Source organism: Drosophila busckii, chromosome 3R (genome assembly GCF_011750605.1).
Source record: "Drosophila busckii strain San Diego stock center, stock number 13000-0081.31 chromosome 3R, ASM1175060v1, whole genome shotgun sequence".
Lineage (NCBI taxonomy): Eukaryota > Metazoa > Arthropoda > Insecta > Diptera > Drosophilidae > Drosophila > Drosophila busckii.
The window spans coordinates 11,570,046-11,696,333 of record NC_046607.1 but is presented as its reverse complement, the minus strand read 5'-3'; the positions used below and the strand labels follow the sequence as shown (position 1 = coordinate 11,696,333).

At 39.5% G+C, this 126,288-nt stretch overlaps 19 protein-coding genes across 22 annotated transcripts; 13 read left to right on the top strand and 6 right to left on the bottom strand.

The window, feature by feature from the left end:
• Positions 1-8,054: 8,054 nt before the first annotated feature.
• Positions 8,055-8,642, top strand: LOC108601262 (ESX-1 secretion-associated protein EspK-like). Its single transcript, XM_017989162.1, has one exon. It carries the CDS (start codon positions 8,067-8,069, stop codon positions 8,640-8,642), a length of 576 nt encoding a protein of 191 aa, XP_017844651.1. The 5' UTR covers positions 8,055-8,066.
• Positions 8,643-10,421: 1,779 nt separating this feature from the next.
• LOC108604314 lies at positions 10,422-16,115 on the top strand. The gene is made up of 6 exons (XM_017993736.1): positions 10,422-10,504; positions 11,394-11,779; positions 11,837-12,587; positions 12,786-13,198; positions 13,392-14,106; positions 14,161-16,115. The coding sequence occupies exons 2-6, from the start codon at positions 11,412-11,414 to the stop codon at positions 15,658-15,660; spliced, it is 3,747 nt and encodes a 1,248-aa protein (XP_017849225.1). The 5' UTR covers positions 10,422-10,504; positions 11,394-11,411; the 3' UTR covers positions 15,661-16,115.
• Positions 16,116-16,546: 431 nt separating this feature from the next.
• On the top strand, positions 16,547-17,202 carry LOC108602647 (cystatin-like protein). The gene is made up of 3 exons (XM_017990793.1): positions 16,547-16,657; positions 16,749-16,872; positions 16,934-17,202. Exons 2-3 carry the CDS (start codon positions 16,751-16,753, stop codon positions 17,127-17,129), a joined length of 318 nt encoding a protein of 105 aa, XP_017846282.1. The 5' UTR covers positions 16,547-16,657; positions 16,749-16,750; the 3' UTR covers positions 17,130-17,202.
• Positions 17,203-18,575: 1,373 nt separating this feature from the next.
• On the top strand, positions 18,576-19,154 carry LOC108602587 (sarcocystatin-A-like). The gene is made up of 3 exons (XM_017990726.2): positions 18,576-18,667; positions 18,731-18,846; positions 18,909-19,154. The coding sequence occupies exons 1-3, from the start codon at positions 18,608-18,610 to the stop codon at positions 19,099-19,101; spliced, it is 369 nt and encodes a 122-aa protein (XP_017846215.1). The 5' UTR covers positions 18,576-18,607; the 3' UTR covers positions 19,102-19,154.
• Positions 19,155-19,799: 645 nt separating this feature from the next.
• LOC108601261 lies at positions 19,800-21,594 on the top strand. Its single transcript, XM_017989160.2, has 6 exons — positions 19,800-19,895; positions 19,952-20,067; positions 20,131-20,323; positions 21,055-21,156; positions 21,216-21,340; positions 21,402-21,594. The coding sequence occupies exons 1-6, from the start codon at positions 19,836-19,838 to the stop codon at positions 21,592-21,594; spliced, it is 789 nt and encodes a 262-aa protein (XP_017844649.1). The 5' UTR covers positions 19,800-19,835.
• Positions 21,595-22,917: 1,323 nt separating this feature from the next.
• Positions 22,918-24,788, bottom strand: LOC108601260 (rho GTPase-activating protein gacK). Its single transcript, XM_017989159.1, has 2 exons — positions 24,563-24,788; positions 22,918-23,239 (listed from the first exon to the last, which is right to left on the bottom strand). The coding sequence occupies exons 1-2, from the start codon at positions 24,775-24,777 to the stop codon at positions 22,918-22,920; spliced, it is 537 nt and encodes a 178-aa protein (XP_017844648.1). The 5' UTR covers positions 24,778-24,788.
• Positions 24,789-25,270: 482 nt separating this feature from the next.
• On the top strand, positions 25,271-26,120 carry LOC108602641. The gene is made up of 4 exons (XM_017990786.2): positions 25,271-25,344; positions 25,408-25,446; positions 25,502-25,590; positions 25,646-26,120. Exons 1-4 carry the CDS (start codon positions 25,291-25,293, stop codon positions 25,989-25,991), a joined length of 528 nt encoding a protein of 175 aa, XP_017846275.1. The 5' UTR covers positions 25,271-25,290; the 3' UTR covers positions 25,992-26,120.
• A 192-nt stretch (positions 26,121-26,312) lies between these two features.
• LOC108603839 (cGMP-specific 3',5'-cyclic phosphodiesterase) lies at positions 26,313-64,034 on the top strand. 2 transcript variants are annotated; one of them, XM_017992986.1, is made up of 13 exons: positions 26,313-27,549; positions 46,371-47,261; positions 55,138-55,402; positions 56,428-56,673; positions 56,730-56,995; positions 59,236-59,325; positions 59,391-59,678; positions 59,767-60,010; positions 61,101-61,192; positions 61,253-61,576; positions 61,632-61,785; positions 61,842-62,001; positions 62,060-64,034. In XM_017992986.1, exons 2-13 carry the CDS (start codon positions 46,686-46,688, stop codon positions 62,679-62,681), a joined length of 3,327 nt encoding a protein of 1,108 aa, XP_017848475.1. In that variant the 5' UTR covers positions 26,313-27,549; positions 46,371-46,685; the 3' UTR covers positions 62,682-64,034. The 2 variants fall into 2 exon arrangements, with proteins under 2 accessions (XP_017848475.1, XP_017848474.1); XM_017992985.1 differs by having other exon boundaries at positions 59,388-59,678.
• On the bottom strand, positions 47,562-48,083 carry LOC117134837 (protein new-glue 3-like). Its single transcript, XM_033293950.1, has one exon. The coding sequence runs from the start codon at positions 48,080-48,082 to the stop codon at positions 47,615-47,617; it is 468 nt and encodes a 155-aa protein (XP_033149841.1). The 5' UTR covers position 48,083; the 3' UTR covers positions 47,562-47,614.
• A 1,945-nt stretch (positions 64,035-65,979) lies between the features above and the next one.
• Positions 65,980-66,399, bottom strand: LOC108601259 (integumentary mucin C.1-like). The gene has a single exon (XM_017989158.1). The coding sequence runs from the start codon at positions 66,397-66,399 to the stop codon at positions 65,980-65,982; it is 420 nt and encodes a 139-aa protein (XP_017844647.1).
• A 753-nt stretch (positions 66,400-67,152) lies between these two features.
• LOC108601928 (protein PDF) lies at positions 67,153-67,955 on the top strand. The gene has a single exon (XM_017989904.1). The coding sequence runs from the start codon at positions 67,514-67,516 to the stop codon at positions 67,811-67,813; it is 300 nt and encodes a 99-aa protein (XP_017845393.1). The 5' UTR covers positions 67,153-67,513; the 3' UTR covers positions 67,814-67,955.
• A 229-nt stretch (positions 67,956-68,184) lies between these two features.
• LOC108601927 (golgin subfamily A member 7) lies at positions 68,185-69,667 on the bottom strand. Its single transcript, XM_017989903.1, has 5 exons — positions 69,648-69,667; positions 69,422-69,583; positions 69,154-69,298; positions 68,940-69,092; positions 68,185-68,882 (listed from the first exon to the last, which is right to left on the bottom strand). The coding sequence occupies exons 3-5, from the start codon at positions 69,289-69,291 to the stop codon at positions 68,742-68,744; spliced, it is 432 nt and encodes a 143-aa protein (XP_017845392.1). The 5' UTR covers positions 69,292-69,298; positions 69,422-69,583; positions 69,648-69,667; the 3' UTR covers positions 68,185-68,741.
• Positions 69,668-70,076: 409 nt separating this feature from the next.
• LOC108603360 (histone-lysine N-methyltransferase, H3 lysine-79 specific) lies at positions 70,077-101,268 on the top strand. 2 transcript variants are annotated; one of them, XM_033294187.1, is made up of 9 exons: positions 70,077-70,167; positions 70,890-71,074; positions 91,392-92,672; positions 92,755-93,338; positions 93,405-93,577; positions 93,789-97,328; positions 97,396-97,653; positions 97,715-98,218; positions 100,192-101,268. In XM_033294187.1, the coding sequence occupies exons 3-9, from the start codon at positions 92,394-92,396 to the stop codon at positions 101,217-101,219; spliced, it is 6,366 nt and encodes a 2,121-aa protein (XP_033150078.1). In that variant the 5' UTR covers positions 70,077-70,167; positions 70,890-71,074; positions 91,392-92,393; the 3' UTR covers positions 101,220-101,268. The 2 variants fall into 2 exon arrangements, with proteins under 2 accessions (XP_033150078.1, XP_033150079.1); XM_033294188.1 differs by lacking the exon at positions 100,192-101,268 and adding an exon at positions 99,329-99,635.
• Positions 101,269-103,321: 2,053 nt separating this feature from the next.
• Positions 103,322-109,427, bottom strand: LOC108604116. Its single transcript, XM_017993400.2, is given in 5 exon segments — positions 103,322-106,688; positions 106,845-107,798; positions 107,856-108,306; positions 108,363-108,605; positions 108,667-109,427. Coding segments are annotated over 5 exon segments (4,077 nt in total). The 3' UTR covers positions 103,322-105,020.
• Positions 109,428-110,249: 822 nt separating this feature from the next.
• Positions 110,250-111,953, top strand: LOC108602172 (zinc finger and SCAN domain-containing protein 12). The gene is made up of 4 exons (XM_017990208.2): positions 110,250-110,494; positions 110,568-111,271; positions 111,336-111,470; positions 111,572-111,953. Exons 1-4 carry the CDS (start codon positions 110,351-110,353, stop codon positions 111,873-111,875), a joined length of 1,287 nt encoding a protein of 428 aa, XP_017845697.1. The 5' UTR covers positions 110,250-110,350; the 3' UTR covers positions 111,876-111,953.
• A 749-nt stretch (positions 111,954-112,702) lies between these two features.
• Positions 112,703-113,233, top strand: LOC108602733. The gene is made up of 3 exons (XM_017990885.1): positions 112,703-112,872; positions 112,943-113,033; positions 113,092-113,233. Exons 1-3 carry the CDS (start codon positions 112,714-112,716, stop codon positions 113,205-113,207), a joined length of 366 nt encoding a protein of 121 aa, XP_017846374.1. The 5' UTR covers positions 112,703-112,713; the 3' UTR covers positions 113,208-113,233.
• A 2,542-nt stretch (positions 113,234-115,775) lies between these two features.
• On the bottom strand, positions 115,776-118,079 carry LOC108602825 (major heat shock 70 kDa protein Ab). The gene has a single exon (XM_017991059.2). It carries the CDS (start codon positions 117,861-117,863, stop codon positions 115,935-115,937), a length of 1,929 nt encoding a protein of 642 aa, XP_017846548.1. The 5' UTR covers positions 117,864-118,079; the 3' UTR covers positions 115,776-115,934.
• A 1,866-nt stretch (positions 118,080-119,945) lies between these two features.
• Positions 119,946-122,157, top strand: LOC108602826 (major heat shock 70 kDa protein Ab). The gene is given in 3 exon segments (XM_017991060.2): positions 119,946-121,309; positions 121,312-121,997; positions 121,999-122,157. Coding segments are annotated over 3 exon segments (1,989 nt in total). The 5' UTR covers positions 119,946-120,165.
• Positions 122,158-122,738: 581 nt separating this feature from the next.
• On the top strand, positions 122,739-124,514 carry LOC108602827 (chromosomal protein D1). 2 transcript variants are annotated; one of them, XM_017991061.1, is made up of 3 exons: positions 122,739-122,896; positions 122,957-123,599; positions 123,662-124,514. In XM_017991061.1, the coding sequence occupies exons 2-3, from the start codon at positions 123,176-123,178 to the stop codon at positions 124,324-124,326; spliced, it is 1,089 nt and encodes a 362-aa protein (XP_017846550.1). In that variant the 5' UTR covers positions 122,739-122,896; positions 122,957-123,175; the 3' UTR covers positions 124,327-124,514. The 2 variants fall into 2 exon arrangements, with proteins under 2 accessions (XP_017846550.1, XP_017846551.1); XM_017991062.1 differs by having other exon boundaries at positions 122,740-122,845.
• Positions 124,515-126,288: the final 1,774 nt, after the last annotated feature.

Sequence of the window (126,288 nt, the reverse complement as noted above, 5' to 3'; positions counted from 1 at the left end):
CTCATTTCGTTGTAGCAACTGTTTTAGCATTTACTATTGTTGTTTATTATTGCAACATGCTACACACACTTGACTCCATTTGGCAGCAAAGAATTTTCACTGGCTGCTTTATTTATTTTTTAATTTATTTCTTATTTGGCCAGGCCGGCAACAGCAGCAACAATAACAACAAAACTGTATTTACACAGCTATTTTCATTTGAATTCCGCATCGTCCAGGGGCAGCTGTAGTTTTCTAGATTCCAGCCCCAACCTCAGGCTACGCAGCCAAAGAAAGAAATCATTTTTGGATTTTGACTCATTTTATGCATGCTACGAGTTTTTCTTCACGTTCAATTGAAATGTTTTGTTTATTATTTTCTTGCCTTCGACTTTTTATGATTTAACCCCAACGCAAGCAGCAGCAGCAAGGGAAACATGCCCGGAAGTTTGGCGACGACTTGGGGTAGCGTATTATGATTATGATTATTATTATTTAGATTTTACTGAACAAAAACTTGAGGCAGGCTGCATTCAAGGAATTCTAAACTGGAAACCATTTGCATGCATATTATTGATTATTATAACAAGTTTTTTACAGCCAGCAGACCACACAAAAATATTGTATAAAATTTTGTTACAAAGCGTCTTTTAGTTTAGCTGTCTAGAGTCTTATGCAGTCGGCTCGAAATTCATTTTTAATTTTGAGTGCTCATATATTTTATGAGCACAAGTCAAATGCTTTAAAAATCATTAAAAATCAACATATTAAAGTGTTATTTTAGATGGACCTACAATAACAGCCAAAGACATTAAAACACAAAAATTTTTAGAGTTCCGCCCACGCGCGGCAGCAGCAGCAGCAGCAGCAGAGCAAAGCGGATGTGCTCTGCTCTCTGTGCTATAAAAACAAAATAGGCAAATAGCTACGGCTTCGAACACTTTAAGTTCAAGTGGTCGCCGCACTCGTTGCAAGGATCGTTGGCTAAGCAAACAACTTGCGAAAAGTAGGCGGCGCTGCTTGCCAGGATGTGGCCAAGCAATGATTACAAATTCAAAAAAGGAAAAACTCAATACTTTTCCTAACGTGCGCTACATATTAATGCGAGAGGAAAAATCTAAAACGGAAATGCCAAATTGAAAATTAAACCAAGGGCAGCAGCAGCAGCAGCGATGTGATCAGCAAGCAAAGGACATAACTAGCAGCGAGTGTGAGATCTGTATAGAGGTGTGAAAATAAATTTTTACTACCTGCTGCTTGTTTTGGGGGGCGTTTTCAATGTTTAGTGGCAAAGTTGACAAGCCGAATGCGCAATCGGAAATCAAATAAACACGTTTGTTGCACTGTGGGCGTGTTAAGACCAAAAGTTAGTCAGAGCTATGTTAAAAAGGTGTTTGGAACACGCATAAAATGCAATGCATAAATCCCCAAATGCAACGGCAGCAGCCGCAACACATCTGTTCAACAGATTTCAGTTCAGTGCAACAACAACAACAAATGTTAATTATTTTTCTTAATGGAAACGTGCAGCACATGACAAAAAACAACAACAAAAAATAGACAACACATCAGCGCTGCAGCGTTGACTTCCGCGTAAGTCCAAGACGAAGGTTGCTGCCGAATCCGAGCAGCAGCTCCCCCCTTGGATCGCGTGGCTGCTTTGGTTTTGAGCATGCCAAACAGCTGCTCCAACTGCAGAATTCTCTGCGTTTTTTATAAAAATGGCTATTAATGTACAAAAAGCGCATTAGCAACCACAGGTTGATGTTAAATGTCAATTGGCATACCCCAGAGGATCAGTGGCGCATTAATTACAGCATCCCCCAGCGCTAGTTCACACACTGGGCTCTAATAATGATGTTGATCTTGCACTTGGCATCGAATTCTTAAGAACAAGACCTAAATGTGATTTATTTTTGCTTTGACTGCACTTGTAATATGAGCAGTGGACACAGACGGGGGAGCACACAGAATAATAAAAAGAAGTCGAGGTAGAAGTAGTAGAACTAAAAGTTGTAGTAGAAGTAGTAGTAATAGAAGCAGAATTAGTAGTAGTAGTAGTAGTAATAGAAGTAATAGAAGTAGAAGTAGTAGTAGTATAAGAAGTAGTTGTAATATAAGTAGTAGCAATAGAAGTAGAAGTAGTAGTAGTTAGTTGTAGTAGAAGTAGTAGTAGTAGTAGTAAAAGTAGAAGTTGTAGTAGTAGGATAAGTAGTAGTAGTTGAAGAAGAAGTTGTAGTAGTATTATAAGTAAAAGTAATAGAAGCAGAAGTTGTAGTAGTATTATAAGTAAAAGTAATAGAAGAAGAAGTTGTAGTAGAGTAAAAGTAATAGAAGTAGAGGTAGTAGTAGTTAGTTTTAGTAGGAATAGAAGTAGTAGTAGTTAGTTGTAGTAGAAGAAGTAGTAGTAGTAGTTGTAGTAGGAGTAAAAGTCATTGTAGTAGGAGTAGAAATAGTTGTAGTAATAGAAGTAGGAAAACTATAAGTAGTAGTAGTAATATTAAAGAATTAGTAGTAGAAACTTAGATGCCTCTAAACTCAACTTCAACTTCAGCATTAAATTTCTTTACTTTTTCTACAATTTCCGCATTTTAATCAAAATAAATTAATATTATTTTAACCCCTAGACAAGACAAACAACCCACACAAATTAACTCTAAGACACGCATCGCTGCTGCTCATTTAAGGAAATTTGATCAAATCCTTAGTCTGAGACTACGCCTACATAAATTTCTACGCACACACACACACACGCACACACAACAAATGATTATGAGGTGTGTAATTAAAATTTTTACGCTCTTGTCTCTGGCCATGTAATTCAATTATGAAGAATCATTTGCAACAGATGAGAGCCAACACTCTAATGTGTCTAAGATATTTTTAGCTGTCTGGCGAGGCATACGGATTTCTTTCTGATTTATGTACGCCTATAGCCCAAGCATATATATTTAGCTGACTAAGTGCCGCGTAGTGTACAATTGCCAATTTTTCTTGGAAAGTATTGAGCTATCAACATTTATGGCCTTAACATTTTTTTGGGAAAATTCATCATCAGCTTTCCAAGCAGATGAGCTGAAAATTTACGTAAATAATGTTTCATGGTTATTATGACGTCTTTGTGCATTGTTAATAAGTCATCAATGATGCCCAATTGGGGCCAATGCATTTCTACTTATATGTCGATGGAGAAGTTTAATTGTTATACCCTGTACAACTCAAAGTGGGGCAATTTGAATAAAATTATAAAATAAAATGAACATATTATATAACGAAAATTCATATACAACATCTTAATATTAAATCATTAAATTAAGTTATTATTTATTAGTTACTTAATTCAAAGAGCAACTCTTAGTCGTTTACACTGGTACAACATACAATTTAATTTGCTTTTATTTCATTTTGTAGGCAATTGCATGCCCCAGCTGCATTTGAGCCTCAACGCACGAACGAAACAATTAATTTGCGTAAATATTTACAAAACATTGAAAATAAATTAATATTTACGTGTGTGTGAGATATGCTGATTCATGTATATTATGTTTGCTGTATTATTTAAACTCGTGAGTGCAAAATATTTGCGCAACTTGGGCAGGGGGATTCTTAATTATTGACGTCAAAGATTTGCCTATAAGTAAATATATATATATAGCTGTGTATTCAATTACAGCAACAAATACTTGAAGCTATATAGATATATATAGTTTAAAGCAACAGCAATAATAATTATAATAGCAGACAGTGGGTCTATACAAAATGATGTCACAGAACTTTCTACACAGAGAGGTATTTGTAATTAAAATTTCGCAGTGCTGGCAGGCGCAACCGACTGATTGAGACGCTGTATAAAGTTTAAAATACCAAAGACAAACACACATTAAATTGTTAAATTACTTATAAGACCCTTTGCTTATGTTTAACAGAGTCTCAAAACAAATGCGCAAATTTCACATTGAGCACAATTTTAAATGTATGAATGGCAAATGCAGTTTTAATGAATGATTTTCATACAAACAGCAGCAGCAGCAGCAATAACAATAATAATAACAACTATAAAAGCGCTCTGAAGCGCATAGGAAAGCAAAGAGATAATGGCTTGTGTGTCACAACTTTCTATAAGTATCTGTAGATTAGGGACTGGCTCGCTGTGTTTTTTAATTGCGACATTTCCCATGCGCTATGATTATTTGTGCTAGTGCGACATAAATAAATAAATAAATACTGCAACTGACTAATTAGTTTATATGACAACTGATTTGTTATTAGACTACACATAGTAGTGTTGTTGTTGTTATTATTATAACGCTGGCACACAAATTGATGCATGACCTCAACTGTAACTTGCACTTTTCCCAAGCTGAGAGCTGGCGTCTGGCTTAAGTGCGCAGCAATTTGAAGGCGCTGGGAAAATTGCGTCGCTTAGGTGACCGTTCGGTACCAATAACGAAGTATGGAGTAGGCGTGGACTGGTACACAATCTTAGCATACGCCCAATTGCTTAAAATTGTTGCTGTTTGTTTACTGTCGCTGCGGACTGTTGTTGTTGTTGCTGCTGTTTGTTGCTCGCACTAATCGTTGGCGTGTCCCCCCCCGACAGTTGCCAAGATAAATGCGTTGGCGTTCTGGGAAATTGCTAATGTCAGTTGTTGTGCACTTTTTATACTACGAGCGGCTCATTAGCTCAATGCGGTGTCAAGTTATAGTCTGAGGCGTGCTCATGTTTAGTCTTAGCAGCTAAAACTAACTTAGGCTTACTCTATTAGCTTACCCAATGACATGTTGTTGTTGTTTGTTTGTAGTTTTGTTTAGTTGGCAGCCATTTAGGGCTCGCAGGGCTTTGCACTTGTTCTGGCCCGTTAAGGCGCTTCCGCCGGATACGGCCACAGCGTCAATAGTTTTGGTCACACACACGGCTGCAATAGAAAATGTTGTACAAAGCATAAGCAATTATTAAAATTTCAATTAATTATGCGCCTGCGCAAACACAACGCACTTGAATAAAAGAAAAATTTAAACTAAAGTAGGCATCTGGCGATAGAAAACTTATGCGCGTAACGGTTTGTTGCATACAAATCGAGTTTTGGGAAAACTCTAACGGAAGCAAGCAACGGATATTGCAATCGGAAGCTCAAATATTCAAAATTATTTTGTTAGAAATTTAAGACAGTTTCAGTTCCAGTTTAAATGACAGCGTCAACCGCAATTAGCACATGAAATTAATAAATACAAAGCTATAAAAAATATATTTTTATATTTGAATTTTTATTGTCTTGAGCAGTTGTAGTTGTCCATAGTTGGCGCCTTGAATATCATTTTGTAGTTATTTTTTATTGGCATCGCTCTTATTTATAAGTCAATTAATATTCGTGCCGCATAACAAAGCGTAAAGTGATTCTGCCGCTGATTTGGTATCCCCCCCCGCCTTACACTTGCCACTGCCACAGCCACATAGCTGAGCATTGATTTTGCAATCGGTTGGCAGCCACATATCAACACCTAACAGTGTTTTTTCTGTATATATCTTCTATATACTTGTATATTTGTTGTATAGTTTTGGAATTTTGTGTCGAAACCTTTATAAAGTTTCATTTTTTATTGCCGCAATTTTTTGTAAATTTATTGGCTTATAATAAAAATAAATTTTGATTGATTTGCTAGTTTATTTACTTTATTTGGGTTAAAGCTGTTAAAAATGTTCAACTCTAAATTTAAACAAAATACTTTTATTGTTTACAGCAGTGTAACCCAATTTTTTGGTAAAAACACAAACAGTTTTTCTGCTTTTTGATCAAAATGTTTATATTAAGTGCTCTAAATTTAGTGTGGAAACTAAGAAATATGCGCTATACACACTGACATTGAAATGAAAATGAAATTCAAAGAAAAAACTATTAAGTAAATATGTCATTAAAACAAGCAGTAAAATTTCCCAATTAAATTCTGCCCAATTTGTCGAGTCAGTCAGTCGTTTAAGATAATTATTTCATTTGCAGTTGCTTGACATTCATTTGCATTGAAAAGTTCGAAAGCTTAAACTAACTAAATACTATGCAAATAAACGTAATTTTAGTTAATAATTTATTTGTTTTATTTGTTATACACTTTGATCAGTGTGTGTTTTGAGTTTTTGTGTGTGTGTGTGTGTGTGTGTTTGTATGCTGGGTTTTGATTGCTACGATTTTCATTACGGTTTACCGGATATTCCAATTTAGGTAAATGCGCCGTTGACTGCAACGACAGCAACAGAAGCTGTCGCCGGGTACAACGAAATGGGATTAATGTATGTATTTTATTTATGTATATGGAACGTATACCGCTGGCGACGGCGACAAGATCAAGTGGAGCATGAGCATGCAGGCGCTGCACAGACAATTGACAGGCGGGGGCATGCAACATAAAAACGAAACGGTGCCCAACTTAAGTCCCTAGTTAAAGTCTCAGCTTTTGGCGCCAAACTCTCTATAACAGAGTTTATTGAAATTATATGAGAGCAGAGCGAGAGAGAGAGCGAGACATGCAAATTGTTGAGCACTTAATTAACAAATCGCTAAAAATAATGCTCCAAGCAAATGTTTATAAACAAATTGCATAGCATAGCGCTATAAATGTTTTACTATGAGACAGCTTTTATTTTAAACAAATTAAGCACGTTTTGTATTATTTTGCAAACGAAGCAAATCCATTTATTGTATTTATTTTTTACCTCACACACACAGCACTCAGTTAGACTTCGAGGCGTTGATATTGCAATCGAACGCGAGAATTGTATCAAATAAATCAATTGAAATGTTTTCAAATTTGTCAAACGGCCAATAAAGCAGATTATTGAAACTAAAATCGTGTTGCGTTCACTCAATAAAAATAAAACCGTCGGAGAGTCAATTTATTTGCGCCTTAACAAAAAGATCGTTTGTAAACAATTAAAATAATTTGCTGAAAGCCAAAATGTTCAAAGCACAAAATTTCAAATTGTACGTGGAATGACAAAAGAGCGAGCGAGCGAGCGCGAAGAGAGCGCGCAACGAAAAGAGAGCGGCGAGCAAACGTTTAAACTAATAATAATTTCAATCAATTTGTGTGGAGAGCAGGCAAATTAGAGCAGATCGAAATAGAGAGAGAGCGAGCGAGAGCGACTGAGAGCATAAAAATGTAGCACAGTAAACAGCTGTTGAGCTAAATAACAGACATGTAGGCACAGCTGCCAAAACGCAAAACACGCATACGCAATGTTGTGCCGCACAAAAAAAGATTTGCCCACTCAATTTTTGTATATTATACTATTTGCTTTTTACTCATTTAAAATGTAATCAATCAGTCCCGACTATGAGCATGTTTTTGTTTTTTTTTCGTGAGAATTTCGTGCACATTGCTGATGGATTTCAAAATGACATTTCTTTCATATTTTCACATTTTGCAGTTTGTGTTTTTTGGCTTTTATTTTTCATGTGCTTATCTCGGATCGCTGCGTGACCGATTTTTACGTTTTTAGCATTTGTGCCAAAAGACAAAACAGCAACAACAAATTGGTTTTTATGTGGGTGCCATCAGAGTAGTCGGCCCAAAAGCCACTCACGTAGTAGTGCGCCACATATTTGTGCATACATAAATAATTTTTGTTGACAAGCGCATAAATACATCAATGAGATCGTCAAGTTGTGGCTTCTGCTTTTTTTTCGTGTACACTCTTACACAACAACAAATAAAAAGCAAATAAAAAGCCACAGAACAAATGCGATGTTGTCTATGTCTATGCAAATGGTCAACAATTAAAATTTAGTTCAATTGTTGTCATTTGTCAGCGTCTTGTCAGTCACACAACCTGTTGCAATTTGACTGCTGTCTATTTGTCTCTTAAGTGGTGTTCTAAAATTTCTAGCTACTTGTCAAATAATTCGCCTATTTGTTTATAAATTATTTGCTCTGCTTTTGGTGTTTGCCATTTGCGATTGATTGGACACCTGTGCAAATGTTTGCTTAGAGTCTTTGAATTTAAAGACAATCAAATCTATTGCTTTGTTCCTTGCCCAAATAAAGTGCCAAGCATGTGGCTAATTAGCTTCAGTCGTTGTTAGCAAAGCATCAGCATGGGTTCTGCCAAATTCTTGATTTTATTCGCGGCCATGTGCTATTGGATTCCGTCTCAAGTTCAGGCCGTAACCTGCAACGTGGCACCATCAGATCCAGAATGTATAGACTGTTTCCAGTATCCTTCGCATGTGGAATGTAGGCTTACACCAACAACACCAATTACAATTACACCAACAACACCAATGACACCAACAACACCAATTACACCAACAACACCAATTACACCTACTACACCAATGACACCTACTACACCAATGACACCAACAACACCAATGACCCCTACTACACCAATTACACCTACTACTCCAATGACACCAACAACACCCATGACACCAATTACAATGACACCAACAAGATCTTTGACACCAACAACGCCAATTCCACCGACAAGATCTTTGACACCAACAACGCCAATTCCACCAACAAGATCTTTGACACCAACAACAGGCTATCCAACTGAAGCTCCAAGAAAATCCAGAAGGCGCCGTGTAAGGACTTACTTTGGCAATCTTTTCAAGCAACTCAGAAGCAGTCTCAGAAGTCTTAAAAATACTTTCAATCCCTTTCAATAAAATGAGAAATATTTTGCTTATTAACATTGTAGCAAATTCCATGTTTTATTATATATAAATAGAGCTTGTTAAGCAGCTTTTGGACTCAAGCGTATCTTTCCGCATTTCTATTCTAAACCTAATCTATAAAAAGAGCTTTTAAATGGCATTTATGTCTGTCAGTTTGTGCGCTTTTGCAGTTATTGCTGCAACTCTATTTATAGATAAGAAAATGTCTCGTAAATTCCAGTCCATGGGGCTAACTTTTACCTTGTGAAGAAGCGTGTGCCACAATCGTTAGCCATTAAATGTGCTGAGCATGCGCAAAATCCAATCAAAGCCGAATGCCAGCAGCCAAATAATAAATATGTATAAAAAAAATCGAAAAAAGGCGAACAACAATAATAACAAGCAAGCTAGCAAAACAAACAACAATAACAACATTGTTCTTCAGTATTTTATATGCAAGTGCGAGCGTGTGTTTGTGCGTTTGGGTCTGAGAAAACGTTGAAAAGAGATGGCACGATTGTGAAGGAGTAGCGTGTGGAATATTAATTAAAGTTTGCGCTTAGTTTGATTTCTTCCCTTTGAACAGCAACAACAATAACAACAACAACAACAACACACAAACAAGTGTTTTGCGTTGTAAAAACAAGCGAGCGTAAGCCGAAAAACGAAACATAATCAAATAAAACCAATGGATAGCTGGCGAGAGAAAGAGAGGGGCAGATAAAACAACGTTGATTTTCAAATCCGATTTAAACGCATTCCACAGAAGGGCCATGCAAAATGCTGAAAGATCATTGTCGAGATTATATGAAGAGGCTTTGAAGCCAGCAGTAGTTTAAAAATACACATAAGGCATGTATTAAAGTGCATATGAATATGTTTACTGCATGAATGGATGTACATATATGTATTTGCTTGTGTGTGTGTTTGAGTGTGTTTTTGCAAGAGCATTTTGCCCTCTTTGCAGTTGAGACACGCATCTTGCATATTTCGCCTTGATGTTGATCGACAGTTTGACATTTTATGTCATAGCTGAGGCTCTTAAAGGATGGAGGTTATTATTTTTAGTTGCAGTTGTTGTTTTTGCAATTATCTTGTGCGCTGATTTTGTTTTGCTTGCCCTCAAATAATAAAAACAACAAGTTGACACATAAATAGCACTGCCCACGCAAGATGGCGCTTTACCTTTGCTTTCCTTTTTTTCTTTACACTAAATAGTTCGTTGAGCACAACACAATTCACAGAAGTTATTTAGTTTATTTTATTCTTTAAAATATTCGAAGCGCGCACGTCGCTCACACGGGCCGCCAAACGGTTCCACAGCAAAACAAAAATTAAACAGTGCGTCCCAAGCACAACAAACCGCAGAGAGCAATAAAAATAAAAGCAGAGCAACAAAGGCCTGCTACAAAAAATGTTTGGCGCGTACACACATACATATGTACATACACATGTACATGATCTATAAAACTTGTGGTTAAAGAGAAAAGCTTTGAGTGATCACAAACAGATTCATTATTTATTTAGCATGCACATTTTTTGTTTCTCTGCTTACGTATTTATATTTCTTATATATTGCTATTTAAGATAAAGATTATTTAACATAAAGAAATTGAAATCCGTTAAATTAATTCAAGCACTGGCATAACGATTAGTAACTGCAAGCTCCAAGTAGTGTGAAATCTAACAGTTACTCAGCGCTAACAGTGCCATTTTGAGCAATAACACTGCCGTGCATAACATGGAGGTGCTGTTTTTGTTATTGTAAACTTAAAAGCGAAATATATTTAAGAGCAAGCCAAAACTAATTCTATAAATTAAAAACGGACGGGTCAATATAATATTATGTCACCAGTGTAAAGTTCAAACGTAAGGTAAATATTCGGAAAAACAGCAGCAACTATTGGCTGTGTAATTGAAAGTTAAAAGAAATAAAACCTAATTATAATTTTTTGGGCGTGATGTAATCGCACGAGTGTGAGTGCCTGTGCCACGACTTTAAATAACATTCTTTTGTCGTTTATGTCCAAGCAATTGTGTTTGCCATACCGGTGTCGTTTGTTTATTATTGTTTGTGGACTTGAGGTTATGTGCAACACCAACAATCTGGAATATAAATAAAACAGAGACTTATAAGTTGGAAAAATCTATGAGCAGCATTATAGGGCGCAGTGCTGCCAGCTGTTAGCTAGATTCTGAGTAAGAATAAGCTAAAATAAGCTAGACAGTTCTTAAACGCATTCATGATAATATGAATAAAATTTACGCAACAGTTGATAAAAAAAATAACAGCTTCCATATTTTTATATCGTGAAGCATGTTTAACTTATAGAATATTTCCTTGCTTGGACTGTAAAATATGATCGATTTCTGGCTATAAGATATATCATGAAATAAGCTAATATGGCAACACTGACGGTACGGCAAGTGTGTGTATGCCTGGAAGTGCTGGCATGTTGCCTGATTTCATTTGAAAAACCAAACAAAGCTTAATTGTAGCAACTAGTTGCTTAGTTAAATATTAATATCATTCAAAATATGGGCAAGACTAATTAGTATAAATAGAATTCAGAGTGTGTGCAGCAGTGACTATATATGAACTAAAAGCAGTTGAGCATCATGTGCCGTGAACCATCTGGCAACGCCCGCTCTCGCTCTCCGACTTTCCAAGAGCACATGTGCAGGCCAATTGTTGCTCAAACTGGCGATTTGTGATTTAATTTTATTTTGGAAAATAAAAACAATAACAATTCGCTTGCACAGGGAAAGGGCAGTTGCGTTATGAACAATCAGGACTATGGCGGCATCCAGTGGATACAGCAGCATGCGTCGGCCGTCGACTCCGAAGCAGATACAGATATGCTGGAAAACGACGACGCAGACGCTGGCGAGAGTGAGGTGACTGCCGCCTATTTGGTGAACAACGCCACCGATGAGGACCTTGACCATATGGCAGCCGAGAATCTCATATTCATGGCACGCGATGGTCAGCTAAGTGAGATTATAGCTGCCAATGATGGTGGCGGCGGCACTGTGCTCATAACAGACAGCGGTACTGTGGAATATGCAGAGTCATTTGACGATGACGCGCAAGTGGTCACCGAGGAGGTCATCACAGATGATTGGGTGCAACACCAGGGCGCAGAGCGGTAAGTAGAAGTAATTTGGCTTGTTGTAAAACAAAAATTGACTGGAACTTTTTGTAGTGTGGAAATTGCAGCGGAGCAAATAGCTGGCACCAGCAGCTCACAAGAGCTGCTAGACATGGAGCAAGATGAGTACACAGCGCTGCGTCCGTATCCCTGTGATTTTTGCAGTCGACGCTTTCGCAAAAAGGGCAGTCTTAATAATCATATGCTGGCGCATCAGAACGATCGCCCGCATTTGTGTAAACTGTGTGGTGCGCGATTTTCGCGTCGCGGTGAGCTCATCAGCCATTTCAAAGCGCACGCTGAGGCTCAGGACGCGGCAGAAGCGGAAGCCATTGAAGAGCCGGCCATTAAGTTTGAGCCGCAGCAGCAGAGACAGTTGGATGATCACTACTACGAGCATGAATGGCAGCTGTATCAGGAGCAGCCGCAGCAGTCGGAGCAACAACAAGAACAGTTTGTGATGGACACGCCAGAGGCGAGCTATGCCACAGAGACCCCTGAACCGGAGCCTACACCAACGCGCGGGCGTATAAGCCGACTCAAACTGAAGCAGGAGAGCACGCAGTACATAGTTATCAGTGAGAAGCAGGCGGAAGATATGCAACAGTATATGGACAGCGAGGAACAATCATCGGCGGGCTCTCAAACCACAGTCAGCAATGTGACGACGATTAAGGAAAACGAAGAAGTTGTAGTAGCTAAGCAAGAGCCACGCTATCCCGTGATAGATGATAGCAAACCGTTTGTTTGCCAGCAATGTGGCCTAGCATTTGCACGTGAGAAGGCGCTTGTTTCCCATATAAAGGTAAGTTCGCTATTTTGAGCTTATGGATTGTTTAAAGGATATGATGATTGAGCTATGTCTAGCCTAAATGCAAGAGGGTCTGTGCGCTCAACACAAATGTTACGACTAAAGCACAACCTTGCAACAGTCTGATCCCAGCAAGCAGTACAATTTGTAATTATAAAGCGAAGAAAATATAAATTAGCTTTGTTCTCACAGAATCATCGTGTGGATTCGCCCTTTGAATGTAATCAATGCCAGGAAATGTTCTGGGACAATCATAGCCTGCAAGAGCATCAGAAAACTCATCAATTCGAGGAGAGCAACTCGGAATATGATCCAGCCTCGGCGTGTGACGATAGCGCCAGTGAATCAGAGCCGGATCAGCTCTATGGCGATTATTATTGCAATGAGTGCGGCATTTGCTTTCATCGTCAGGATCTGCTGCGACGCCACATCAAGCAGCAGCATAAGCAATCGACAGCGCTGGAAGATTCAATGCATGCGACTCCAGAGCATGTGGAGAATGCCAAAGATGCCACGCATTGCTGTGACACATGCGGCAAGTCCTTTCCCAGCCCGCTGGAGTTGCTTGCCCATGCGGAAATTCATGCACGCTTCCCGCCTTTTAAGTAAGTAAATTACCCAGCAAGGCTTGTTAAGATTGGATTTCAATGTTGAAACTTTAAGAGCAAGTTACACCAAAGTTGTATTGATTCTGTTTTATACGTCGTTTTAGTTCATACATTATCTTAGTTTTAATCTCAACGGATTGACTAATTGATATACTATCGCTTCTTGTTAACTCTTATTTCTTCCTTGCAGATGCGTTCTATGCGGCGTTTGTTTTTATGAAGAGCAAGCGATTAAGCGACATTTGAGCACACGCCATCCGAATGAGCTGAAGCCCAACTCCTGCGTGCTGTGTGGCAAAGAGTGTCGCGATCGCAAGGCGCTCATTAAACACGCCTGGGATCATTCGCGAGAGAAGTGCCACTCGTGCTCCAAGTGCGGCAAGAACTTTCATAACAAAGCGCGTCTGAAGCGACACATGGCCTCGCATCGTGATAAGTCCGTGACATGCGAGGTGTGCCATGGCGAGTTTCCCGACGGACGCACACTCTCCAATCATCGACACTCGCATAGCACCACCTCGCCGGGCAAATTGTTTCCCTGCCACGAATGCGGCAAGACCTTTGGATCGCGCAGCTCGCAGCAAATTCATGTGCGCATACACACGGGTGAGCGTCCCTATGGCTGTCGATATTGCTGGAAGGCGTTTGCCGATGGCGGCACCTTGCGCAAGCACGAACGCATCCATACGGGCGAGAAGCCCTACGCCTGCTCTGTTTGTCCGCGCGCCTTTAATCAGCGCGTAGTGCTGCGTGAACACATACGCTCCCATCACTCCGGGCTGGATACAGTGCGTGGCACCTATCACTGCACTGTTTGCGAAGCGGACTTGACCTCATCTAATGATCTAATACAGCATCTCATCCAGCACAGTGATACGAACACCGCCAAACAGCGACAGCCCATTGTAAGTTGGAAGTATAACATATTAAATTATTGATTGAAATCATTTTACTTTTAGACTGGGCCACGTAAGTACAAACGTCGACGAAAACTGCAGCCGCATGAGATTGCGCACATGCGTGCCGAGCACAAGGAGAGTGAGGATTATGGCAGCGACATTGACATGTGTGACTTTGATGTGGAGAATGCCGATGAGATTTTCGACATGGTCGAGCCAACCACACCCAAGAAGGAGAAGCGTAAGCGCAGTGCCAGCAATCAAGCCAAGGCTGTAAGCAATGGCGAAGCTGCCAACACAACCACAGTGCCTGTCAAAGAGACGCCTCAATGGGAGGCAGCCAATGCGAATATCTTTCAAATCGATACGCTTGTGATGGTCAACGATACCACGCTGCAGCCTGTAAGTTCATCCACCAAGACGCGACGCGGCGCCAAGCAGCAACAGCAGACGCCAGCTGCAGAGCCTAAATCAGCTGAGAAGCCCAGTGTCTCCTCCACCACCAGCAGCAGCAGCAGTCGCAGCAGCAGCAGCCGCAAGAAGTCGAGCAAGTCGGCCAAGTCGGCAACTCCTGCAGCTGGCAGCAGCACTCGCCCGCGCATGATACACACAGAGAAGTCGCGTGTGCCGGCGGCAGAGAGTGCATCGAAGAGGACGCGCAAGACTTATATAACGCGCAGTGAATCCAGCCAGCTGGGTCTGGTCAAGTCCACTGGCGTTGGCAGTTCGCGCATGGTGGATGACTATGAAATCATTTCGCCCGCCACACAGCCACCCAATCAGATCAGTTCCAGTCCGCTGCACATCAAGCAGGAGCAGGAGCAACAACAGCAGCAACAGCGGGTGCAGCTCATGTACGATGATACACATTTGCTCATCGATGCGGCCTTGTTGCGTGATAAGACCTACGAGAAGTTCAATCCCAGCATTGTTAATGATCTGGAGGAGATTTTGCGTAGCCCGCTTAAGCATGATCGCAATGCACGTCTGCGTTTCACTAGCGAATCTTCTACCACGCCACAATTTCTGCCCGAGGAGGAACAAAATCTAATCAAAATTGAACCCACATCGCCGGATTTGCGTGATATGGTCGAAAGTCAGCAGCGTGTGTCGGCATCCAGCAACACGCCTACATCTTCGGCCTCGCCTTCAACAGCGGCGCGCACCTCACGCCATTTACGACAACTGACTGCCAACTCGAGCTCACGTGCTGCCTCCAAGCGCAACAGCAAAGCTACAAGTGCACCCAGCTCCAAGAAGTCTAACTCCTCCAGCAGTTCATCCTCGACTGTGGCCGTTAACAAAGCCAACTCATACCTCAGCTACGGCGTGGATTCATACAATGTAAGCGTTGCAGCCAGCGCCAATTCTTCGGACGTTAGCTCAGGTTTCTTTTCCATCTCCGAAGTGGTGTCAGCTGCGGATGCGGCAGATGCAGCGGCCAAAGCTGCTGCGGCACAGAAGCCGGAGCGTCGTACGCGCTGCTTTGAGTGCGAAATGTGTTCAGCTAAATTCCCAGATCGTGCCCAGCTACTGGATCATATGCATATACACATTTAAATTGACTAAAGGAGAGAGGGATTTGTTATTGGAACTGTTTCGTAGCGCTTGTTGGCCCAACCAACGTTATTCAACTGAATAAAATATTATTAATAATTACAACTAGCTTATAAGTTGGCTTAAGTTTCTCGCAACGGGTGCAAGTGTATTTTTTGAAATGTTTTTATTAACATTAAATCAAACATAAATTTGTGCTCGTGTACAAACAAAAAAAAAAAGAATAATCAATTACAAATTGTACAAATGTCAAGCGAGTCAATAACATATACTATACATATACACACACACACACATATATATTGTAATATAGCGAAAACATCGAAAGATCGTTAATTAATGCGTTATTTAAATTGAACATAGAGCTTAGCTTTAAGGCTTTTTAAATTTGTACCTCAGAATATTGTTTGAAGAATTGGTATGCTGAAGAAAATAAATCCATAATGGTTAATAAAAATATATGCATATATTTAATATGTGTGTATGTATGTTTAATTGTTTATAGAGCGGATGTGGCAAGTTTGACTATGAACTTTAATAGTGTACGCTGTGCTTTGCTTCCTTATCGCAAGGGCTCCGAGCTGTGAAACAAAGCTACCTTTGTTTTAAATTATTGCAAATATTGCTCGTTTGCACATACAAAATATATACTGCGTTTAGTATTTACGTTTATCTGACATATGTACGTATGTATGTCTGTCTGTGTTTAAGTGCTCTGACTCAGCTGACAATGCGTTCTCACGCTCACATATGCATCGACGCCTACACTTACACGACTGGTTAACATGTATGCGTCGCGCGCTCTGAGAGCGCAGAAGAGAGCGTAAAGTACATAAAGATAGCTCACACACCCTGTTACGGGACAGAACAAGTTGTTTTCAATGCACAGAGTCGCAGTCATCGCTGATTATCCAAACAAAGCAATATTATAAATCGGCTTATTTTCATATTTAATTTACATTTGCTTTTCGATTTGCATAAATTTACGAATTTAAAGCAGGTAAACTAATATATTAATAGAAATAACTATGATATCAGTTTTTATCATACTCTGCATTCGTTTGGCGACGCTCTCTTTGCTCTCTTAACAGACATGGCGGAACCAATGTGTGGAGGCATCAGCTCACAGCTGTCCGAAGATGACATGAAGCGCGCTGTTGATCTACTTAATACTTCATTGGAAAATTTATCCAAAGGTGATGGGCCCAGTCTAAAGTGAGTTTGCTTAACTAATTAAATATTTATGTGAAAATAAGTTGCTTATCTTTTGCCAAAGGCTTGTTAAAGTAAAGTCCGTTACTTCTCAAGTGGTAGCCGGCGTTTTGTACAGATATACTGTTGATATTTGCCAAGATGATACCGTTAAAGAGGGCCATGTTGAGATCTGGCATAGAGTATGGCTCGAAAAGGACGGCACTAGAATCACAATTAAGTTTGAAAATGATGAGAACGTAATCGAAAGCACTTTTTAATTAACGTATACTTAATTATCTGCATATAACTATCAATTTGTTTAACTGTACGCTTGCATTTATAATAAACTTATTTAAACAACTGTGACTATATCTTTTATTTCGCAAATGTTGACAATGTGCTACTCAGCTCCATTTTTTCACTTGCATATTAATGAGTCTAGGTTTTTTTTTTGCATTATCGTTATATGACTAATGTGAGCCATGGAATATGCTGTATATATTATCAGAAATGTTTTTTTTTTTTTTTGCCAACAACGCCCCCAACTACAAATGTGTTAAAAATTCTGTGCTACACTTCAACAGCAATTCTAATCTTTTCTGTACTTTTTGCTTCAGCCTCTATTAATAGTTCTCTCAAAGATAACTGCATGCGGAAAGTAAAAGTCTGACGATGGCCAAGATAAGTAAAATTTTGTTACCTAAGCAACTTGGCTTGCATTGGTTACCTGATTGACCTTGGAAGTAACAGATGTTCCTACTTATCAAGTGACAACAATTTAATACCTGACCTATACAAATATTATTTCAGTGCGTTTAATATTTACAATGCTTAACAGATAAGTTCGGGTTTGAAAAACAAAACAAGAGTATAAAAAACGTTTTTAAATTCATTAGCAAGACCTTTTAGCATGTAGGTAGAGACTCATCTAATTGGCATGAGGTTATCAGAGATCAAAACTAATTAAAAACTATAGCTGGCAGTAGCTCTAGGCAATAAAGCTAATAATTAAATGATTTTAAACTGTATTATCTTTTGAATTAAATTAAATTAACGCAGGCGGATTTGTTAATTGGCTGACGCCAAAAGAATTGATGACTTAGAATTGAATTGATGCTCTGGCGAATTTTCTTATGCTCTTGAATTATTTTATTCATACAGTTATTCCATTTTTTTTTGAAAACTTTTCGATGATGTAACTGTTATTATATTTGGTTATCTTATCTGCTTCTCCAGCTTCTCATATTACAAGCTGATACTACGAAAAGAAAATATTACGCAGACCTTTTAGACATATTGAAAAATATGTCAATGCTTTGTTTAAGTGCGAAATATATGCAAGCTTAAGTAAATTAAGGATTTGCCAGATAACTTTTGTGGACAGACGCACTTATCACCTTTGTGTTGGTTGCACTGTCAAAGATCGAAATTTAAATAAATATATATTATTCGTATCATGCAAATAATCTTCTTATAATTAAGACGCTTAATTGCTTACAGCCCCACTGATTAGACAAGTTCTGAATGGCAGAAATTTGAATTGATAATCTTTAAGCTTACTCAAAAACTGCGTCTCGCTCTCTCTCTCTTTCTCTTTTTCTAATGTTTGCCCACTTAGAGCAAATACATGCATATGTAAGCAGTTAAGAACAACAATAAGGAAAGAGACCGTCGCTCCTATATAAAGAGCTTAGCAGAGAGCTCTAGATTCAGTCTGAATTAGTGCACTGTGCTCTGCCGAACTAAATATTCTAAAATGCTGTCCATGAAAGTTATTTTCTTGCTTGGCCTGACTGTCGCCGTTGCAATGGCTGGCGTAAGTAATTCTATTTGTTTTTAACTTGAAAATCTAATTAAATATACTTGTATCATTATTTAGCATGTTCCAACTCTTGGTGGTGTTGAAGAACTCTCAGGTGCTGGTCTTAAGGAGGCTGAGGATACATTGAATCTCTCTCTGACCAAGTTGGCTGCTGGTGAAGGACCAAACTACAAGTAAGTTTAATAATTTTTGAAACAAAATTACTTTAAATTACATTTGGCTTTCAAAACTTTAGATTGGGCAAGATCATTTCGGCTTCACGTCAAACTGTCTCTGGCTTCAAATATATTTATCAAGTGGAGCTTGTTGAGGGCAGCAAGACCAAGACTTGCAACGTGGAGATCTGGTCCCGTACCTGGTTGAAGGACGGTATTGAGGTGACATTCAACTGTCCCGAAGGCAGCGTTACCAAGAAGCACAGCGTCTAATCATTCTGTACTGCGTTCTGATAAAAATAAAAACTCCAACAAATGAAAAAAAATATACAACGACACTTTTTTTTATTTATTTGTGTGTTAAGTAATTAACACAAAGCATTTGGCAGTAAATATGCATTTATTGTTTGTAGAACAGAAACAGGTTTAACGTCAGAGCACAAATGGGTAAAATCTCTTAAAAAAATATTTTTTCATTAAGTTTTATTCACTGTGTTGTTCTTTGTTGATTTTTAAGCTTAGATTTATTATTTTATATATTATTCTCAAAAGGTATATCGATTCTGCCAGTCTTCTTTTAGTTTCATAGCTCAATTTCTTATGGAAAAACGAATTTAAAACAAATAGGCGTATAATAGGCAATCAATTTTACATTATAATAATGTATTAGCTCCTAGCTTGTACTCAAAATGTATTGGCAGTATTTACGATCTTTCTGTTATAGTATTACAACAGTTATTTAATTGTTTAAATCAGAGTCGCTGTAATTTTAGACACGAGTGGGAGAAACAGAAGAGCAGCTTGATGAGCGCAATCGGTGCTGAGCGTAAGGTAGCAAAGATAATTTGTGCTCGCGCTCTCTTTTATTTGTTTTAGTCACACATACAAACAAACTACGAGGTGACATGATTTGCTCAGAGATCGTTTGGTATAAAAGCAGGTAGGGCAGAGAGTTTTACATTCAGTCTGATTTCACATTTTGTGCTATACAGAAGACAATTTTTAATATGCTGTCATTCAAAGTTATTTTTGTGCTGGGCTTGACCCTGGCTGTAGCATCGGCTGGCGTAAGTTAAATTGCTGTTGTAATTTTTATTGTTTGATTTAGTTTATCATTTTTTAGGAACCTCAGTTAGTTGGCGGCATCACAACACTCTCTGGCGATGAGCTTAAGGAGGCTGAAACTCAATTAAACTCTTCATTGAAAACGTTGGCAGCTGGTGAAGGACCAAACTACCAGTAAGTAAAGCATTTAAATAAATTATTAATAAATTATTTAACATTTGCTTTCCACAATTTAAGATTGGGCAAGATCATTTCGGCTAGAAAACAAGTCGTGTCTGGCTTCAAATATTATTATGAGGTGGAGCTGGTTGAGGGCAGCAAGACCAAGACTTGCAAAGTGGAGATCTGGTCGCAGCCCTGGATGCCCAATGGCGTTGAGGTGATATTCGACTGCCCCGATGGCAAGGTTACCAAGAAGCACAATGCACAATAAATTGTGTAATACGAATATATTCAATTGAGTTTAACCAACGAATCCAACAAGTGCTCAATAAATAATTTTAAAAAACAGTGCAATGCGTAGACTTGTTAATAATGTGCGTTAAAATAGTTGCACAATTCATTCATCATTCAATTCAATCTACTCTAGAAAAATTGCTAAAAAAAAAAAAACTGCTTGAAATGGTTATTTGACTTAATTTGTCACTTTGTTGATTTTTCAATTAGCACTTTCATTAACTAAAATTATATATTTTGTTCAAGTAAGCTAGAGTTTATGTTAACTAACACTTAACTGCGCAAAGTGATAATTACTTTCATTATTTTCACATAGAAATTGTTATTTTATTTTCTTTCATATATAAGCTATAGTATTTTTTAACAAAGCCCACATAGTCAAATAGATAAGCAGAGAAGAATAATATGCGATTGATTCTTATCTAAGCTGAATTATTATCAAAGCTTTGCATTCAGTCTGAATTTATGCAATTTGCTGTACAGTTGGCCGGCTGTTGAATCGGCAGCCCCAAGTTTTATTTTTATATTATGCTATTGCATAATTTAATTCAAGTTTAATCAAGTTAATAGATGACATCTTACCTGATATGTGTAAATCATGGATATTGAAAGACGACCTGATAAGCAGTCAGAACTAGTATACAAAAAAATTATGTTTGCCATCGATTGTTATTTAAATTGCTAAGACAAGCTTATCGCATTCAGTCTGAAGTCAAACTTCGTGAAGTGAAGAAAGATTTTTGCAATATGTTCGCTATTAAAGTTATTTTCGTGCTGAGCTTGGCACTCGCTGTTGTGTCCGCAAGCGTAAGAATTGTTTAAATTTTGTTTTTTGTTAGCGCTAACCAAAGTGCTTTAATGTTTAGCCTGCCCTTACGACTAGGGGCAAGGGCGCCATTACGGCACTCAGCGGCGATCGTCTAAAGGAAGCTGAAGCTATACTGGAGTCGTCTCTAATCAAATTGGCTGATGGTGAAGGACCACACTATACGTAATTTATTTCAAAACTAAGTTGAAACTGCAACATTTTAACATTTCATTGTCAATTGCAGTTTGGGTAGAGTAATTTCGGCTTCACATCAAACAGTCTCCGGCAGCAAATACCGTTATGAGGCGGAGCTTCTGTCAGGCGACAAGACTGTGCAGTGCAAGGTGGAGATCTGGTCCCAGCCCTGGTTGGACAATGGTATTGAGGTGACATTCGACTGTCCCGAGGGCAAAGTTGTAAAAAATCACAGCGCCTAATCTCACTTTGATTGTAACAGAAAAATGATGTCATTCATTAAAAAATTATAATTGAACTTATAAAATAATCAAAATTTCTTCAAGCAGTTGTCTATGCACATAATTTTTAATAACCGCATTAATTGCTATACGTTTATGCTATTTATATTCAAACCTGTTTATTTTATAAACCAGATTCTATAGCTTTGCATATTTTACTGCCAAGTTGTATGAGAAAGCAATTCACACAGCTCATTTTAATAGCATTGATCTTTCTCCTAATCTTGAAGATTAGAGCGTCAGATTATTCTGATTAATTAAAGCTTGGCTTGCAGTACGATAATTTGATATTAAATTATTTTAACTGTTGTGTTGGCCATTAATATGGCAGTACCGATTGAGCTTCAATTTAATTCTTCTCGCAACAAGCTTGAGAGCTTTCTCCCTTCGGTTCTATATGGTCTAACTTATTGGTCTTGTCAGACATATTCGAGTTTGTTTTCTTTTAAAATTGAGTGTGAAATTAATTTATTGATCAGTTGTAAATATTTGCCTAAGCCTCTTTGCTTTCAAGTTGAGATATAGTTACATGAATTTGAACATTCACCATTTAGCTATGATAATAATATTTTGTAGATAGATAGATAAAAAATTGCATTAAGCGCTGCTTAGCCCATAAAATTGAACTTGTTGCCACCTAGACCGCCTGCACCACCGAAGCCACCACCCTTGTTGCCAGAGCTCAAGCTCTTAATTCTTTTGAGCAATGCGGCTCTCTCAGCAGCAGCATTTCGACGGCAAGTGAACAGATCTGCGCGCAATTGCCTGATGCGACGCAGCAGACGCCTCCTGGCAGCCTCGGCAGGCGAGAGTGTAGTGATGGAAGCTACAGTGGTCGTTGTAGTTGTAGTGGTGCAATCCACATGAGCCGCGTTGGCGAGCAGAGTGCAGTCTGTGCAGTTATTCAGCACAGTGTCGGAGCAGGGAACTGCATTGGTATAGTTGATGGCCAGCACCGCGCCAAGTAGAATAATAACTTGTACCTTCATTGTTAGATCACTCGATTGTTTGGAATGTCAGTCTGTGCAGCAAGAAGTTCTTTTTATAGCAACCAATTTCGTCATAGCGCTCAGCAGCTGTTAAAAGTGTCAACAAATGTAAACAGTTGTTTGAATTTGTGTCACTTGCCTTGTAGATTATTGAGAAAGTTTAACAATTGGTAGCTTAACTATTGTGCAATAGATTCAATTTCTAGAAATAACTTAAGCAAACTTCTTTTTATTTATTTATGTATACAAACTTTAAAAAATATATAATTTTGAGATAGGCAAATGCACAAATAATTTAACCTCTAACAACGCGAACGTTGCGATTGTTGCGACCGTTGCGATTGCGATTGCGGTTATTACGGCCATTGCGACGATTTCGGCCATTGCGATTGGCGCCATTGTTGCGCCTAATATTACGGTTGTTACGCACTCCATTTGTGCTGATTATGTTGGCAGTGCCAGTGCCAGTGCCTGTGGTGCCGATGCCAGTTCCAGTGCCGGCGGTGCCCGCATTGCCTCCATTCACACGCAGACGTCGGTAGTTGGTGTACCTCAGATTGCTCAAGACTACATTCCTGTTATTGCCGATTGGCGACGAAGTGGTGGTTGTTGTTGTCGTTGTAGTACAGTCCACATTATCGACATTGTTTCCATCGCTGCAGTCCGTGCAATTGCTCAAAATCGTATCCGAGCAGGCAACCGCATCGCTGCGCCTTACCAGGCAAGCGATCAGTACGGCAAGGTTTAGAATAATGGTAATGCTTTTCATCTTGGTAGATTGCTGGCTGTTGGTTGTGTATGCTTTCTTCAGAATTCTTGCTTGGCTTTTATAGTGCAAAATTAATTTAGTTTATTTGCAAAATCAACACAGCTGCTGCCAAAAAGCTTCACATAATTTGCTTATTTCTTTTCAGAGCATCAACTGTTTGGCAAAGTCAATGACAATACGTCTATTCTTTTGCCCACACAATTGAATACTAGTCCTTGAATGCCTTATGTACTACGTATTCAGCCTTAAAATAAGCCTTGTGTTTCAAGTTATTAATAATGAATTGCGTATATTAATTTGCAACACGTGCCAAGGATAGATTCAATTAAAGTTCAACATAATTTGCAGTTCATGTTTTTCTTTAAACATTGTCAGATTTACATTTGGCTTAACACTTTAAAATTATCCAAGTGATAGCTAATAATATTCAAGATTATAGAAGCACATAATCTGTTCTTAATATCCATCTATGTACCTGCTTATGTTAACACTTCGATGTAATCTACGTAACAGTTTTGTGTGCAGATCCACGCGGAGTTATGTCCTGCGTCTAGTATCCACGTGGAGTGGATGCCAAGTGTGCTGCTTAAGTTAGACCTAGCCGACTTTTGTGTATACTTTGATTAACAAACCGCATTCTGCACAAAAAATTCATAGCCTAAGCTATTTATAAACTTTATAATATAGCAACAACTTTTAAACAGATATGTACATGCTAATATAAAAATATTTTTTATTAAAATACTGAATATTATATTTGTGCTTTTCCTATTGTTAAGATTTTTGGATTTAATTACATACGAATTTAAAATTAATTTTAATTTAATTTTTTAATGCTGTTATCTCCTGGACTTAATTAAAAATAGTTTGCTAATTGCAAAGCTGCATCAATATATTGATTACTCTTGGAAAATTTCATATTCATATAAAACAAAATAATATTTTCTTGTATTTGCATATTTATTGTAGAAATATTACAGTTTTTATTTAACCTTGGACAATGTTCACATTGATAGGACGTGCATTGCGATTTATGTTGTTTCTGGCATTTCCATTGCGTCGTTGATTAGGATTAATCCGAACAACACGGCGAACCCTAAATCGGACATTTGTCAATCTGACTTTGCGAGTGGTTCCTGCTCTTGTAGTTCTACGTGTGCTTGAGGCTGATGCTGCTGTTGTTGTTGTTGTTGTTGTAGCTGGTGTCGTGGTCGTGGTCGTGGTAGTTGTGGTGGTAGTGGTGCAATCATCGTGATCTACATTGGCTGGATCACCACAATCCGTGCAAGTGGCGTCTATCGTACCTGTGCAGGCAACGGCATCGCTGCTTCTCACAAGGACTGTTGCGAAAATTGCAAGGCTAAGTACAATGGTTAGGCTTCTCATCTTGGCTTTAATTGAATGTTGTGATATGGTTTCATCAAAAATTTGCGCCTTTTATAGTCGCATGTGAATTGTATTTGGTTTATTGGCAAATATACACAGCTGCTCATCTACTGTTTGCTGATGAATATTTTGCATATTGATTGTTTGCGAAATTAAAGAAAACAATTAACTTTTTGCAGACTGATAACTAACTGATAGCAATGTCAACAATCAATATTGACTCATGTATTTACGCACAAATGAACATAATGCCTTAAGAGAGAGCAAAGCCAAGTGTTGTGCATATGTTAGCAATTAAAATTGTAAAAATTGTTTTACTCACAATCAAACATATTTTGTTATAAGCTTGGCGTGTGACTTTCCAGTGAATGAATCTCTATAAAATTTATAATTATGTTGACGTCATGGCCTTGTATTAGAGCGTGCTAGTTACATTACTATGCGCTATTGTTTATTCTAACACCATTTGTTAAATTCAGTTGAAGCCCAACCAGATCGCTGAGTAGTTCGACCATGCAGTTCACAAGCGTATTTTATTTGCTAAGCATATTGTTTATACAGCGTGCTGTTAGTGCTAATATTTGATTAAAAACTTAAACAAATATAACTAACAACTATATATATTTACAGCAATCGATTTGTATACCACCCAATCACTGCATAAAGGATGTAAGCGCGCTTTTATTTATTTTTTGTAAAACCAATAACAATGCCTTGCTTGCAGTTGGAATATAGCGTTGCCAAAGAGCGCTACGGCTACGTGTTGGCCAAATATGCAGAGCTGGAAATGAAAATTAGCGGCGAGCCCCTGGGGTAAGCACTCAATGCGTTAGCAATACTATTTATTGGTTCTTTCCATTGCCTGCAGCTTGCATGGCAAACTTGTTACGCATGGCGACATCGAGGAGCAGCATATTGTGTTCCAGCTGATGGACAATACACCGCATGATGTGCTCCAGAGCTGCGTGTTTGTGGTCAGAACAGCGCCCGAGGAGTGCGAGTCGATTGTGACAGTATGCAATACATTTCTAGCTCGTACACCGCGGCCATTGCTGGAGCGTAAGCCGCTGATGGTTTGCGAAGATGGCGTACGCGAGGCGGAAGCGCCTGTGGTACCGGAAGCCGAGGACATTGAGAACATCAATGAGGGTAAAGAAGAGACGGCGGTCACAATGCCGGATGTCGAAGTGAGCAGCCAAAGTGAGCTCATCTAAGCAAGCTTAATTGGCTCGGCATGTGGAGGAACAAACAAAATCACAAAGGCGAGCTTCTTTTTTATTGCGATTTAAGCTTGTCACTCTGCTGCAAATTAAGTATGCAATGCTAACAGCCTCAAAAGTTTTTTGTTTAACACTATTTTATTTATAATAAATTTGTTATATACTTTTGGGTACAGCATTAAACATTAAAACTAAGCTTCAATAACTAAAATAAAATATATAGAACTTTGCTCAATTTCAAAATCAAAATTAATTACAAAATATTTTATTTACAGCTAAAGTGCAGCCATGTTTATTTTTAGCAATTTCCAACTAGTTCGAAAGCTTAAGTGTATGCTGCATTTGACATATTTTAGTTGTCAGCCGTCATTTAATTTGTACTAACATTTTTGCTTGGCTGTCGATAATACTTTTAGTAGCTGCAGCTGCTTGCGCTGCTCTCTCTTGAGCAAAAGCAACAACTAAGCAAAGCTTAACAACTGGTAACAAGCCAACCAAGCAAAGCAGCAAAAGGAACTAAATTAACGCATGCGCAGCAGTAACAACAAAAGAGCGAGCCTTGCACAGTGGTGTGCAGTTCATTGTTATGATGATGTCACTTGAAAACTCAAAATAAGTATTATAAGAACTTTAAATAAGTATTGTCAAAAGCGCAACTCAAAGCTGTTAAAAGTTAACAGCATGTTAAGCCGCTGGGATATGTTAGCAATTGGGCAACACTGTTGCTGTCAGCAGCGCAACAGCAGCAGCAGCAGTCGAAAGAAACAGCAGCCAAATAACAGTAAACAAAACGCAGCAGCACGCTTAACGTAACGTCGTCGGCGACGCTGCGCTGCTGGCGCTGTCCTATCAGTTAATGTCTGGCGCCAAAGTGAACTGGAGCAACGTAAATGCGACAGCAGCACTTCGTTGAGAGCGAGAGAGCTAGCCAGCGAGCGAGAGAGCTGCAGAGAGAGAGCGCGCCAAGCTGCAAAAACGTTGACTGAGGGAGCCACACACACAATATTTGAGAGCGTTTGCGAGTTGAGATTGATGTAAATTGGGCCCGCACAGAATTTTCGTATTGGGCGCTCAGTGCTCAACTTGTCGTCGTGCTGTGCTAAAGTGCTTGTCCCCAAAGTTGGGCACATGCTTAGCCTCAGTGCTCAGTCGCCCACTTTGTCGCCCGCAAGCTGCTCTGCTGCTCAGCTGCTGCTGCAGTGCGTAAGCGAAATTGCCGCCGGTTGTAAATTGGAAAAGCAAATTGTTTTGCATAATATGTTGGGCAAATAAAATTCAAATGTATGAACAACAACAATAACAAACACAATAGTAACACACTGTGTGAATCTAATTAACAGTTTAGTGTACTCATAAAAAAAAAAACAAAATAAATAAATAACAGAAGAAGAAGCACAAGAATAATATAAACATATACAGCGTGTGTTATCAGTGAGCAACCAAAAGCAAAAGCAGCGCACAAACAAATACTTAAAAATCTAAAGCCAAAGGCAAATCGAGACAAAATGTGCATGACGTCGACGCCAACGCCAGCGCACGTGTGTTTTACTAGGTGAGTCTATTACACACACACACACACACACACATACATTATGTTAAGCATATTTGTATTCAGCTGCAGCTTAGCTCAGCTGTAGCTGTAGCTGTAACTGTAGCTGAAGCTTGAGCTGTAACTGTGTGCTGCGTAAACAAAGCAATCAAACGTAAACACAAACACAACAAAAACACAAACACAACAAAAACACTCACACACACACACGCTTGTACGCAAAAATTAGCAGCGCACCCCACAATGTGAAAATTACAATATTTTACCCTTGAATGCAAATGTCGTGTATTTGTAGTGGGCGTACAGGCACCTGGCCAGAGGAGGCGTGGCTGGGCTGGGGGGTAACGTGTGTCTAAAAGCACTTTACTTTCCAACAACCATTTTTTTGTGGTGAGCACAAATTGTGTAAAAAATGTATATAAATAAGGCAAGAGCGAGATAGAAAGAGTGAGAGCGAGAGCCAGCCAACGTCATGGATAACTTTTTGTCTGACGTGTAGCGTAAATTTCTTTAAAAATTGTTTCCACTCAGTTTCTTCAATTTTGCTGCCGCTGCTGCTGTTGAACGTAATTTTCTTGGAGCAACGCCAGCCAGTCAGGCAGACAGACAGACAGACAGACAGACAGACAGCAGTCGGTGCGTTAGTCAAATCCATTAAGTTTTTGTTGCTCTTTTATGAACAAAAAAAACTGTCGCCCATGTCAACGCTTTGTATCAACCGCAGCTGTCGTCGCTGTAAAATGGCAAAGGACTCGTCTTTTTATTGACTTATTTACGCTGCTTGTTACCTTGCGCTGATTTTCATGTCAGCAATAATAAAATATATCAATTTAGCTAAACTTCAACTTAAAGCAAATAATTTGCGCTTGGAGCAGCATTTTTCATTTCCTGATACATGTGGAAATGATTCCAAAATATAAATAGCTACCAAATAATATTCGCCTACGAAAACGCGCGTGTTTGATTATCGCTTCACACTTTGTCGTTGAATCCGCCGGAGCTGGTCTACGTGCCTATCTCTTTATAAATGTCGCAGCTCCGCTGGCTATGAAGCCAACAGACAAACTGGACTTGCTTTGACATTCATTGGCTTTATGTATCTGTGTGTGTATGGGGGCGTGTGTGTGTGTGGTCCGGATGTTTGTTTTTGTTATTGTTCCTTCATTCTCAGCGCCATTTGCCTTGACTTGCGCTTCTATATTGCCCCATTGGCATTATTCCTTAGTCGCTGCGCATCTGTCGCAGCTTTAACCTAGCCTTGCTTTCATTTTATGGCCCACCTTCGTTCAAGTCCATTTTCGCATTTTTATTTTGTTCCAGCTTTCGCGCTCTCTCTCTGTCTGTGTGTGTTACCAATTGGCCCACTTTGACTGCTTTTGGGCCAACTTCATTTAATCTACAATTCATTTATTAAGCAGCGCTCGCTCGCTGCCAATTTCAATTGACCTTGAAGATGTGCTTGCTGTTTTGTTTTATTGATTTCGTTAGCCCTAAATAGAAACGTTAATAAAATTTGCCACAATTGCCAAAGTGTAAGCGAATTACGGCTCAATATAAATCGAAGTTAACTTAATTGCTAAGCTACCAAAGTACTAAATGATAACATTAATTTGGCTGTGCAAAGTGAAATTCAATTAAATATTAAGTGCATACATAGCGTATACGCAATCTGTAACGTTCTAACGAAAGCTATAGGCAAACTTCTGCTCAAACTATTTAATATCAAACCAAGAGATGTCAGTAAACTTTGCCTGCAAAATAAGTATTATCAATGCTAACGCCAACGCCAATGCCAACGCCAACGCGTTTGCCGTCGCCATTTGCCAATCGTTGACCAGGAAGCAACCTGTTTTATATTTTTTGCCGTCAGACATTGCGCGGCGCCAATGAAAACGTTTTTTTTTTTTTGTAACAAACTTTAGCTGTTTTTTATAAATGCGCTTATCCAGCTTAAGCATTTTTAGTCGTGCTTTTAGCACTCGCCAACGAGCTGCTTGGCAAGCGTATCGGCAAAACTTTAAGCACTTTACAAATATGAGAAATATGTATACTATATCTATATCCATTTGGCTGGCAGCAGCTCAAAGCTGAATTTATTGTCTAAGGTTCAGTTTGACACGAATAAAGTTTGTAAGTTGTTTTACTTTTAACGCTTTATCGCTGTTTTTTTTTTGGTATTTTTCGCTTGCGCTATTTTTAGTTGTCAACATTTTATTTTCGTTCCAAAAGTTGACCCTTATTTTGTTTGTTTGCTAAGGTTTCAATTAGTTAGTCGTATAACTGTATCGATTATGTAATCATAGCGACTGGAACTGACTTGTCAACTGCGACACATATTACGCATACGCCATGTCAACATTTTAAATTCGTTATATACGTAAAAGTTCAGCAGCGCTCATAATTAAATTAATTCACAAGAATTGTCGCTGTCGCAAAAGGCGCTCATTAAGTTAATTTGTGACAACTTATGCCTGAGTTGAAGCACCTGCGCTTTGGCTTTTGACGGCGTCTGCCAGTTGCCAGTTGCCAGTTGCCAGTTGCCAGTTGGCCAGTTAATTGTGAGGCAGGCTTAAGCGAAAGGCTTGTGCCACTGCCAACGACATGGTAAAAAAAAAAAACGTAAATAACATTTACGAGTGCCTGGGTCCCATTTTTTTCATTTTTTTTGCAGCGCTGCGCTCGTTAAATCGTGCGGCGATAAAGAGTCAACCAACCACTTGGACAACAATTTGAGCTGAGTTACTTTGTTGTTGGCCCCGTTTTCATGCGCGTTTAATTAACATAATTTGATTTGTGCACTCGCTTTTTATTCAAATTAAATACACACACAAATTGCAATTTATTTCATTTGCGGTTTACTTTTTTTTAAAGCGCACAAATTTAATTAGGCAACAATTTTTAAAGTTATTGTGTGGCTAAATCTGTTTGGTCAGCACAAAAAAGTTTGCATTTAATTAAAGCGCAAACTGTGTTAAAGGATAAGCTAAGTGCTTGAATAGTTTTAATTAGCAAAATTTAGAAGCTAAAAGCTGCTGCTGCTGTCAGCAAAAGCAAATATACAAATTTTAAATAGCTGCATGCAAAAGTTTTAAGCCAAATAAAAGATTATATATATAACGCAAAAAGTTTGTTGATTTTATATAATTTTATTCACACAAAGTTGCGTGTTGGCGGCAAAAGTCGCAGCATGCAAATAAAATTTGCGGCGGAAGTTCAAGTTGCAATATTTAATATATCGATATATGGACTGTTGCTTGGGCTACAATATGCATGACAGTTACATATATTACGCTTTGAATACAAGTTGGCTGAGCTAAAAGCACATGCATATGTAAATAGACAAGTCTGTGTGCTCAGCTTAGCTCTTTGTAATTCAAAATGTGGTTTGCACATCAAGCACAGACGCGACTGTTGTTGCTGCCAAGGCTGCGATGTCTGCTTGCCCCAAGCTGCTGTCGCTCTCCCATGCTCTCATTATACAAAGCAGCGTTTATTTGGGTTCAAGTTTATGAAATTATATTTGAAAAATGTTTTACCTTGCCGCTTACAGCTGTTGCAGCAAGTCACAAAGTAAAACAATGTAAGCTTTTTATTAAAATCCATGCAGCATTAGTTCGTTAGATTTAAACGGCTTTGTTGTTGGTTCTGCTTGTCGTCGTCGTCGTCGTGCCCATGCATACATTGCTGCTGTCTGTTTTAAGGGCCGTTGATGTTGCTGCGCTTTTGTTTTGTGAGCCACTAAAGTGCGCTTGAGGTTGCCTGACACACCGAGCTGACTGGCAGTTGGACATACAGACAGCAAGTGCGAGAGTTGGAGGCATTTACATTTAGCTACAGTTCATGTTCATGCTCAGGCCTTGTCGTGTTTGCAACTCAATTGTTGCCAACAAGGAGCCATAAACAACAACAAATGTTACGCATAATTATGCTCGAGTTGCTGTCACGTTAGACAGACAGACAGACAGACAGCCCCAGCAAACTGTTGACTCCCTAGCTTAGCTAATAGAGCAGACCTCGCCTCGCCTGCGGCCAACTTGTGTGAGCTCAGCTGTGTGTGTGAGCTGTGCACACCTGCAGCAGCATTCGAAACTAATTAATAACTTGGCCAACAACGCATAATTATATTTATGGCCTAGCAGCTACTTTAACTCTAAGCTGCAATTACTTTTCTATAAAACTTAAAAATCGATTGTTTGAGATCCAAAAATAGTGTTGAGCACGCACGCAAGGCTTAGCTAACACTTGCAGCAGCTCAGCGGCTCATGCTGCGTATGAGCAATTAAATCGGTATACGAACGTCAGCACGTATACGCCATGTGTGACACTTGTATTCGTGTTTAATTACTTCTTTTATGGGCAGCAAGAAAAAAACCAATACGCGTGTATTCCTAGAAAAAAAAAAACAACGAAGAGCACTACAGAAATATAAAAATTCATGAATAACTGCTGTCGTATACGTAACGGAAATGCTGCGACCCTTCGAGCACACAAAAAAGGGCATGGCAATAAAAATGAAATTAATTACCAGTGTGTGTGTGTGTGTGCAGCACACAGCTGATAGTTTTATAGTTGAACGGAGAACAATTTTTAAAATGTACAGTGTGCGTTCGAAATTGATGTTGTTAAAAGAAACACTTGGAAATTTAAAGGCAGGCAGTTTTATGCGCCCTTTGACTTGTAAAATAAATAAAGCTTAAAATCACAATAAAAAATAATAATAGGGGCCCGCATGCAAAGCAAATAAGGAATTTAATTAATTTCTAAGAATTTGCAGCCTAATTTATGCTGCATACTCAATATAAATATTTTTTTTGGGCCAAGAGCAACAGCCACGCTTAATTTTTAGCGAGTTGCTACTGTAGATATTACGTATACAACAGCGCCGCAAGGTATGCTTTAATAATTTTTTGTGCCGCAAGCTCGCTCTGGGAGTTGGAGCTACATATGAAGACTTTTATGGAAAGCAAATGAAACAAATTTTGTTGCTGACTGTCCACACACACACACACACACACACATGTAGAGTGGCGCTCCTTTGTACACGCAATGTGGGCAGGCAATAAACGTGTGCATAAATTTCATGGAGCGGCTTTCAAATGCTCAAATGGCTTTAGCTAACATTTGAATAACACGCATGTGCGTTTGCCAAGCGTAATAGTTATATACAAATGTACATTAATACATGTGTGTGTGTACTTGTGCTCCTATTACCTGAGTAAGCTGCCCTACCTGGCTGGTTGGCGTGTCTGGTTGCGGCAACTTCAAATGTTTGTTTTTGCATTTTCCATTTTCCATTTCCATAGCTGTGTGTGTACGTTATCGCCACTTCTGAATTCAATCAATCTTATTTGCAGCCTACACAACACTTTCAGTGTATGCTTGTGTGTGTGTGAGGCAACACGAGTGGCACATTTAGCCCGCAGCTCGCCTAACTTAACCTGTGCTTTGATGTTGCCCTGACAAGCGTCGTATGCGTAATATGATAATGAAGAAAACAATTCAACGACACTGCTGTTGACATACGCGAAATATAATGCGAAATATTAAATTTCATTTTAATGTTGCTACAAGCAAATATTTAAATAAATGTGCGCAGCCACAAACAAAAAATGAATATATATTGGGCTGCAATTGTGAGCTGGATTCGATATGCGGCTGCAACAAAGGCTGAATTTTCTTAACATAAATAGTTATTGTTGCGGTCTGTGGCTGTTTGGCCAACGGAGCGTATGAATAATGAATGCTGAAGGCCAAAGCTTGCAACTTATATTAACGCTATCAGTTTGTTTAAAGTTTATGTAACTTTTTGCGCTTAAATTTATGGCAAATGCAATCAATACACCAATACGAGATGTGTGTCAACTGATTTGCAACACGTTGCGTTGCGCATTTTAATTGATTTACCGCCTGTCCTGTATACACAATTTGTGAGTGAATGATGATTGACTCGCTCTGTATAGATAGCAGGCAAAAAGTCAGCCGTGTTGCCCGATACGATACAAGCGTGCACAATAAATATGCAAAGCGCGCACATTTGTTATTTTTTCCTTTTTCCAACAAATGCCAACGGCTACGGCAACGGCAACGGCAAATGCAAAGCATTCTTCTGATATCTCAGTGGGAAACGCTGTGCTTCAGTTTCGAACAGAATTATCACTCTCGTTCCCACAATGTGTGACAGACAGAAGTGACAGCATCCTGAAATGTGATTGATATGCGCAAAACGAAAATGTCGCTCACACACAGAAGTGAAGTGTGCAGGATATGCCAACAATGTGTTTAAATATTACAAAAATTCAATGAAGCATTTTATGGCAAAGCCAAGCGCTTAATATCTCAAACTCACACTCAGGCAATTGATAGCTCATAATATTATAACAAGTTGCGTATCAAGTTTAAATCACTTTGTTCTTACCTGCAAATTTCGCACGAAAACTGCTTAACACATTTTCTTTTCTTTTGTGCTCTCTGACATTTCGCTGCAATTTGTCTGCTGAAATTGCTTTGATGTTGGCCACAATCTTTTGACAGCTCTGCGCTGCATTTGCAGCAGTCCAAGTGGCTTTGTTGGTGGGGCGTACTATTAACACATCAGTGTTCAAATTTAACGAGCAGCTTTTCGCACGAAGCAATGAAAAATAAAGAGCACAGGCTTGTAAAGTATACGACGTGTGGCCCCCAAAAAAACAGCAGCAGCAGCAGCAGCAGCAGCAGCAGCTCGAATTGCTGCTGCCTGGTTAACTGCTGACTGTAACCTTATAAAATAACAAAAATATATATGTGCTATATACTCATGTTTATTCTTTGTTGCTTTCCATTTGAGTAATATAATGAACACGCTGCTGCATTTGCTTTTTAAGTGCTCTGCGCTGTCTGTTCGGCGGGTAATACAACAGACATTTTTATTTTTTATTGTGGCACACGTGCAACTTTTTGACTGCTGTCAAGTGAAGTGCACAGGGCAAATATTTATACAAGGCAACTGTGCAGGCAACTTTAGCAATGCTAACTGCTGTCGAAATTCTTTTTGCATATGCAGCCATGCAGCATGCAGCATGCAACATGTTGACTTTTATCGAGTGCCACACAGCTGCAACAACGAATAAATCCTTGTGTAGTCAACATGCCAGCCATACAAAAACTATTTAAAGAGCATGTTAATATTTACAAATCAATTGTAGTGCGCAGCAAATTTCAATGGCAAAAACTTATTTGTGTAAAGAATTTATTGGCAGCAGCACTGAGTTACTTTAAAGTGAAGCAGATATATTTATTTAAAGCTAAACCAAGTTATCCAACTGTCCATTAGTTGCTTTGCTGATAAACTGAACTTTAGATAACTAGTTAATAAATTGACTGATCTATTGATAGCGCCAGCTTTGCAATTAGCTCAAAGTGCGTAGCACTGACAAATATGAAATGCCAGCAGCATCAAGATTAAATTCAAAACTCAGCTGCTTGTTAGCTGCTCCACGCTGTTCCGTTGTACATAAACAAATACACAAGAGAAAACATGCACAGAAACCATTGGAACGCGTCCAAGGTAACCGCAGTGCATCCATCAACATCAACAAAAGCAGCAGCAGCAGCAGCAAGTTGCAAGTGCAGTTGCTGCTGTGGCAAATGGTGCAGTGGGGAGCGTACACAGGTATGAGTAGTTTGCGTTTATTAAATTTGCTAGCAAACTACAAACGACTCATACGCACCGTTGGCTGCTATCTGCAGTTGTACGTTCCGTTGCGACTTTGTTGCAATTGCTAACAATGTAAAACTTTTGCTAGCAATCATTTTGCAAAGTATGAAGTTTCGCCTTTAATTATTCATATCATGCTGTCTCAACTGACAAATCAATGTCGTTTAAATGTATTTTGCTAACTTTGCGCTGTCTAAAATGCAGACGCAGCAGCTTCAGCTGTTGTTGAGTGTTATTGAGCTTGTTTTTCTGACTTCATCGTGCCACACTCTATTGCACTCTTCATTGACTGTTGCTAATGTGGCACACACATACTATATATATATATAAAAGTAAATATAGCCAAGTGCAATTATTTAGCTGTCAGTTGCCTTAATGTTGCGTTGATGTCGATTGTACTTTGACAAGCATTTGAGCATCAATTTGCGCACAAATTGCAGAAACTGCAGCAGCAAGTGGGCAAATTGATTGCAATTAACAACAGCAAGTGGCTGGGAGTCAATTAATATCGGCCAAACAGAGAAAGCGAGCCACGTTAAGTGGCAGCACAAAAAGAAATTCGTAGAAGCGGCTTAATTCAATTATGACTGCCGAAATTTCCAACGAACTGTCAAGCATCCTGAGGCTTTGAAATTCTTAACATTATTTTCAATCAAACAAATAATTATGTAGCATGAAGGTTACAAACGTTAGAAATTAATGTCATTATAATTAAGCGCATGTCACGTTCGCCTGCATTGTAATTCCAATTAATGATAATTAAGCGCCAAAGTGCGTACAACAAGCCAAATTGCCAACACTCAGCTCGGGGCGCGCAGCACTTGAGAAACTCAAGTTTATATATGGCTGAGCACACAAGGGACACCGAAAATTGTTGGTCACCACACACACACACACACGTACATATACGCTGTATTGTTAGCGTTGACCCACATAGATGTGTGCGCCTTGATAAGCACCTTGGCTTTAAGTGTGTGGGGGGCGGACCCACTTGACTTGATTGAAATCGCACGTTAGCTAAAATCAACAAAACATATATTTCATTGTGGCTCAAAACTAAACTAAGTATAAGGTCAACAGTACAGAATTCAATGCATAACATCAATCAAGCGCTTTATACAATACGCATACGCAGTGTGTGTGTGTGTGTGGGGCAAGCGTATATTGTAATATTCGTAGCACGCTTTTTGGGGTGCGGGCAAAATGATTTTCATAAAGCGAAATTTATGTGCGCAAAAATTGCTGCTGCTGCTGCTGTCACTTTGGGGACAGCGCCAAGGGAGCAATGCCACGCCCATGCAAATGCTTTGTGTGTGTATGATAAACGCGCATTTGTTGCATGATAAATAGCGCTGAGGCAAATAAACTAAACACACAGCACTGACAAACAAACAAACCGACTGCCCAACAATGTGTAACTCAGTTTACTGCCGGCCGTCGGTCCCTATGCGGTCCATTGGGTTGGCTGTTGAGCTCAAACTGCCATTGAGAGCAGCGCTGAACTGTACGCACTGCTAAGCGTATTTTGCACGCTATTCGGCTCAAGACATTCAATGCCAATTGCTGGAAGTTATGCAATTAGCAAATACGTCTTTGGCTGATTTATGCTAATTTAGCTGCGCGCACACTAACGTCATTAAATCAAACTGTAACGCCAACTCAGCTGGACAAGCAATAAAATTAACGCACCACACACACACACACACACAGATGAAATAACTTGCGTCATTTGCGCCAAAGCGATCTCACCGCAGTTGCCAACTGGCCCAACTGCCATAATAATCTTTAGCATTTACTTGCCTATTAATCTCAATGGAAAATGAATGTTTAATGAAACTGCCGACGCCGCCGCCGTCGCCGTCGCCGCATGCGCGCGCTCAACTCTCAGTTGGTTGCTGCTGCATTTGTTTTGACTTTGTACACACTTTTTATTGGTCTTTATATTTTGCTGTTGTTGTGGGTTCTGCTGTTGTTGTTTGGCTTTTGTGTTAACTTGAGCATTTCGTGGTTAATCTGTTGCGCTTTGTTTTTATGACGCCAGCGCGCTCTAATTTAACTTGACAAGTTGTTTGCTCTTGATTGAATTAAATTAACATATTTATGGCCGCCTGCCATGCTGATGGATTCAATTTTCAAGCTTCAAGCGTGGCCACGTGCCGTAAAGTATCTTGACTAAAGCAATATTTATCTATAAGCTTCATCCTATGGCGCTGCATAAATCAAAGCTGTCAATTATCTGCTGCTAGTTTTTTCCACATTGACATTAATGAGTTTTAGATGCGACACTTGAACATGAGCTAACATTTAATTAATTAATTTGCACATGTACGTGTCGTGCATGTAACTGTCTTTTTAGCTGTGTGTGTGTCTCCTATGCTTATCACCTGCGCACTGCTGTTCGAATTTATATGCATAGGCGCTCGCATCGAAACAAGCAGCACACATAGTTTACAACAAGCGCGACATCTGCCTTGTGTATGCTTAAATACAATCACATAAATAGAACTTTCATACACACACAAAAGTAGTAAAATATCCTGCAGTATGGCTGAGTGCTGAACAGCTATGAACTTGACTGTTTACCAGCTGTAGAGCTGGTGGCAATTGTTGATGAAGTTTCAGCAATGAAAAGCAAAGCGGTGAATTCAGCAACTCTCTACTGATTGTAAAACAGAATAAACATATATGTAGTTAATAATATATAGAGCAGCTTATTTCAATATAAAAATATGCCAAGTAGTTAAAATTAATAGTTTGCTAATAAGCTCTAAGACAAGACTAAATGCTGTTTGGCATATAATTTGTTACCAATTGGCATAAGTCTTAAACTGATGACACTGATAGTTGCTGCAGTATTATAGCTTAATTAATGTTTAATATTCAATATGAATATTAATATTCTAGCTTATTATTTTAGAATAAGCAATTAAGCAAGCAAGATGTTACTGAATTTACTAGTGATTGGTGATTGAATCTTATGTCTAAGTTTATTTTGATTTTTATTGAATTTCAACTGTTTAATTGTGCAACATTAAGACAAATAATTAGAATCAATTACCAAACCAAGTCCTCGCAGAGGTCAACCCAATCAACACAAGAGACTTTATGCAGTTAATCAACAAATTAAAAATAAGAAATTAGCATAACAAATAAAGCAGCCTGAAGGCCTTTGTTGCTCTGGCTATACCAATTGTACCATAGAATTTAATTCGAGGCTACAATTTTAATAAATTAATAAATAAATTAGAATCAATTAATGTAATTCGAGCCAAAAGTGTGAATGTGGATGTTGTTCAGCATCTAAGCATTGATATATCAACTCTATATTATGTTAATCCCAACAATTTTTGGTGTGCTGAGCGTTAGCTTAGTGATTGAATTGATGACTAGCTCCATATAATTTCAACTATATGTTGTATGGTCTGTAATTGCTCGTCTGGTGACTGGTAGCTACTGAAGTAACTACTTGTAGTACTGCAGGGCAGCAGCTGGTCGTAAAAAATTGTTGTAAAATTGTTGTAAAATATGCCGCGATATGTTTTCTGCGTTGCCACATGCCAGGCCTGTCAGGCTGAAAAGCCTGCGATTTAATTGCATTTTTAAAATGTGCTGAGCACGCCTGCATGTGTGTGTGTGTGTGTGTGTGCTGTACATTTTGCTTATGCAGAATTTTAAAATTTATATTTTATAGACAACATACAAAAATTTAAGCCGCTTTGCGTCTACTCAGCTATGCTATTTACTATATTTACATTTAAAACTATGAAAGCTGCAGACAATCAAATATGCATTGATTACAATTCAATTCAAAGCATAACTGTAACTGAATGTTGGACAGCTCAACAGCTTTATGCTTTATGCCTAAGTATTTTACAATTAACAACAAGTTGCTCGACTTAATGGGGCACTACGGGCATGTGCGCCCCTCAAATCGACAACTTGAGCACCTTTGAGCGAAGTAAAGCGGCTTAAGTTTGTGCGCAAATTCGCAATCAACAATTCATTTTGCTCTTGACATTTGCCAAGCACTTAAAGCCAGCAACTAGTGCACTTCAGTAACCAGCAGTCTGTCCAGCAGTGCAACAAAGTAATCCGATAAAGCAAACACACACACACACACACACACACAAAGCATGGCGTGCACAACTTGACTGCAAAATGCCAGTGTCAACTCGCAATGGACTCGGTTCAACTTTAAGCTCCAACTCAAATATAACTGCAGCCTCGAGGCGCCAACAAATAAATGTAAGCGCCCAAATATTTAATTAATGAAAAGCTACACAAACTTTTATTTTTTTGCAGCAGTTTTAGCATTTAGCGGCAGTTTTGCAAAATTGGCAGTGCGCAGAGGGCGCTGCTTTGGTTATATAAGTGAAGCGCAGGTGCTAAAAAGCTTTTAAAACTTTTCCATTCGAGCTATTGTCTGCACAAAATAAAAAAAAAAAAACGATGCTGCCAAACAATGTAGCAACAATTTTCAGGCAGCAATTTTTATAGAATGCTTTGTTGTGCGCCCTTTTGCCAGCAAGTTATGGCTTAACCGGAATTTCACTCAAAGTGAGTTTTTGTGTCGCCAAAGAATACAACGAGAATTGAATATATGTGTAATAAAGCTGCTGCTGCTGCTGCTGTTGTTGTTGCTTTTAATAAAGCCAGGCAAGTTTCAATTAGTTTTGCACACTGCGGTTTGTTGATTTGTTTGCCTTTGTGTTGTGGTCTGGAGTCGCGGTTAGCCAAGGTGCTGCTCATTAGAAGAAAACATATAAATGCTGTCAGAAGTAACGCTCAATGGTCAAACCATGCGATTTGGCAACTTGTCAAAAGTTCACTGACGCTCAAGTCAGCTGTAAAATTTAAGTTTTAGTCTAGCCTAAATTTTACGCTTCACAGGCAATGCGTTTCAGCTTTGTTCAATTAGCTGCGCGCTGTGTTTTCAAAACAAGTCCTTAGCTTGATTTTTGGCATAGGATTTGCTTGGATTTAATGCTGAGCTGATGTCACTTGCAGCTTAGAGACGACATGACACAAATTGAAGTTGCTGATGCGCAGACAAAGCAATAAAAATGTAAATTTTGCAGCATTGCATTTAAACAACTTTGAAATATAAATTTAAATTTCAAGCAGCTGCAAATATATTTTATTTAGTTGCCAAGGCAGCGGCAATTACCTGCAGCTAATGATTTCGTTAGTTCTTCTTATTGCTCTTGTCATTGTTGTGGACAGCCCAAACTTTCTCTGGCTGCGTATAGAATTTCCTTGTAATACGAACATTTTGTGTGTGTTGCTAAAAATAAACAGTTAAGTATAACAGAAATGTCAAAATGAAGTTGGTTGGGTTTATGTGAAAAATGACAAGCGGTGCTGAATTTTGCTTTATGAGCTGCTTCAACATGTCATTGTATACGCACTAAACATGTGTGTGTGTGTGTGTGTGTGTGGGTGGCATAGTAATGAGCGTTATATAAATCCGAGCACATAACACACACGCATTGATATCAACTTTTGCCAAAGTACATATTTTCTTACTCGAAATCAGGCAATTAATGTGCTTTATGCTTGTCATACACTCGCTGCTCTTAACTTTAAGTTGTGAGCTGTGCTTTTGACCTTTTCGTTGGTGACCTTTTGGCTGGAGAGTTCATATGGATTTGTGTGCGCTTGTTTTTTTGTTAAATTAGCTTTTGCTTTCTTTTGCTTTCACACTTAATAAGCCAAAGCATGGCCATGATGTTCAATGTCCTTTTGTCTTGCTGGCTGTTGTTAGCTGGCAGCTATGAAATTCAACAAGCTAGAAAATTTCAAGCTGCGTAAAACTTTGAAAAGCCAAGCATAAAACAATTTATTATTCAATATTAGTTGTTTGTGAAAAGTTTTAATTAGAAAGTTTATCAAGCAAACACACACGCACACACACACACACTGAAGCTGCTCATGCATTAAAAGCTCAATTTCTCTAAGGCGCAATTTGCGCATGGCTCAATAAACTCAATTTGTAAATTCAATGCACAAATATTGAAGGATAATTAAAGTGCAAATATTTGTGTATGCAGCAGAGCATATTTCGACATAACTGCGGCCTCTAATCAATCAATGCAAATCAAGCATAAATTGTCTTAAGACAAAGCTAAATATTCCAACAGCTGTCAATGGGCCGTAGCCACTTTGGCAATAACAATGCCTGTGACGGAAACGGAAACAGCTGCTGCAACGCTTTAGGCCACACACACACACTCTATTTACTCTTGGGGCCAGTACAAAGCAAAGCCATAAGACGACACTATGAGACACACACATACACAGGCAGTCAAGCGGCAAGCTCAATGTGTGTCATTGTCGTTGAGTTTGACATGCTGTTATAAATGTTATTATTATGCTCTGTGGTCTGTTGTTTAACAATGTGTATGCTTTTAATAACAAATTGACTAACAATACGCGCCATTTAATTGCAACTTGAGTGTGAAAACGCAAGCAGCAGATTTACATGCCAAAGCATTTACAGCTGCCTACTTTTGTGCGCTCATAATTGTAAATGCATTTTGCAATTTTTGGGTTTACGCTGCGCTTGTCTTAAGCTGCAGCTGCGCCAAGTATTTGTTGTTTATGCTTTCAATAACAAATTAAATAACAATACGCGCCATTTAATTGTCACTTGAGTGTAAAAACGCAAGCAGCGAATTTATATGCCAAAACATTTGCTATTGCCTACTTTTGCGCGCTCGCAATCTTTTTGCCCTTTTGCAGTTTTATGCTTATGCTGCGCTTGTCTTAACTCCCCAGCTAAGTTCAAGTTGTCAGCACGTTCAGCTACCGCCTGTCGTCATGCATTTGGCCCTGGCCAACTGATCTGCCTGCTGCATTATTATGTCAACGAGCAACTATTTGCAGTCAACTTTGTTGACAGTTTTTGCAATTGCTGCTGTTGTTGGGGTCAGCAGTCTGCCTGTCCTTTTGGCTTTGCTGCCGTCAAGCAGAATTACTCAAGTGCAACGGCAATTTAATCTCAAAATGCGTGCACTTAAGAGTTCATCATGGCAGCATTGGCTACTTGTTTATAAGCTAAACTTGCTTGCGGCCACTAAGCCAAGCCATGTTTTAATTAATGCAATGCAACTTTACAACTTTTGCTGCTATACTTGTTGTTGTTGTTGTTGTGTTTGCGCAAAAGTTTTTCAATTATTTTCGCTTTGACAAGGTTTATTTTTTATTCATTAAACAAAGTGCACAGCATAAATGCAGTTTTTGTCTTTGGCCTTGCGCGCAACTGAATCGAAACCACTTCTATTGCTCTAATTGAATTTTGAGCACTCTCAGTGCTGCCACTGACATTTAGTTTATTGCATTTATTGTGCATATGACTGCTAAAACTTTTGAATTACAATTAGCCACTTGTATCAAACACTAGTTTTAATTAAAATTAGAATTTGTTTGAGCCAAGCCAATTGCAGCAATGAATGAATTATTTAACAAACAATTGTTGTTGTCTTGAAAAGTCAAAATTTAATACGTATACGCAATAAATTGCATGCAAATTTCTAACGTATGCATTTATTTCACTGATTATTCTGCCTAAAAGCAGCTTTAAGCTTAGTTACAGTTTCATTTGAAAATTCACTTGAATTGTAAATCTTATAATGCAATTTATTGTTGTTGCATGTTAAGGAAACTAGCAAATTAATATGCAACAAGTAATGTCTAAGGAAATGCCAAGCAGCTTACATCAGTTACTTAGTTAGTGTGCCCAAGCTCAAGCTCAAGCTCCAAGCATGTAAAGGCAAAATCGCAGCGGGAGCAACATGCAAGGCCTGCATAGTTTAGAGTCTTGTGGGGGGGGCGGCTGCGTTGAGTGTGCGTTGACTGGTGCATGTCAACACCATTGTTGAACATGCCGTCGCATAGCGCATAGCAGATTCTCCTTGGACGCATTTTACAGATTCAAGCCAAAAAGGCAGCCACAGCGCCGCAGAGCCGCAGAGGCAGCAGAGCCTGTTGAAAGCTTATAAACTGCGGCATGTGTATGCGGCAGGCAACGTGACTGTGCTGCCAATGCGTCATTGTTGCCAGCTAGCTAGCTAGCTAACCATAGTGCGCTATTTGCTGATGGCCACGGCCAAAATGCAATGTTGCAATTTGGCAAATTGAAAACACGAAAATGAAAGCGAGCCTGACAAGCTAACAGGCGCTTTGAGGCGCAACGCGAGCGAGCGCCTAACACAACAAAGTCGCCGCAAAGTTAATTTACGTGCATGTCTGAGTGCATATGCATATGCATGTGTGTGTATGCATGTGTGTGTTGCACGTTATATATAATGGCCGCTTCCGGTTACAAAACGAGGCACCTCAGGGCCAACAACAATGCTGGCCACACTCTAATGCTCTAATTTCAAACGTGTCCAGCTCTTGCACATGCACAACAACAACAACAACAGCAACAACAAAAGCGCAGCTATTTACAGCAGCAATTGCGCCTAGGGGCGTGACTGGGGCGCCTTAAACGCAACTAATAACAAGCCTGCGTTTTTGCTTTGCGCATTTTAATTAAAAATAACTGCAACTAAAAAAGAGTAAACAACGCATAACGGTAGCATTTTTAATTAACGGAAATATAAGCAACACTCGTTGCAACTTAATATTTGTGTGCACGTTTTTATAGTAAAATTCGCATATTTTGACCAAAGCCAAAAATTGCTGTTGAGCGCTCAATTTTCAACAACAACTGAAATCAGCAAAGGCTGTGCATAATTTGCGGCATGTACTAATTGTGTTGCATGCTCGTGTCCGCTTAGTTGCGGCTTGTTTCGCGTCCCCACCCACCCAAACTATGCAAATTCGCTTTGTTGACTGACGAAGTAAACTGCAAATAACAGAGCTGCGACTAGAACAGAGCAGTCGCCATTTGCGCTTCGCTTGTTGGCCAATGCATATTTGCTTGCTTTTAATTATGCATTAATTACAAGCGCATTTTGTGTGGCATGTGGCACATTTAGATGCACACAAATTAAAGATTAGTATATCAACTACATGTTACACAAGCTATAAAAGAGATTTCAAATGAAAACCGTAAATGGCACAAGATCCTATGCAAATCTTAATCTTTAGTGTTGACATTAAATTCACAAGCAGTGCTTTAGATTTTACAAAAAGCCACACTGGCCACGCCCACAAAACACAACATAGACGCCCATAAAATGCCGGCGAGAACAAAGCAATTTCACACGCTCATGAATGGCAAAGTGAAGCACTCACACCCACACACAGGCATACTAAAGCAATTGACTATGCGAGCGAGACAGAGAGAGAGAGAGAGAGCTAGAGCTAGTCCCTAGTAGAACAGAGTTCAAGAATTTATTACCCAATTTGAAATTGCAAACGAGTGCGTGATAAAGCTTTTTGTTGTTGCTCTGGCTCTTGCTCTAGTGCCTTCCAGTCATTGTTGTTTGCTCAGGCGCACCCTGTATTTAAGTCTCAAGTTGGTCTTATTAAAAGTTTAATTGCAAAATGTAAAGCTACGTGAATCAATTAATTTCGATTATGCCACAAGCAACTAAACTAAAGTACACTGTTATTGCCTATCGATACTATCGATAACATTGACTCAGTTTAAATCAGTTGCATGCATTTAAAATAAAAATGAACATCAACATCAACGTTATGTATGCAAATCTGAGCTTAACAAAATCTGTTGATCTAAATCTTTTAAATTTCCAACACTGAGTATACTTTAGTCGCACATTTAGTAGCAACAACTATTGTTTGCCTTCGTGTTTTATGCAAAACAACATTGTTTATGACAAACGGAAAGCCAAAGCCAACAAAAGCAGCAAGTGGCATGCAAATTGCAAAGGAGCTCTCGAGCATTCCTGGTCAAGCTACAGGGCAAACAAAAACTGATAATAACCATCGGCTGGCTACAGTTGCATGCTTCACTTTATAAATTCTTGCTGCATAGCTCGATGCATAATTATTTTGTAGATTAATGTTTGTAATAAGCTCTCACTCCATTCTCTTCTTAAACTGGTTAGTTAATGCTGAAAGTCAAGGTAATATGTTGGGGCAACTAGCAAATGTCGAGCACATTTCTATGCAAAATACCAAAAGCCATTTTAATGCAAATGCAAATGCAAATGCGCATAAATGGCAACTTTTACAAAAACCACCTAACTACCCACCCACCACTATAATCCACCATCTATTTAAATCGTCGCGCACACAACTTTGTCTGTGTGTGTGTTGGCTGCACAGTTTTCGCATTTAAATATGTTTTTTTGTCTGCTACAAAATGTGGCCACGTTTCTAGTGGTTGGTCCTTGCCACTCTGACATGGCTTGTATATGTCTCTACATTTGCATTTGCTCTTTCGCTCTCGCTCGCTCGCTCGCTCTGTCTCGCTCACGCACATTCTTAAATGTTCATAAATTTTGCCTTTGCTTTTAAATAAATTCTCTTTTCGGATTGCAGCACAGAACAATTTCAAGTATGCGACCTATTTGAAATTTATGTGCTACACTTGCTGATGACAAAAAAAAATTTCAATACAACCTGCAAACTCAGTCGTAAACACTGATGTGTGTGCTTGAGTTAATTAAAATGCTTCTAGTCTGGCATTGCAATCATTTGAATTGAATTTATTCGTATATTTTACACTTGATATAAAGGCAATGCGACTACTGAATCTATTGTCAATAAAAGATTCAAATAAGCGCAGTGCATGCTTCAATATTCAATTTAAACAAAATTTGTATATATATATTTATTTTTTATATATATTTATATCATTGTATGTTGTATCGCTGAGAACCTTTTTGAACTTTTATTGCTTAGTTAAAATCCTTTACACATTTTCCTTTTAGCTTTATTAGTGGAAATTGCAGTGAGTAAACCTAAAACATAGCACAGCTGCAATTACTGTTATATTTTAATAATAATATAATATTAATTAATATAATACACTATTCATTTGCTTAAATATTCAACTTGAATTTTCGTGCAGTGCTGACAATGCAATAAAATTAAATTTAAAACAATTTTAATGGCTGCAAAGCGGATGAAAGATTTAGAGAGCGCAGCTTTTAATTTATTTTTGCAATTTGAAAACTAATCAGCTGCATTTCTTTTTCATTATTTCTCAACATAGTTAAACCAATAAGAATGACGAATTAAAAGCGCACACACTAAAATAAAACAGGCAAACGCTCAACTTCGCAGGATTACGATGCATATAATGGCAGTTAGCCATTGGCAATTGGACTCCAAGTGTGCTGCTATATCAATTATATATTCGAGTGGGGCAACTGCACGTCGATGTTGATTAGTAACTAAGCTCGTAAAGCAGGCAACAGGTGCGTCTCAAGTTTTATTGCTGGCCAAGTACGTGACACAGCGTTAAGCATTTGGGGCTTTGAGTGCGATGCTTTAAATTTGAAGTGCTACAGAAATTATTTTGAGAACTATGACGGATGTGTCGTCGGCCGAGATTGGCGCCTGCGAGCGAGCAAAAGTTCCGCCCGAGGCGCCCAGCAGCCAGACGGCAGCCAAAGCTGCAGCCCCGTCCAGCAAACCGCTAACCAATGGCGCCAAACAGACGACGCCAGCATCAACATCAACAGCAGCAGCAGCAGCATCAGCAACGGCTGCTGCCACCACAAGCAATCAAACTAAATTGGAGCGTCACATGCAGAGCAACAATAATCAAGCCGCAGCCGCAGAGATGCCTGCCATGGTTACAGCAAAGCCGGCCACGCCCACACCAGCCGCACCTGTGAGCAGCAGCAGCTCAAGTTCTGCTGCTTTGACAGCGGGCAGCAAGTGCAGCAGCAGCAAGGCCACACAACAAGATGTGGACGATGTGGCACGTCTGTTCGAGGAGAAGCCGGAGGCATTTGAGAAGTGGCTAACGGAACGCGCGCCACCGGAGGCGCTAAGTCGCCTGCACGAGTTCATTGAGACTCGCAAACCGCCAAAGCGGCCATCAGTTACCTCGGATTTGTTTCAACAATGGATGGCCGCCTCGCCCACCGTGCAACAGGTAAGTGGGCACACAGCAATATCTAACAATGAATTTCAAGTTGATTGAGCCACTACACAACAGAGAGAGAAAGGGAGAGAGCGAGAGCCGGAAGTCAAGCACACTAATGAGCGCCATGAGTAGCGTAGCTTGACAACAAATGAGCTGCATTTATTTGAGTGCCAGGACTCGCAGTCCATGTGGCAGCTACAATTTAAACTTTGTTGCACGCTCGCTGCGTTTTAATTTGCAGTGCTTGCTGGCAAAGTTTAGCAATTTATCTTTATCCTTGCATTAATATGGGCACATCTTGGGCGTGACTATTTGAGCTGCACATGTGATTTATTTAGAATAGTTTTTACAACAATTGATGCTTAACCAAGCCTGTTGCGACGTCTGTTGCGCATGATGTTCCTGTTCCTGTTCCTCCTGTTGTTATTCTGCATTACCCGTTGGCGCTGGCTATTGGCAACTTGACGCCTCAGAGCTCTTTGCGCTCTGCGCTGTCTTGCCATCATGCGATTATATCTGCGTCTGAGTCTGCGGTTCCTGCGCCTAGCCGTAGCCAATTGTGTAGCCAGAGAGCTGGTCGTGGTGGTGGTGGTCGTGGTTGTAGTTGTTGTAGTCGTTTCGCTTTCAGCTGCTGCTGTCGTTGAGCTTTCAGCTGCAGGCGTCGCCGCTGTTGTTGTTGTCGTGCAGTCGGCATGTGTTGGATCCGCGGCGCAGTCAGTGCAGCCATCCGTAGCAGGATCCTGACCCGTCGTACAGGCTGCAGCATCGCTGCTCCTAACCAGAATGGTTGCCAAAATGGCCAAAGTCAAAAGAATGGTAACACTTCGCATCTTTGCTGCTGATGATCACTCCATGTGCCAGGCCAGGCTTTTATAGCGCGAGAGCTGCTCGAGCTGAATTATTTGCAAGTGTACACAGCTGTTGCTACTATTTGCAAATATTTTGCAGTCTATTCAAATTCTATTCAAAAGTAGTTCAGCCAAGAGTTTAGCCTTCAAACTGCGTCGAAACAGCTGCCAAATTTATTTATTTATTTTTGGCAAGACATTTGCGTGGCTTACGTCAATTGCTCAGTTGCTAAGTAAACTTGATTCAACTTGAATAAAACCAATTTCAATTTTGAATGTGCAGCATTAATTGTTTATTTATTTTCTTTTCTTTTGTGGTTTAGCATTGATTATGTTTCAGTTTAACCGCGTCTGTTACCTCGGAGGCGATTTCTGCGATTGTTCTGCTGCCTTCTTTGGTTCATAAGCCTTCGTCTAAATTGTTCATTTTGTGCCCTCCTCATTGCTTGTCTACGCTGCCTACGCTGTCTACGCATCCTCCGTTGCATGCGGTTCAGCCTTCGAGTCAATATTCTATTTCGTCGTTGAACAGCAAGCAATTGAGCGGCGCTTGAGCTGCTCGACGAGGTACTCGGGGCAGCCGTTGATGACTCGCTGCCAGAAGCAGCGGCCGTTGATGAATCGCCGCCGGCGGGTGCAGGTGTTGTTGGTTCTGAGGGTGCTGGTGTTGTTGTTGTGGTGCAGTCATCATTAGTAGCATTAGCATCATCAGTGCAGTCAGTACAGCTATTCTCAGTAGGATCCTGACCCTCCTCACACGCCGCTGCATTGCTGCTCCTTACGAAGCAAATGGCCAAGACAGCGCAAGTTAAGATCACCGTTTGGATTCTCATCTTCAGGCTTGAATGTTGAGCTCTGTACATTGGCTGCTCAATTTATAGCAAATTTTCGATTCAATATCGGATCAAAGACAACTGTCCCAATAAAATATATGCGTGTATGTGTGTGTATTGAAACAATGCTCATCTTGAATATCCGCTATTCAGGTCTATTGCTAATCAAATTTGCAAACTTTTATTTCATATGTGCACAGCTGTTGCCAAAAATTATTTTGCCACATCTAGCACACAACATCTTTCAATTCGATGGCCAAGAAATTGAATGCCAAACTCTAATGAATTTATTTACTTAGAGTCCAACTGCTTTGACACATGTTCCCAAAGCTCTCAAGTTCTCAGGTCTAACTTTAGGCCTTCAATTTATGTAAACTTAATGTAGCCTGTTTTAAAGCATACATTTTAATAAGACACTTAATCAAGCAAATGATTTGCGAGTGCCAGTTAAGAGTTATGAGTTCAAGTTGTAAAATCTTGAAAAATCAAATAACATATATTTTCAATAACAGAATATATTTTTTATTTAAGAGTTGTCAAGTTGTTTTACTTAGCAAACAACTTTAATTCATAGCTATTATTTTAAAAGTTATAGAAATAATCTAAGTTAATTTTCTATAAAGCACAATGCTTGAAGAATTAATCTTACCAACTAGAAAAGGCTCGAGACTTTGAATTTAGTTTGATATTGCCCTGATCAAGCTCAAAAATGTAAAAAGTTGTTTTTTTATATTTAAGCGCTTATAATTATAATACTTTGCCAGATAATGAGGGACAGACTTTTGACTTAAAACGCAGCCAATTACCGATTGATGGCAAATTAGAATTTTTTAATTTTTGTCTGTCTTTAATCTAAGACCCCATTCTAATATGAACGCCTATCACTAAATCACGCTAGTTACGTTTAATGCATCATTGATAAGTTTGTATTTATTTGAATCTTGTCATTATTCAATTCATATATCCAAAGTTAATAAGTATGGGTCCTTTGCCTTTTCTTCTCCATGCAAAGGGTCCCAGCCTTGAATGCTCAGTTGTTGTCGCGCAGTCAGCATTTGTTGGATCCGCGGAGCAGTCAGTACAGCTATCCGCAGTAGGATCCTGACCCATCACACAGGCTGCAGCATTGCTGCTCCTTACAAAGCAAATGGCTAAGACTGCGCAAGTTAGGATCACCGTTTGGATTCTCATCTTCCTGAATAACGAATATGCTACGTACTACAAACTCTTCTCTATTTTATAGTAATTTTGTTAGTCGGATTTAGTCGTTTTATCTTGTTAATTAGACAAAGTCATTGTTGTTTCAATTAAACTTTAAGTGTCTAATTTTAAAATTGTTGTGTAAACAGCTGCTAGCCAAAATTATAAGCGATGTGCATAATTTTTTTGGCATAAGGTAAAAAATAATACCAACATAATTTGTTTTTTGTTATTCAGTGGACTTGAATATATTATTGTTATTTAAATCCTTTGCCACTAAGTCTGTTGCTGGGCCTCATCCTCCTCCACGAATTTGGCCTCTTAAGCGTTTCTGAGCACCCAAGATGGTGGGAAAAGTTTTCGATGTTGGTGCAGTCTGGGTCATCCTTATAAATATCCTCGGAGCACTCAGTACAGTCTTCAGTTGCCTCAGCATTGCTGCTCCTTGGCTAAGACTGCGCAAGCTAAGATCAGCGTTTGGATTCGCATCTTCTTGAAAATCGAATATGCAAATACTGCGAGCTCTTCTTCATTTTATAGTAATTTTGATAGTCGGATTTTGGTTGTTTTATCTTGTTAATTAGACAAAGTCATTGTTGTTTCAATTAAACTTTAAGTGTCTAATTTTAAAATTGTTGTATAAACAGCTGCTGAACCAAAATTATAAGAGTTAAAAATTGTTGCTCTTTTTCTTCTCAGTTGCATAAGATGTTAAAAAAATACAAATATTTGTTGTTTTTGTATATGCAGAGAATGTATTTTATTCAATAGACTTGAATATTGAATTGTTATTTAGATGCTTAGCCTCTGAATCCGTTGTTGGGCCTCCTCCTCCTTCTGCGGGACAACAATATCTGGCGCCTGCGGATAATACGAATTTGGCGTCTCAAGCGTCTGAGGGCAGCCAAGATGGCAGCATTGCTGGTGCTGCCTCCGGTGCTGGGGGCGACAGTTGTTGCTGTACCAGCTGCTGTTGTTGTGGTGGCAACTGTCGTTGTTGTTGTAGTGGTGGTGCAGTCAGGATCGGCCGCATTGGCTGCCAGCGTGCAATCCGTGCAGGCAGTCAATACCGTGTCCGAGCACTTCACCGCTTCACTGCTCCTGGCCAGATAGATGGCCGCAATGGCAACACAAAAGACAACAGTTTGGATCTTCATAACGAGACTCGATGCCGTTCAATGGCAGTGCCACCTCAATTTATACCACTTTGAGTTGCCACAAAATGTACGCAGCTGTAATCGGCCGAGCAAACAGTTACAGATTCGGCTAAGCGACTTACAATGTTAACATCGCTTTTGTTTGCACAGTTGCGTTACAACATACAAATAACTAAATGAATTGACATTAACAATAAAAATTAGTGTACGATATAGCTTAGTCTAAGTTGCAGACACAAAGCTTGCTGCTATGAAATACAATCGTTAATATCGGTTGTTGAGAAACAGAAACAGCAAATGCGTTTAACAGTTTTTAAATTCTTGGCATGTTATTTGTTCATTAAGCCACAATTTGTTTTCATTGTTTCATTGCTATTTGTCTGATAATTCAGATCTGCGCCATCTGTTGTACGTGTAGTTATCACGCTGAAAAACTGAAGCAGACTTGTAAGCGTTATTTAAATTTCAGATAGTCTTCAAAACAAAAATATGTGTTCAAATATTGTGCCGCAGAATTTCTAAAAATACGTGTGGATTTTTTAAATAGGCAGAAATTTGCTTGACTTATTATCAGTGATTAATTTTATTTTCAATTTTAAGTTGAGTCAAATAATTTAGCAGAATGTTGAAAATACTTGAGCGCATTGCAGACTTTTTAAAGATTTAGTTAAGATTTTTGTCTATGAAATAAATTATACAATTAAGGTAACCTATTAATTAGTTTTAAAACTATATATGTGTTAAATAAAATTAGCACAATTGAAGCCAAATGTCTGCTTACATAATTCATTATATATTCGTTTTTAAATGGCAGCTGAGCAAATAAATTATGAACTTTCAATTTAGTGCTAAGTCTACGCATGCCTAAACATTAAATACAGCTGCTGGTTTAAATTCAAAATCTGTTGGTTGCTCAAAAATATACAAAAGCAAATTCTTAACAGGGTTGCAAGCTTGAAGTTTCATGCTTTATTAAATGTATTAGCTGTCAAACTCAATTAAAAAATTAATAAAAGATTTTTATTGCTTTTTAAAATGTTCGCTTTATTTTGAAACAACTGTGATATGTTAAGCTTATTTGTTTAACTTCAAGTAGCCAAAGTTAATAAGTATTGGTGTGTTGCCTTTTCTAAACCACTTGGTCCACTGAGCACGAGGTCTGGATGTTGTCGTTGAGGTTGTGGGAACGCAATCAGCATGCATTACATTCAAAATATCGGTGCAATCTACGCAATCAACTGCATGCTGCCCCGGGTAACAAGGCACGGCAACGTTGCTGCTTATAAGAAATGTGAAATGGCGCAGTAAAGCGAAATTTTTAAAGTTGTCATAACGTCGCTGCTGAATACAATGATGTGCTCAAATTATGGGCACTGCTCTTTATACGCTAATCAACTGACGGCTGCGCAAATAAATTGAAAGTTTTGTTTGCTTTGCATAAACTTAAACATGAAATTATTTGTTTAAGAGTCACCGCACAGCAGCAGTTAAGCAACTTGAGCTTTACTTGAGTTAAATGCTTTGCTTGGCAGTATAAATAAGCGCAATTGTTTTGGCTGCGACAGCGTTGGATGCTGCTGCTGCTGCTTGAGCAATTGCAACTGCACACTTGACTGGTCTAGAGTGTGGTCTGGGACACGCCTCACTCGAGAGTCCTTCAGTTAGGCACACACACAAGCGTGTGAGCGTGCGAGCGCTCACCTTGCACTTGCGAAAATCAAACTAAATGCGAGCTGCATGCTCAAGGACTCACACGCATACACACACATATGTTTGTTGTGTGTTTTTTATAGCAGCACAACAGGCTTTGTGTCTTTAAGCTTACAATGGCAAGTCCTGTTATGCTTATATTTTATGATTGCCAGGCTAAGCGAGCGCAGCTGCCACACAGTCTGTCTGTCTGTCCGTCTGACAGGTGTTGTGTCGCATTGTCGATATTGTCAATTTGTTTAAGTGCATGTTACATAATGCAAACAGCAATCGACAGTTGTTGCCGCTTGTGCATCTCAAATCAGCAGCTCTGCTGCTATAAAAACTGCACTAGCGTTTTAATTTACAGTTCATTTATGGCCAAATCCCATTTAAAAGCCATCAAACATGTAATACGCTTGCCGCTGCGGCTGGTCTCAGCTTTTAGTGCTTGTCAAAAGGATTTTAAGAAAAACTTTTGTTGTGTGCAGCTTTTTATTATAGTCACTGCTGCTGTTGCATTGTTAGCAAAAAGTTCAAAGCTACTTTCATTACTTGAAAGCTCCTTAAGCAGTGCACAGCACACAAAGGTAAAGTTAAACAAATGGCATGTCGTTGCTCTTATTTATGTGCAATGCTATAAATGCATCTTATATGTGGGCAATGCAATGTTTAGTTATGGTAGATGAAGTAAACTTGTAACATTGTGGCTCAATATTAAGTATACGTTCAGTAGCACAACTTAAGTTAATTCAATTGGGTCAATTGGTGCGTTAAATTATATTTACTGAGCTTGTTTACATTTTTATGGCATTAAACTTAAAAGCAAGCCAAGTAATATAAGATATAAAAATATGATATAACACTTAACTTAACTAGATGGAACATCAAGCACAGTTCGTTTATTATTTATTTATGCCTAAGTATATATGCAGCATTATATAATATCAACTACCTTTTAAAGGATACTTAATTTAAAAAATATATCATTTTTGTATTTTTATTGAAAAATAGGTGTTGTGTGTCTAAAAACAAAAACATAATTTTAAATAATTTTAAAATTTAATTTTAAATATTTGTTGTAATCCTTTTCTTTCATCGCCGACTGTTCATAGTTGACATTAAATAAATAAATAAGTGTTCTGAGCTGACTTTTTATAAATAAATTGCAGTTTAATTATTGTTTTAACATTATTGTATTTAAGCTGATGCAAAAATTTACAAGAAATTCTAAAAAATTACAATCAACAGCTTATTTGTTTATATTTTAATTTATTTATTAGCAATCACACTAAATTTTAAATCGCTTTTATATATTGGCTCAACAGTCTAATTTGCTATTTATTGTTTAGCAATTATTGTTATTAATATTTCGTGTAAAACAATTAAACACACAACTTTCAAGCTAAATACAGAAGCTCGCGCATATTTCCGTGCACATTACTATTGATATTTGATATAGTTCGGTGGGAGGGGGGTATGTAAATGTTTTACAAACTCTATGGCAACAAATTAAACAACAACAATAACAAATTGCCTTAATTTGGCAAAATGGTATTGGTGCCGCCGACTGGCTAATACCAAAGACGCCAGCTAGCTGCCCATAGAGTCGGAGTCCTGGGCTCGAATCCAGCTATAGACGCGCAACACGCAACGTGCCACAAACTGAAGCTGAAGCGGGGGCCGCAAGCGTAATTGGCTACATGCACGCAGTCCAAAAGGCATTTAGTATTCAATTACCAGTTAGCAGTATTGTATGTTAGGTACGCGCTTAAAGCCAAAACTGCTAATGGTCACCTTTGGCAGCAGTTTTAGTTTCAGTATCAGTTTCAATTTCAATTTCATTCCCATTTTGAACTGGGCATAGGTCACAAGAGTCGGTGCTGCGGGGTTAAGTGTGCTGAACGTGGGCTAAATATACTTGAGCCCATACAATATTAATGTGAATATTTAATTTGAGTTCGATTCGATTCGATTCGATTTGTTTGGCGCTGTGGCTTATCAATCTATTAATATCAGTTCGCTTATGCTCGCTACTCGGCTTAATTGAAACAGTTAATTAATAAACAGCACCCAGTCTCAAAATCCAATTATTTCGAAGCGCAAACAATTTAAGCTTTTCATTAGCATTTACTTATTGTGCTGTTGTCCTTTGCAGAAATCGCCGCGCAGGCTTTCGAATACATCGGTGCAGGCGCTGCCCGAGAGCCGACGACACTTGATGGATCTGGATGAGGGCGAGCTCTTTATGGAGCTCATACGCGACGTGGCCAACGAGCTGGACATTGATGTGCTCTGCCACAAGATATTGGTCAACGTTGGCCTGCTAACCCATGCGGATCGTGGCTCGCTCTTTCTAGCCAAGGGCACGCCCAACAACAAGTACCTGGTGGCCAAGCTCTTTGACGTTACACAAAACACAGGTGAGTACGCCCCCCGCCCACTAAATGGGACAATGCAATTGCTCAATGTGTGCCCAACTGTTGCCAGGCCAACGTAAAAACACAAAGCAAACTGAATAGCGCTGAATCTAGTTTAATTAAGTGACCAACATTTGCAAAAGGGACAAAAGTAAGCCAAAGTATTTAGTTCGCAAATAGAACAAAAGCAAAAGCAGCTTAGTTTAAAGTTTAGAGCACATAATAAATTCATAAGCGCAGCAGCATAAATTGAACCCAATTTTCAAACTTCAAACAAATCCCTTTCTGGCTAACTTTAGGCTGAAACTGCTTTTATAAATATTTAGGCATGTATTAGGCTTAACACTGAGCTAGCATGCGCTGCTATTTTATAGACGCGGCTGTAAATCTATCGTAACTAATTAGCATTAAATGTTTACCCAGCACACTTTCGAATCATTTGGCTCAACAAATTGCTACTCATTAGCCTCAGCCTGCGAGTGTAAATATGCAAGGCCTGAGTGTAACGTTAAACACATTAGCAAATTAAGCTAAAACGGAAGCGGACATTAAAAGTTGTTGCTACACACACTTTTTATACATTTTGGCCAGAGCAGGTCATAAAACTCAAAAAGGTTTGCCAGCCAATAAAAAATACATGCCAAACACACACACACAAACACACACATGCGTACATAAGCTATGAAGCTTATGCCCAATGCTTCCGCCCACATAATAGAAAAAGCTTAAAAAATATATGTTCGGGCTATATGCAGTAGCAATGATAAAGAGATTGTTAGCTAGACTTAGCCAAGGTTAACTTTTTGGCAATGTGGCACACGCACACACGCACACATGAGTGTGATGCAAATTGGTAGCTGAGAGTGCTGGCGCCTGATTTTAGCTTTTAGCGCCATTGGCTTTTATGTCGTTTCGTTTGCGCCATGGCAGAGTGAATATTTTGTCTATAAATTTAATATTTATTTAGCGAAAGCAAGAGTCGCGTCGAGTCGCTTTTAATGATTTATGCCGTTTCATCTTGCACACAGCACTCAAGGATGCGGTGAAGCGGGCGCGCGCCGAGGAGATTATCATACCGTTCGGCATTGGCATTGCCGGCATGGTGGCCCAGACAAAGGAGATGATTAACATCAAGGAGGCGTACCAAGATGCGCGCTTCAATTGCGAAATCGATCTCAAGACCGGCTATAAAACGAATGCCATACTCTGCATGCCAATTTGCAACTACGAGGGCGACATTATAGGCGTGGCACAAATCATTAACAAAACCAATGGTAACAACAATGCAAAATAATTAACAACACAGCGCTAATTTGTCTCTTGTGTGCAGGCTGCATGGAATTCGATGAGCACGATGTGGAAATCTTTCGCAGATATTTAACATTCTGCGGCATTGGCATACAAAATGCGCAGCTCTTCGAGATGTCCGTGCAGGAGTACAGACGCAATCAAATCCTTTTGAATCTCGCACGCAGCATCTTCGAGGAGCAAAACAATCTCGAGTGTCTCGTTACCAAAATCATGACCGAGGCGCGCGAGCTGCTCAAATGCGAACGCTGCTCGGTGTTCCTAGTCGATCTGGACTGTTGCGAGGAGGTAAGTATCCTATTTCTATTTCAATTGTGTTTGAAATTTGTCGATTGCATAATAAAAATGACAAGCTAAAAGTTTGTGGCCATGCTACGCCCAGTTGGCGCGTGGGCGTGGCCATGTCACTGTCACTTTCATTAAAATTAAAATGGCTTTAATAGCAGCACAGTGCGCACAGTTTTTTCTTTTCATTTTCATTTTCATTTTATTTTTTTCGTTGTTTGTCTGTTTGTCATTTTTACTGTGAGCGTACCCCAAGGAAATTAAAATGTGCAATTTACATTCAACATCTCTATTGCTTTTACTTTTGCTGTTGTCTGTTATATATACGTCTTCTGTATATTCGCCACTGGGAGCAATCTGTAGGTGAGACCAGTTCAGGCAATTCTCATTGATCCGCAATTTGTAAAACAAAAGTAATTTTGAAGATATATACAATAGAGTATTGTCAAAAACAATTGTACGGGCTAAAGCTTTAAGCTGAGTTGGCTTTTATTTAAATTAGAAAATAGTTTTTTACATAAACGTAGTAAGTAGCTAACTGTTAAATGCAATTAAACTAGCTTACAAATATTTGCTTTTAACCTCAGAGCTCTTTCGCTCTCTTTTAAAGCATTTGGCGCACAAATTTAAAGCAAAAGTAAAGCTCAGAAATATTTGATTGACACATTTTTATCGAATTGTTATTGAAACTCATTATTAAGCTTAATTGAAGAGGAAAATATTATTAAATGCATAAAATACAGTAAGTGTGTTTCCAATAAATTAGTTAATTGGTTTGCATAGTCTAAAGGCAGTTTCTAGCTCACTCCATATGTCGCTTACTGCAGTCAAAACAACGCCCACCCACCCAACCACATCGTACGATACTCAAATTAACGACGCTCTCGCTTAGCCCAGAGCGATCGAGCGCAAGCGAACGAAGGAGAAGAGCATCGCTGCCATCTCTCAAAGACGTAGGCTGATTAGCAGTTGAGCATCTGCTGTCGCTCGCGCTCTCTAAGCGATTTGCACTCTCTAAGCGAATTGCGCTCTCTAAGCGACTTTCGCTCTCTAAGCGACTTTCGCTCTCTTAGCGACTTGCGCTCTCTAAGCGACTTACGCTCTCTAAGCGACTTTCGCTCTCTAAGCGACTTTCGCTCTCTAAGCTACTTGCGCTCTCTAAGCGACTTACGCTTTCAGCTTCAATTCTGGCGAGGCCACTTGCAGGTCAGTCGAGTGCGAAAGCTTAAGCAAAATAAACGATTATAATCAAATTTTCGATTAATCGTGCGGACTGTTGGCGAGGAAGCAGCTCCCTGCCTAACAAAAATTAATTTCACAACTCATCTAATCTATGCAGTTAACTTAACCAAGTCTATTCTATATATTCTCGTATGCACCTTTTGCTTAATGAGCTCTCATAAATTGTATGCATTAATTACAGCTGCCTATTTAATTAGGTTTATATTCCTAGAACTGTTTTGTAATATTAACTTTACGAAAACAAAGCATTTTGTTTGTTTTGCTCGAGCCAAGAAGCTAAACAGCGATGCAAGTCAACACGGCTGCTGCTGCTGCTGCTGCTTCAATTCATTTCAATTTTAATAATTTGAATTTTATTAAATGTGTGTGTAAACAATTAAGAACAGAACACGTGGCTGCAACATTTAAGTAAAGCTGAAGCGTGAATTAATAAAATGTAATTAAAGACAAATGCAGACACAATAAATAATGAAGCCACCCAACCAGCTGTCTAAAAATAATGATGTTGCACTATTTGTTATTTATTGTGTGCTGCATTCAATAAATAATTGCCTTACATGCAACATTGTTGATATATTTATTGCAATTGGGTCAGCGTCGTGTTGCAAATTCTTTTTGCTAGTTAAATGGCGCTTAATGCAATTAAAAGCCATTTACATTTATTGTATTTATTTCGCATTTATTGTGGTCTGTGATTTTGTTAGCAAATTGCCAATTAAGCTGGCGGCCTCTAATGGGAATTGCTAACTGGGACTGTGATGTATGTAAGCGGATGCTAAATATGCAAGTCATGTGCAGCATATTAGCTTAATTATATGTGCAGCTAGATGTTGCACGTTGCACTGTGAGCTGAAAAGCTGAAAAGTGCTGCTTCAAGTCACGTTTAAGGTGATTTATCAGCTTGGGGAGGCAGCCTCGAAGGCTTGAAGCTGAATGCTGATGCACCCCCATTAGTGGCAAGCACTTTAATGGCCCATATACTTTGCATGCACATTTTTCAGAGCCATCTGGAGAAGATAATCGAGAAGCCGCAGTCGGCGGAGCAGCGCAACAGTCGCGCCATTAAGGCCGGCGATAGCTTTGAGGAAAAGGTAAGCACCAAACTACTGAATTGCACCCCAGAGTAAATGCCACATGCCACACACACTTGCAGCAGAAGATGCGCAATCGCTTTACGGTGCTCTTCGAGCTTGGCGGCGAGAGTCAGGCCGCCAATGTTTCACGTCCCACACACAACGAGCTGAACACTTCGGCTCTGGCGCAGATTGCACAATTTGTGGCCACCACCGGGCAAACGGTCAACATATGCGATGTCCTGGAATGGGTGCGGGAGCATCATCAGATACGCGCCGAAGGCGAGATTGATGGCACTCATGCCATACTCTGCATGCCCATTGTGAATGCCCAAAAGACAGTCATAGGCGTTGCCCAGCTGATAAATAAGGTGCGTATACGTAATTCACATACACGTTTGCCCACTCATAGCTCAATAATCTAACTGTCTATCTATCTGTCTGTCTGTCTATGCGCAGGCAAATGGCCTGCCCTTCACCGACTCGGATGCCTCCATTTTCGAGGCATTCGCCATATTCTGTGGCCTGGGCATACATAATACGCAGATGTACGAGAATGCCTGCAAACTAATGGCCAAACAGAAAGTGGCCCTCGAGTGCTTGAGCTATCATGCCACTGCAAGTCTCGAGCAGACGGAGAAACTGGCACAGGATGCCATTGCCGAGGCGGAGTCCTATAATCTGTACAGTTTTACATTCACAGGTATGTCGTGTGCCAAATTACAAATAAAGCTTAAGCATAATATCGCATAAGCTTTTAAATATAACTTTAAGTTAAATTGCTTATAATGCATTTAATGCAAGCGCTTTTTAGCCAACTAAAGCAAAAGGTCTTCAAAATATTTATTATAGATTTAAAAATGAGAAATCAATATTTATTTAATTTTAATGACTATATACAAGAATACAACTCTTTTGCCTTATTGCAGCCTCATTGTGCACTTAGTTTGATGTTCTTTAATAATTACTTAAATGTAATTTCTATTTAAGCTAATTGTAGGCCTGATTAAAATGGAATTCTATTTATTTAGCATATAATAGTTTGTTTATCTAACTGCTAGAATTAAAGTGTATAGAGTCGACAGATAATTTTAGTTTCATAGCTTGTACTTTACAATTTTTGAATGTTACTATCTCTGCTATAATAATGTTATATGGTATATACCCAATAATTTATAGTACAATATGCATAGATACAATTTTAATATATATTGCAAATTCATTCATCTCTCTTTATATATTTATTCCAGTTGGGCTAGAGTTAAGCAATTAAAGCATTAAGTTAACCAAGTTTCAATTGATTGACTGCTTGATGACAAGCAAAAAAGGAATAAAAATCTATAATAATTATTATTTCAAATAATACCATTATTTCTATATATTCTCTTATTCAAATATAATTAACTATATTTATTTAAAATAGTATCCAACAGACAAATATTAATATTATATGCAATATAAACTAATTCTACTCCATGTCAAGCTAATCGAATTCCATTTAAATTAGCTCTAGTATTAAATAATATAATTTAAGGCATACAAATTAAAATTAATACAATAAATTGATAAATATTAATTTATTCATTTGAATTGTATATGAAAAAACATTCTGAATGTATTTCTAATAGAAATTCTAATGTGGTAATAAAATTTTAACTGTTACTTCATTCATCGCTTATTAAATATTCGATAATTGAGTACTCGATACTATAGTAATTACATTATTAATTTTATACTATAACACAAACTTTATTTATAGTAATTATAATCTTTAACTCTTTTATCCGCTACAGATTTTGATCTGGTGGATGACGACACCAGTCGCGCTGTGCTGCGCATGTTTATGCAATGTAATCTAGTATCGCAATTTCACATTCCATACGATGTAAGCTATATGTAAATATATATTTTATGCCAAATCAAATTAAAATTCTTTGCATTGCAGGTGCTTTGCCGCTGGGTGTTGAGCGTGCGTAAGAATTATCGCCCGGTCAAGTATCACAACTGGCGGCATGCACTGAATGTGGCACAGACTATGTTTGCCATGTTGAAAACGGGCAAGATGGAGCGTTTTATGACAGATCTGGAAATATTGGGACTGCTGGTGGCTTGCTTATGCCACGATTTGGATCATCGCGGCACCAACAACGCTTTTCAAACCAAAACTGAATCACCATTGGCCATACTATATACGACTAGCACCATGGAGCATCATCATTTCGATCAGTGTGTCATGATACTCAACTCGGAGGGCAACAATATATTCCAGGTGAGTTGCAGCTATAGAAGCTTTGTAACATGACTGCAATTAAATCTTTTCTTAGGCTCTATCGCCAGAGGATTATCGTTGTGTGATGAAGACTGTTGAAAGCGCAATACTTTCCACCGATTTGGCCATGTACTTTAAGAAGCGCAATGCATTTCTAGAGCTCGTAGAGAATGGTGAATTCGATTGGCAGGGCGAGGAGAAGAAAGATTGTAAGCTAACAGGCAGTGCGTATGCGTAATATTTTTAAATGTATTTGCATTTGCAGTGCTCTGCGGCATGATGATGACCGCTTGCGATGTTAGCGCTATAGCTAAGCCCTGGGAGGTGCAACATCGTGTGGCCAAGCTGGTGGCCGATGAATTCTTTGATCAGGGCGATCTGGAGAAGCTGCAACTCAACACTCAGCCTGTAGCTATGATGGATAGGTGAGGCATAGCGCCAGTTTTATAAGTGAAAATCTATAACTTATTTTATTTAAAATAGGGAGCGCAAGGATGAGCTGCCCAAGATGCAGGTGGGCTTCATTGATGTCATCTGCTTGCCGCTGTATCGCGTGCTCTGCGATACTTTTCCCTGGATTACTCCGCTGTACGAGGGCACGCTGGAGAATCGACGCAACTGGCAGGACCTGGCGGAGAAGGTGGAAATGGGGCTGACCTGGATTGATCATGATACCATTGACAAGCCTGTGGAGGAGTTTGCCGGCTGTGCCGATGAGGAGATTAAGGACATTGAGTTTACTGTCACCACGCTCAATTGCAATCAAGGCGGTGCTGCTGCTGGTGGCGAGCATGAGCATACGCCGGAGCATCAACGCAGCAGCGGCTCACGTTTGAGCATTAAGAAGACCGGCGCCTTGGGCAAGGTGGTGCGCTCGAAACTCTCCAAGACGCTGTATAACAGCATGGATGGCTCCAAGCCAAAGACGTCGCTAAAGCTGCTCGAGTCGCATGTGAGTGAGGATATGGACGACAAGAGTCCGACGAGTCCGTCACAGCCGCAGTCTGGCAGCGTGGGACGCATGTCCGCATCCTCCTCCACCTCATCCGCTGGCACTGTGGTGGACAAAACCAAGAAGCGCTCCAAGCTGTGCTCGCTGTTATGACGAAAGCCCTCCAATTAGAGTTTAGTGACCTCCTCCAATGCTGCGGGCAGCCTGGATGCTGACAAAAGCGGAGGGGGGCAGACTGAATTCTAATTGGACGGTTCTCTATTTTTTGCTAACTTTGACTGGGCAGTGTGCAAAGCAACGGACGCCAGTCGAATGTAGAAAACAACTAAACATGCGAAACGAGTATAAATACGATATATATGATAAACAATACTTTTGTTGCTATTAAACCCACACACACACACACATACAAACAATGAATTGCAATATTATAACTAAGTGAATGTCAAATCATGTGATCTATTTAAGGTCCTTAGGGTCAAAGCCTACGAGCAAGCGACCTTTTGGTATGTACTCCTTCTCTCTCTTACGCTCTCTCCCTCTCTCTCTCTCTTTGTCTTTTGAAACTAAGCTTCTAAGTGTTTGGTACTCGCACTTGCAACAAAATATAAACGTATATTATAAAATGCTTAAGTAGTGTTTTCAAAACCAAAACAAATTACAATGTGCTAGTCAAACGTATAAAATACCAGCTATAGTTAAATAATATATACAGTTTACTATATACATACGTGTAAGCTTAAATACAATATGAGAGGCTATGCAACATTTATTCATAACTGTAATTGCTTGCGAGTTTGTTGCAACTCAACTCAACACTCAACTAGTCCTGCATGTGATAAACTCAAACCACACACGTGTTGTACTCACCCAACTGCAAAATGCTAAACTAACTGAACTAAATATTTATTTATAAAGTTTGTAGCACTTGATGTATATGTAAATGTATGTAGAGCAGCGAAAAAAATTGTGAATAAACCAAAACTATAGCAATATTATATGATATTTTATGGCATAGCTTAAAGTTATTCTCATAGACGTAATAAGTACCAGCACACACAAGTTGATTAACTATAGCACACATATATATATATATATATATAAATTGTCTGGTGTCAATTTTGTCAATTTTTGAATCTAACTAGCACTTATGCCGACACCGTTTAACTATAGTTAAACTAGTAAGCTATGCGTCAACTTTTTCGAATAAAACCAAAAGCAAACTAAAACTAAACTCTGAATGTTAAGCAAAGAAACTTACTTTACTGTATGTGTATTAAGCAAAACTAGTATTTACTGTAGCCTATTGCAATCATCAATGTGTATGTGCAACAATTAAAATTGTAATTGTAACTGTAGTTGTTTAATTAACTAATTTAAACTAACTTCAATATAATTTATAACGCACACACACACACACATGAGCAATCAAAATCCAGACAATTTTATGGCGATTTGATCGAGAAAGTTATTTCATTTCCAATCAATTCTTACACCCAATTCTAGCAAAATTAACTTTGAATTATATTAAAATTGTTTTGATTGTTATTCGCAATTTGTAAATTTCCAAATTCGTTTGTTTGTAGATTCCTAACTGTGTTTTTGAACAATTTTAAACTTAATATGTGTATGTTTAAGATAATGCAATTGAATCAAAAATAAATCACAGCATTGCAAAATTCCATGAAAGTTTTTTATTGCCAGCTCGAATTAAATAGGAACTTTCAATTCTACTTGCGCTAATTAGTAAACAAACTTTTAGCAATTAATTTAAAAATTTAATTGCATTAATTATAGGTGTAGCTTTTAACCAAAGGATATGCGTGCATTGCCGCCATTATTTCTACGTTGAAACAGATTATTACGTGATGTACGAATTACTTGCACCGGCATTGAATCCACACGCCTTTGGATTACGCGTCTACTGTGGACTCGCCTGCGACGTATTATAATAGGAGCAGCTGTTGTGGTTGTTGTTGTTGTCGTCGCTGTTGTTGTAGTTGTTGGTCTTGTAGTAGTTCTGGTTGTTGTAGTACTTGTTGTAGTTGTTGTGCAATCAGGAAGATTCGCGTTATCAGGATCATTGCAATCCTGTGCATCACTGATGCTTACCAAACCAGCGACCAAGATGCCAAGCAGCAAACACAACGTCGCAGCTCTCATTGCAATGCGTTGGCTTATAAGCACTTGAATAGAAATTTGGCAACAGACTTGGGTTTTATAGCCAACACAAGTGTAGACTTAAGATTTGCAATCCATGCAAATAATTTGCACAGCTGTTAATCAAATATGTTTATATATGTTTTCTTCAAAATTCGTTTATGCAATTTTGTTTTATGGCCTTCTATTTATTTAACGCGGAAATTCCAAAAAATTAACAAATTTGCTTGAAACAGAATTTGCTGTATACTTCTTAATTATTAAAATATACTACACTCTGAGAAAAAAAGTCGTTCTAAGCTGAGCTGCAAATTAATATAATTTGCGTTTATTATTAGCTAAAAACAATTCTACTTGCAATAATAGAATCAACAAGCTGCTAGTAAATAATTTAAGCAAAGTATTTGTAGTTTATAATCATTTTTTATTCGGTAGCTTCAATTGCAAGTTTTTAAACGAAGGATATGCGTGCATTGCCGCCAAAATTTCTACGTTGAAACTGATTATTATTACTTGAGGTACGAAATACTTGCACCGGCATTGAATTCACACGCCTTTGAGTTACGCGTCTTCCGTGTACGCGTCTACGGCGTATTATGATAACAGGAGCAGGTGTTGTTGTAGTTGTTGTGGTTGTTGTAGGTATTGTTGTTGTAGTTGTAGTTGTAGTGGTTGTAGTAGTTGTTCTACAATCAGGATGAAAGCGCAAGTCGAACAGAGTGCAATCCGTGCAATCGGGCGTTACGATGTCTGTGCAGGCAACTGCATCACTGTTCCTTACTAGGCAAGAGGCCAAGATGCCAAGCAGCAAAAAAAATGTGGAAGCTCTCATTGCAATGCGTTCGGTTAGTACGCACTTTACTAGAAATTTTGGCAACAGACTTGGCTTTTATAGCCATGCGCAAGATTTGCAACTCAAGCAAATAATTTGCACAGTTGCTTAACAAATATGTTTATTTACATATGTATTCAAAAATTCTTTTATGCAGTTTATGTTTTCGGCGTTTTGTTTATTTATCTCGATAATTCAAAAAAAAAATGAACTCACTTTTATTCAGCTTGAAGCAGAGTTTGCTGTTTAATGCTTAATTATTAAAATATTTACACTCAGCAAAAATAAACGTCATAAACTTAGCAAGCAGATGTGAAAATTAATATAATTTCCGCTCATTGAATATATCTAAATACTTGCGATAGTTAGAGTCAACAAGCTGCTAGTAAATAATTGAAGCAAAGTCATTGTATATTATAATCATTTATTATGGAGTCGCTTCAATTTCAAATTTTACTTTTAGCCGTAGATTAAACGTGCATTGCCGCCATTATTTCTACGTTGAAACTGATTATTACTTGATGTGCGGATTATTTGCAATGGGCCGGATTCCACACGCCTTTGAACTACGCGTTTTCCGTGTACGCGTCTGCGGCGTATTATGATAACAGGAGCAGGTGTAGTGGTTGTTGTTGTTGTAGCTGGTGTCGTAGTAGTTGTAGTTGTTGTCGTAGGTGTTGTTGTTGTAGTAGTTGTAGTTGTAGTTGTCGAGGTTGTTGTAGATGTTGTTGTCGTGCAATCAAAATCATTCGCATTACTTGGCAAATCGCAATCTGTGCAGAACCAAATAATAAGTCCACCGCAAGCAATTGCATTGTTGCTCCTTATCAGGCAAGTCAGCAGGACACCAAACACCAAGACTAAAGTTGCTATTTTCATTGCTAATCGCTTATGGTTAAAAAGTATAACTATCAAGAGTGTAGCACAATCTTTGGCTTTTATAGCCAATTGTTCTTATTTAGTTTATAAAATTTGCACAGATGTTGGCAAAAAACAACTTTTGTTTAATTTATAGTTGAGTTCTAAAGCTTGCCAAAAACACAATTGTGATATTTCACTGCAAGAAGAATCAATTTGTTTGTATAATTAATATGCTAACATTAATATTATTATTACTACTAATGCTAAAGCCTTTTTTTAAATACTTTGCTATAGTTCAAAGCAATTCAATTTTAAAACTAAGTAGCTTTGTAGTTTAGTTAACTAACTATCTAGCAGATGAATAAGTAGCAAGACTAAAGTCAATGTTCTGGATTATACATGTGTCTTGTTTAAGATGTTTGCTCAGATGTTTAAGCTTAAGCGCGAGGAGGTGTTTATTCAACTTATTAGATTTATAATTCTGTTTGCCTTCTAAAGTTTTATTAATCTCTGAAATTCGCAGAATTGCAAAATGCAAAAATTCACTACACAACAACAAAAAATACTATTATTTTAAATTCAGAATTTCTTTGCTTTATTAGGCGCTGAAGTACACTATGCGTATACGTAATCAAGCATACTATTAAACATTATAATCTAATACTGAAGCAGTTAGCCAACATTAATGATGCACAATGCAAATATTTAAATCAATTTTCGGCCCTTGAATTTAATGACGTTTGTTCTGACATTAATCTGGGATTCTGTAACGAAACACATGTCGCCAGTTCTAATTTAAGATCTCGCTGTTGAGCAAACATATTGGGAATGACATTGTGTAGGATGTTTGTGCATGACTATGCCCGACGACGCACATAAAACGCTGCATAATCAAATATTGACGAAGAGGCGACTACGGACTCCGGAGCTGTGCTTATTTGTCTGCGTCTGGCATATTTGCTCTGAAACTGAAACTGAAACTGACAAGCCCAATGCGCATGAAATCTCCTGCTGTGATTTACCTAAGCAAGTGGTTAACTAACCGCTGGATGAGGGCACTATAAAAAGCGGTGCATATCCTGCTGGATGCCCAAACGCAAGTTGTAACTGCTGCTGTGCTGAACGAAACAGAATGGATCGCAATTTACTAAGGTTAGCTCTGCTTCTAATGCTGAGCAGTATGCACATCTCAACGCTGCTGGCGGATGAGGAGCGCTACATGGAGAAGGACTTCAATCGGGATTTAATGGATTGGCTCAACAATGCGGCACGCTATGCGCCCATACCCGTGCCCGCTTCGCTTTGCAAGTATCCCTACCAAATGCTCAACTCGCTGTCGATGCCTTTGCCCATGCGTTTGCCCAAACGCAACTCGGAGCTGATAAACTCGCTGCTTAGTCTGCCCAAGAATATGAACGAAGCTGGCAAGTAGTAGAACGATGCAATGGAATTCAGTTATATGGCCCAGAGAACAAAGACGACTTATGTCCAAGTACATGTAAAATTTAAGTAGACGTGCAGCATAAAAAAAGCCAAAAAAAAAGAAAGAAAGAAATTGTGTTTCAAACCTTAGTTAACTTGTTTTAATTGCATTTCTGTTAAATGTTAAGTTTGTATATTTGTATGCATACGAGTACATTCTAAATAAAAAAAAAGGGTTCTTAAGAACGATTTAAAGTTTTAACCATTTCACAGTTGGAATTATAGCGCATTTAATTTATTTATGTTTCAATATTTGGCTATTGGATATTAAGTTTGTTAATATTTGGCAAATACAAATACGAATTGTACTAACTATTGTAAACTTTTGTTATGCTTATGGAAAACAAACCTTGAATATCATATCATCCTCATATCATACATCAAAGTCTTTATATTTAAATCTGTAACGATGCAACTTTATTCTTATCATCAAGACAAGCTCAAAACAGTAAACCATTTGGCAATCGGTTGTACAAAAATGTTAGTTATAATTTGAAAATGTATTTGCAAGCTATGTATGCATGTTTTTGTTAATATTATATATATTTTGTTAGCTTAAAATGCAGTTTCAGTTTGCTTTCAACTTAGAGCTAGGCAACTATCAACGCGTAGACATAAATACTCGCACTAACTAACGCACTAATGTTATAAATATACTTATGACTGCAACTGTAACAGTGTTACAGTGCCCTATGACTAATTCATTTGCCCCACTGGATGCGTCAGCGCACAAGCTTCGAATGGAATCCTTAAGCCGTCGATGACTGGCATACTCAATGGCTTTGAATTGCAGCTGATATATCGTTTCGAAGCATTATTAAGTTCATATCGCTGTCGTTTCACATAAAAAACTCATTTGCGGAATGCGAAAGTGAAAGTCACGTTCTCCCTGGACGATCAAATATGGTAATCTCTATGACGCGCAAGCCGCGAAATGTTGGATCGATAAGCTGCAGTCCCTTGGGATTGTAAATGCGTTCGTTTTGGGAAGCCACGAATTTGGAAATTTTTCGCAACGTCTACAAAGGCAAGTACAATATGAATATGTTTGTTAACACGTTAACTGTTTTACTTACCTTTTCGTAGTGCGTCTCGGAACACATGTATATCAAATAAGCCGTTATACAGCCTATGCAGCCTTCGCAGTACGTGCCACAGGAGCCCTCCTCTGCCTCGGCATAAAACTCATTAAGCCTATTGATGGTGGCCTCAAACACATGACGTTCAATCTACGTAGCAAAAAACGTCAGTCAACTGTGCTAAAGTTATTTTCACTATATATGTACATACCATGCCTTCCAATTCTGCGGGTAGCCTTGTGTGAAACTTAACGGAGGTGCCGTCACTATAATCACGCTGTATGAACACCTTGCCGCCTTGCAATATGGTTGGTTGGCCAGCTGCTGGTGTGCCTCCGCCCTGTGACATGTTTCTTCTGAAATTATTTGAAACTGCATTAAGGAAGGCATCTTGCAGTGCTCTATAGATTTGGCTAAACGCTATCATGTTGACAATAACATAAGCAATATCATAATATTCATAGCCTACTGACACTTACTTTTAAATTTGATTAGGTTTTGCCTATTGCAATTAAATTAAGGGGAAGTCCTTCCTCAATTATAATCCTGGCTTTTGGCTATTTCCAGCTAGATATGTTTATCTGGATAAAAAGTTGGCAGCACTGATTACAACATAGAGACTTTTGTGGACACACAAATTGCTGAAATTGAAAGAATTTCACATATTAACAGCGTACTTAATGCAATTTTGCAATCTCTTCATACCTTATAAACTTTTAAAATTCAATTTTTAATTTCTGTTCACTTTTAACTAGCTTCTTTGCTATAAATTTACTTTTGCTAGTTTTTTTTGTTCAGTTGCAATCACAGTGTGGATGACAGTGTGCTCAACGAAATATTTATTTTCTGTACAGCGTGGATGACAGTATTCACCATTAGGGGTACTCATTTCGATTATTCGCAAAAACATTAATGTATATTTCTAATTCAGTGCCTGGGGTTATTGATTGTTAGTAACTTTAAATAAAATATAATTTGTATGTGATCACTTTGGTACATAAACTTTTGAAGGCTAGACTATAAACGTGATTTGATATTTGAATCGATGCTCGATTAATTTTTTCATCCCTAGTTCGGATAAAAATTCATATTCGCGGATAAGCCGTTTTTCTCTTTTGTTGTTGTTTTGCCGTCGAAGAAGGTAGATGTCGGTACGGTTTCTACGCATAAGAGCGGAATGAATAAATAACATTTAAGCATATTGAAATCCGAAAGAAGCAATACGGTAATAAATAATATATATACCCCAAAGGGGCTAGCAACAATTAAAAACAATTTTTGTTATTTTATTCTTAATTTACGAAGTGAGCTAATGTGAATTTGTGAAGCGCGCGTGGTGAATTTGCTGTCTGAAGAAAAATAAATATACTTAATTATACAATAAAATATTTATTCTAAAATGTGCAAAAAAAAAAGTAATAGTTATACTGTGTGCAGTGGTATGTATTTATATAGCGTGTTTATATGATCAAAATACATAAGTTCAATTACGTGAGTGCTTTGTATGCAGCTCACGCGCGCTAGAGCGAGTCGGAAAATCAGTGCGCCCAGCGTGTTGTGTTGAGTAAGAAAGAGAAGCAAGGCAACTAAATTGCTTTTGCTGTAAATGTGACGACGAAAATGGCTTAAAGAAAATGTAAAATGTTCGAAATATATACACATACATATAAAAAATATATGTGTTTGAGTGTGTGCGCGTGTGGTGTGTGTGTGTGTGTAAACTTAAAGCAAATTGAAATAGAAGTTTGAAATTGTGAAGCGAAAGAGCAGTGTGGAGGCTCTGCATCATTTGTTGTTTAATAAATGAGAAAAGCAAAAGCAAATGAAAAAAGCGCTGTTGCCGCAAAAGCCGTCTGTGTGTTTGTGTAAAAGTGTTGCCGTGTTTATATATGCATGCATATGTATGCAGCTGTGTGTTTCAACAACAAAATTTTATATTTCTTACAGAGCAAAGTGCAAAGTATATTAGTTAACGGTAAAATGCATGAAACAAGAAGCAACGCGCTTATGTCTTCCTTGTAAACAACAACAGCATGATTTAGCAAATGGAATAAGCAATAAAGACTTTTATCAAAGTTTGAGAGTGTACAGCATCGAAGCAACGAGTAAAGCAAGCAGGCGGTGCTTATAATGTAAGTACTAAGCTCTCTTTTTCTTTTGCTTTTACTTTAATTTTAATGGCGCTGTAAAATAGTAGATAACGGCTAGCGGTTAATCTTTGCTCTATGCATTGCGATACGATCGCAGTGAGAGAGCGAAACGGAAATGAATTGCGCTCAAATTTTTTTTTTGTGTGACTTGTGTGATAAAAGAGCGAGAGAGAAAAGAGCAGCTGTTGATAATGCGCGCGAGGTCGTGATTAAAGCGCTTAAAGAGAAAATATTCTAATGCCAATTAAATGCCGCAACATGAACTCTTGGACTGTCAGCCAATTATGGAAACTAGTTAGACTTGCTCTAAACACACACACACACACACATAAACATGTGCATGCGTGCCAATTGGCCATTTATGTCCGTTGCTTTTGACCGCCGTTCGGCTGCCAATGAAAATATACAATTTGCAATTTATTAGCAAGAAACTTCTATTTGCATTCCCTCTCTCACACTCGGTTATAGGTTTAGAGTTTAAAAGCTACAAAAATAAGATAAAAATCTAAATAAAAGTGCCATTCAGTTCAATTGCTATTTTTTTATATTTCATTTTCCGTTTTGCTGCCAGTCGCTTTGCTTTTTGCAAACAATACTGATGTATTTCAAGCCGAAAGAGAAATCCATAAAAATGCGCACAAAGCAAACTTCAAAGCAAAAGCAAGGCAACAAGCAAAAGCAAAAGAAACCAAATACAAGAAGTAAAAAAAACGTGGCAGCTAAACAAAAATAATTTGTTGTGTGTGTGTTATTTTTTTTTTATTGTTGCTGATGCAGCATTGGATACACACACACACACACACACAGACATACAAGCAACGGGCCAGAGCTCCATTCGCTGTCTTCAGCTCTTGCTCTTCGCTTGCTCTCCATGCTGTCTACTTCTTATTGTCTATGTTTGCTCATGTGCTCTCTGTGCTTGTGTGTATGTGTGGGTGTGTTGTGTTTGTGCTTGCGGCTATTTCTGTGTATGTATTGTTTGTTGTCTGTTTTGATGCTTCTCTGTTCGCTTCGCTGCATTTGCTGCAAGACTTCAACACAGCAGCGAGCTTCAGATTCAGTTACATTCAATTTTTTTTATGCATACATAAAGATACGATGTAAACATATGTGCATATGTTTAATCTTATTTTGATGCTGGAAAATAACTAAAATAATTATATACAATTTTATTTATAATAAAGTCTCTTAAAATAGTTATTCTAATTTAATAATGCTGTATTTTCTTCCACTCTCTCTGAATTTTGTTGCTGTTAGCACATTGCATCGTATACAAAAATAGTTTATAGCCTTTAGAAACGCATTTTGGAGGTCTGAGCACACAACTCAGAAGCAAAGGCAAAGAAAAATGAATAAACTTACATATGTTTCTTTTTTCGGAAAATGCATTGCAAAGCGAATTTGATGGTGAGGCATAGACTTAAAGGCGGATGCTTTTAGTTGTCTGCCTGTAAAATATTCTACACTGCTTAGAATTTGAACTTAAATTTAGATGCATTTTTTTTTTTGTTTTGAGGTGCCGTTGAGTACAAGGAGGGGAGAACAACAATTGCAGCCAATTCATGGCAATGCCAGAAACTCAAAGATGCACAAAAGTCATTGTGAGCAATGTTGTTGCAGCTTCGTATAAAAAAAAATGTTCTATGTGCATCCATGAGTGACTTTGTATGTATGTTTGTTCTGTTTTTATTATTTTTATTTCGTTTCTTTAGTTTTCTTTTTATTTTGACAGTTGAATGAACCTCGTTGGCAGCCACAAAAACAACAACAACAACACGTTTTAAAAAACAAATAAATTAAAGCTAAACAACGAAACACAAAAGACAACAACAACAATTATACAAACAAAGCAGCAGCCGCCTCTGTAAAAGATAAACTTTTTACAACCTAAAAAGAAGAGTGTAAAGTAAGAAAAGAGAGAGGAAAATAATGAATTTTATGTTGTCTGCTTAGAAAATTCATTTGAAAAGAAGAAGAAGCAGTTACTGACTGAGAAAGTGGAGTGGGAATTCTATACTAAAGCTAAGGCCATATACTATACTAGTTGCACTAAGTATGTAAATAATAGACATAAAATCAGTAGAAATTGTTTATATAATAAGATTAAAAGATTTGATTACAGTATTGCTTATAATGATTTAACGAGTTAGTTGTTTATTTAGTTACTTAAACATAAATCTCATGTTTTTGTGCTATTTTAGACTTTCACACAGCAGATTTGATGTGATATCAGATATATCACACCTGTCAAACTAATTTGAAACTTTAATTGCAAATGTTGCCCTAATTTTTCCAAGCTATACAAAATTACTTTTGTTTTGTTCTGACAACAGCTGCCAAAAACAAAAAAAAACAAAATGAAATAGAGACGCGGCAAACGTCAATCAAGCTTAAGATGTAGATTGCTGCCAAGTTTTTGTTGTTCAGATTGTAGCTTGTATCTGTTACAAGAATTGACATTTAAACTGATTTTGTCTAATTGGAATTTAATGTTTTTATTATGAAAACGATATTGAAATATTTTGAAATGCTTTTTGCTTAATTTATATAAACAATAAATCATTGTTAGCATGAATATCGTTCACGTTTTTATAAAATTCCTTTTGGAATAAATTAAATTTAAAAATGTATATATTTTAAAAATTTGACACACTGTTCAGAACTGCTCAAAATACCAAAACTTTTCTGTATATTATATTGTCATACATTAATAAGAATCTATATTCCCGCCCTAATTACTAACGTTCGTTAAAGTTGAACAATTTAACGATTTAATATATATAGAAACAGCTATAGCTTGCATACCACTTACTATGCTGTAAGATACTATCTTTGAGATACTTTGATATGACTGTTATTTTATGCTAAAAGGTTATAGACATGCAGCACTAACGCGAGCTATCTCTATATCTATGCTTCTCCCCCATATCCTCGCTCTTTCTCTCTTTCTCTGCTATTAAAAGCCCTAGAGCAATTTAAATGCTTTTTACTTGGCAACAGTACTACAGAAAATCGATGTCAATTTACTGTGCGTCTGTCACAAACACACGTGCGCTTTATGAGTACACATACACACAGAAACACACACACACACAAGGATATTTCATATATTATGTATGTGCTACATGCGCAAATTTTCCACATGCCCATAGGATTGTGTGTAATTCTTTTTTTGTAGACGAAAACAAAATACGGCAACAACAACAAGTTAAGCATAGCATAGCAGTAAAGCTAAGACGAACAACAGAGCTTAACGGAAAACAACAACAACAACAATAATAACAATTGCCACCCACAAAGCCCCAAACGACTGTTATGCTTTAAAAGTTGCCTACGCTACTGCACTCTCTTTCTCTTTCTACCGCCGCTTGCTTTCTGCTTCTTCTTGCACATACAAAGAGTCATTTGGCGTCTCGGTCTTTGGCCTCCCACTCTTAACACTCTCGCTCTCTCTCCGCGCACACACACACACACGCATACACACTCACGCTGCTGCATTTGAGCTTCGCTGTCATCATTTTGAACATTTTTTTTGCTGCTTCTGCTTTGCTGCGACCTCATTCCTCTGCCTGGAAGCCACAGCTGGCAACGCACATTTTGATAACATTTTGTGATAAGTGGGTGGAGAATGGGACTAGCTCCTAGTACAGTAGGGAGGAACGTGCCAGGTCAGTGGGTGGCATGGGCGCAGACAAGATGTGCCAGCCCATAGCCCATACATATACATACGTGTGTGTGTGTGTGTGTGTATCTCTGCTTGGTTAGGAACTATAGTGTGCGCTCTCAATTTTTACTTTTGGCATGCCTTGCATGCAACGTTGCCAAACTTCAGCCTCAGACAGCCTCTAGTCTGTATCTTGGCAAACATCAATAATTTCATTCATTGAAAATGAAGATAAATCGCAGTTTCTCCCTTTTTCACCATTTATTTTATTTGTGGCCTTAATTGATTTACAAAGTTTAATTGAATGGCTGAGAGCTGAAAATACAATTATAAATAATTAAAGCAATAAAATAAGCATTAATTGTAAACTAATAAGCTTTACTTTCATAAAAGTAAATATTTATTTGTAGAACAATTAATCAATTTATAACTGACACAGTAGTTAAACAAATTGTTCCACAATTAATAATCCCTAGATAGACATAGACTATGTTTTTATTAGGAATTTATAATTAATGCTTTACATAAATTCAACTTAATTAATGTAACAGCAAGTGTCTGTCCTAGCGAAATTTTACTGTATGCACAAACGACCCAATTTATATTGCCTTTAAACAACTTTAAGCTGAAAAAAGCAAAAGCAGCAATTTCAAACTCACACTGCGAGTACAAAATACATATAAAATTTGACAATAGGAATTAGTTTTTTATGCCCAGCAATCAAGAAAGAAAAGTGCAAAAGTAAACGAAATTTGTAAAGGCGCCAACCCTAACACGGATCAATACACACACACATAGATATAGATATTTATACTTATATAGAGGGCGACGCCCCAATTGGTATTTTCTTTTAGTTTATACTGCAGCTACGTCCTTGCTGTGAAATTTAAATGCAGACGCCATTTCTATTATCATGTGCACATTAAATTACAGCACGCGCCCCAATAACTTCCACCCCCACCCCCCAGAGAGCTAGTGCTTTATATAAAAAATTGAACACGCTCTAGCTTCCAAGTCAAGTCAGTCAAGCCGAAAATAAAATCATGACTAGCAACAAAAGGCAACTTGAAGCAGCATAAGCTGCGCCCAAAATTGAGACGCGCCTGTGTCTATGTGTGTGTGTGTTAGTGTGAGTGTATATACTTACATATTAAAGTCTTTGCTTCAGTTAGAATATCTGCCCAGGCACCGCCCAAAAAGTTTGTGCACATTCTGCTGCAGTGTTGCCCAGCTTAGCTTATTTTAGGCTAGATCTAGCCTGTAAACTAGCGAATACAAAAATTAAATATAAATGTAATTTTAATAAAATATATTTAATAAGCACACAAATATAGCAGAATTATGAAATTAAATAAAAATATTAAATACTATATGCTTGGCTGGAAAGTTGCGAGTTTCATTCATGGCTAGCTTATTTTAGCTTTTTTTTAAACTTATGCGGCAGCTCAACACTGCTTCTATGCCAAGGAGGTTCAGTGTGTAGGTGCTTGATTATTTTTTGCCTTTTCCCCATTACATTTTACTGCCTTACACACACACACACACACTTATATATATTTATATATACTTTGAGCGCGCAACTTTCACAATGCGGCTGCCCAAAGGGGGTTGCTGCTGCTTTCAGCGGCGATGTCGTCGTCTTTCTCGTTCTCCACCATCTAAACAAACGACGCAGGCAGCGGCAAAAAGCACAAAATATCAAAAAACAAAAAAAAACAAAATTAAATAAAGCAAGCGGGATAAGAAGAAGAAGCAGCGCGGCCGCCTCACGTGCGCCTAAGCTTAATGCTTGTGGCTCTCTCTCTTTCTCATTCTCTTTCTCACGCTCTTGCTTAGGCATCTGCATCTTCAAGCATTTGCCATTGCCTTTACCGCCCCAACACATTGTCTGCCCTTGATTTTATCGATTTTCGCTCTCGTCCTCGTCGTCATGCTCTTTGGCCTTTTTTGTTGACGTTGCGGCGGCAGCGACGCTACTGCGCAGCCGGCACCGAACCCAATATGGCGCTCTCCTCGCTACTGTTTTATGCTTAGCTTTGGCTATTTGTGTGGGCTACACACACACACACACAAATGTATACAAACTTGCGTGTGTGTGTGTGTGTGTATTTATATATTCCGGCCGGCTTGGCTGCCTCTGTCGTTAGTACATAATGTATCTGCTGTTGTGTTTTATGTTTCTGCTGGCTGCTGCGCTGTTATTTATGGCATTTATGCCAAACTGAAATAACCACCCACCCACCCAACTACATAACGGCGATTGCCAGCATTGCGTGTGTATATGTATTCGGTTTGTTGTGCTTTAATCTCTTGCCAAACACAAATTTTGCAGCATTTAAATTTTCAGACAAACACACAGAACTTTCGTTTCATCATCCATCCCCTATATACAGATATATATACATACACTGCTATGTCTGTGTATATATCCTTGATGAGTAACAGTTTTTGCTGCATTTAAGCTTTCAATTTGCCGGAGCAGCACCCACCCACCCAATCGTTTCGCTTTAAACTGCAACACAGACTTTAGTTGGGGGCAACATTCTGTGTGCGTCGTTTTTTCTCTGATTTGTGTTGGGCGAGGTCATCAGTGGATTTTTAGCATTTAGTACGTTTAATTCTTAGTTATTTATGTGTTATGAAGATAAATTCGCTTTGGCAGTAATAACGCTGCTTAATAATAACACTGTGATAAAAATAAATAACAATAATACATTAAACATAATAAAATTAAAGCGATATTTAAAAAAAAAACATGCTTTGCTGACTGTTCTTTGTGAAAAGTTAATGAATTCTATCCTGATTAACCTTACTTATATTTATTTATGTTAGTTTTGTATATTTTATGCTCTAAATTAATATTTTTTAGCTATGCAAATTGTTTGCTCAAATAAAAAATGTATTTTATTTAAGATTTTAGAGCAGAGTTAACTTGATAGCATTGAAAATAATAAAAAAAAGAAAACAACAAACTACACGCCCATATCTGTTGGCGCGTGATATTAACACCGTTAAACGATATTAAGAAAAGTCGTCTAAGTTTGTGGCCTTAGTATTTTTATATGTTTACGATTTGATGACAATTCGAGGTGTGTCAAAACTACAAAAAGAAAGAAGATATGTAATAAACTGAACGAGTCGCGTGCTTAAACGTCATGAATTTAATAAACGACAAACCCCTAAGTTTACCCTACCTAGAGTAGATAAATGTATTTGTATATATGTGTATATCTTTTACTATTTGCCCTTTAATATTTATATGGGCTTTGGATTTCCCTTGCACTTTTATTTATGCCATAAAATTAATGCGATAATAAAACAAGCTATTGCACTCAACAATGCGATACCTGTGTCTTTGTCTCTTTCGTTACACTCTTTGTTGCTTGTACGTTGCAACAGCAACAGCAACAGCTGTTTTTGCTGCTTAAGAAAGTTGCAACAAAAGTTCAATTGCCTTGTTGGTCTCCTCGACTGATTCGTCTTCCTCTCTTATTTTGCATTATTTATGAATTAGCAGAGAATGTATTTTTGTTTTCGCTGTTTACCTTTTATTTATACGTTGCACGAGTTGCATAATTTCCGTTAGTTGTAGCAGCAGTAAGTGTTGCACGTTAACAGAGCGAGAGAGAGACAGCAAATGTTGTAGGTCAGTTTTAACCAGCGCAAAATAAATGGAGCGTTAGGTATCCTTCGGATAATTGAGCATTTAAATAATGTAACTTGCTATTAAAGGGTAATTTGCATAAAAGAAAATCTACTAGAGTAATTGGAAATGCAACATAGATAAACATATAATTAGCTTAATAGTCATGCAACAAATAGTATTTATTTATTAACAATTGCGGGAAAAGACATCCCGGTCACTTTATAATAGTTAATAGAGCTGGGGCAAACCACAAATTACTGTAATCTAGTATTGCGATTAGTTTTCCAATAAGTTATGTAAGCTCATTCTATCTTTAGCTTATACAAATGAAATTTGATGCATAGAAAAGTAAAAACAAATACATTAAATGTTCAATGAATCACGGATAACAACAAATATAACACTAAGCAATATAATTTGCTTTTAATTTTATTCTCTGGAATTTGTTGATGTTTGACACAGCCTGATTGCAGCAAGAATTTAATTAAAATACAAATTTTATGGTAAACATTCATTAGGTTAAATAACCAGTGAGTTTTTTCTATTAGGAATTGAGTTTAAATTATAAAGTGAGGCAAACAATAATACAGAAAAATTAGCATAAATATGTACATTAATTCTTATTTATCAGAGTCAACTGAGGTTTGCATGTTTATGACACATTTTCAACATTTGTTTATGTTGCTTTTATTGCTTTATGTTTTAAGACTGCGTTTGACCCTCATTTAACGGTATATAGCAACAACAATGCGTGTGATTCATAAAGCGGTATCAAGTTCAACAAAACAACAACAACAACAAAACATTAAAAGAAATCTGTATGCAAATAAAAAGTGTAAAAAGAATTTCTTAGAACTGAATAAGAGGAAGAGAGTGAAGTAGCAGTAACAGCTTGTATGTATTATTGTTTGCTTAACGGCATTACTGTAACGGTAAACGGTATGTGACGATTACAACACACACTAAGCTACTTATGTATGCAAAAGTGAGCTGCGCAAATAAGAAAAAAAAAATTAATAATAGCTGAGTCTTTAAATTAAATTGCGAACCTCGCTCTTTCTCTCTTTCGCTGTTTGAACAGTTCAAAGCCAAACAAACATAAAAAATTAAAATAAAATAGAGACAAGCCACATACAGTGGCAAAGTTTGTCAGACAGGTTGCGTTATTTTAAGAGCGAGAGAGCGAGGAGAGAGAGTAGCAGACAACTCCAACTTCAATTTCCACACAAAAATTATTAAACCATAGAGCGGGTGTGTTAGACGTCGGCGGGGAGTAGTGTTGGGCAGCTAGCGAGGTGAAAGACACACACACACACACACGCACGCTCTCACGCACACACAACAGACAAAAGCTAAAAGCGTCTGACTGAGTGGAGCGCAGCGCAGTCGATGAACGAGTTGTGGAGTCAGTGCTGCGCCCCAAAGAAGCTAAATGCGGAGTTAAAAGCTAAAATAAGCTAGCTACAACTTATTTTCGCTTAACTTTGCAGCTAAGCATATAGAATAATACTAGCGTAATTTTTGATATTTTGCAAGCTTTTGACTTTTGATTTAATTTCACAAGAAAATAAATTCACGATCATATAAAGAAAGTTTTAAACATGCGAGATCTAGCTTAAAATAAGCTAAGCAGGCAACACTGTTGGAGTTGTCGTTGGCGCAAAAAGAGAGAGCATGCAAGCGAGAGAGAGAGAGCAAAAAAGAAGGAAGAAGAGTGCCGTACTAAAACGTCTGTCTATGTGTGCATGTGTGTGTGCTTGAAAACATATCTGTGTATAATAAAGGTCGTTGGCCAAGCGGCGTCGTTGAAGTCCCGCGACAAAAACAACAACAACATGAAGAAGAAAACACGTTGGACGCAGAATAAACGGCGACGGCGACGGCAACATCGACGTATTTAGCCTAAGGGCATGAAATGTGTTGCAAGTTTATTTTATTTTTATTCTGTAGACAGAGTCTTTATATCTAAAATATGCATTTAAAAAAAAGGCCAACAGTTTTTAGTTGCAAGCGAAACACGTTTAGACGAACAGACAATGCAGCAATATGTGGGCGCGAAGCTGCATACAATGTTTATTATAGAGAGTCGAGCCGCCTTTTCAATTTAAGAATACTAAAATATGTTCTTGGATAGCTAAATTGTCTGCTTAATCATTTTGGCTGCAAGCAGAAAGAAACTTGTTTAAGTTTTAAGTGTAGAATGATCTCATGCTAAGTTTTTAAAGGCCATTAAGATAATTACTATGTTTGCATATTAAATGCATATACACAAAAGTCTTAACAAGTTCAAAGTCATGGCGAATGAATTTGAAACTGGCAAGGTGCTAAATAAAATGAGTAATGCTTAAAATTTTATGTATAATAAATGAGTAACTTAAAACATTTTAATTCATTACAAATTTTAGTTATTGCAACTGTTTGAGTTGCTAAATTGTAAATTATTTCGATTCAGCTACAGTTGATAATGCTGTTTAAATGTTTAACCTCGTAGCTTAGATTGCATAACACACAGCACACACACAAATACAAATCTAATCTAATGCTCTAAGGCTAAAGCTTGTTTAGCTTTCAGCTTTGTTGTCATTTCCTTATTTAATGTGACACTTGTTAAAAATTGCATTGAAATTGAGAAGACAACATGCTGAGCTATCTGTCGCTATCTCTTTCTAATTCTTAACTAAGTGAAAATGAACACCTGCAATGTTTTTATTTTATGCTGTGCTTGTTGTTGTTGTTGTTGCTGTTGCATGTTGTGTGGCGTACGTGCCACTTACTGAATGCAGTTTTGTGGCTATTACGTCGAGTATGCAACACACGCATACATACAAACAAACCAACTGCCGAAACTAGTTCTAATGCGTTTGTCTGTTTTGTTTTTATCATCGCACGCACTTGAGAGTTAAAGCAGCTGGCAGCAGTCTGCACTTTAGTGTTTCAATTTCAAAGCGTTCCCAGCTACAAAGACTGCTGCGTCACGTTGTTCATATTAAAATGCTTCAAATACTGATTGGGTATTAAATACACCTGTGTGTATTTATGTGTGTGTGTGTGAGCAGCATTGCCAACTGCCTATAATTATATTGGTCTGTGCGCTGTTGCCAAATTTCACGCGCTTACTCACGCAGTAGCTGGCGCAGCTTCAATTAAAACCGGTTTTCGCTTTTTGTATCTTTCAGATACAATTGTGTGCGATCGCAAGTGCAAGAGAGCGAGCGATAGTTAAAAATATCTGCTCAGGCTACAAAACTTCTTTATTATTGTGTTTGTTTCACTTGTTGTGTCTTATTTTTTCGGAACTCTCTTTTGAGTCTGGATTAGCACATTCTTTCTCAAATGCACACACACACATATATATGTGTGAGTGTGTGTGTATGTTCACTGACCTTTGCCGAAATTCCAGTTTTGTGCTGCTGCTGGTTCTTAAGCTGCGTAGTAAATAAATTTCGTTTGCCTGGTCTATGGTGTCTAAAAAGCTGAAATATGTATTGGCTCATTTCTTTGTTGACCATGTTTGCTTTTTGGCTTGAATTTACGCAAAATGACCTTCAACTTGATTTTAATTAAGTTCAGTTCATTGAACTGCAGCTGTCAATGACGAGAGACACATTGACGTGTGTGTTTCATTTTAAACAGCTTTTTGTTTTTATTTAACACATACACTGACGCACGTGTTATGAATTTCCATATTTTTGGCATTGTCACAATACATAAAACTTATGTATGCCGTTATTGTTGGCTATAATAAATTTCTTTTTATGTTGTCGCGTCATTTGCAATTGTTTGGCAAATAATAAAAGCATAGCTACAATCACTATAATAATAATAATAAAATTCTACAATAATTTTGTGCAATTTCTAATATTTTAGCGTTCAACAACTTTTATTAAAGTTAAAGTTTTGCTGCCACATTTAAGTGCAGCTTACAACTTATTTTATTGTTACTGCAGACTTTCTTCAAAATAATACTAAAGCTATACACCATTATTTATCGTGGTTTTATCTGCTGCACATAAATTTCCAACATTTATTATGCTCTGTGTGTGTTTTTTTTCTTTCAATTTACATTTTTATACCATTATTCATGCTCAGTTTCAACGCAACTTTTTCAAGAACGCGTCACTAGTCACGCCCATCACCACCGCCCACTGGGCAGACGCCCAAAAAGCGTTAGACACTTTTTATTACCAGCTGACATGACGCTGCTTAGAGACCCGGAAATACGAGTCGCACCCTTTCCACTAAATAAACATAACGCTGGCAACTCTGCAGGTTTCTTCGTTTATTATTATTCAGTTTTTTTTTTGTGGCTGACAACCCTTGTGGCAGGTTCTTCTGCCGCCACACTGTGCCACATACACATGCCACACTCAAGTTGTTGCATATTAACACTCACCCCCGCGTAATTCTAGTTTTTCCCATATAAAATATCAAAAGCAGATATAACTCAACTCAACTCTCTCGCTCACCCTCTCACTCTCTCTGCCCAACCCCCAAACTAAAGTAAAGCAAAGCAAAAGGCAGCAACAAAAGGCAATAGAAAAAAAAAAGACGGAAAACAAGAAAACCCGTTGGCAGGAAGGATGTTTCAATTTCTATTTTATTTTATATAGTTCTTCCTGTTTTTATCGGTCGCCAGACAAACGCTTAACACACACACATATAAATATATGTGTGTGTGCGTAAATGAAACAAAACCTCCCCCAATGTGTTAGCCCCCCGTCCCTCCATTCCTGCGTTTGCTTTTTAAGGATTTTTGACTAGCGCGCAACTGTGATGTGAATAGCGGCAACGTTGCATTTAGAGTTTGTATTCTATTGTGAATTATGCTTTGTTAGGCAGGCAAACAAAAACAAATGCTGACGTTCATTTGATATTCGTATTGTAGCGAAATTTGTTTTGCTTGCTGCTCTATAATTTAACAGGGTTCTTATTTATTTAAGACCCTTTGCTACAAGCTTTGAATTGTTAATAACATTATTGTGTTCGCCTGGCAGTTTGATTTGAAACGTGCTTTATTTTATTTTCTCTCTCTCTCTCTCTCTCTCTCTCTATGCACAAAGTTCAACGTAACTTAATTTCCATACCAAACATTAGCCCCGTTCCATTTTTAACTAATTGAACAGTATTTTTTTATTATTATTTTTGTGAGGGGCTTGCCATGCCCGCGAGCAAAGTAAAGTAAACGTTGCTCGTTTTAATTACACTGACCCATTTTCCCACGTTCCTACCCAGCGCCGCTATTTCATTCATAACAATTGTGGAGTGCGCGGTTGCCGCACTTCAATAGCTGTGGCAGCTTTAAGGCGAATAAGTTTGCCTTTATTTTGTTGCTAGCTAACAAAATTATGCAAATTAATATAAACATAGCACACGCTATTTAAAAAGAAATGCAGCGCCGCACGCTTCTCGCTCTCCATCTCTTTCTAGCGCACACATAGTTGACCTGTTTTTGATATTTTTTTATGAAATATGCATTTTTGCTTTTTACATTGCTGTATTAACTAAGAAGCCGCCTGGCGGGCGCTCCTGCGCTCATTCTGCTTGCATGCATTTGGCAACTCTGGAGGGTGGAGGGTGGTGGGGGGCACTAGATTGTGTCCTACATTTTGTTTTTGTTTCGGTTTTTTGTTTGCAGGTGACGTTGCAGGCCCATTCAGTGAAATGCATTTGCTGTTCGCTACTTTGTGCCCACTGTTGCCACACTTCACATAACAAACAGACAAACGAATGTTGCTGCTTTGCTTTTTTTTATGTGTTTTTCATTTCCATGATTGTTGTTTGCCGCTTTACATCAGATGTACACGTCCTTGTGCTAAAAACAAACGTGAAGCATGGCAAAGTGGGTGGTTGGGCGTTGCGCTGAGCTGAGTTGTTGTTGGGGGTGGTGCAAAAATCGATAAAGCAATTAATGCGAAAAGTGGCTGGCAACCCCGTACGAAAAACAACAACAAGGCAAGCCGTATAAAAATAAAGAGACACGCACCCAACGCCCAACCCCCAACCCAAAAGCAAAAAGAGCGCATTGTTATTTTTTTTTTTTTTATTTGGCTTTTTATTTATACGCCCGTCTTCTTCGCTGCTCTCACACTCGCGCGCGCTCTCTCATTCTCTTTTGAGCTATGCTATGTTTATTATATGGCGCTGTTTTTGTTGCTGCTGCGTTTTCAACCCCCATTTGTCAACAGAGCGACGGCGTCGTTGCCATGCGGGCTTTAGTTGAATTGGAGTGTTGTCCCCCTCCCCCCCAAAGCTCAGCACGAGCACGTGTCACAGCGAGTGCGAGTGAGAGAATGAGAATGAGAGTGAGGGGGCGGCAGCAGCAGCAGAGAGCGCAGCTGTTAAGAGAGAGAGAGAGTCCAGTGACTTTAATAGAAAATTGTGTTTATTTTTGCAGTACACAGAAAATACATTCGTGACGACTTTAATGCATTTTAATACAGTTGGTTTGTTTTGACTACTGCGCTCTCACTCCCACTCCCGCTCACATAGAGCACAGTGACGTCTTTAATAAAGTGCCTGCTTGAATGATTATGACACAAATTGTAGTTGAAGTTTTAAATTAAGGCAGTTGCTAAAGCAAAGTGTATAAATTACTAAATGACTATTAATAATTATATAATAAATACTATGCCGAGCTATGGAATGGAGCGAACACTAAGAATTAACTAAATTATACAAAATAAAATCAATAAAAAATATATACGTGCCATTTCTATTAAACAACTTAAACTTAACTTTTTTAAGCTGCATTAACTATCAAAAAATTTAAATCAACTTAATGTTGCTTGTATTATTACATAATAATTAATTCTTCAACTTTGCTAAGCTCTTTGGGGTTAACATGGATTTAGCTGCTGTCTGCTAACAATATTGATTAACTTTTTTGTTGTTGTGTGCGCTTTAACAAAATATTATGTACAGTAATCCTTGTCAGTGCTGCGCTCAAAACTCAAATTGAAGCTCAACTTGCTGCTGCTGCTGCTGCTGCTGCTGCCCACAAATGACAAGTAAAACTTTTGGCCACTGGCTACTGCTCAAAGTAATGAAAGTTATGAAAAAAGTTTTGTATGCTGGCCTGACCAGAGAGTCGCAGCGCCATAAACAATATTGGTTCGCCCAAAAAGTAACTGGCATAAATTGAAACTATGCAACTATATACATATGCATGTGTGTATAATCTACCATGTGTGTGTGTGTGTGTAGACTTGGCCCAGCCCCAAGTGTCAGCCCCACCCTACACACATTTTATGTATTTTTCGCTGTGTGCAAGTTTCAACAACTTTTTGCATATTTTAGGCCCCCACCCACACACAAAGTCACCCACGCCACCCACATTACTATATATATATATATATAATACATAAGTTCAGCTTATGCGGCTAGCGAGGGGGGTGCGGAGCTTTAGTTTAGTTATTTCTTTACGCTCAGCAGCTGCAGCTTGCTCTGTTTCTCTTTTGGCTGTTGCTTCGTCGTCTGCTGCGCGCACTTTTCTCAACTTTTTGCTTTGGGGAATGTGGCCAAAGGGGGAGGCGGGAGGTAGGTAGGCAACTCACCCTAAAGCGTCGAGAAACGAGCACAAAGTAACTTTACTTGTGCTTAGGGGCTGCTGCTGCTTCTTTTATTTTTTATGCCATTCCCCTTCATTACACACGCCCTTTAATGGCAGCAGCGCTGCTTTTATTCGAATCCTTTAAACATAAGTACGAGCACATAAATGTTCATGAAATTAAAGCTGTTCCTAACTTGGCTAGCTGACTTTAGTTACCTGTGGGTGCGCTAACTGAACTTGAGTGAATTTTAAGGAATACGCTTGACTTAAATTTAAAAATGTTAACAAGCAAATCTTTACTTTAGTATTAGTCAATTTATTTATTGAATTGCATTAAAAATAAATAGAACTACACTTTTTTATAAATAATAAAAAAATATTAACTTGGCTAGACTGATTAATTATATAATACTATGCTGAAAGTTATGATCTTGCATTTTATAAACTTAATCAATAAAATCAACAAGACTTTGGCTCTTATATAAACATTTATTTATTATGAACACATGTCCTGTCTCTTATATGTGCATAAATAATTACAATGCATTTCAGCTGGAGCAGAGCTCTCTTGTCTTCGTCTTGGTCAAGTATCCGTCATTTCTTGCAGATGTTGCCATTAAATTTGCTGTTGCTGCCACAGGCTCGTGGCCACGTGCCCCGTTATGTGCAGTTGGTTGTACCTGTTGCCTTTAATACAAAACATATATTTAATGCGGTTTAATGCTTTTCCACTACATCTGGCAATCATTTGCGCAGGTGTTTGACTTGCCAGAGCCTGTTGAACAAATTTCAATAAAATTGCAATTTACAATTGCTGCGGTTGCCTGTCACATGTTGCTGCTTATTTATTTTCAATTCAATTTTATGGAAATACATGCATATATATGTGTGTATGTATGTGTGCATATGCAGTGGTATTTATATCTTAACAAGTAGGTCAGTTGCCTTATCTTATCTTTGCTTGGGCCTGAGATTACGCAAACATTTGAATGGAAACTAAAATGCTAAGACAGGTGAAATAGAATATTAGAATATGGAATACCAAAGGTAAAGCTTAAGTTGCATTAATTATAAACTTTCATCAAAATAAGTGTCAGTTGCTTGAATAGCATGAGAGGCATGAAAATTCCAAAACAAACTTGAAACTCTGAGCAGTTATATCAAATTTGTTAACTCAAGCCTTCCATACCTTTTATCAATTTTGGTCTATAACAAAGTGTATACAATAAAAATGTCTGTCGAAATGAAAAATCTATATACAATGTGCTTATCAGCGCACATTACATTTATAGTCTCAGCTCTTTGTGCTTAGAGCTCTAACATATTGATAATCAATATGAAGCACACATGACCTCAAGAGACGTGGCAACAACAACAAACAAACAAATAATATATACAATAACAATTAACAGCAATATGACGACGTCAATATATTAATATTGTAGCTATTTCCAACCAAAAATTCTTGTTTAATATTGGCAATTTATAAATTCTCTGGTGCGTATTTATGCAGCTGCTCTGTTGTGTATAAACAAAAAAGCGGAATTTCCACACATGCTGCTCAAACTGTAGCCATGTATGTAAAACTGTAAATTAACAGCAGCTTGTTAAACGAAATTTACACAATTTAGAAGTTATAAAACATTAACCTCGGCCAGCAACAAATACAAATACTAAACGTAGCTCTCGCTCAATTTGTTATAAAATTAATGTGAAATCAAAGCATAAACTAATTTAACCTTCAGTCATGCAATGCCAGCTGACCATGAATAATTGTTGTTGTGTTGTAATTGTTGCTTCCCGTTGTAAATTAAATAAATATATACAGTTAGAGCAATCAATATATATATAGAATATGCATATTAAGCCTTAAGGCTGAACGACTGACTGGACTGACTAATTTTAATTGTTTGCATTTTGACCTTGACCCAGCAACACAGAATATTGAATGCAAGAGCGAGACAACGAATTACTATAGCGTCCATATAAAAATAAACAATCATAATATTGTTTGCATGTGTGTGTGTGCGTATAGAGAACTGTACTGTAAAAATAGAAAATTGCGCGCCAAATTAAATTGCAAATATATATATCATGTATATAGTTGCAGTGTATATGCGTGCGTGTGTGTGTGTGTATCAAATTTTATTATTTGATTGTTGCTCTGCTTCGTTCTTGCGTAAATTTCAGTTGAATTTTTGTTTTTATTGCTTTTATCGCAACTTGAATGGGCAACATGGCCAGACAGCGTGGCAGGCTAAGCTCATAAAACAGCAATTAAAGCAAAGTGTGTGTGTGTAGTAGCAACATGTGGCAAGCTTAACTATAAAATACACTTTAAGACTTAGCTTAAACTTAAATTTAAGCTATTAAATTGGCTTGCTTACATTTATTAAAGCGTATTTAAAGTGCTTAACTGCCAATACACATGTGTGTGCTATAAATACATATATGCTTGTGTGTGTGTGTGTGTGTGAGCTTGCGTGGGTATCAGTTGCGCTCACCCTGGAGCTAGTTGCATCTCACATTTGCGTATCTTAAAGTTATTTGCGAGAATCGAAGGCAACTTTGTGTGCTTGTGTGCGTGTTTATTTGTATCTGTGTGTGGGTTGTGCAAATGTGTGTCACGCCTGCACATGCAAAAGGCACAATTGCACTTATATATGCATTCACATATACATATGTATCTATATCTTTGTATGTATTACTAATTAGCAATGTATTTGCATATGTTTTGCGCTTTGCACTGATGCGATAAATGAGCCAAAGCAAAATGTGCGACGAATAGGCAAATAGGCGTGCTAAATTATGATTCATAGATGCAGAAAAAGATATACACAAAGTATAGGCTACTATATCCATATTCTTATTTCTGTAATAGTTGCTAGTGCAGAATTCTCTTTTTATTTATATGCTATATAAATTTTAAAAACATTTTGATTGATTGCTTATAATATAAATACTTACAGTTAATTTGTAAAAATTTATTAACAAACTATTTGTAATTTAATTAAAGATTTGTGGCATAAACTTAAAGTTTTGAACTCAAGAGCTCAGCATATATTCGACAAATTTTTAGAAAATCTATAATTCAGTTTAAGTAATAAGCGCATTGTATATTTTAAAAATAATATAAAATAGTCAGAAACATTTTATGATTCAAATACAATATTGAATTTCTACTTAAATCAAATATAATTGTACTTAAAAAAATTAAACTTTGTTTGCTAAGCCTAAAGACAGTTACTAACTAAACGCATGTGTCGCTTACTGCAGTCAAAACAAAGCCCACCCACCATTCATCGTACAATGGTGAGACTAAGCGACGCTCTCGTTCGGCCGCTGAGCGAGACGCACACACACACATTGATCAGCAAGAATAGAAGCTAGGAGTGCAAGCCTCTCAGAGAGCGTAAGCGACAGCCAATGCTCGTGCGCTTGATCGCTTAGCGGCTAAGCGAGAGCGTCGCTTACGACTAAACAAGCAGTGAACGCAGCCTGGGGCAGCATAAATGCAACTTAAATTATTGCAAATGCAATTTTTGCTAAGTCAATTTATTAGTCATGCGATGCATTTTTCAATTTATATATAAAAACATTAAATTAGCCAAGCTCATACTTGATTACCTTTATTCCCAGCCGCACTCGTACTCTAGACACATAAATCAATACTTGCCATTGTGGTGGCAACTGTTGTTCAAGCATAATATAGCAGTTAAAATTCTCTACCCAAAATGGGTCTGCTGCCCCTGCTAACCTTTCACTTGGCCACAGCCGCAATGGCGCCCGTCTAACATGGCGTATGAGCAATTTAGTCAAGGTACTTGCGGCGCCAACTGAACTGGTCAACACCCTTTGTGTGTTGCCAAATATTTAGTTGCAAGTTGAATGTTCTATAAATAGAGTTTGTCATAAATTTGTTACGCCGATATATTGAACGCAATTAATTGTACAACAAATAGCTAATAAACAAATGAATTTACTGTCAATGAACTAAAAATTAATGCGTTACGCTTTAGTGCCAGACGCAATTTGGTTTATTGATTAACTGAGTTTAAGCCAGCTTGCTGCTCAATTGGCTGTTAAACTGATATAGATACATATATGTAGCTATATATGCACGCATGGGGCTGGCTGAAAGGCAAACAAGACAGACCAGACCAGACCAGACCCGACCCGACCCGACCAGACTAGACAGGGAATAGTCGCCAGCGATTGCCAGCGGGTGTACATACATATATAGGTAGTGAGACTATTAACCGCCCAAACAGGATGATGATAGGCCAATATGTAAGTGGAGAGCGAAGTGCTGGGGCTGGCTCGACGCACAGGACACACAACAAATGCAGATAGAGCCAGACAGACAGTCAGACAGACAGATAGACAGCCAGGCAAACTGACTGACAGACAGACAGTTGAGCGGATATTCGCACACGTGCACATGCATAACAAATATTAAGCATACGTATATGCTATATGTGTACCGTTATATATTGTATGTACATAGGCTTTACATGCAGCCAATGTGTGGCAGCCAGACAGACAGACAGACAGACAAGCTTTGGTTTGAGTTTGAGTTGCATGTGAGTTCTACCGAAAGTGCCTTTCAATCGCCGCCGCCATGTAAAATATTTATACACACACACACACATACACATATATGTATTAAATGTCTGTGTATTTATATGCAGTTGTGCAGACCCAAAAAGCCATTGAATTTAATGTGAGGCATGCGCCGCGGCTTCTGTCTAGCCAAAATAATTCAACGTTCAACCAACTGACTGTGTTCAGCTTTAAAGTACGTCTAGCTAAAAGCCTTAATTAAAATTTAAATACGCACGCACGCAGTGTCTAACCAAATTCTTGCCCAAGGGGGTGGTTCTTATTGATTTTTCACATTCAGCTCTACGCCGGACCGACCATTGGCAACGGCGGCGGCTGCTAATGAATTTAAAACTTCACGTCAGCTTTAGCAGCGCCTGCTGTGCTCTTATGCTAATCAACTGCCCATTGTTCAGGGACACGCCTACCCCTCGAAAAAAAAACATAATGCTACTATATTAGCTGAGATGAGCTCTTGCACGGGTTTCGAATAACATTAGCTTGAAAAAAATGAAGACAAAGCAAGAAATAATAAATAAGGAACGTGCCTAGCATTGCAAATTAGCATAATAAATATAACTGAATCCGTTGTTGTTATTTGAAACATTTTTTAATTTGTAAGCAAATATTTGATTGCCATAGACATTTGAACCGCTAGCTATAGCTTAAGCTAAGAACTTAGAACTTATTGCTTGGCATTATTTTAAGTTTATATTTCATACAACATTGTCACAACATTATTTTGAATTTATTTTAAATTTTTTATCATGTTAAAAACATTCACTCAAGCCTTGTTTACTCATGTTCTACCATCTCTCTGTTTGTTCTCTTCTTACAGACCAAACCCTCTAAATCCACAAAAAAAAATACAACAGTTTATACATTTCAAAGCTTTGAGAACTTTGCCTAAAAACAATTTTCTATTAAACACGTTTTACAACACTTAACTAACGGCGCTTGCCATGGAACGCAGTGATGTGGAACACAATTGTTGCTGGAATGGGAATGCAAATAGTTTCAAATGAAACTGGAGAACGCGAGGCAACAACAACAACAACAACAAAATAGAAGAGAGAGCCGCTTGAGTCAAGCGAAAATGTTGTCAATGTCACACAGTGGGGAAAATGCATCGTTTTCTTAATATACAACAAAATATTAAATTACGCAACTATCATCAGTTACTTTTATATTTTGTTGCTACAAAGTTGGCTGCCACTGCCACTGCTGCTGGAGCTAGAGGGCCTAAAGGTGGAGGCGCAGACGCAGACGAAGACGGCAATCGCTTGAGAAGAAGAAGAAGAAGTGGACGCAGCAGCAGCAGCAGAAGAAGCAGCAACAACAATAACAAAGTAACGATCGCAACGTAACCGTGACGCACAGCTGAGAAACGAGAATCGAAAGTTGATTTGAATTTGTTTTCGTAGCCCCCAATCATCATAAATATATTATATACACATAAAGAAAACCCAACGCTGCCACTGTTCCTAAGACAACAAAACAAATAAGAAAACAACAACAACAAAGAAGAAGAAGAAGAAATATCTATTAACGTAATTTTAGCATAACCCTAACGTAAACGACGTAGTTGTAACATAACATTAAACGCCACTCAACACTGCTCCTATGCCAACTTTTTTGATCATCAACATTCACTCACTCACTCAATCAATCGTCAATGCATACGCGCATATGAACATAACCTCACATCGCTCATATGCCCATGGAGAACAACAACATTCAATCATAACACTGAACAATTAGACAAAATATATAGAAGAAATCAAATCAAGAGAAGAGCGACGAACGTTTGCCCGCTGCTAACGCTGGCAAATTGAAAAGTATGGCAACACCGCAAGTCAAAGACTTGGTGTTACGCTCGCCAGCCGGCTCATCCGATCTTATCACATTCGCCTGGCCACTGCAAGTTGGACATGGACAGGATAAGCACGACAATGGCATCGATATACTCGATACCATCAAATTCGTCTGCGATGAGCTGCCATCGATATCATCCGCATTCGAGGAGATTAATCTCAATCACATTGACACTGCCTGCTATAAGACTATGACAAATCTTGTCGATCGCTTCAATAAGGCTGTCGACAGTATTGTTGCATTGGTGAGTGGATTTAACTTAAACTTTCCTCGAACTAATATTCTCATGCTCTTCTTTTTCTATTATTTTTATTTTGTTCGCTCAGGAAAAAGGAACTTCACTGCCCGCCGAGCGTTTGAATAAATTCGCTCATCCTAGCCTACTAAGACACATACTGCAATTAGTTTACAATGCTGCTGTGCTCGATCCGGATAAGCTCAATCAGTACGAGCCCTTCTCGCCGGAGGTCTACGGCGAGACGTCCTACGAGCTGGTGCAGCAGATGCTTAAGCATGTCACCGTCAGCAAAGAGGACACCTTCATTGATCTCGGCTCCGGCGTGGGCCAGGTGGTGCTCCAAATGGCCGGCTCGTTTCCGCTCAAGACCTGCATTGGCATTGAGAAGGCGGACACCCCAGCGCGCTATGCCGAACGCATGGATTTATATTTTCGCCAGTACATGGGCTGGTTTGGCAAACGCTACTGCGAGTACAAACTGATCAAGGGCGATTTTCTGGTGGACGAGCATCGCGAGAAGATCACCTCGTCCACGCTGGTGTTTGTTAACAATTTTGCCTTTGGACCCACTGTGGACCATCAGCTGAAGGAGAGATTTGCCGATCTGCGCGATGGCGCGCGCGTTGTCTCCTCCAAATCGTTTTGTCCGCTCAACTTTCGCATTACCGATCGGTGCGTATAAAATGCGCTCTATATAGTTTCTCTATAATGCGTTGCTAATGAAATTTTATTTTGCAGCAATCTGAGCGACATTGGCACCATTATGCATGTGAGCGAAATTCCGCCATTGAAGGGATCTGTCTCATGGACCTGCAAACCGGTTTCATATTATTTGCATGTGATCGATCGCACCATATTGGAGCGTTACTTTCAACGTCTGAAAACCAAGGGCGGTGATCATGAGCACTCGGGTAAGCTATAAACAGAATTTCCAATAATATGGCAAATTTTTAATCAAGCAGATTCCAATACACAACAGTCGCTCAATCGTTCGCTCATGCAATCAATCAAATCAATCGCTTGCATTATCATCTTTAATTTTGTTTTTAATCCAAAAAAATTGTATTTTAAGGTCTAAGCGTTATTTATTTATTTGTAACTAATTGTTTATTTATATTGCAGGCACTGCGCGCACTACACGCGATCGGGCCAAGCGTGAGGCCAGCACTGTGCACCACAGCAGCAGCAACAATCACAACAACAACAACAATCACCATCATCAGCAGCAGCAGCGTCAGGAGCGCCAGGAGCAGCAGCAGCGTGAGCGTGAACGCGAGTTGCCCAACGGCTCGAATGGGCAGCGACTTAAGTCGGAGTCGCCTGCTAATGTTGGCATAGCTGCTGCCTCCAAGACGCGTCAGCAGGCACAGGCGAGCGCGCAGCAGCAGCAGCGCAGCCTGGACATGGAGACGAGCACGGAGAGCGACGGCGATGGCGAGACAACGCATGGCAATGGCCATAGCCATAGCCATAGCGGCGGCAACACCACAACGGCAACCAATACAACGAGCTCCAATGGGCCGACGACGCGCAAGGTGTGGTCGGACTGGTGCAGCTCCAAGGACAAGAGCTCGCAGTCGGACGACGAGGAGAACAACAACAGCAATAGCAACAGCAATCAGGCGTCGCGTCTGCCACGCGCGGCGGCGCTGCAGAAGAAGCGCAAGAAGCTGACGCGCAAAGCGGCGATTGCCAGCAAGTCGGCGGCGGCAGCAGCAGCGCAGCGTGAGGCGGAAGCGGAGGCGGAGGCGTCGACGCATGCGAATAGCAAGGACTCGAGCAGCAAGGAGGATCAGCCACGTGCAGCCAGCGCAGGCCCTGGACGCAAGGGCCGCTTGAAGAAGGGTCAGCGTGGACGCAAGTGCCTGAAGATCGTCGGCCTGGATGTGCTGCATAAGCAAACTGTGTTGAGCACCTCGCTGGACAGCATGGCCAAGAAGCTGCCCGCGGCGCCCGGCACTGTGGACCAGCAGCTGACGTCGCTGCTCACCGGCGACATGTCGCATCGCGAGCTGGACATACCCACTGCGCCACAGGATACGCCGTATGCGCTGCAAATCTTGCTGGATGTGTTCCGTGCCCAGTACATGACCATGATTGATCATATGCGCTCCAGCGCGTATTTGCCGCAGGTGCAGAAGCAAATTGCGCAGGAGCAGGAGCGCATGGTGCGGCTCAAGAATCGCGCCAATCAGCTGGACAAGCAGATCAAGGTGCTCATCGATGACAGCGTGACGCTGCTCAAGGTGCGCATGAACGAGCTGGGCATCAATGTGAACTCGCCCAACGATCTGATTGCCCAGGCCAAGGAGATTGTGGGCAGGCACAAGGATCTGCAGCATGCGGTGAGCAAGATGCGCAACGAGGTCACCGTCTACGAGAACGAACAGAAGCTGCTGCTGAGCAAGCACATGAAGCATCTGCCCGAGTATCAGAAACTCTGCGGCGCCAGCAACATGGCCAATGGCAAAATCAAGCTCGAGCTGCCCCAAGAGCTGTCCGAGACGGCAGCGCAGGAGCTGGTGCTCAAGGAGATTGCCAATACGCTGAGCCAGCGCAAGAAACTGGTGGCCCAGGTGTCCACCATCGAGCAGGAGACCAGCTCGCTGCAAAAGTCAGCGGACGAGCGCAGCACGGCGGCGGCGCTGCTAGCCCAAGGCACAAATATAAGCGTGGCCAATACAGCGATAGCAGCAGCTCCCCCCAATCCAGCGCCAGCTGCAGTGCAACAAGCTTGCAACAAATTGTCGGCAGTCAAGTCAACATCACGTCGCAGTCGCGAGCATCGTGCGCGCAGCCAGGAGTGGCCCGAAGTGCCCGAGGTGGGCAAGATTCAAGAGAGCAATCCTGAGGTGCTGGCGCAGAAGATACTCGAAACCTGTCGCCAGGTCGAGGCGGGCAAGTTCCAAGCGCCGCCTGTGTGCAATGCCATTAGCTATGCCGTCAATGGCAAACAGGCCAAGCTGGAGCCCAAGCCGGAGCTCAAGTCGCCGCTCATATACAAGGACAGCACGCTGATGCCGGCGCCCAAGCAGCAGCAACAGCAGCAGCAACTGCTTCCCAAGTGCGAGCTGCCGCTGGGTCTGAGTCGCAGCAAGCAGGAGTCGCCCAAGGTGGCAAACTTTGAGGATCGCCTGAAGAGCATTATCACCTCAGCGTTGAATGAGGATCAGGAGCAGCGCAGCAAGGCGTTGCCTGCAGTGGAGGTCAATGCGGCGCCTGTTAACAAACGCAGCAAACCGAGCAGCGCCAACAACTTCAACAACATTATAACGGTATCCACGCAGGGGCTGATGCATCTGAATGCCAACACCACCATCTCGCCTGTAACGCCGCCGCTGCCCGGACCCAGAGCAGCAACCGCCGCCTCAACGGCGCCGCCACCGCCAGCCAATCTGCCCTACGGCAGCGCCTACATGAGCAGCAAGCCGCAGCCACAACACAAATATAACCAAACGTCGCTTATTAAGGAGTCCAAGTATGCGCCGCCGCCGCCGCGCGCAGCGTCAGCAGCACCGCCGGCACCACCACCGCCGCCGCCACCGCCAGCAACATCCGCGGCCAGCGCCCACATGGCCACTTTATATGGCAGCGCAGCGGCAGCGGCCACGCCCGCTGATCTGGGCTATCATCGGCGACGCGCCTCGGTTAGCACCAATAGCTATGAGCACTTTATGGCGCAGCAGCAGCAGCAGCAACAGGCGCTCATGATGGCGCACATGACGCAGCAGCGACTGCAGCAGCAGCAACAACAACAGCAACATGCGCATCAGCAACATGCCCAACTGCCGCATCATCATGCGCATCATCATCAGCAGCAGCAGCAGCACCATCAAGAGTTCAAGGCGCCCGCCGAGCAGCTGCTGCAGCGCTCCAGCAGTCGCGAGCAGCTCGTGGAGCAGCAACAGCCGCTGGAGCTGCTGCCACGCGCCAGCAGCGCCAATTCGGACTATCCCGGCTATCGCGTCGAGCGTCTGTCTGTGCGTCCGCCCAGTCGTCCCAGCTCCAACTGCTCGCAGCCGGACTACACGCAAGTGTCGCCAGCCAAAATGGCACTGCGTCGTCATCTGTCGCAGGAGAAGCTCAATCAGCCGCCGCAGGCGTTGGCCACGCCGCCACCGCTGCCCACAACAGCGGGCAAGACCATTGGCGATCTGGTCAATGGCGAGATTGAGCGCACGCTCGAGATCTCACATCAGAGCATCATCAATGCCGCTGTCAACATGAGCACGGGCTCTGGAGCCGGCAGCAGCGGGAGCAACAGCGGCGGCGCGCATTATCTCGATCGCGCATTTCCCGCCGAGCGATTGCTCATCAATCTCAATGCGCAGCGGCCGGAGCGCGTGCATGTGCGTCCACTGAACGAGGAGGCGTCCGCACAGTCCGCACAAGCGCAGCCCACCAACTACAGCCAGACGCCAACGGAGAATAGTTTGGCCACGCTAGCGCATGTCGCGTATGCTCAGAAATCCCAACCAGGAGCTAACAACAAGCATGCCGCACGCTCTGGGCGGGACTATCAGCCAGTGGCGCTGCCACGCGCCGAGATGAAGGGCTGCATTGAGGCCTATTTCCATGAGGAGCACTCGAAGTCCAAGAGCGGCAGCAGCAGCAACGTTTTGCGCACGCCACGCCTCAATGGCGCCAATCCACCGCTGGAGGGTAATGGTTTTGGTAAACAACACTTGCTTCACTAACTTGGCTAACAATTTGTTTAATTCATTTGCAGGACTCGCCGCCTCGCTGCAGGATCATGTGCGCGCTCGCAAGTACAAGGAGGAGAACGAGGAGCGTCAAAGACGCGCCGCAGCAGCAGCAGCAGCAACATCATCAGCATCTTCAACAACGCTGGAGCTGACGCCAGTGCCGGCTCAAGCGCCGCATTATGCGCATCAGGCGCCACCTGCTCATAGCTATCATCATCATCAGCAGCAGCAGCAGCAGCAACATGCAGCTCATTTGAATGGCACGCCGCATAAAGTGGAGCGTAAGTATCTAAGCGAGTGAGGCTGCAACGTTTTTTATTATTTTATTTATTTTACTTGCAGTGGGCATCAAGCGCAGCTCACCGCTCGCCTCGCATCAGCAGCCCACGCGTCCGGCCAAGTTGCCGCACTTTGAGCAGCAACAGCCGCTGGCTCATGCTCATTCACACTCAGCAGCAGCTCATCAGCATGGCGCTGCACTGTATGTGAATGGCGCACAGGCTTTGCCGCCGCCAGCACATGATGCCACAACGCCCTCGCCAACGCCTTCGTCCTCCTCCTCGTCGTGTGGTCGACGCAGCAAGCTGCTGGTGGAGCCACCGCTGCTTATGAGTCCCGAAATTAATTCGCTAATGGGCGATGAGCGTCCGTTGCAGCTTTCGGCCAGTCATCATCATCATCATCAGCAGCAGCAGCAGCAGCAGCATCATCATCATCACAGCCACCAGCAACAGCAGCAACATGTTCAGCAGCAGCAGCAGCAGCAACACTCATTGCGTGCAACACATCAAAGCAGCCACAGCCACAGCATCACGCCCACAATGCGCTCCCATGCACCAGACGATGGTAAGCCATACGTATGCCCAGGCATATTTGCAACAGCAACATCATCATCACCACCACACACTACACCAACACCATCATCAACAACACATACACTAATTCCAACAGCACATGTATTATATGCACAGCAGCAGCAGCAACAACAACACAGCTATCAAACTCGACTCGCCACCCAAATGGTGGCTCAAGATCTCACCATTAAGAAGGGCAAGCGCTCCACGCCTGCCCACGCTGTTGACTCTGACGCCTCTGACAGCGTCTCAAGCTCCAGCTCTAGCTGCAGCTCCAGCTCAAGCGAGCAATGACAACGCTTAACCACACCCAACGTACATTCATTCAAACGTGCATTTTATTTCATTTCTTTTATTGCATTATTTCAATTGTATTTTACAACAAAAACGAAGAAAAACAAAAAGCTTGACTTTCGCTTTAAATTATTGTGTGTTGTTCGTAGTTTGTTTTATGTGTTGTTTGTTTGTCGTAGTTGTAGTTGTCCATGTATTTTGCTCCTTTATTTTCAGTTTACAGACACAGTCGAACTTTGTTTTGAATGCGCTTGTTTTTAAATTTTATGCAGAAAAGTTATATGAAAAAGAGCTTTGTTATTAAATGAATTGTATTAGTCTAGTAACGTTTTTTTTCACAAGCATCTATTGTATTTATTATTATTTTTTACATATTGCTTGCCTTGACTTTAACTTAATAAATATATAAGAATTCATTAAATGATTAAACAAGTCTTATCAAAAAAGAACAAGAACCAACAACAATCAACACATGATAATAGTTATAACAAATCTCTGCTTAAACTTCATGTTTAATATTCATACATTTCTTCACACACACACATACACACACTAAGGGATACACAAACACACACACATACAAACTCATGCGACCTTTGTATAATAAATGCATACATACAAACTTTTTTTTATCGAAATATTTCTGAACAATATCCTATGGAATGTTTTAATTTGCATTTAATAATTTTCCAATCAATATATATACATATATACTAAAAGCTATCGAAAATTGGAAAAACACCCGCCACACGTTACTTAACGAAAACTCGACTTTATATCCCTTCTATTATGCTTTACTCCCATACAGTTACCGATTTGGCAACGCAACGTACTATAACTAATTACGATCCCAGACGTCGACTTCGCACATCGACTTCGACATTGTCTGGCGGCACGATACAAAGCACAACCAATTGTAGTAATCGCCACAATGGATTTGTTGTGGCCGATAGTAGTAGTACCCAATAATACAAACAACAAACAAACAAAAAATCAACCAATGATTACCTCCAAAATTCTCAATGCCAAACCAAAATTAAAACTAAAACTCAACACCAGAAATTCCAAGAAATGTATGCCAAAATGTGAATGTTGTTGTTGGGCAGAGTACAAAACAAAACAAAAAAAAAACGAAAGACAAAATCAAACCAAGCCTAATTTATTTTGCGTTCAATAATAATTTTAATCTAACCGAATTTAAAAATACAAAATATCTATTATATAGTAATATCAAATTTAAACGAGCATGAGGTAAGTTCTGTTGCGCCTAATTGGTTACAATTATTATTTCATTTGAATTTTATTTGAAATTATTATTATTTTGCCATACACACACACACACACACGCACACAAGCTCGCTCATCACACACACACACACACACACACGCAAAGTATTGAATTTAAGTTTTATGCACTTTACAACCAAAAACCAAAAAAAAGGAAGAGAGACGAACTTTTTAAGCAACGCAACTGTACTAAGCTCTTAAGGCTCTATTGTTGTTATCAAACTGTTATCACACCAACTGTCCGTCCCACTCACAATCACATACAAACACACATACTCATACACCCAACACACACACAGCAGCAGCAGCAACAGTTGCTGCTGTCCACCATATCAAACTCAAGCTATTGCAACTCGCTAATATATTCTTTGTATCTTTCGCTAGACGATGTCATCACTGCCGACGATGAGTCGCATTGGCAGCATCGCGTTAGCTCCGGCTTTGACCGCCTGGTGGCCTTTGCCAGCACCGAGCTGGACAAGACTCGGCGCTCCATTGACGGCGACACTGTGCCAGCCTCGATCAGCTGCAATACATCGCCAGACTCTGGCATTACGCACAGCAGCAGCAACTCGGATGCGGCGCGCACCTTTCTGTCCACCTCGTCCAGCTCCTCGCAGCTGGATCTGCCCATTAACAACAGCAACAGCAGCAGCAGCTCCAACAGCCTGTACGCCAGCCAAGTGCATAATCTAAGCCATCATCATGCACAGCAGCAGCAGCCACAACAACAACAACAACAGCAGCAAAAGCAGCAGCAACAGCACTTGGATCATTTGAGTGACAGCAGCATGAAGTCCAGTGCATCCTCGTCGATGCATGCAAGCAGCTCATTGAAGACTGTCTCGCCAGTGGACTCGGGCGCCATTGACTCGCCGCCGCTGTCTGAGATGGGCCTGCCACGCACGCCCAGTCCCAACACTGCCAGCGTGGCTACGCCGCCGCTGGCTCATGCGCCTTCCATGGACAACGAGTTGCGCATACCGCTCAAGTATCAGCGCAAGTCCAAGAGCGGCTCGGAGAAGCACTACAAGAAGAAGTTCTGCGAGCGCAACTGGGAGTACGACTGCGATGAGCTGTTGGCCTACTCCAATCTGAGTGCGCCGCCCACAGCAGCTGATGCTGCTGGCAATGGACCCACAATGGCAATGGATACGCCTGTTGTTGCTGCTGCTGCTGCCGCTGCGCCTTTGGCAGCTGTTAAGTCGGGCAAGTCGCCCAAGGATAAGGCGTCGCCGCATCACAGCGCTCAGGCTCAGGCTGGCGCTAATGCCAGCTATAATCATCACCACAAGTCGTCCAAGTTCAGGCCCAAGGGCAAGGACTGGGACTGGTCGCTGGACACCAGAAGCAATGCCGAAGAGCCAATGCCGAATGGCAACGCATCGGCCGCCACAACATCGAGTAATTAATTTAGTTAAATTTGCTGAACAGCGATAGTTGCCACACCAACCAAACTCAAAACTTACACATATACTGTAACACTAATGCAAACAACCTCGCCCACATGTTTTTCGCTCCATATTAAATCTTACAAACTAACGCACAATCGGTTATACATTCCCCCTATTTGTAACTAACCCATGATTGATGCTTACTTGTCGTAGACTTACTATATTTGCATCTAGTCTCAGTTTCCTTCCACCACCCCCCCCCCCACCCCCTGTTTCCCCCTTTTGCTTCGATTCTGTGTTTACATATTTCTGCATATTGTAATTAGGCTAGTGTAGCATATTTTTTAAAACTGACAATGTATATTAGAATTTAAGGCAAGCAGCAGCAGCAAGCAAACAACAATAGCAGCAACATGCAAAATGAATAATAACAATAAGCCTACGCGCTCTTATACCCAATTGCTGATTAACAATGTTAACAATATTTTTATTACCAATTTTACTATTATTTAATTCGATTACTATTATAAACTTATATTATTTGTATTGTTTAGTTTGCATTTTTTGAAAAATTGTTTACTTGTCCTTTCACTTTGAATTGGAACTGCGTGTGTTTTTTTAATTTTTAAATAAATTTTTAACTGAATTCAATATTGGTTTCTCTTTTGATTTATTATTCGATTATTTCAGCTTTACGTAGGGTAAAGTTTCTTGCGCCACATATTGGGACCAACCAACCTTCAAAAAAAAAAACAAAAACCAAAATAAATCCGTTCCTGTTTGCAGCATAAATAAATACATTGTAAAATTGTCAAGTCAAAGTTGCTTCCAATAAACCAATAAATGGAACATAAAAAATGGTATCTACATACATATATAATATACATAAATATCTATAAAGCACAGTTGCATATATGATTTGAAATTCGTTTACTTTTTTGTATTTGGCTGGAATAGCAGGTTTTGAACATAAATGTATGAAGAGATGATAAGTTAATCAAACTAATCTTAAACAATTTAAAAGCGAATATACATACATAGATGAAATGCAATTATTATATATACAAGCGCAATATAGAAGAGCAAGATGAATAGAAGGAAACTGAATTAACAGTGAGCGTAATATAGAAGGCAACAGAACAAGTAACCTTATTAATTCAAGAATTTTCCACCTCAGCGAAATAACAATTTTATATAAGTATATACATGCATATAAATTAAATATAACTGTAGTCAAATATCAGGAATTCAATTAATGAATACAAATAAACTTGATTTACAAGCATTTGCATTTAATAGCAAAACATATTAATTATTTAGCAAACATGCGTTGCGTACATAAATACATATGTATATTCAAGAATATATACGTAAAATACAATTAACACAACGTGTTTAACAAATTATAAAAACAAACATACAGAAACCAAACAAACATTATAGCTATTAAATTGATTTTCAAACGTGCTATTAGCGTAGTGTAAACTTTATACTAACAATAAAAATAAATACAAAAGGTTCTTATATATGAATGATTTTTATACGCATATATATATATATATATATATATTTGTATGTATTATATATACATATACTTAACTTAACAATGCAAGTCGAGGAGAAATTACAAACCACAATATACACTCACATTATAATAATAATAATTAATAATATATGAATTGTATAAACTTTAATCAGAAGCCCAGGCAACCGAAATCAGTTGTAGCAAATGGAATATTATTTGGCGCTATTAAAATGTAATGTATAATGCATATAAAAAATTGAATAGTTAAATTTACAATAAACATATTTAAGACACCTACAAGTATTTAACGAAGGAGGAGGAGGAGGAGGAGTAAGTGAACGCAATTAAATTTATAATGATATATACATACATATATATAATTATTGAAAGTATAAACATTAAACACACACAAAGCACATGCATATTACAATTAACGGTATTATTATGTATATTTCAAAAATATATTTATTGCATATTATTATAATTATTATTTTAAACTTAAACGTTTAATAAAAGAAAGAAAACAAAAGAAAAACAACACGAAAATAAAGTATAAACATGTGGTGGACACAATTGAAACACAGATTTGCTTTTTATCCATAGGTTTTTTATTGACTTTTGTTTTTCATTCAAATATCTTATAAAAAAGTACAATTTGGTTCGTTTATCTTTATAAACTTATCTATTGTTTGTATATTGGATTTTGTAAGTGATCCCAGTGAATATTGTGTTTATATTTCTAATTGTATAGATTGTGTATTTTTATTTAAAGCGATTGGAAGTGCAAGATATATTAAATTTTGTTAGTTTCATTGCGCATTGCGATCGGCTGGGTAAATGGTTTTTTTTGCTGACTACGAGGTCTCTCTAACAAATTCAATTGTTTTACTAGCGTTTGTAAATGAGTGTATATTTATATAATAGTATGTATAAGTATATATGTATATTAGTAGACATAACTAACTTTTTGCTGTAATGCATTTTGTTTTGTTTTACAAAATAGCCTGAGGCACATTTATGATTTACTTTTGTTTCAACATTTTTGTTGCTGTGTTGGTTTCATTTCACAATTGAAATTGGTGCAGAGAACAGTTAAAAATTCCTATGTGTGTGTGTATGTACTATTAAATTTTACTTTGTTTTACAAACAAATTAACGCTTAGGGTTGGTGGTGGCTGCTTATATCAAGGAAATTCAAATGAAAAATTTAAAGCTTTAACTTTGTTGAAAGCCATAGAAAAACCCAAAGGATAGGATAACTAAACAGAGAGTAAGAAATTAGAATTAATGCTAACAAAACGTGTTTTTCGCTAGCATACGGTTTAAGATTATCATATTAACAAAAAACACTTTCAATAACAAACAAACACTTAATGCTAATTCATAACCATTGCAAATGGTTCGATTAAAAGTACGAAGGCGTAGAAAATAATAACAAAAAGATTTTGAATAGAAAACTTGTATGGATTGTGTTTTAAAATCGCATAGAGCATAGTTTAAAAGGTACACACTATAAAGTTACAATCGTTGCCTAATTAATTGTTGATTGCAGTACAAAAAGTGAAGAATTCAAATAGATTTGATAATAAATTCTAACAGAATTAGTTGTACATTACACACATTTTTCATTTGAACACACACAATTGAAATTGGAAGCGTGTTCCGCTCGTTCAGGCCCACGAAATTCGTTATCTTAGACTATAATGTATATAGTTATAGTGCTGTGTTCTTATCGGGTGCGTAAAACAATGTTGATGACCCGCGACAAGGCCTCCCTTAAAATGTTCATTACATTTCAATCTGCAAGTGTATATATATATATATATATTACATAATTGTTTTTTTAAAACCGCTGCACGTTGAATTCAATCAGACTTTAAGTTTGTTTCATTTGTAAGGTCCTTCACTACTACTCGACAATGTTATCATTAATTAATGTTATGTTTTGTTTTCTCTTTTACAAAAGCAAGGATCAACAGTAAAACTTTTCAGCTATTAACAACATACAAATACTTAAACGCATATAACGGGGCCTGAGGATTAATTGGATAAGGATGGCTTCTCACTTACATGTAACAACAAAATAAGGAAACGACATTGACATTAGGAGCTTAGAGTCTAAAGAAAATCATAATCATTAGGTTAAGGGAAAGCTACGAGTTCTATAGCTGGAGAGTTGCGAAGAGAAAGCTCCGACACTTGATCGAAACCGTAACCGAAACCGAAACCGACTTATAAACGTAACAATAATAAGCTATTCCTATTATATGCATCTCCTACAATGAGATCAACGTTCACAATTGGTCCACGTGCTGCTGCAGTAAAGAGGCGATGCCAGGCTCTGGTTCTGGCTCTGGATCGCTTGTCTCAGCCGCCGGCGTGGGAGCTTTCTCTTCGGGCAAATTCTACAAGCTATCGAGTATATCGGCAGCACCAATCATGGCCTCCACATCGCTGCTGTTGGGCGCAGCATCCTCAATAAAGGCATCCGAGCTAAGCGCCAAGACAGCATCGTTGGCACTAAATGTCGCCAAAGCGGGTGACGTCTGGCTATCGATGGTGTTGCCATTGATTAGAAAATCACGATGCAGCTCGACGGGGCTGTAGCGAAAACAGGGCGTTGTTATAGGCGTGGTCGGCATAGATTTGGATATGTCCAACGCATTGCGTGCGCCATACGAGTGTGAGCCATAGCCAATATTACTGGCGCCCCAGTTGAACGCTGGCGAGATGTTGAAGAAGCCGCTGGCGGCATTGCAGTTGCCATTGCCAGCTGCTGTTACTGTTGCTGTTTGCAGCAATTGCTGATGGGGCAGCGGCGTAGATGGCACTGAACGCGACACAATGCCGCCGCCACTGCCGGCACTGCTGTAGCCACTAGAGGAGCCAGCTGAGGAGCTACAGGTGGTGGTCGTTTGAATGCCCCCAAACTTGAACGTAGGCGAAAGTGGCGTCATCATGTGTTCATCGTATAGCAGATTTCCCGGCCCAATGTCCACATCGGCCTCGTCCACCTTGATGGCTGCCACCGACTGCTGACTGTTGCTATTCTCCGAGTAGAACGCTGCAGTGCTGGACGCTTGACTCAGCTGTCGATTGTTGCCTGCCGATGGCGATTGGTTGTTGCTGCTGCTGCTGCTGCGCTGCAGCTGCGACAGCGGCACTGACTGCGAGCGCTGCGTTTCCATCAATACCATGTTGTCGCTTAGCGCCAAACTTGTTTCCAAATCCATCGAGTTCTGATTAACCAACAGATCTACATTGTTGCTGTTGTTTATGACGACATTGTTGTTGTTGTTGCTGCTGTAATTGTTGCTGCTGTTGGTGCTGAAGGTCCAATTGGCGCCCATGCATTGCTGCAAAAGTGACGGACTGGGTGGCGCCGAGGCGGAGCTGCTGCTGGGATAACTGTAGACATAGCTGCGTCGACGCCGATGAGCACCAATCATGGGATCACCACTGCAGCCATTGTTGCTATCGAAATCCAAGGATTGCTGCTTGGTTAGCATGGTGGAGCGCTGGCGCATGCTGGTTAAGCCGGGGCTGGCGAAACAGTTTTGCGTGGCATTAGATACTGCGCTGGTTGCAGCTGCCGCCAATACTGTTGATGCAACAGTGTTGCTGCTGCTGTTGTTGTTGCTGCTGTTGTTGTTCTTGATGCTGTTGCTGTTGGGCGATATTGGCAGAAAGAAAGAGTTCTTGTTGCTGCCATTGCTAGAGGCATTGCTCAAGCTTATTTTGCGTTTGTTGCTGGTGCGCAGCGGCAACTGTTGCTGTTGTTGCTGCTGCTGCTGTACCGGCACCAGTTGTTGTTGTTGTAACTGTTGTTGATGCTTTCTTGACATAAGTGCCAGAGACGCTGAGGCAGAACCCACAATATTTGTTGCTGCTGCTGTAGCAGCTACAGCTGCTGCTGTTGTTGCTGGCAACGGCATGGAGCGACGCATTTGTTGAAGCTGCTGCTGTTGTTGTTGCTGCTGCTGCTGCTGTTGTTGCGTTGCTGCTGCTACTGTTGATGTTGTTGTTGCTGCCGCAGCGACTGCTGTTGCTAATGCATTTGCCGTTGCCGTTTTACTAGCTGCCTGGACCATGTTGTTGTTGGTCTGGTTAGTGGCTGCTGCAGCTTGTGGATTTCTGTGCTGTTCTGCTAGAGCATCTAAGGAATTCAGTTGTTTTTCCTCAGCGTCTCCCATCTGAAAATATTGGAGCAACTCTGTGTCGGGTTCCTCGGAGTTCTCCTCCTCATCGTCGCCGGGCAAAAAGTAATCATCCAGCTCATGCTTATCCATATTGCATATACTGATGACGCGCTCACGTGGAAGGCCCAAATTCTCGGGCAAGCCGGAATCCTCGGCGGCAGCCAAGGCGGCTGCATTCTCCGCCAAACGCTTGGCACGCAACAAGGTCATGTTACGCGAGGCCACCTTTGGCGTAATGCTGCCCGTATCCAGACTGCTCGAGGGACTCAACGAGCTGCTATTGTTTAATTGGGCCGGCGGACCCATGGAGAGTTGCGTGCCAGGTGCGGGCGAGCTACTTGGCATCGACAACGTTTGTGTGACAGGTGGCGGCGGCGGCGTCGCTGCCGTTGTGGTAATCACTGGAGGCACAAGCAGCGTCCCACCACCAACTTGGTGGCTGCCACTGCTCGGCGAATTAGCCCAGAAGCCTTTGGTCTGCTGTGCCTTTAGCACCTTCTTGCAGAATATATTAGTGGTCTCATACTTTTCCACTTCGTCCTTGATAACCAGACCGGAAGGCGACAAAGCCTGTTGTGTTGTCTGCTGATCCGGCTGCAGCTCCATTAGCTTGGGTGTCAGATTGCGCACAGCATTGCTGCGTGGCTCCGTGGCCAGGTTCATTGGCATTAGTTGCTGTGCTGGTAAATACGCTCCAGGCGAGTCTATAATCTCCTGCTTGATCTTTAGCAATTGTTCGGTTTTGTGGTCTTCGCTTATTGCCTCCTGGCTGCTGCCCGCATCTTGTGCAGCGTGCGGCTGATTACAACTCGATTCCGATGAGGAGGAACCCTTGCGCTTCTTCTTGCGACGCTTCTTCAGTGGTCCCGAATCCTGCAATTAAAATGAATATGATTATTTCTGTTTATAGTTGAAGCCGCGTGGACTCACCGCCTGCAGACGCTTCTCTTTAGCCTCCCGGGGCGTATACTTTTTGGGCGCCGCTGATAAGCATAAATTGGCATTCTTGTTTTTAATGCGCGCCGCAAGATCCGCAATGTTGTCCAGCTTTGTGTTGAGCAAGTTTTCCGCCCAGTTGCGCACCAGGTCCCAGCATTGTTCGTTGTCTGATGTTGCAACCACACTTGTTGCACTCTTAGCCTGCGCTTCTGTAATTTCATTCATGTCGTCGTCATCATTATCATCCAGCGGCTCATCCTTGCACAACTGCGGCAGTTGTGGTGGGATTAGTTTGGTTGTCTTGCGCATGGCTGCATAACAATAACGCGAATTGCCGCGCGTACCCAAGCGACGTGGACGCACGCCAGGAAACACTTGCTTCATAACCTTGCCAAAATCCGCCGTGGAGAGCGGCTTTATGTTCAGGCGATCACAGTAGACGCTAAAAAGGAAGTAAGTGCTTATTATTATTGTAAATAAAAAGTTCATTTTACGCACATATAATCATTGTAAACGTCTTGCTTCGGTATGGACACCTGAGCATCGTGTTCTAGATGCGAGCGCACCCAATTGATGGTGTGATTAATCTCAGAGCGCGTTCCCAATGGATTCTGTGGCTGTCGCAAAGGATCCGTGTCTGCGCTCTCGCCAGGCAAGCGCAAGTAAAGAAACAGTTTCTCAATTGGCTTCAGGCAGGACACACTTTCCAAGATTTGCGTTATTTGTAGCTTGGCGGTATCACTAGAAAGTTTGGATATATTAGTAAGGAGTTCTTTGGCTCGATCTGTGTGGCAGCACTTACTCCAGGCTCGATTCAATGACCTGCTGCACGCGTCGCATGCGGTCATCATCACTAGATAGCGCCTGTAGCACGTTCTCCGCTATTGTTGAGTTAATGACGCCTGTGGGCGCAGCGGGGGGTACTGACACAGCCGCGCCTTCACTGGGGGTAGGCTGTGTCTGCCGCGGCATAGCTGCTGCTGGTGAAACGGGTGTGGCATTTGCATTCAAGGCATGCACAATCTTCCCCAGCTCCAGTTGATGGGCGCTGCTTAAGTTGAAATGATTCACAAATGCCAGGCCGGCATTGCCACCAACTGCTGCAAAGGGATTAGGCGTCAGCACAGATGTGGCAGCGCCACCCGGGGCATTCGCATTTGGAAATACTGGCGGCACAAATCCGCCGCCAGGAGCAGGTACATGTGTTGGTGTGGGCGAAGCCTGAGACTGGGACAGCGGCTGCGCTGAAGCAGCTATTGGCGCAATGGTGAGTGGTGATGATTTCGCTGGGTGAATATGTATGGGTGGTGGCTGGAAACGTGCTGAGTTGTAGGCGGGTATGTCCGGAGTCATGGGAATCGGCACGGGCACGGTCGGCACACCACAGTGGGCATACGGACTTGCTGCAGCTGCATTATATATGGAATTGGAGTTGATATGCTTCGGCAAATGGGATGTTGTTGTTGCCGTTGCTGCTATTAAGCTGCCCGGCGCTGCCGTCGCTCCTGCTGCTGATTTTGTCGTCCACTGCGCACCACTGAGCTGGCCATGCTTTTCGGACATGTTAGGTGCTGGGCTGGTCTACCACAACACAAGCAACCAGCCAACAGCAACCACTCTGTGTGTGCACGACACTACGAAATTTTTGTCACTCGCTGTCGCTGTTGACTTGCTCGTTGACGTTTTGTTATTGTTCTTGGTTTTTGTTGATTACAATTCGTATGAAGGAGAGAGAAAGAGAGCTTACGCATTAACTATAAGCTGACGCGTGTTTTAGGAGATGAAGATCGCAAAGTCGATAATAACTGGCGCGACGAACATTTTGGCGACGACGGAAGATACGGATGTGAACAACGCAAGATAATAAACCATTTTTGCTGCCTTTTGCTTTTGCTTGCGTGCGTTTAGCGCGTGTGCAGCGCGCTCACGTCTTGTTTGCTTGGTGTAAATGTTGCTGTAGTTGTTACAGTCGACTTTCTAATAAGATTATCACAAAATATATTGGAAAATAATCCATTTTTCGCAGAGATAACAGCGAAATTTCGTTCCTTCTGCGTCTCGAAAAATACACACGACGGGCTGCCAACTTGATTATATATGCAGTTGTACTAAAATAAAAAATACCAAATCAAATATCTTGTAAACACAGTGTTGCATGTTGATTATTTTGATTTGATTATTAAAGCAAACAAATGATCAGTTATACGCAACATTCAATTTAATTTTATTCGATTTTACTTAATAAACACAATTAATACTACCTTTTTATTGCATTGTTGTGCTGGTTTTTATACCATGGGCTCGATAGGCAATCACAATATATCGATGTATTTCCAAGTGTTTCGCAAAAGTTCTAAAATTATTGCATCTCTATGATCTGAACGCAACAACTCTGCAAAAGTACAGACGCTTAACCTTTACACAACACGGAATAAATTTTAACACTAAAATACTAATTGCTGTTACTATATCGGAATAAACAAAAAATGCGCGCTGAATTTGGACCCAACACTTGTCGGGTGTGCTTGGAGCCCAGCAAGCGCTTACATAGCATCTTCGAAACTCGCGAGGAAGGCGAGGAGACGCCAAATGAAATGCTCGTTCAGCTGCTTGGCATTTCGTTCAGTAAGGTGAGTGTGGCAGTTGATGTCAATATGTCTGTTAAAATCATATGTAAGCAATGAACATTTTTTAATACGTCAGCTGACTGGTAAGGAACAGATTCCTGATGGCATCTGTAAGCCGTGCAAGGTTGAGCTCAATATGGCGTTTCAGTTTCGCGAGAAAGCGCTGCGCAAGCAAGCGGAAATTGAAGACTTTTGCCGTGAGCTGGGTATATTGGATGAAGCGGAAGATTATCTGGTCAAGGAAGAGATAGGGGAAGGGGACCAGCAGTCGCATGTTGAGGATGAGGAAATGCAAGAATATGTGCTAAATGAAGCCCAGTCAGCCGATGAAACTGGACTTGAAGCAGATGAGGCTGAGCAACAGGATGAGTTTTTAGAAGTTGACGGCGCGCATGAGCAGCAGGACGTGGTGACTGATGACATTGAGTACTTGGAGGACAATTATACAATTGAAATGAATCCAGAGCACGGCGAGGTAGTGCTAGAAGGCGAATATGAGGACGACGAAACAGCAGATGACATTAAAGTGTCTCGTGGACGTGCACGTGTGAGCAGAACTATTGTGAAAGACAATTCACAGTCTTTCAGCTTGCAAGACATTGCTGATGCCAAGCCTAGGCGTAATGGACGAGCACGCCCAGGACTTAACACACTGCGCACATCCGAAGGCACTGAAAAGGGCGGCTACGTCTGTGATGTGTGTGGAAATTTCTATGAGAAGCGTGGGCGTATGATGGAGCATCGTAGACGTCATGATGCCATATGCCAGTATCAGTGCGAGTAAGTCTCAAACACTGAAACCACGGGCTTTCAATAACTCGTATATTTTATATTTTTCGCCTAGACTATGTGATGCCAAGTTCCAGGTGCGCGAGCAACTAAGAAAACACATGTATTCACATACTGGAAGCAAACCATTCAAGTGCAGTTTTTGTAGTCGTCAATTCTTCTATGAAAGTGTACTTAAGTCGCACGAAAAGTGAGTAATTTGGTACATAAGGCATAAATTATTTAACTACAACATTTGTTTAATTTTAAGGCATAAATTATTTAACTACAACATTTGTTCAATTTTAATAGCGTACATCGTGGTATTAAGCCATATGTGTGCAAGGTTTGCGATAAAGCATTTGCCTACGCACATTCGCTTACAAAACACGAGTTGATTCATACGGACACTAAGCTGTATCGCTGCGAATATTGTCAGAAGGACTTCCGCTTGTTACATCACATGCGCCAACATGAAGAAACCAAGTGCCATCAAAACGCTGTAATGCTGGCTGAATCAATGAAGTACGACCGAGATGATCAGGACGTTGAGTTTACCGTTGAGGACATGAAGGATGTAAAACTAGGCCTAAGTCGACAGCATATGCTTACTTAGATTGTCGCTTAAGCAAAGTTTTACAAAGTATCACATTACAGATTTGTGTAATAAAACATTTCGGTATTTTTAGATAGTTTATAAAATTCCATAAAATAAATATAATACAAATATCCTATAATATGTTAGTCATTATAAAAGTTTGTGGATAAACCAAAGATAGTATTTATGTGTTCAAGCTAACTAACTAATTACACATAACTAAGTCTCTACAATATTCAAAATATACTGTCAATAGTACCTAGAATATAAATTGCTGGAAAAAGGTATTTATACGTTCAATAATCATCTAATCTACTATGAGTTATTAGTTGAAAATTGTTGCTAATGATAGGAGGGAAGAGCCAGCTCATAAGTTTTTTAGTATATACATATTTTGGACTTACTATTACATTGTCTATACAATTGGATCTTTAAAAACAGTCATATTATTTTTAGAATTTAGAGTTTCGCTCATGCTCAAAACTTGGGTTCAAGACAATTGTGCCTATTTATGAAATTCATGAAAATATTAAAAGCAAAGATAAGGAATTCATCGAAATCATACATCTAATAAAATATTTGACATCGACGCATGGGCGTAGTTCAGGCAATCTCTTGCATATTAATCTTAATCTCAAATTACATATTGGCTACGCCTCTGTATCAAAACATTCCAAAATAATGAAATTTAAATCGTAATAATACAGACTCTTCTCATTCAAGTCATACTGCTGGTATTGAATGGTTCTTTGTCTCGTGTACCAAAAACTTATTTTTTAGCCTACAATTTAAATCGTTCAACACTTAAAGTAGCAAAAGTTTTACGATGTTAAAAGGCATTGCCATTCTTTTTGGTATGATCAGTATTTTAGCAAATTTCGCCGGAATCTTATATGTTTTAGAAGAGATATACAGCAATGTATCAAACAAACATTCAAACACACAGTTATGTACATTGGTGTCTGAACTCACGACTTTTGCAGCGTCAATAATAATGATGGTTGGCTTTTGCAAGGTATGTCTTTTATTATAAAATAAAATGTATTTACTTATAAAACTTAAATGATAATCTATCTTTTTTATAGCAAAACTACAAATTGTTGCTGACATGGATTATTGTCGCCGCAATTCATTTTGTGATTGAACTTTTTTTTTTGATAAACCCTATTCGAACCGGTAAAAGCACCAACAAAACTTTAACTTGCTTACCTATAACTTCTAAATTCTTTTCTAGCGCTGGATCAAATTAGCTTGGTCTGTATTTCTTTGTGGTGCTACAAATTGTCAAAAGCGTCTCAAAGCAGTCAATCAAGAAAAGAATATAATGAAACAAAACCAGCGACAGTCTAGTGTATTCGACGAGGTAAAACGAGGTATTCTACTCCATTGATTAAACAATTTAAGATCTTTGTGTTTATTTAGAAACAATTTTAAATAAATAAACATAAATAATTACAAGATGTGTTCTCTACTCGTCAGTAAATGTGAATATCAGCGGTGTACTTAAAACATTATAGGACGACATTCGTTGCAAATTTAAATACATTTTTTATAAATATTATTTATATATGTATATAATATATATGTACAGAGATAAGAGTATAAAACTTACTAAATATTTTTTAGGTAATCTAAACAGTAAAACTTATTTTTAACTTTATACTCGTATTTATATTTATTAGTATTAGTATTTATACTCGCCCTCGGCTCTCTTTTCGAAATTGCGCTCTTCTCGAACACAGCCGAGCGTCTCGCACCTTCTATACAATGCCAGGCGTGTGCAAGCGAGATGGGCGATGACGGTTGACAGACTAAGAGAGCGATTTATTATTGTTTGTGGTGGAATTTTCTCGAAAATAAAGCAAGTGAGAATATAACTGCTCTCTTACTGACCTACAGCAACAATTGAAAATCGAGAAAATTCTAACCATAAATGCAATTTTCTACTTGGTATTTTTGTTTCTATAAATAAAACCTAATAATATTGTGACTTTTTAATTCATTTAACGACTACAGCGGAATACTTGTGAAAGCATCTGTCACTATTTACTATTATTGTTTAATTACTAATCATAAGATTATACAAAATTTTAAAATATTGCGAGATTGTTTGAGATAAAAACAAAAATAATAATAAGCCCCACAATCAAATTTTGATTTTAATTTGCGCGGAACCAGGGCTGATTGTTGAACTATGGTTCCCTTGGAAAATATTTTCCGAATTTTCCATAGATTACAATTTTTGTAATTTTTTCACTTTATATAAAATGAAAATATTTGTTGGTCCTTTGGCATATACATATATGTATTTTAATTCGTTATGATCATGCTGCCCAACTAATAAAATATTTAATTTGTCCTACTTGACACATTCATATTTTTTGTTTTTATGTTAATCAGTTATTGATGCCTCAACGAGTCTGGAGAATAAAATTACAATATTTTTAATATCGAGCGATTTATTTAATAAAGTTAAAAGTATACCCCAGAAAATTCTGACAAATGCTGTTAGTAGGAAGGGCATCATAACAGCTCTGTCTGGATCTCGTAGCTCTCTTTACGGTTGCCATGTTGGGCGCACCAATTTTTTTTTTTTATATTTAATTATTCTGCTATTATTTATTATTAAATTAAATATACGAGCTAAATTTCAATTAAAACCTAGTTTACAATTAAACAATATTGTTTATAAAATGAATTTACAACAATCTCGTGGGAAGGTCAATTGGGAGCTGCGGTGGCTGCTCCTCACGCGGCGTTACCTTGAAGCTGCTGCGCGAATATCAGTGGCTCACAATTACTTTCTTTATGGCCAAAAGACCTGTGATCTGGATGAATTCATCTATTGCCATCTGGTAGGGCTGCTGGGCAGCGTCCAGCCTTGACTTTAACCAAACTGGTTGAATACTTTCCTAATCTAAAGCGTCAAAAAAAAGGAAAATGACCTCAAAAAAAAAAAAAAAAAGAAAAGCTATCAGCCTAGCATTTTTGTTTCCCCAATTTTTTTTTTTCGATTTTCTTGTTATGCAATCAGAAACTCATTATGGCCTACCGATGACAGTATTGTAAAATATTTTTGTGAATTGTAAATATGATATACTTATATGTATAAGTAAACAAAACTGTCTTAATTTTTTACCAATTTATATTTATATTTATATTTATAAGCTTTCAAAGTATATTCCAACTTAAAAAAAAGTATAGTTGCTTGCAATGAAAAAATAGGACTCGGTATATTGGGGTAATAAATTTATTTAATATATTTAATTACGTTAACTAAAAGCAAGGACTACCGCTAAAAGCGAAATTTACCTTCAGTTCAGAGTTGAATTTGGGTTGGGCAGTGGGTAATTTGTTGTTTTTGGGAAGGTTTGACAGAGAGATTTGATTTGAGTTTATTTTAATCTCAACCGCTTCAACTACACCACAAGAACTCTAAGCGTTTGTTTGCTGAGGAGGGGGGGAAGAAATAAAACTAATTAATTAAAAGCTATTTGGCTCGGGTAAAGGAGCACCTACATTCAAAATTTAGTTGCGAACGGACGGATAGGCGGACATGACTATATCGACTCAGTTTCCCTTGCTGATCAAGAATATATGTATATTCTTTGTGTCTGCCAAGCATCCTACACCCTGTTACATACATTTTCACAATTTTATAATACCCTTTGATAAGTCGACTATGTAATCACAACGAAAACACGTTATTGACTGAAGAAGTTGTTAAACATTTTTGTTCCAGCTATTACTTCTTTGTAATTTTTCTATTCAAGCGCTTGCATTTTTAATGAGAAATCTCCATTTCAAAATTAATCGTTGTATTAATCCTAATTGTTATCTTATAGGAATCTAAATCGAAAATTGAAAATACTTGCATTTAATTTTACGCATAAATAATAAATTTATTTTTTAAATATGTACATTTTAATATTTTTTTAATAGCAATATTTAAGCTTATAAAACTAAATAATTGTTTAATTTTTGGCATATTTCAACAATGACTTGTACTTGCTGATGAGATTTTTTTAGGAAACAACCAAAATTCCTAATCAGTCTGTATTTAATACTAATGACTATTTAGTCGACCTCCTCGACAGTGGGTCCCTGGTACGCGGCACCGCCAAACCCGCCTGCCTGCTGGCCACAGTTGGCATTGGGATTGCCCTGTCCTTGTCCCTGCTGGTGCATCTTGGTCATAATGGGTGAGCAGAGCTGAGTGAGCTCCTTCAATTTGTGTTCGTATTCTTCTTTGGTGGCGGTAGTGTTGCCATCCAGCCACTTGACCGTCTCGTTGCACTTCTCCAGCACAGAGGACTTGTCAGCCTCGCTCAGTTTATCGATGCTGGCCTGATCTACGGCCTGCTTTACGCCAAAGACATAGTTCTCCAGGCTGTTGCGGGCAGAGATGCGCTGACGCTGTTGCTCATCCTCTTCGGCGTAGCGCTCGGCTTCGTTCACCATGCGGTCGATCTCAGCCTGCGAGAGGCGACCCTTGTCGTTCTTGATCGTAATATTCTTTGCCTTGCCGGTGCTCATCTCCTTGGCCGTCACGTTCAAGATACCATTAGCATCCATGTCGAAGGTGACCTCGATCTGGGGCACGCCGCGAGGTGCTGGCGGAATGCCAGACAGGTCAAAGGTGCCCAGCGCATTGTTGTCTCGCGTCATTGCTCGCTCGCCCTCGAAGACTTGAATGGAGACACCCGGCTGGTTGTCCGCGTACGTGGAGAAGGTCTTGGTTTGCTTGCATGGAATCCTGCAGTTACGCTCGATTAGTTTCGTCATAACGCCTCCGGCTGTCTCAATGCCCAACGAGAGCGGCGCCACATCCACTAGCAACACATCCTGAATCTTGCCGCTCTGGTCGCCGCTGAGAATGGCAGCCTGGACGGCAGCGCCATAGGCGACCGCCTCATCAGGATTGATGGATAGGTTAAGACTCTTGCCTCCAAAGAACTGCTGCAGCAGGCTCTGCACCTTGGGAATGCGGGTGGAGCCACCAACAAGCACTATGTCGTGAATCTGACTCTTGTCCATCTTGGCATCATTCAGAGCCTTCTCCACTGGCTGCAGTGTGCCGCGGAAGAGGTCCGCGCAGAGCTCCTCGAAGCGTGCGCGACTTATCTTTGTGTAAAAGTCGTGGCCCTCAAACAGCGCATCTATCTCAATAGATGCCTCTGTGCTGGAGGACAATGTGCGCTTGGCTCGCTCGGCTGCTGTTCGCAGGCGACGCAGAGCTCGTGGATTGGAGCGCAGGTCCTTCTTGAATTTTCGCTTGAACTCATCGGCCAAGTGGTTGACCAGTCTGTTGTCAAAGTCCTCGCCACCCAAATGCGTATCGCCAGCAGTGGCCCGCACCTCAAACAGAGAGCCCTCATCGATGGTCAATATTGAGACATCAAATGTGCCACCGCCCAAGTCGAAGATGAGCACGTTGCGCTCCCCTTTGAGATTCTTATCTAGTCCATAAGCCAGTGCCGCCGCAGTAGGCTCGTTGATGATTCTCAGAACGTTGAGCCCGGCAATGTGACCGGCATCCTTAGTTGCCTGCCTTTGAGAGTCATTGAAATAGGCGGGCACTGTGATGACTGCGTCTGTGATGCTTTGACCCAGATACGCTTCAGCCGTCTCCTTCATCTTCACCAGCACCATCGAGCTGACCTCTTCAGGTGCAAAGCGCTTCTGTTCTCCCTTGAATTCGATGCCAATCTTAGGCTTGCCTCCTTCACTAACCACTTTGAAGGGCCAGTGCTTGATGTCCTCCGCAATCTTAGGATCGTCATACTTGCGGCCAATCAGGCGCTTCGCATCAAATACTGTGTTTCTGGGATTCATCGCCACCTGGTTCTTGGCAGCGTCTCCAATCAAACGCTCCGAATCTGTAAACGCCACATAGCTGGGTGTTGTGCGATTGCCCTGATCGTTGGCAATGATCTCCACCTTGCCGTGCTGATAGACACCCACACATGAGTATGTGGTGCCCAAGTCAATACCAATTGCTACCATATTTGTGTTCTTCTCTTGCTTTTTCTCCTCACTAATATAATTCACTTTACTTCTTGCTGAAGTGAGAAATATTTTCCACTTTTTCACTTGCGTTCTTTATTTAAAACTTTAACTTTGATTTACTTTACTTTTGTTTAAATTTAGTTCGTTATTAAGCTGGTTTAGCTTGTCGCTTGGTTTGTTTTGATTGTGGTTGGTTTTGTGATGTTATCACTTTGCTTGCTTGAATTGAAATGACTCGAAGAGAAAATTGTACCCGTATTTATACTCGCCGGCTCTCTTTTCGAAATTTCTAGACGCGCTCTTCTCGAACACAGCCGAACGTCTCGCACCTTCTATACAATGCCAGGCGTGTGCAAGCGAGATGGGCGTTGACGGTTGACAGACTAAGAGAGCGATTTATTATTGTTTGTGGTGGAATTTTCTCGAAAATAAAGCAAGTGAGAATATAACTGCTCTCTTACTGACCTACAGCAACAATTGAAAATCGAGAAAATTCTAACCATAAATGCAATTTTCTACTTGGTATTTTTGTTTCTATAAATAAAACCTAATAATATTGTGACTTTTTAATTCATTTAACGACTACAGCGGAATACTTGTGAAAGCATCTGTCACTATTTACTATTATTGTTTAATTACTAATCATAAGATTATACAAAATTTTAAAATATTGCGAGATTGTTTGAGATAAAAACAAAAATAAAAATAAGCCCCACAATAAAATTTTGATTTTAATTTGCGCGGAACCAGGCTGATTGTTGAACTATGGTTTCCTTGGAAAATATTTTCCGAATTTTCCATAGATTACCATTTTTGTAATTTTTTCACTTATTAAATTTAGCCACCCTATTGTAAATGCGCTCCCTTATATAAAATGAAAATATTTGTTGGTCCTTTGGCATTTGCATATTTGTAAAAAATATTTGAAATGGCCAATAATAATAATAATATAATTTCGAATTTTTTCCAAAATAATTTAATTGATTAGTAATGGTGACTAAAATTTAACAGCTATGCTTATATAGAAATGAACATGCATAAATATGTATGTGCATACATATGTATGTAGTACAAATTTAATTTCAATAACTAATATTGTCTAATGTTTCTTAGAAAAATAACGTTTTAATTTAATGTATTTAAAGTCGTTGTATTCGGTGTTTTACTATCGAGATATCAGAAAGATAGATTAGATTGTACTGTATATAATCATTTTGTTTATAATCATTTAATTTATTGTCACAATGGACCGTCGAAGTCAATAAACTTTAACAAACAATAGAAACTTATAAAATAAAACCACACCTACCCACTATAACGTAAAATTATTAAATAAGTTTTTAGACTATGATAACATATTAAGCAGCACCTAGTTAACTCTCGAGTGGATGGCCTTAGTAGCTAGCACTCACCACTTTTAGTTATTATGTTGTTGTATAATAATTAAACTTGTAAATAAATAATAACTAAATAAAAATAAGACCATACCATTCACTCGACAAAGGTTGTCATGTTTGTGTAATCACCCAGACTAAGAAAGTTAATCAAACTAAATTATAATCGCATTCGCTAAACAAATACAAAGTAAATACAATGTATGTATGCACATGCATACATATGTATGTATGCTCTATATATTTAATATTTGTACATATGAATGTATTCTTAGGAGAGGTGGGATTAATACAAAACAATATTAAAACAGCAATTTCTAAAAATATGTATTTATTTATAGAAACAAAAGTTTACAAATACCAAGTCTAATAATAAATTATTAGGTGGAATTTTCTAAGAATGCCCAATTGTTGCGGTAGGTCAGTAACATAGCCGTTATTTCTCTCTCTTGCTCACACTCCATATACAATGAGATTCGAGAAAATTCCACCACAAACAATAATAAATCGCTCTCTTAGTCTGTCAACCGTCATCGTCCATCTCGCTTGCACACGCCTGGCATTGTATAGAAGGTGGGAGACGTTCAGCTGTGTTCGAGAAGAGCGCGTCTAGAAATTTCGAAAAGAGAGCCGGCGAGTATAAATACGGGTACAATTTTCTCTTCGAGTCATTTCAATTCAAGCAAGCAAAGTGATAACATCACAAAACCAACCACAATCAAAACAAACCAAGCGACAAGCTAAACCAGCTTAATAACGAACTAAATTTAAACAAAAGTAAAGTAAATCAAAGTTAAAGTTTTAAATAAAGAACGCAAGTGAAAAAGTGGAAAATATTTCTCACTTCAGCAAGAAGTAAAGTGAATTATATTAGTGAGGAGAAAAAGCAAGAGAAGAACACAAATATGGTAGCAATTGGTATTGACTTGGGCACCACATACTCATGTGTGGGTGTCTATCAGCACGGCAAGGTGGAGATCATTGCCAACGATCAGGGCAATCGCACAACACCCAGCTATGTGGCGTTTACAGATTCGGAGCGTTTGATTGGAGACGCTGCCAAGAACCAGGTGGCGATGAATCCCAGAAACACAGTATTTGATGCGAAGCGCCTGATTGGCCGCAAGTATGACGATCCTAAGATTGCGGAGGACATCAAGCACTGGCCCTTCAAAGTGGTTAGTGAAGGAGGCAAGCCTAAGATTGGCATCGAATTCAAGGGAGAACAGAAGCGCTTTGCACCTGAAGAGGTCAGCTCGATGGTGCTGGTGAAGATGAAGGAGACGGCTGAAGCGTATCTGGGTCAAAGCATCACAGACGCAGTCATCACAGTGCCCGCCTATTTCAATGACTCTCAAAGGCAGGCAACTAAGGATGCCGGTCACATTGCCGGGCTCAACGTTCTGAGAATCATCAACGAGCCTACTGCGGCGGCACTGGCTTATGGACTAGATAAGAATCTCAAAGGGGAGCGCAACGTGCTCATCTTCGACTTGGGCGGTGGCACATTTGATGTCTCAATATTGACCATCGATGAGGGCTCTCTGTTTGAGGTGCGGGCCACTGCTGGCGATACGCATTTGGGTGGCGAGGACTTTGACAACAGACTGGTCAACCACTTGGCCGATGAGTTCAAGCGAAAATTCAAGAAGGACCTGCGCTCCAATCCACGAGCTCTGCGTCGCCTGCGAACAGCAGCCGAGCGAGCCAAGCGCACATTGTCCTCCAGCACAGAGGCATCTATTGAGATAGATGCGCTGTTTGAGGGCCACGACTTTTACACAAAGATAAGTCGCGCACGCTTCGAGGAGCTCTGCGCGGACCTCTTCCGCGGCACACTGCAGCCAGTGGAGAAGGCTCTGAATGATGCCAAGATGGACAAGAGTCAGATTCACGACATAGTGCTTGTTGGTGGCTCCACCCGCATGGATTCCAATGGTGCAGGAGCCTGCGTGCAGCAGTCTTTGGAGGTCAAGAGCTTTAGTACTATCCATCAAGTTCTTTTTGAGAGGTTCTTGGTCGCCTAGTGCGTCCCCGTCCAGGCTGCCATTCTAGCGGCGACCAGAGCGGCAAGATTCAGGATGTGTTGCTAGTGGATGTGGCGCCGCTCTCGTTGGGCATTGAGACAGCCGGAGGCGTTATGACGAAACTAATCGAGCGTAACTGCAGGATTCCATGCAAGCAAACCAAGACCTTCTCCACGTACGCGGACAACCAGCCGGGTGTCTCCATTCAAGTCTTCGAGGGCGAGCGAGCAATGACGCGAGACAACAATGCGCTGGGCACCTTTGACCTGTCTGGCATTCCGCCAGCACCTCGCGGCGTGCCCCAGATCGAGGTCACCTTCGACATGGATGCTAATGGTATCTTGAACGTGACGGCCAAGGAGATGAGCACCGGCAAGGCAAAGAATATTACGATCAAGAACGACAAGGGTCGCCTCTCGCAGGCTGAGATCGACCGCATGGTGAACGAAGCCGAGCGCTACGCCGAAGAGGATGAGCAACAGCGTCAGCGCATCTCTGCCCGCAACAGCCTGGAGAACTATGTCTTTGGCGTAAAGCAGGCCGTAGATCAGGCCAGCATCGATAAACTGAGCGAGGCTGACAAGTCCTCTGTGCTGGAGAAGTGCAACGAGACGGTCAAGTGGCTGGATGGCAACACTACCGCCACCAAAGGAAGAATTTTCTGATACTATTCAGACATTAAGGAGATCACTCAGCCTCGGTGCTCACCTAATTAGACCATAGATGCACCGAGGAGGGAAAGGGACAGAGCAATGCTATATGCTAACTGTGCAGCAGCGGGGTGTGTGTCGGTTTTTGCCGTACGAGGGCAGCTACTTGTTCGAGGTAGGATCGACTAGGAATGAGTCATTAGTATTAAATACAGACTGATTAGGAATTTTGGTTCTTTTCTAAAAAAAATCTCATTTACAAGTCATTGTTGAACTATGTATGTTTAAGTTAGCCGCAAAATATTTAAAAATTAAACAATTATTTAGTTTATAATCTTAAATATTGCCAATATTTATAATGAGTATATAAATAAAAAAAAATAAATTTTATTATTTATGTCAAAATTAAATGCAAGTATTTTCAATTTTCTCTGTTCTATAGATTAATGTCAGCCGACAATTTTTAATAGTTCAATTGTGTTTTAAATTGTACTGTACTTTTAATTTAATCGCTTCCCGCCAAATCGACTTTTTGATGCACTGTACGTTTGCCGCTCATTCGATATTTATCGATAGCAGCGTCACAGGTTGGCAGAGCCAACTGTGATTATTTTTATGTAATCTGCCGGCCGGCATCTAAATAAACTCACAATGGCCTTGATTTTAGATATAAAATCATATTTATATTGTTTAAAATATATCCCTCACAGAAAGTGTTATGTTTGTAAGGTAATTTTTAAAAAGTATTTAAACTAAAATATCGCATTATATTTATCGATAGTGACTGTATCAACGCTGCATATAAAGAACGAAGATACATAAGTAACAAGCGAAAACGACGCCAAGTCGAATATTATTTTCAAAGGGAATTTCATTCGTAAGCGTGCGTGCCTGTTCATTTTGCGGAGGTAATTCATAAAAGTGCAAATAAATATAGTGAAAAAATACAAGAAAAAAAGGTGCATATAAAAAGAAAAATCATAATAGAGTGTGTTATTATTTCCTTTATAATTTTGCAGAATTTCGCAGAGAAAATTGCAACTTAGCGAAAAGAAAAAAGGCATAAGGGCAAGCAAGCCGAGAACTTACATAGATACGGCGAAAACGCATATACGACTCAGTTAGAAGAAGAGCGCTGTGTATCTTAAAATTGAAATCGACGCGCATTTAAAGAAAGCGCGCATAATATACAACGTATATAAAAATAATAAAATAAAGATACAAATTTATTAATAATAATGGAGGACGGTTCTGCATCTGTAAAAAAGCGTGGACGCCCTTCAAAAGTGCATGCTGACCCAGCTGCTGAAGATAGTCGTGATTCCAGTCCGGGAGAAAATATGCCAACAATACCCAAAAAACGCGGTCGTCCCGCCAAGGTAAAGAAGACGCCTTCGAAAGGCGACATACCCGAAGACGATGAGTTGCTCGAGGTAAATGGTGAGGCGCCAAAATCGGCCGGACGTGGGCGCCCACGTAAGATTGTTTCACTACAAGAGAGCAGCGGTAACGACGACGACGACGACAATGATGATGATAACGATGATGGGGGCTCGTCTTATGAAGATAATGCTAAGTCGCCAAAGCAAAAATCACCATCGTCCGCCAAGCGTCGCAAGCTAGGCAGGCCGCGCAAGATACAGACCAGTGACCAGGAAGAAGGTAATTTGTGATTTTGAAATGAAAATGAAATTTTATTTATTTTAATTATTGCCTATGTCCAGATGAAGATTATGAGGAAGAACATCGCCCTGTAGGTCGTCCAGCCACTGGTGCTGTTAATTTGAATATCGTGCGTACTGGCCGCGGTCCTGGTCGTCCCAAGAAAGCAAAGAAGGCGGCAGCGGCCGCCGCTGGCGAAAATGGTGACGAAGCACCAAGAAAACGCGGACGACCCCCAACAAATGGTACCAAGGCTGCTTACAGTTACGTGCCTACGGGTCGGCCACGCGGCCGCCCAAAGGCAGTGGCCAGTGCTGACGATGGTTGTGCACCGATGCCTGCCATGAGTTATGTGCCAACGGGTCGGCCACGCGGTCGCCCAAAAGTAGTTGTCAGTGCTCACGGTGCTGAACAATCTAAGGCAGCGGATGAAGAGTCTGGTAATGAGGAGGAATCGGCTGATGGCGATGAAGCTGTTCCCGTTACCACTCCAAAAAAGCGCGGGCGTCCTGCAATGGGCGGGTCAGCTAGTAAGCCACGCGGACGACCACCCAAGGTGTCTAAAGTTGATGAATCTGCTAGTAGCGAGGACGACAGCTTTGACACCACTACTGACAATGAAGCCAAGGAACCGAAGAGCAATGTCACTGCAGAGCGCATTAATTCCCCAGACAATGGCGATGAGGGAGCTGAAAATGAGTCCACTGAGCTCGTTGCCAATTGGTAGGCAACTAACATAGTATTTAAGCAATCAGATTATCAAAAACCCCAGCAAACATATTTACATATATACATATACTATATATATATCGTAACAAATTTAAACAAAAAATTCAACTTGCACTCAACTTTCTGGAAGTACAGTTCTCAGCCGCAAAACGAATTCAATTTACACCTACACTGTGCAAAAAAAAATAAAAAATATACACTCGAGGAAAAGATTTTAATAATAATTTCTCCTGTTTTGCCTAGTGATCAACTTTAATTGTATTTACACACAAACACACACACGTAATCTAAGGATTTATTTCATTGATTTTATCAAATTATAACATGTTTTGATTTTAAATTCATAGTATTAAATAATTTTGTAGTAGCTTAATGTGAAAGAAGAACAAATGCATATTATTAATTCATTTAAATTTCGCTATGTAGAGCTGTAAAATAAAAATAATGCAAAAATATTGATTAATATGTTTGGTTATTAGCAGTAATTAAACGTTGCCGCCATTTGTATGCTTAAAACGATATGATTACTCGTTACTCTATACATAACAGCTTTGTTACACATGCCATTTAGCAACACTGTTTACTAGCGCTGTAAATGTATATCGACATATCGATAGTCTTATGTATTATCAACAGTTCTAATACATACATTTGTAAATTTTTCAAATAAGCTAAGGTAATTTATGTGCTTTGAGAGCGTCAAACAACTAACGTAAATACAATTAGTGCATTCATTCTAATATGAGTATATTCAAAAGTATTCGTGAGCATCAAACAACAAGAAAGTGCTGTGCGGCTTCCTATGTTTGCGTGATATTCTGCCGTCAATTTAGGGTGACAAATATAACAAATTAAACATGCATGTGCAAATATTTATGCTACACATGTGGTGGTAATAACATAAACCACAGAATTGATAATTAAAATCAATGTGCAACCGCAAAACAAAAACATAACAAATACAGACAAAGGGCCGGTTAATGTGTGAATGTGTATATTTTAAGGTGTGTGTGAGCTTGTGTTTGCATTGCGGTTAATCAAATTTGACACGGGTTTCAAAATCGATTCAGATTAATGTTTTTATGCAAACACATTTTAATGAGCTATTAAAATTGCAAAAGCATGCTAAATGTAATTAAATATCCATGTGCTTGAATTGTGCGCCCTTTGCCGAGTAGACGAACACCATAAAATCAACTATTTTACATTTTTATTGCATGTGTTGCCAGGTTTAATTGAAAACATTGACATTTCTCTTAGCAATTTCATGGCCTGTAACATTTCAGTCGGCTTTTTGCGCTTGTTGTATCAGCAGCTGTTCCCCTGCTCTCATTGTTGTTATTTCTAGGCCGAGGGATTTTGTTTATCTGACTCACTTTATGTTAATGTGAGTCTGTATGTGAGGGTGGCGCATCTTAAAATTATTTATTGCATAGAAAGTGAAGTAAACGAGGACTTGTACCTAATGTGATAATGTTCAAGACAGTGTCTGCTTGTAGGAATTTACTAGTTTTTATTTAATATTAGCGTGAGAGAGTTAACGCAAATTAGTACAAACTGGTCACACTGTATGTCCGCACATGTTTGCGGGAGAATTAGGCAGCTGCACTTGAACGTTATGGCCTCTTAGCAGAACATTACTTTACATATGTTATTTAACAGCTCACGAGTTATAACATCAGAACCAAATAGCGTAAATATGATTAAATAAATCATTCTGTGTTTGTTTATGAAACACTTTGGTGGTTTCTAAAAATACGTTTTCTTAGTTTATCACAAAACTTATCTAACAGATTTAAACTTTTGCCGATACCTATCGTGCACACATATCGATTCTATGCAACTGTAAAAGCAATGTAAAGGCAACATCAATGTAAACGCATTTTAAAAGCAAAACAAAGTATTGTGAAGAGCGCGCTTTTGTTATCGTTCTCGCGACGACGGCGACGAAGAATCTTCT

Coding starts and splice junctions, on each gene's coding strand:
- LOC108601262 (XM_017989162.1), top strand. CDS start 8,067: ATGGGTTCTGCCAAATTCTTGATTTTATTCGCGGCCATGTGCTATTGG.
- LOC108604314 (XM_017993736.1), top strand. CDS start 11,412: ATGAACAATCAGGACTATGGCGGCATCCAGTGGATACAGCAGCATGCG. Junction 12,588..12,785: donor CGCTTGTTTCCCATATAAAG/GTAAGTTCGCTA, acceptor TTGTTCTCACAG/AATCATCGTGTGGATTCGCC. Junction 13,199..13,391: donor GCACGCTTCCCGCCTTTTAA/GTAAGTAAATTA, acceptor TCTTCCTTGCAG/ATGCGTTCTATGCGGCGTTT.
- LOC108602647 (XM_017990793.1), top strand. CDS start 16,751: ATGGCGGAACCAATGTGTGGAGGCATCAGCTCACAGCTGTCCGAAGAT. Junction 16,873..16,933: donor GGTGATGGGCCCAGTCTAAA/GTGAGTTTGCTT, acceptor CTTTTGCCAAAG/GCTTGTTAAAGTAAAGTCCG.
- LOC108602587 (XM_017990726.2), top strand. CDS start 18,608: ATGCTGTCCATGAAAGTTATTTTCTTGCTTGGCCTGACTGTCGCCGTT. Junction 18,668..18,730: donor TCGCCGTTGCAATGGCTGGC/GTAAGTAATTCT, acceptor ATCATTATTTAG/CATGTTCCAACTCTTGGTGG. Junction 18,847..18,908: donor GGTGAAGGACCAAACTACAA/GTAAGTTTAATA, acceptor TCAAAACTTTAG/ATTGGGCAAGATCATTTCGG.
- LOC108601261 (XM_017989160.2), top strand. CDS start 19,836: ATGCTGTCATTCAAAGTTATTTTTGTGCTGGGCTTGACCCTGGCTGTA. Junction 20,324..21,054: donor CCAAGAAGCACAATGCACAA/TAAATTGTGTAA, acceptor TATCGCATTCAG/TCTGAAGTCAAACTTCGTGA. Junction 21,157..21,215: donor TCGCTGTTGTGTCCGCAAGC/GTAAGAATTGTT, acceptor TTTAATGTTTAG/CCTGCCCTTACGACTAGGGG.
- LOC108601260 (XM_017989159.1), bottom strand. CDS start 24,777: ATGAGAAGCCTAACCATTGTACTTAGCCTTGCAATTTTCGCAACAGTC. Junction 23,240..24,562: donor ACAACAACAACAACAGCAGC/ATCAGCCTCAAG, acceptor CTGTACTACAAC/GACAACAACAACCACCACTT.
- LOC108602641 (XM_017990786.2), top strand. CDS start 25,291: ATGCAGTTCACAAGCGTATTTTATTTGCTAAGCATATTGTTTATACAG. Junction 25,345..25,407: donor TATTGTTTATACAGCGTGCT/GTTAGTGCTAAT, acceptor ATATATTTACAG/CAATCGATTTGTATACCACC. Junction 25,591..25,645: donor ATTAGCGGCGAGCCCCTGGG/GTAAGCACTCAA, acceptor CATTGCCTGCAG/CTTGCATGGCAAACTTGTTA.
- LOC108603839 (XM_017992985.1), top strand. CDS start 46,686: ATGACGGATGTGTCGTCGGCCGAGATTGGCGCCTGCGAGCGAGCAAAA. Junction 59,326..59,387: donor GCGATAGCTTTGAGGAAAAG/GTAAGCACCAAA, acceptor ACACACTTGCAG/CAGAAGATGCGCAATCGCTT. Junction 61,577..61,631: donor AGGGCAACAATATATTCCAG/GTGAGTTGCAGC, acceptor ATCTTTTCTTAG/GCTCTATCGCCAGAGGATTA.
- LOC117134837 (XM_033293950.1), bottom strand. CDS start 48,082: ATGCGAAGTGTTACCATTCTTTTGACTTTGGCCATTTTGGCAACCATT.
- LOC108601259 (XM_017989158.1), bottom strand. CDS start 66,399: ATGAAAATAGCAACTTTAGTCTTGGTGTTTGGTGTCCTGCTGACTTGC.
- LOC108601928 (XM_017989904.1), top strand. CDS start 67,514: ATGGATCGCAATTTACTAAGGTTAGCTCTGCTTCTAATGCTGAGCAGT.
- LOC108601927 (XM_017989903.1), bottom strand. CDS start 69,291: ATGTCACAGGGCGGAGGCACACCAGCAGCTGGCCAACCAACCATATTG. Junction 69,093..69,153: donor CCGCAGAATTGGAAGGCATG/GTATGTACATAT, acceptor TTTGCTACGTAG/ATTGAACGTCATGTGTTTGA. Junction 68,883..68,939: donor CCGAGACGCACTACGAAAAG/GTAAGTAAAACA, acceptor TTGCCTTTGTAG/ACGTTGCGAAAAATTTCCAA.
- LOC108603360 (XM_033294187.1), top strand. CDS start 92,394: ATGGCAACACCGCAAGTCAAAGACTTGGTGTTACGCTCGCCAGCCGGC. Junction 97,654..97,714: donor CACGCCGCATAAAGTGGAGC/GTAAGTATCTAA, acceptor TTTTACTTGCAG/TGGGCATCAAGCGCAGCTCA. Junction 98,219..100,191: donor CTCCCATGCACCAGACGATG/GTAAGCCATACG, acceptor ATCTTTCGCTAG/ACGATGTCATCACTGCCGAC.
- LOC108602172 (XM_017990208.2), top strand. CDS start 110,351: ATGCGCGCTGAATTTGGACCCAACACTTGTCGGGTGTGCTTGGAGCCC. Junction 111,272..111,335: donor ATATGCCAGTATCAGTGCGA/GTAAGTCTCAAA, acceptor TTTTTCGCCTAG/ACTATGTGATGCCAAGTTCC. Junction 111,471..111,571: donor GTACTTAAGTCGCACGAAAA/GTGAGTAATTTG, acceptor CAATTTTAATAG/CGTACATCGTGGTATTAAGC.
- LOC108602733 (XM_017990885.1), top strand. CDS start 112,714: ATGATCAGTATTTTAGCAAATTTCGCCGGAATCTTATATGTTTTAGAA. Junction 112,873..112,942: donor TGATGGTTGGCTTTTGCAAG/GTATGTCTTTTA, acceptor TCTTTTTTATAG/CAAAACTACAAATTGTTGCT. Junction 113,034..113,091: donor GATAAACCCTATTCGAACCG/GTAAAAGCACCA, acceptor ATTCTTTTCTAG/CGCTGGATCAAATTAGCTTG.
- LOC108602825 (XM_017991059.2), bottom strand. CDS start 117,863: ATGGTAGCAATTGGTATTGACTTGGGCACCACATACTCATGTGTGGGT.
- LOC108602827 (XM_017991061.1), top strand. CDS start 123,176: ATGGAGGACGGTTCTGCATCTGTAAAAAAGCGTGGACGCCCTTCAAAA. Junction 123,600..123,661: donor GACCAGTGACCAGGAAGAAG/GTAATTTGTGAT, acceptor GCCTATGTCCAG/ATGAAGATTATGAGGAAGAA.